At 36.2% G+C, this 144179-nt stretch overlaps 9 protein-coding genes and 2 pseudogenes across 9 annotated transcripts; 4 read left to right on the top strand and 7 right to left on the bottom strand.

Annotated features, from left to right (window-relative positions):
* Positions 1 to 9495: 9495 nt before the first annotated feature.
* Positions 9496 to 10452, top strand: LOC133255395 (olfactory receptor 4F15-like). Its single transcript, XM_061429850.1, has one exon. It carries the CDS (start codon positions 9496 to 9498, stop codon positions 10450 to 10452), a length of 957 nt encoding a protein of 318 aa, XP_061285834.1.
* Positions 10453 to 22559: 12107 nt separating this feature from the next.
* Positions 22560 to 25791, bottom strand: LOC133255206 (olfactory receptor 4F4-like). The gene is made up of 3 exons (XM_061429751.1): positions 25738 to 25791; positions 25485 to 25571; positions 22560 to 23489 (listed from the first exon to the last, which is right to left on the bottom strand). Exons 1-3 carry the CDS (start codon positions 25789 to 25791, stop codon positions 22560 to 22562), a joined length of 1071 nt encoding a protein of 356 aa, XP_061285735.1.
* Positions 25792 to 37106: 11315 nt separating this feature from the next.
* On the top strand, positions 37107 to 38079 carry LOC133255393 (olfactory receptor 4F6-like). Its single transcript, XM_061429849.1, has one exon. The coding sequence runs from the start codon at positions 37144 to 37146 to the stop codon at positions 38077 to 38079; it is 936 nt and encodes a 311-aa protein (XP_061285833.1). The 5' UTR covers positions 37107 to 37143.
* A 15473-nt stretch (positions 38080 to 53552) lies between these two features.
* Positions 53553 to 54539, top strand: LOC133255205 (olfactory receptor 4F6-like). Its single transcript, XM_061429750.1, has one exon. The coding sequence runs from the start codon at positions 53553 to 53555 to the stop codon at positions 54537 to 54539; it is 987 nt and encodes a 328-aa protein (XP_061285734.1).
* A 3813-nt stretch (positions 54540 to 58352) lies between these two features.
* LOC133255204 (olfactory receptor 4F4-like) lies at positions 58353 to 69295 on the bottom strand (annotated as a pseudogene).
* A 4001-nt stretch (positions 69296 to 73296) lies between these two features.
* LOC133255391 (olfactory receptor 4F6-like) lies at positions 73297 to 74235 on the top strand. The gene has a single exon (XM_061429848.1). It carries the CDS (start codon positions 73297 to 73299, stop codon positions 74233 to 74235), a length of 939 nt encoding a protein of 312 aa, XP_061285832.1.
* Positions 74236 to 77493: 3258 nt separating this feature from the next.
* Positions 77494 to 78410, bottom strand: LOC133255392 (olfactory receptor 4K3-like; annotated as a pseudogene).
* A 17027-nt stretch (positions 78411 to 95437) lies between these two features.
* LOC133255390 (olfactory receptor 4K14-like) lies at positions 95438 to 96379 on the bottom strand. Its single transcript, XM_061429847.1, has one exon. The coding sequence runs from the start codon at positions 96374 to 96376 to the stop codon at positions 95438 to 95440; it is 939 nt and encodes a 312-aa protein (XP_061285831.1). The 5' UTR covers positions 96377 to 96379.
* A 19350-nt stretch (positions 96380 to 115729) lies between these two features.
* On the bottom strand, positions 115730 to 116671 carry LOC133255987 (olfactory receptor 4L1-like). Its single transcript, XM_061430646.1, has one exon. The coding sequence runs from the start codon at positions 116669 to 116671 to the stop codon at positions 115730 to 115732; it is 942 nt and encodes a 313-aa protein (XP_061286630.1).
* An 8610-nt stretch (positions 116672 to 125281) lies between these two features.
* Positions 125282 to 126223, bottom strand: LOC133255203 (olfactory receptor 4K13-like). The gene has a single exon (XM_061429749.1). The coding sequence runs from the start codon at positions 126221 to 126223 to the stop codon at positions 125282 to 125284; it is 942 nt and encodes a 313-aa protein (XP_061285733.1).
* A 6645-nt stretch (positions 126224 to 132868) lies between these two features.
* On the bottom strand, positions 132869 to 133810 carry LOC133255201 (olfactory receptor 4K13-like). The gene has a single exon (XM_061429748.1). The coding sequence runs from the start codon at positions 133808 to 133810 to the stop codon at positions 132869 to 132871; it is 942 nt and encodes a 313-aa protein (XP_061285732.1).
* Positions 133811 to 144179: the final 10369 nt, after the last annotated feature.

Here is a 144179-nt window from a genome sequence, read left to right as displayed (position 1 = left end):
AGGCTTGATATTATACTGTTCTCAAAACCCTACGAAAATCTGTGTGACCCTTGAGGTATTACAGGTATTGTGCATGTGGGTGAGCAGTGTAGGAGTGGGAAAGGAGTGAAATGGGCAGTATTCTACCAGCCACAGCAGGTTTGGTGAATACTCCTCTGGAAATAAAAATGTATTATGGGCATGAAATTCATTTAATAGAAATATACATTTTACGTAAGTTAGCTATACTTCAGTACCTTAGAAATTTCCTTATTTTAGGCATAGAAAAAGTTGTTTGAGGTTCACAAATCAGTGGATTCAAAATTATTAGAAAAATGTTCATACCTTCCCAGAGGGTTGACCTGTAGAAGGCAACAAAACTTCTCTGGTCATAGAATCTTGCTGGACACAAGTCAAGGAGTGTGTGATTCAGCTCAGTAAGGGAATGAAAACAGAAATGAAGGAGGCTTTCAGTGATTCTGCTTCCTCATTGCCAGGATCACATTGTGTTCCTTCATATTGTATTTTATTACTCTTTTCTGCACAGAATAAATTGAAGAAATAAACAGAAGCTTTCATTCCTCTGATTAAAAACAATTTAAACATGTAAATACATTATAGAATTTTCATAGTGATCTTTTTGCATTGCACAGGCATTAGAAATGTTTATAAACATGTACTCCATGCTTGTAATATTTCTTCAGTGGTATGGACAATATATTTGGATATTATTGGGTAGATCACAGACTTTTTAGTGAAAGGGATTTATTCAGAAGGAATCTCTTACCAAGACTTCTACAAATATTTTTCAGATAAAAATTTCTAAGATTATCTACAATGATTTCATAGTTTTTGGAAAAATGAGTCAGCAAACCAATATTAAAAAATATTTCCTGAAGACTGTTTCAGTTGTCATGACTATCAATTAATATAAGCATACCAAAGTTTTAGAAATTTAGGGAGGAGTTGAGAGTAGAGAAATAGCAAATTGTTTATATCGAACCTGTATTAAAAAGATAAAGGAGTAATAACAAAGGGAAGACACATCCAAGAAATTAAAGACAAAAAGTTGTGTTCATTTTCATAAAGGTTTTGATCTTTTTAAAATTGAAGTATAATCAATTTAAAATGCTATGTTAGTTTCTGTTATTCAGCAAAATGATTCTGATCATTTTGAAATAATCAACATTAGTAGAATATAGTGATGAACAGTGTAAAACTGCAGGATAGCAACACTTTTCTGTTTACTTTTTGAACATTTCAATTTTATTGGGGAAAGGCAATTTTTTCATGTAGCAATAACCAACTTTGTATACAATTTACAAGAGAAGTATGCATTGAGATAATTGTGGGTATCAGTAGGAGGATGTGGTAGATAAATCCACCATTCAGGTTAGAGATAGTTTTACGAAATAAAGGAAAGCACTTAGTATGATAATGACTGATTCACCAGGTCATTACTTGTATATGGTCCACAACATTTACTGCTTCTGTATCAGGAGTTTCTGGGTCCTGCTTCATTTAATGAGAATCAAAAATTGATTAGAAGCAATCAATGTAGCTCTAAGCGGCAGTGAGGAGTGCTTTAGGATGTGAGGTCTAGAAGTTCCCTGAATTGATAGGATTCAGAGATGGGTGGATAAATAGAAATTAAAGTTGTGTGGAGGACTCTGAAACCTATTGTAATGTGCTTCCTAAGGGGGGAAAAAAAGTAGGACATAGACAGCTAGATAAATATTTAGCTAATAAATAGTAAAGTAAAACTCACCTGGACAGTGCAGTACCTAGAGGGAATGTCATCTCCATGTTCAGGACCCAGCCCCACTGGCTGTGTATCCCAACTTCTAAAAGACATGGTTTTTGACAATAGGCCCCGAGGACAGTTTCTTTAGTACAGCATGTTTCAACAGGGCTGTATACTTGTTAGGTCTCTCTCTTCTCTGACTTGCTGCTACTTGTTGGTCTGTGGGATATGATGTTATTTGAATTCCCTGTCATCAATTCTTTTTTATTAAAATTAATTTGAACAAGAATGTATGCTTCAAAAGTCAATTTGGATTTGTATTATTCTTTGAATGAATTGCTCTTTACTTGTTGGATTCAATTTCTTGGCTTATGATAAAGTGACAGGCAAGCTGTGAGGAAGTAATTTACACTGATGGTTGCTTAAAACGTTTTGATTAACAAAAATGAAATCCTTCTTTGGACAGGGTCAAAATATGATAAAATATTAAACCAAAAATCTATCATCATCAAATTATACATCCATTCATCCATCTATCCATGCATTCATAAACATTTATTGAACACTTACTGTGGGCCAGGGTTTGTTAATATATTATCTGTCCTTAGGGAACTCATATGTGTGATAGATGTCATACAAGATAGCCCAGGTGGCACTAGAAGTAAAGAACCCACCTGGCATTGCAGAATATTAACAGACATAGATTCGATCCCTGGGTCAGGAATATCCCATGGAAGAGGGCATGACAACCCAGTCCAGTATTGCCTGGAAAATCCCATGGGCATAGGAGCCTGGTGGGCTACAGTCCAAGGGGTCGCAAAGAGTCAGACATGACTAAAGCAACTTAGCACACATGCATCCATCCTAAACATTATGCTTGCACAACACATGGTTGTTGTTCAGTTGCTAAGTCATGTCCGACTCTTTGCAACCCCATGAACTGCAGGATGCCAGGCTTCCATGTCCTTCACCATCTCCTAGAGTTTGTTCAAACTCATGTCCATTGAGTGGATGATGCCATCCAACCATCTCATCCTCTCTTGTCCCTTTCTCCTCCTCCCTTCAATCTTTCCCAGCACCAGGATCTTTTCCAGTGAGTCAGTTCTTCATATCAGGTGGCCAAAGTATTGTATATTCAGCTTCAATATCAGTCATTTCAATGAATATTCAGTGTTGATTATTGTCTGGTTTGATCTCCTTGCAGTCAAAAGGACTCTTAAGAGCCTTCTCCAACACTGCAGTTCGAAAGCATCATTTCCTTGACACTCAGCCTTCTTTATGGTCCAACTCTCACATCTGTACATGACTACTGGAAAAACCATAGATTTGACTATATGGACCTTTGTAAGCAAAGTAATGTCTCTGATATTTAACATGCTGTCTAGTTTTATCATAGCTTTTCTTCCAATGAGCAAGGGTCTTTTAGTTTCATCACTGCAGTCACCATCCACAGTGATTTTGGAGCTGAGGAAAATAAAATCTGTCACTGTTTCCATTGTTTCCCTATCTATTTGCCATGAAGTGATGGAACTGGATGCCATGATCTTTGTTTTTTGAATGTAGAATTTTAAACCAGCTTTTTCACTGTCCTCTTTCACATTCATCAAGAAGCTCTTTAGTTCCTCTTCACTTTTTGCCATTAGGGTGGTGTCATCTGCATATCTGAGGCTGTTGATGTTTCTCCTGGCAATCTTGATTTCAACTGTGATTCATCCAGCCCAGCATTTAACATGATGTACTCTGCATAAAGAAAGCTAAGTGCTGAAGAATTGATGCTTTTGAACTGTGGTGTTGGAGAAGACTCTTGAGAGTCCTTGGACTGCAAGGATATCCAACTAGTCCATACTAAAAGAAATCAATCCTGAATATTCATTGAAAGCATTGATGCTGAAGCTGAAACACCAATACTTTGGCCACCTGATGCGAAGAACTGACTCATTGGAAAAGACCATGATGCTGAGAAAGACTGGAGACAGGAGAAGAAGGAGACAACAGAGGATGAGATAGTTGGATGGCATCACCGACTCAATGGACGTGCGTTTGAGCAAGCTCTGGGAGTTGGTGATGGACAGGGAAACCTGCCATGCTGCAGTCCATGGGGTCACAAAGAGTTGGACACAACTGAGTGACTGAACTGAACTGAATCTGCATATAAGTTAAATAAGCAGGGTGACAATATACAGCCTTGACATACTCCTTTCCCAATTTTGAATCAGTCCATTGTTGCATGTCTGGTTCTAACTGTTGTTTCTTGACCTGCATACGGGTTTTTCAGGAGGCAGGTAAGGTGGTCTGGTATTCCCATCTCTTTAAGAATTTTTCAGTTTGTTGTAGTCCACACAGTCAAGGCTTTAGCGAGTCAGTGAAGTAGAAGTAATGTTTTTCTGGAATTCCTTTGCTTTCTCTATGATCCATCAGATGTTGGCAATTTGATCTCTGGCTCCTATGCTAAATCCAACTTGTACACCTGGAAGTTCTCAGTTTACATACTGTTAAACCCTAACTTGAAGGATGTTGAGCATTACCAGAGGAGCCTGTGAAATGAGTGCAATTGTATGGTAGTTTGAACATTCTTTGGCATTGCTCTTCTTTAGGACTGGGTTGAAAACTGACCTTTTCCAGTCCTGTGGGCAATGCTTTATTTTCCAAATTTGCTGGCATATTGAATGTAACCCTTTAACAGCATCATCTTTTAGTATTTTAAATAGCTCATCCAGACCTGCTTATGAGTGTTTGGGGGTCTCCTGGAGAGGCATGGGTTGACAGTGGCCTGCCGTGGGGTCTCTGTTGACCTACTGGCAGCAGCTGTCCTGGGAGACATGGATTGTTGGCATAAGTCCTCTTGGAAGAGGTTGCCATTAACCCTACCATAGAGCCTCTAACCCTATCATAGAGATTTCAGACTCCAGGACTGGGCTGCTTTAGGCCAAACAACTAACAGGGAGGGAGCACAGCCCCACTCATCAGCAAAAAATTGGATTAAAGATTTACTTAGCATGGCCCTGCTTACCAGAGCAAGGCCCAATTTTCCCCACAGCACAGCATGACATGACCTCATAAAAGAAAAAGGTCAGTTTCAGCTGGAAGAAAGAGGGAGTTTTTCATGGATTGTACTTACAGGTGAGAAGCAGTCCACAGAACTAAGAGCATGCACTTGTCAATTCAGTCTTAAGCAAGCAAGAGGACTAACGTTAACAAAATGGGCTTATCCAAGTAGTTCCAGAAAGTTGGAGTGTATTCTTCAGGGGTAAGGGAGAATGAGCTGTGAGACTGGAGATAGAGGATGTGTGTGTGTGTTAATCACTTCAGTCATGTCTGACTCTTTGTGACCCTATGGACTGTAGGCTCTTCTGTCAATGGGATTTTCCAGGCAAGAATACTGGAGTGGGTTGCCATTTCCTGCTCCAGGGGATCTTCCTGACCCAGGAATTGAACCCACATCTCTTATGTCTCCTGCATTGGCAGGTGGGTTCTTTACCTCTAGTGCCTCCAGGAAAGACAGAGGATAGATCAGCTATATGAAGGAATCTGAACTTTTGTAAAGGAGTAAAGTTATTGAAAGAGTTTAGGCAAGACTATAAGCAATCAGATAACTCTTAGATTGCTTTCTATCTTTTCTTTTACTCTCAATAGCTTACCTATTTTTTCCTGTTTATTCTCCTTTAAAAAAACCCATCTCAATTCTTAATCAATGAAGAAATACATCAATACACATGCACACATATGCCTCCAGAAAAGATGGTGTTTCAAGCATAAAAATGCAAAGGTTACGCCTCAAAACGGAGCCATTGCTTAGAATTTTTGTTATACTACTAGTTTTGATTCTGAAAAGAGTTGATCATCTCTGTAAATTTTCATCTCATTTTTTTCAATACTCGTGTTATATTTTTTCATTTAATATGCTCAGCATCTTGAATTTTTATTTATATTTTATAAAATTAATGTTTTTTAATTACAAATGTTAATTCTTTGTAAAAGTTATCTGAAATACAGATGTAAGGATTTTAGGAAATTCAAATCACATATACTCATTCACAATTTACTATAGTAATATTTCTTAAAGGTTAAACATTTATTCTTTAAGGTGTTTTTACATGCATACAAACAGAATCATGCTATTGACTTTATTCTACAAGATTTTTCACTTTAGGCCTCTGTAATATAGAATTATATCACTGCTTTTACTATACTATATCAATATCAGTAACCTCAGTGATTGTCCCATTTCTTCTGTTCAATTCTACTCTGATTTATCCAGTTATTGTTTATACAATTCTAAATCTAGTGCCCTTTTGTCAGGGTCACCTAGTATAATCCCTGTCATGTTTTATTTTGGCTATAGTACCTGCTCCGTCTCCATAACCCTCATTTCTGCCTGGCCTGGCTGCCCTCAAATCTGTTATTGACTATAGTGTTTCCATGGTGGTGCTCCTACTTGCCTATGTGGTGCAGGCTGTGCCCAAACTGGAAACTGGGCATGATGCACAGTGGCATAAGGAGAAGTGATGACCTGGGAAAGAACATGTGTTAGTGGTGAAGACCTGGAAGAAAGCTTGATGGTGGTAGTACAAGTGGAGGACACATGGTATTCAATTCAGATGTGGACTAAGCATTAATAATGTTTGGTTATAAAAAGGAAAGGTAGTTTAGAAAAACTTATAAGGTAAAAAAGAAATTAATATATTAGTTAGAACCCTTTGAAATTGATATTTTACTTTTTTAATCTAGTGAAATGCCAATTTGATATGATTCAAACTGATAGTTATACACACACACACACACACACTAACACACACACACATGCTGAGATCAACGTTCTTTTGCTTATCCTTTATGTCTATTTTCCAGGCTTAAGTTTTTAAAATTGTGTTTTCTATAATTTTATTTTGTATGCTGCTTTTTAAAATTTAAATTTCATTATAAATTTTTTCATGATATTTTTCTACTTATTAGGTTGAGTGGTTTTCCCATTTGAATGCACTATTATATTGAAATTTAGTTTCTTATTGTTTTGAATTTAGGTTATATACAATTTTTATTTTTCTCATAGTTGTGTAACATTTGCCACAATAGCTAAGTATTTTATCTCATCTGTTGTTATTACCTTAAGAAAACTGCCTTGTAATGGGAGTCTTAACTATAAGGCAATTTTTAAATATTTGATACAGATTTTGAAATTGTGTTCTGGAGAAGGTGTATGAATTTGTACTCTTGAATTACATAGTATGAAAGAGTCTGTGCCCTCATAGCCTCAGAATTTTTTTTTTAACTCTGACAGTTTTCTGCAAACATAATAACAACTCCATGTTTTGGTTTGTCATTATATTTAATAACTATTTCCCCACATTTATTTTTTAACTTATATAGATACTTTAGATTTTGAATCTTAAACTGTAATTTTTTTTTTTTTCTGCATGATTTGCACATGTGGGCATATGCTTAGAAAGAGATTTATTACATAAAGGATTATCTAAAAATAAGCCTCCATTTTCATGTATGTTTCTTTAATTTTTTTAAATTATTAATTTTAGTTGTGGTTGTAAGATAAGATATTTAGTTTATTTTTGACAAGTTTGGTAAGCTGTATCAACACCCATTTATGGGAAAATTTATTATTTCTATACTGATTTGATAATGCCCCTTAGACTTCTAATCTGTCTCTCTCCCTTCCCTCTAATGCATTCTACTACATTCTTTTTTGTAAAAATTGATTTTTATTGGAATATAGTTGTTTTACAATGTTGTTTTAGTTTCTACTGTAAAGCAAAATAAATCAGTCATATGTATATATATGTGTATATATATATATATATATATCCCCTCCCATTTGGACATCCTTCCAATTCAGATCATCACATTGAATTAAGTAGAATTCTCTGTACTATAAAGTATGTTCTCATTCATTATCTCTTTTGTACATAGTACCATATATATGTGTCAATCCCAATCTCCCAATTCCTCCCACCTCTCTATTTCCCCCTTGATATCCACATATTTCTTCTCTATGTCTATGTCCCTATTTCTGCTTTTCAAGTAAAATCATCTATAATGTTTTTTCTAGAATTAATATATATGCATTAATATATGGTACTTGTTTTTCTCTGACTTACTTCATACTGTGTGACAGACTCTGGGTCCATCCACATCTCTGCAAATGACCCATGTTCCTTCCTTTTTATGACTCAGTAACATTCCACTGTATATATGTACCATGTCTTTATCCATTCCTCTCTTGGTGGGCATTTAGGTTGCTTCCATATTCTGGCTATTGTAAATAGTGCTGCTGTGAATATCAGAGTGCATGTATTTTTCTGAATTATGGTTTTCTTTGGGTGTATGTCCATTAGTGGGATTGCTGGGTCATACTGTAGTTCTATTTTTAGTTTTCTAAGAGTCTCCATACTGTTTTCCATAGTGTCTGTATCAATTTACACTCCCACCAACAGTGCATGAGGGTTCCCTCTTCTCCACACCCTTTCCAGCATTTATTATTTGTAGATTTTTTTGATGATGGCCATTCTGATTGGTGTAAGGTGATACCCCATTGTAGTTTTGATTTCATATCTCTGATAATTGTTGATGTTCATGAGTTTGTTGGCAATTTGGTTGTCTTCATTGGATAAATGTCTAGATTTTCTGCCAAGTTTTTGATTGATTTTTTTTTTTTATGTTACAAGGAGCTCTGCATGAGCTCCTTGTGTATTTTGGAGATTAATCCTTTGTCTGTTGCTTTGTCTGCAAATATATTCTCCTATTCTGAAGGTTGTGTTTTCATCTTGTTTATGATTTCCTTTGCTTTGCAAAAAGATTTAAAGTTTAATTAGTTTATTAAATTCTTTACTTTGCAGCTTCTGTAAATTTTTTAAAGCACAAATATGATATGCCACTCTTCTGCCTCAGTGGGTTTCTATCACTTCTAAAATATGGATTAAAATTCTTAACACACCTATGGAATTTTACCTTGATCAGACCTGTACTGGTTATCTTTTATTTATTGCACACTGTTCTCTTTCTTCAGAGAAGGCAATGGCACCCCACTCCAGTACTCTTGCCTGGAAAATCCCATGGACGGAGGAGCCTGGTAGGCTGCAGTCCATGGGGTCGCTGGGAGTCGGACACGACTGAGTGACTTCACTTTCACTTTTCACTCTCACATTGGAGAAGGAAATGGCAACCCACTCCAGTGTTCTTGCCTGGAGAATCCCAGGGACAGGGGAGCCTGGTGGGCTGCCGTCTATGGGGTTGCACAGAGTCGGACACGACTGAAGCGACTTAGCAGCAGCAGTTCTCTTTCTTCATGCTTCACAACAGTTTCCATACCTTTCCTATTTTTCCTCATTTACTTAACTCCATTCCTCACATAGATCTTACCATGAACATCTTCCAGGTTAGGGTAGATGATATGACTATGAGCTCTTATAGTCTTCTAAGCACTTCATTTTTTTTTTCTTTTTTTTTCCAAATATCATAGCACCTTTTTATCCATCTGGTTATGTAAGCAGTTACTTAATGCCTAGCTTCACAACTAGGTTAATGACAGACTGCATTTTACCCCAGAATGTGGCACAGTGCCAAGAAAATGTGAGGTCTTCTTGGTAGCTTCTCCATGAGTATTTGATAATGAATAAACTCTTGTATGAATTTTTAAAAGACATTTGTGATCCAGAGTGAAGAGTTTCTTTAATATCAGAATTTGAAGCACAGTGATGTCTACTTCTTTCAGTATCTCTGGTGTGTTCCTTGTAACTAATTTATTTGTTCCTTTCAGGTAAATGTCATTCACAAAGTCAATGAGTAAAGCAAATTACTCATCAGTATCTGAATTTGTGTTCCTGGGGCTTTCTACCTCCAGACCAGTGCAGCATTTCCTCCTTGCCTTCTCTACAGTGTTTTATGTAATAATTGTTCTAGGGAACTTTCTTGTTGTGTTTACAGTGACCTTTGACCCTCATCTACATTCCCCCATGTACTTCCTTCTAGCCAACCTCTCATCTATTGATTTGTGTTTTTCTACCTTAACAGTGCCTAAGATGATCTCTGACCTGTACTCTGGGCACAAAACCATATCCTTCCAGGGGTGTGTCACCCAGATATTTGTCCTTCACACGCTGGGTGGATCTGAGATGGTGCTGCTCACTGCCATGGCCTTTGACCGCTATGTGGCCATATGTAAGCCCCTGCACTACCTGACCATCATGAGCCCACGGGTGTGCCTTTTGCTTCTGTGTGGTGCTTGGGCTATTGGCCTCATTCACTCAGTGGTCCAGTTAGCCTTTGTGATCCATTTGCCTTTCTGTGGTCCTAATGAAATCGACAGCTTTTACTGTGACCTTCCTTGGTTTATCAAACTTGCGTGCATAGATTCCTACAGAATGGAATTCATGGTCACTGCCAACAGTGGGTTCATATCCATGGGCACTTTCTTCTTGCTGATCATCTCCTATGTTTTCATCCTGGTCACTGTATGGAAACACTCTTCAGGTGGTTTGCGCAAGGCCCTCTCTACTCTGTCAGCGCACATCACTGTGGTAGTTTTGTTCTTTGGACCCTGCATCTTTGTTTACATGTGGCCATTTCCCACGGTGCCAGTGGATAAGTTTCTTGCCATTTTAGACTTTCTGGTTACACCCATGCTGAATCCTGCCATTTACACACTGAGAAATAAGGATATGAAGACAGCAATGAGCAGACTGAGTAATCAGCTCCTAAGTTTGAGGAAGGTCTCCTAAGTAACTCATGAGAGCACAAATTACTTCAAACAACTTCATGTAATACAAATGTTGAAATAAATACGTAAAAATTGTTTTGTTTTGTTTTGTTTTTAAGACAGTCACCATTTTATAGTATTCAGACTAGACCATTGATTATGAGGTTACATTGAATTCTCTGGGTAACAAGTTGTTTGTCAGCCAAATTAAAACCCTGGGAAATGCTTGGTGGAAGATTTTGAAAAAGCATCAGTTGCAGACTCTGAATCTTCTGAGTGTACAGCCTTACACATTAGAATACCTGAATTCAGTTATTCAATTAAATTTGAGCAATTGATTAACATAACTAATATTATCAAACTTTGTGGGAACTATGAAACATCTAATTGTCTTTTGATTTTAACCTAGGGTAAGAAAAAATTATATTTTTTCTGAAAGACAAAAAAATATGTAAGGGAGGATTTAAAACCTGTGGCAGTAAAATGGTGTAAAAAAAGTAGCAGACAGAAGTGATAAGGTAGTATAATAAGGGGAGATTGACAGATGTCAGGAGGAAAAGCATCAGAGAAAGACTCAGAAATATTATGTTTCATGAATTGGAAACTATGCTCCAATTGTTTGCCTCAATTTCAATGGACTCAACTCATCTCCATTTGGCCTAGGGCAGGGAAATTTATGTATACATTGCTGTTTCATGCTGTTTGAAATTGTGACTTAATCCATCAATGAATATTCCTCAAACATCAGAACATATTGACTTGATCATATCCTGGCTGGTATTATTATTATCCAACAACTGCTCTATTTTTCAATGGTAACTTAATTTTTATACCCCTTTTTGCCTCAAAACATGGTATCAAATATGTGTTAGTGTGTATAATCTGTATAAGTTAAAAAACTGATTTAATTTATAGTTTGCTTTGTTAACTAGAAGACTGAGCCAAATTCCCTGCAGAACTATGTTTGAGTGTTTGTGATCCAAGATTCTTTTAGGATTATACAATCAGTTGTATATTTTATATTTTTCCTGTTTGTTGCTTTTATTTGTATTTTTAGTGGATTCTTGTTAGGTACATTAATCAAAAAGAACAGTGTAAAGCCAGATTTCTATTTGAACAATTTATCTTACTTTTGAAACCAGCAAGAGAAGGGAAAAGACTAAAGTTCTAAGCACAAAAGTTCTGAGGGCAAAACTGAATCACCCGAACTCTTCAGAGTGAGGAGACAAAGATCTTTTAAAATCATAATCCAAACTTGGAAAGAGTATATTCAAGGAACAAGAACAAACTTGAGTGTACCAAGTCTTATAAAAACTGCATTCAGATTCAAATAGGCTCAGTACATGATTGGATTGAAGTGATCATACCTTAACCTTTTATGCCTCATAGAGGAGACAGTAGATAGGTTGTGGAGGAATATTATGTCAGAACTACATGATCTTTTATGTACAATGTGTAAAATAAAAAAATAATTATTTTTATAATGATTATGGGATATGCAAGAAGAAAGGATATATGACTGAAAATTAAGAGGAAAATAGTTAATAGAAACAGACCACAGATACTCAATTGTTGAAATTAGCAAAGAATTACTCATAAAATCAAGAGCGACATTAGGAAGTTGAAAAACTGAATGTTAAATTACAGAGAGAAACATTATCTAACAAAGAACCAAGTTATATTTTAGAAGTGAAAAAGAAATATTCCTAACAAGATGGTGGAGGAGTAGGTGGAGGTGGAGTACATGTCTCTCCACGGATACATCAGGAATACACCTTCAGACACAGAAACGCACGCAGAACACCAGCTGAGAGTGGACAGGAGTACCTGACCAGCAGAAAAGAACATATAGACCCACACAAAACTCGGAAGGATGAAGGAACTGGGGAAAAAACAGGAGTGTTAGTAGGACTGGACTTGCCCTCGGCAGGTGGGGGAACTGAAGCAGGGGTCCAATCCCCACATTGGGGCAATTGTCTGAGTCAGAGGAGCATTTAAGGCTGAGAGTGAAACAGCTGATCTGTGACAGCCTAAACTGAATGAGACAGTCCTTGCCACAGCCATACATACCCCAGACAGGGTCGCAGTTCCCCTGGAATGTGTGGTGGCTGGGAGCTGGAGTTTAGGGATTGTGGAGGAATCCCAGGGCAAGGGCTGCTGTTGACTGAGGAGAGGTGGATGTGAGGGAGGAGACTGTGGTGGGAAATGCCTGTGGAGGAAAGCCAGGCAGCCATGGAAGGAAGGAAATACTGCTGAGTCATGTGTTAGAGGGTGGAGCCATCACCATAGCCTCTCTCCCCATAGGCTAGCCTCAGCAGCTGAACAATAGGGAGGCTGGCCCATCAAATTCCTGACCAATGAACTAAAGAGCAGGATCCCACCCAGGGTGCACTTTTAAGTGCCTGACATGCTGGTCTACAGAGTAAGACCCCAGCCAGTGGGGCCCCTCTATATCTGACCTTCCAAATAACAGAGAAGGACCTCAGGTAAGGGAGCCCTCTAAGTGCCTAAACAGGGTTGAGCAGGGGGAAGCTACAGAGAAAGACTGGCCAAAGAAGCCTTCTGATCCCTAGCTACAAGGGGCTCAAAAAAAGACTCTGATAGGGCCATAGCTCCTGCGGCAGAGGTTGTCCATGTCCTTGCACACCCGGTGCCATCTGGGTCCCTACAAGCCAAGCAACTGCCCTACCTTCATGCTCAACTCTCCCTGGGGCAGAGCTGCAACCAGCAAAAAGAGCCTTGTGTCTATGTGTGCAGGGTTGCTTCAGTAGTGTCCCCTATGACCCTGTTCTACGACCCTGTAGACTGTGGCCTGCCAGTCTTCTCTGTCAGGGAAGGGGGTTCTCCAGGCGAGAATACTGGAGTGTATTGGCCAATACTGGTTGCTATACCCTTTTAGAGCACTGTATTTCCTGCTGCCTTAGCCACCAACTCCCCTGAGTACCTGGTGCTGCTCGAACTCTGGCAACCCAAGAAGCTGCACCACCTCCACACCTGGTCCTCACAGGGCAAACCCAAGTCCTCCAGAGCAGCCTCAGGAGCAAACCCCAGTGGACGACCCACATACGGAAGTGGAAATAAAACCACAGTTGAAACCCAGGGTTAATGTGGCTAAGGAAGAAGACCCAAAAACTTCCCACCAGCTGTATAAGCTGCAGATTAAATCCACACAATCAACTAGGCAGACTCTGACTATGGAATATATAAAAAGTCATTTAGAGCTCCCACAAAAGAAAAAGCACTAGTTCTGATACCTGTGATCATTGGAGGCAAGAACACAGAGAAATATGACCTGATTAGAATCTGAGTTACCCCCATAGCATGTCCAGAGATCAGCATAGTGTTGGAGGGCATCCTAGGAAGATGAGATGGACTGTGACTTCCCAGCGAGGGAAAGGACTGACAGCAGTGACTCAGGAAAACATTTACTACTCTTATGTTTTGACTTGATCTGTAGATTCTTTTGGATTTTTTCTTTTTCTTTTACCTTTCTATCCCCCTCTGTTGTAGTTGTCGATTTTACTGGCATTATAAAATCTAATTAATCTTTTGAGCTTTTTTTTTCCCCTCAGTCAAAATTTTTTATTGTTGATATAGACCTCTGCTTCTACTTGGGCTTTTGCAGTTCTGTGGAGTTCTCTTTCTTTTTTTTTTATTTTTCTTTTCTCTTTTTTTAATTTTTTAAGCCTAATATTTTGGTAAATTTATTCCTTTGTTTGCTTTTCCTACTGTTCTTTTCCCCTTGCAGTTAATCTTTAATGTATGTAAATCTTCTTCATCTACCTGTATTTAACTTTGCATATCTAGTCTTTCTTTCTTTTCTTTCTTTGCTTTCCTCTCAACATATTTGTTAGTTTTATTTTCATTGCTTTATTCCCAACTTGACACCTTGCTTTAGTTTTGTTTTCCAGTTTGTGCTTTAGTTAGTTTTATTCTGGTAGATAAAATGTTTGGTTTCCTTTGTTCGCTGGGTCAATCTACTGTACTTTATTTTTGTTGGACTGTTTTGATTTTGTTTATGGGTGTATATGTATATGTGTTTATTCAGTCACACTTTTTATTGTTGTTATAAACCTCTGTTGGGCTTTTGCAGTTCTGTGGAGTTTTCCTTTTTTGTTTCTTCTTCCATTTTTTTCTTTTTTTTTAATAACTTTAAATTTTAAAAACCTATTTTTTTTTGGCATTTATTCCTTTGTTTGCCTTTCCTACTGTTCTTTTCCCCTTGTAGTTAATCTTTAATGTGTACAAATCTTCATCTAACTATATTTAACTTTGCATATCTAGTCTTTCTTTCATTTCTTTCTTTCCTTTCCTCTCAACGTATTTGTTAGTTTTGTTTTCATTGCTTTATTCCCCACTTGACATCTTGTTTTAGTTTTGTTTTCCAGTTTGTGCTTTAGTTAGTTTTGTTCATAACTGGTAAGTATAAATATTGATTTGCTTTGCTCACCTGGTCAAACTACTGTACTTTATTTTTTTGGACTGTTTTGACAAAGGGGAATATTTTATATATATATATATATATATAATGTATATGTGTATATTCCATTATTTTAATTATTATTTGCCTGATTTTCTTACTGCTATTTGTCTGAGGTTCACCTTTGGTTTCTCGTTTTTGGATATTTGTTTTAATCTCACTTAATGCCATAACAAAACACCTGTGGAATCCTCATTTCTGACCAGAGATAAAGCCCTGAGTCTTTGGAATGGGAGCACTGACTCCAAGACCCTAGACTACCAGAGAACTAACCCTGAAAGTGAAAGTGAATTCGCTCAGTTGTGTCCGATTCTTCACATACCATGGACTGTAGCCTACCAGGCTCCTCCATACATGGGATTTTCCAGGCAAGAGTAGTAGAATGGGTTGCCATTTCCTTCTCCAGGAGATCTTCCCAACCCAGGGATTGAACCCAGGTCTCCCGCACTGTAGGCAGATGCTTTACTGTTGGAGCCACCAAAAGTGAGAACTCACACAAAGGAAACCACTTGGAAAGAAGACCAGGTATCACCCAACCACCAGTAGCACCCTGTGCAGGACACCTCATCTAAACAACAAACAAAACAAAAATAAAAACCAAATCATCAGCAGACAAGATTACCAGCTCACTCAGCCTTGCCAATCAGAGGAAAAACAAACAAACAAAACTCAGCACAAATCTCACCCTATAGGAAGCTTACACAAACCACTGAACCAACCTTAGGAGGACAGAAACCAAAAGGAAGAAAGAATTCAACCTTGAAGCCTGGGAAAAGGAGACCTCAAGCACAGTAAGTTAAAAAAAAATAATGAAAAGGCAGAGAAATACTACATAAATGAAGGGATAAACCAGAAACACAGAAGTCCAAATAAATGAAAATGAAATAGGCAAACTACCTGAAAAAGAATTCAGAATAACGATAGTAAAAATGATCAAAAACCTTGAAAACAAAATGGAGAAAATGCAAGAATCAATTAACAAAGACCTAGAAGAATTAAAGAATAAACATAGAGACAAACAACACAATAACTGAAATTAAAAATACTCTAGAAAGAATAAATCGCAAAATATCTGAAGTAGAAGAACGAATCAGTGAACTGGAAGATAAAATGGCAGATATAACTTCTGAAGAGCAGAATAAAGTAAAAAGAATGAAAAGAACTGAAGATAGTCTCAGAGACCTCTGGGACAATATCAAATGCACCAACATTTGAATTACAAGGGTCCCAGAAGAAGAAGAGAAAAAGAAAGGTTATGAGAAAATGTTTGAAGAGATTATAGTTGAAAATTTCCCCAACATGGGAAAGGAAATACTCAAAAGGCACAAAGTGTTCCAGACAGGACAAACCCAAGGCAAAACATGCCAAGACACATACTAATCAAACTAACAAAGACTAAACACAAAGAAAGAATATTAATAGCAGCAAAGGAGAAGCAACAAGTACCATACAAGGGAAACCCTATATGCTTAACAGCTGATCTTTCAGCAGAAACTCTGCAGGCCAGAAGGGAATGACAGGATGTATTTAAAGTACTGATAGGGAAAAATCTACAGCCAAGATTACTGTACCTGGCAAGGATCTGATTCAAATTGATGGAGGAAAAAAAGCTTTCCAGACAAATAAAAGTTAAGAGAATTCAGTACCACCAAACCAGGTTCACAACAAATATTAAACAGACTTGAATAGTCAAGAAATACAAGAGAAGGAAAAAAAAAAAAGATCTACAAAATCAACCCCAAGCAATTAAGAAAGTGGCAATAGGAACATATATATCAACAATTAAATGTAAATGGACTAAATGCACCAACAAAAAGACACAGACTGGCTGAATGGATTCAAAAACAAGTCCCATATATATGCTGTCTACAAGAAACTCACTTCAGACCTCAAGACACATGTAGACTGAAAGTGAGAGGATGGACAAATATATTCAATCAAATGGGAAGCAAAAGAAAGCTGGAGTAGCAATCCTCATATCAGACAAAATAGACCTTAAAATAAAGAAGATTACAAGAAATAAAGAAGGACACTACACATTGATCAAGGAATCAATCCAAGAAGAAGACATAACAATTGTAAATATCTATGCACCTAACATAGCAGCATCTCAATACATAAGACAAACACTAACAGGCATAAAAGGAGAAATCGACAGTAACACAATAATAGCGGGAGACTTTAACACCCCATTCACACCAATGGACAGATCATCAAAACAAAAAATTAATAAGAAACACAAATCTTAAATGATACATTAGATGAGCTGGATCTCATTGATATCTTCAGGACATTCCATCCAAATGCAGAAGAATGCACCTTCTTCTCAAGTGCACATGGAACATTCTCCAGGATAGACTACATCTTGGGTCACAAATCAAACCTCAGTAAATTTGAGAAAATTGAAATTGCATCAAGCATCTTCTCCAAACACAATGCTATGAGACTAGATATCAATTACAAGAAAAAAAAAAAAAAAAGCTGTAAGAAACACGAACACATGGAGATCAAGCAACACATTTCTAAATAACCACTGGTTAGTCAAAAAATCAAAAAATTTCTAGAAAAAAATGGAAATGAAAACATGACAACTCAAAACCTATGGGATGCAGTGAAAGCAGTCCTAATAGGGAAGTTTATAGCAATACAATCCTACCTTAAGAAACAAGAAAAACATCGAATAGACGACCTAATGTTGCATGTAAAACAACTGGAAAAACAAGAACAAAAAAACCCCCAAAATTAGTAGAAGGAAAGAAATCATAAAAATCTGAGCAGAAATACATAAAAAAGAAATGAAAGAAACAATGGTAAAGATTAATAAAACTAAAAGCTGGTTCTTTGAGAAGATAAACAAATTGACAAGCCTTTAGCCAGACTCGTCAAGAAAAAGAAAGAGAATCAAATCAACAAAATTAGAAATGAAAAAGGAGAGTTTACAACAGACAATGCAGAATACAAAGGATTATAAGAAACTATTATGAACAACTATATGGCAATAAAATGAATAACCTAGAAGAAACGGACAGATTCTTAGAAAAGTTCAATCTTCAAATACTAAACCAGGAAGAAATAGAAATTATGAACAACCCGATTACAAGCACTGAAATTGAAGCTGTGATCAAAAATCTCCCAAAAACAAAAACCCAGGGCCAGATGGCTTCACAGGATAATTCTATCAAATATTTAGAGAAGAGCTAACTCCTATCCTTCTAAAACTTTTTCAAAAAATTGCAGAGGAAGAAACACTTCCAAACTCATTCTTCGAGACCACCATCACCCTGATACCAAAACCAGACAAAGACAACACACAAAAAGAAAACTACAGGCCAGTATCACTGATGAACATAGATTCAATAATCCTCAAAAAAAATTTTAGCAAACAGAATTCAGCAGCATATCAAAAAGTTCATACACCATGATTAAGTTAGGTTTATTCCAGTAATGCAAGGAGTCTTCAATAGGCACAAATTAATCAATGTGATACTCCATATTCACAAATTGAAAGATAAAAACCATATGATAATCTCAATAGATGCAGAAAAAGCCTTTTACAAAATTCAGTACCTATTTATGATTAAAATTCTTCAAAAAATGGCCATACCTCCACATGCTGCTGCTGCTAAGTCACTTCAGTAGTGTCCAACTCTGTGCGACCCCATAGACGGCAGCCCACCAGGCTCCCCACTCCCTGGGATTCTCCAGGCAAGAACATTGGAGTTGGTTGCCATTGCCTTCTCCAATGCGTGAAAATGAAGTCTCTCAGTTGTGTCCAACTGTGAGCAACCCCATGGACTGCAGCCCACCAGGCTTCTCCATCCATGGGATTTTCCAGGCAAGAGTACTGGAGTGGGGTGCCATCGCCTTCTTCGATAGCTTAACATAGTAAAGGCCATATTTGGAAAGCCTACAGCAAACATTATTCTCAATGGTGAAAAACTGAAAACATTCCCCCTAAGATCAGGAACAAAATAAATGTTTCACCAGTGTTATTCAACGTAGTTCTGGAAGTCCTAGCTACAACAGAGAAGAAAAAGAAACAAAAGTAATCCAGATCAGAAAAGAAGAAGTAAAGCTCTCACTGTCTGCAGATGACATGATACTGTACATAGAAAACCCTAAAGATAGTATGGAAAAATTGCTAGAGCTAATCAGTGAATTTAGCAAGTTGCAGGATACAAAATCAATACACAGTTGCATTTCTATATATTAACAATGAACAATCAGAAAAAGAAATTAAGGAATCAATCCCATTCGCCATTGCAACAAAAAGAATTAAATATCTAGGAATAAACTTACCTAAGGAGACAAAAAACTATACACAAAAAATTAGAAGACACTGATGAAAGAAATCAAAGAGGACATAAACAGATAGAGAGATATTCCATGTTCCTGGATAGGAACAATCAATATTGTGAAAATGACTACTACCAAATGCAATGTACAGATTCAATGCAATCCCTATCAAATTACCTATGGCATTTTTCACAGAACTAGAACAAAAAAATCTCACAATTCATATGGAAACACAAAAGACCCTGAATAGCCAAAGCAGTCTTGAGAAAGAAGAATGGAGCTGGAGGAATCAACCTTCCTGACTCCAAGTTATACTACAAAGCTACAATCATCAAAACAGTATGGCACTGGCACAAAAACAGAAATATAGACCAGTGGAACAAGATAGGAAGCCAAAAAATAAACCCATGCACCTATAGGTACCTTATATTTGACAAAGGAGGCAAGAATATACAATGGGGCAAAGACAGCCTCTTCAATAAATGGTGCTGGGAAAACTGGACAGCTACATGTAAAATAATGAAATTAGAACACTTGCTAACACCATACACATAGATAAGCTCGAAATGGATTAGCGACCTAAATGTAAGACCAGAAACTATAAAACTCTTAGAGGAAAACATAGGTAGAACCCTTGATGACATAAATCAAAGCAAGATCCTCTATGACCCACCTCTTAGAGTGATGGAAATAAAAACAGAAGTTAATAAGTGGGACCTGATTGAACTTAAAAGCTTTTGCACAGCCAAGGAAACTAAAAGCAAGGTGAAAAGACATCCCTTGGAACGGGAGAAAATAATAGCAAATGAAACAACTGACAAAGGATTAATTTCCAAAATATACAAGCAGCTCATACAACTCAATGCCAGAAAAACAAACAACCCAATCAAAAAGTGGGAAAAAGACCTAAACAGACATTTCTCCAAAGAAGACATATGGATGGCTAACAAACATGAAAAGATGCTCAACATCGCTCATTATTAGGGAAATGCAAATCAAAACTACAATGAGATATCACTTCACACCAGTCAGAATGGCCATCATCAAAAAGTCTACAAACAATAAATGCTGGAGAGGGTGTGGAGAAAAGGGCACACTCTTGTACTGTTGATGGGAATGCAAACTGATGCAGCCACTATGGAAGACAGTATGGAGGTTCCTTAAAAAAATAGGAATAAAACCACCATATGTCCCAGCAACCCCACTCCTAGGCATATACCCTGAAGAAACCAAAGTTGAAAAAGACACATGTAACTCATTGTTCATTGCAGCTATTCACAATAGCTATAACATGGAAGTCACCTAGATGTCCATTGATAGATGAATGGATAAAGAAGTTGTGGTACATATACACAATGGAATATTACTAACCCATAAAAGGAATACATTTGAGTCAGTTCTGATGAGGTGGATGAACCTAGAACCTATTGTACAGAGTAAAGTGAGTCAGAAAGAGAAAGATAAATATTGTATTCTAACACATATAAACAGAATCTAGAAAAATGGTACTGAAGCATTTATTTACAGGGCAGCAGTGGAGAAATAGATGAAGAGAATAGACTTATGGACATGGGGAGAGAGGAAGAGAGGGTGAGATGTATGGAAAGAGTAACATGGAAACTTACATTACCATATGTAAAATAGATAGCCAATGGGAATTTTTTAAATGCCTCAGGAAACTCAAACAGGGGCTCTGTATCAATCTAGAGGGGTGAGATGGGGCAGGAGATGGGAGGGAGGTTCAAAAGGGAGAGAATATATATATATACCTATGGCTGATTCATGTTCAGGTTTGACAGAAAACAACAAAATTCTCTAAAGTAATTATCCTTCAATAAAAAGAAAATTAAAAGAAATGTGAAATTATGAATTTTTTGTTTTTGTTTTTTTTTAGTCACACAGTCGTGTCCAACTCTTTGTGATCCCATGGACTGTAGCCCACTAGGCAACTCTGTCCATGGGATTTCTCAGGCAAAAATACTGGAGTGGCTTTAAAACAGAATGTTAAAAGATAAGAAAAAAATCAATGTTATCAAAGACAAGTTAATAAATAGTATACAAACCGAGTATGCAGATGTAGAAAAATTTAAAAAAAATCAGGATACATATCATATCACATACACATACACATACGAAAATGGCAATTATTTTATTTAAGGGTTTATTCCTGAGATTTTCTATTGTAAATGTTACAAAATACACAAGACTATGTCTTCTTTAAAAAGTAATGTGAAATTTGCAGTATATCTAGATCCATTGATTTCAGATAAATGGATATAAATTTATATAAAATTTTGAGGCCCAGAGTAGGAAAATTTCTGAAGAAAGTTTTGTTTTGTTATAGGTACTAATGAATAATTCACAAACTCTGTACATTATCTCGTTCTTAAAGATTATGTGAACACTTCAGTGAATTAAATGAATAGTTTATTCCAAAACTAGATATTTTGACTCACTTGTATAATGAACTGCCTAACCCATTTATAAATAGGAAAGGAAAAAGCAAAATCTCCAAAAGTTGTTAATATAGCCATCTTTGTATTGAATATGTATCTCTTAAAGACACTGTTTCAGAAATGACTGAGACATGATGTTGGGGGCACAACACTCTCTCCAGATTATGATTATGACTCAGATTTCTTTCTGAATATGATTAGGAATACTTAATGATTCCCTCTTAGCTATCTCTCCAGAAGGTAACTAGAATGTTAACTAATCAATAGACTAATTTATCAATTTGTAAAATAAAGATAGCAGTATTCAGTGCACTGGCTCAGTGGTACAGAATCTGCTTGCCAATGCAGGAGATACAGGAGACGTGGGTTTGATCCCTGAGTAGGGAAAATCTTCTGTTGTAGGAAACGGCAACCCACTCCAGTATCCTTGCCTGGAAAATTCCATAGACAGAGGAGCCTGGTGGGCTACAGTCTGTGGCATCACAGAGTCAGACATGACTGAGCATGCACAAACCCCTGCATTCAGTGTATAAACTTTAAAAAAAAAAAAGAGAGAGAGAGAAAAGATCCACATGAAATTCTTTGCTGAAAGAAATGCATAACAGATTAGAAAATTTCCAGGTGTGGTGGTCTGTGTTGAAGTAGCAGTACAGATAGTAATAATTAACATTAACATTGTTGTTAATTCCAAATCATTCTTGAGAACAACCAAAATCATTGCTCTAAAGACTGGCCACATTTCCCAAACAGGGACTCATTTTGATAATTCTGGAATGCTGTAGAATTGACACAAAACTTTCGCCAAGAGATACACATGGTTTCCATATGTGAATTGGGAATTATCACATTCTTATAATGCGAGATCATGAAATGCCAACAGAAATCCATAAGCTATCATCATAGTCTCTTAATGGCAATTTTAATCTCTTTGTTTCTTAAAGTGTAAATGACTGGATTTAGTAGTGGTGTGATGGCTGCATAAAATACAGCAAGAAACTTGTCCACCCAAGTGATGTTGAGTGGAAACAGGTAGATGAAGATACAGGGCCCAAAGAATAACATGACCACTGTGATATGGGCAGTGCAAGTGGAGAAAGCCTTGGATGCCCCATCCTTCGACTGATGGCAGAGAGTAAGCAGAATATAAGAGTAAGAGATCAGCAATAGAATGAAGCAGACTGTGGCAAGTACCCCACTGTCAGCATTTATCAATATTTCTAAAACATAAGTGTCCACGCAAGCTAGCTTGATCACCAATGGAATATCACAGAAAAAGCTATCCAATTCTCTGGGTCCACAGAAGGGCAATTGTATAATTATAGCTAGTTGGCTTATTGAATGCACAAAGCCAATGATCCATGATATCATCACTAGCCGAATGCACATTTGTGTGTTCATAATGCTAGAGTAATGGAGTGGCTTGCAGATGGCCACATAACGGTCATAGGCCATTGACACAAGCAGCACCATTTCACCCCCTCCAAAAAAATGTCCAAAAAAAATCTGACACATGCAGCTTCCAAAAGAGATGGTCTTGTTTGCCTTGAGAAAGTCTGTGATCATTTTAGGAGTGGTTACTGATGAAAGGCATAAGTCAATGAAGGAAAGATTGGCTAACAGGAAGTACATAGGACAGTGGAGATGAAGGTCAGCAGTAATTAGGAGAACAATGAAGATGTTGCCTAAAATGGTGATTAAATAAAGAGAAGAAAATATCACTAGGAGGACGGCCTGGAGTTCCCATGAATCACACAGCCCAAGAAAAATAAATTCAGACACTACAGACTGGTTACTTCTTCCATTTAGTTCAGTTTCTTCTAATTTTATCTGAAGGAAAGAAATGAAAATATATTTTCTGAATAAAGCAGGTTTCTTATTTATTGCAGATGAAAGTGTATCCTTAAATAGGCACTTTGGAAAAAAATTTGTGATTTTCTTATAAAGCTCAATACTTACACATCCTATGGTCCAGCAATTTCAGTCTCATTTGCACACTCGAGATAAATTCTTACAACTGTATATATGGAGATATTTGTAATTATGCACATAAACAGGACTATGGAATATTCAGAAACATAGCAAATAAAGTACAACTATATACAATGACAGAGATGTAGCTTTTTGAGACATGGTAATGAAGAAAAAAGAGATTAGCATAATTTTTGCTAAATAAAATAATTCATTTTATTAGCAAATAAAATGAATAGCAATAGAAAATGCTGCATTTTGTAGAAACTTCTATATATTACTATGTATTAAAAAATGATGTAACTCCAACTCTGGGCAGCTAAGGATCAGGATGAAGATGCACATATTATCAACTATATGATATTATAACTATTTAAGTCTTGTATTAGTTATGTTTTACAGTTATAGTTTTATTATTAAAAAAACAAGCAAATCCAAAATTGCCATTAGAAATGGTGTGAATATACTATGAATCAAGAATTATGATCAATTCAATGCTGTGGGCCTGAGGTTTAGTCTGGGTTTACCCTCCTGTTGTCTGTAACTGAAGCTATTGATGAGACTGTTTTTGTTTGAATCCAGAGAGTTATCAGGTACCAAGGATGAAAATAAAAATAGAATTAGAAAGCTATAGATGTAGGAGGGGCTTTTACTTTTTTATAGTGTGGTAAACAGGAATTTATTGAATATTTTCTTACTATGAACTGTGATCACTTTTGAGCACTTGAGTGAAAAAGAAATAAATTGTAGGTGGTATATGTTATATCAAAAAATAAAAGCTTATGCCAGCTTTTTCACCTAATACTAACTTAATAGGTTTTTAATATTACTTTAGTTAAATTAGAAAGGGCAAAATATTGCTACTAGGATAATCATTGGGCTTCCCTGGTGGGTCAGAGGTTAAAGTGTCTGCCTGCAATGTGGGAGACCTGGGTTCAATCCCTGAGTTGGGAAGATCCTCTGGAGAAGGAAATGGCAACCCACTCCAGTATTCTTGCCTGGAGAATCCCATGGGCGGAGGAGCCTGGTGGGCTATACAGTCCATGGGATCGCAAAAAGACGGACACGACTGAACTACTTCACTTTCACTTTCAGGATAATTATATTAAAACTATATTAACAACACGTTAAAATTACTTATATAAATCAGCATGTAATTTTCAACTTTACCTTAGGTAGAACTAACTGTAAAGATTCTAAGAGTATAATTATAAAATCAAATGAGTTAGAGCAGAATTCACAAAAAAAAAACTCAAGAAAAATTAAAAAGTAAAAATTAAAAAAATGGGACAACTTTAATTTTCATTTTTGAGCTGGTAATTTCAGTGTCATGGGAAAAGTAAACCTCTCTGTTTCTTTGTATCTCCCTGTCACTCTCTCTGAATACCTCTCATTATGCTAGAGATTTTCATCCACACTGTCTATAAAGTAATCTTCACATTAACCAAATACAATAAAATGAATGAAATATATTGTACTATTCTGAGTTTGGCTCTTAGTGTAACCTGTTAGAGTCTCAGAGCTGGGAAATAGCATGACTGGAGTGCAATCCCGATGCTCTCTGATGCCAGTCCTGCATCTATGCTGTCATTCTGCAATCTCCTGTTCAGTTCCAAGAGCATAATTTCATTTCCATGGTAACTATTGACTATCGTAGGCTTTGAGAGATTTCTTTCCATAATCTCTATCAGGTTCCTTTCTGAGTTAAATTAGTAATCATCACTTTTCTCAATATTTGGAAATTTCTGTTAATTATAGTTATGTATCTGTGCCTAGAATATAGTTTTCCTTAAGTCAGGAAAACTGTAGACCCTATGACTGTGGATCTGATGATTGTGAAGACCTGAATACTACCTCAAAGAGGGCACCTACGGAGCTGTAAGACTGTGTAGAAGTTACTCGTTTTGATGATGTAGACAGTCCAGAAGTTCCAAGATGTACCTTGGAGAAGAAACCCTTGATATTTCTGAAAGCTATGCACAATTCCAAACCATTCTAATTAGTGTGCATGGAAGTATGGCATTAAAATATTTTCTTAAATATGACAGAGGAAGGGAACTAAGGGAGAAGTTAAGAAATTAACAGAGTGTAGAGTGTATCTTCTTACCAGAGAGACACCGTATTTGACCACATTTTTTCCCCAGGATAAAACATTCTCCATATTCTTAATAGAATCTGAAATAGAATCATATTGCATCAAAGCAAAGTATCCACTTTTTGTTGTGACCAGCATTTATGGGGGAGTGTGAGGCATATATTTAGTGTAGAGAGTGGCCTCCGGAGTAGGAAACTGTCAAACTACCCATGCTATGCTCCCTTGAGACCACTTTATTCTTGTCTCTCTGAATTGAGAATATCATCTGGAAAGTGTGCCTTTTGTCAAGGTCAGGGTTAGGACAATAATACAGTTCTAATGGTGGAGTTAAGCACAGTTTTAAAACATTTTTGGATTAACTTTCAAAAAAACAGAAACAGTATTCCAGAACTAAGTTGCCATTTCTAGTCCCAGATGACTTGGGTGAGTGGACATGGTCTGACTAGCAGAGGGAGAAGAACTAGTTAGTGTGCGCGTGCTCAGTTGCTCACTCAATAATGTACACCGAGTATGCCCATTGTAGAGCAGTCAGACTTGGACTGCTTGTTTTATGGGGTTTTAAAGAAGAATAGAGCACACACAAATGAAGAATAGAGAGACAATTTAAAGTGTCAAAATTTCTTTGATTATTTGAGCAATGATCCTGATTTAAGATTGAGTACAAGACAATATTGGGACTTCCCAGGTGGCTCAGCTTCCCTGATAGCTCAGCTGGTAAAGAATCCGCCTGCAATGCGGGAGACCTGGGTTTGATCCCTGGGTTGGGAAGATCCGCTGGAGAAGGGAAAGGTTTCCCACTCCAGTATTCTGGCCTGGAGAATTCCAAGGACTGTATAGTCTACAGGGTTGCAAAGAGTCGGACACGACTGAGCTACTTTCACTCACTCACTCACTCACTCGCTTAGGTGGCTCAGCAGTAAAGACTTCGCTGGCCAATGTAGCAGACACAAAAGACACAGGTACAATCCCTGGATGGAGAAGATCCCCTAGAATAGGAAATGACAGCCTACTCCAGTATTCTTGCTGGCACAGTCTTTTGGCAGAGGAACCTGATGGGGTATGGTCCATCGGGTAACAAAAAGTTGGACACACCTGAGCACGCACTTATGCAAAAGGCAATATTATCAATATTCTTCAAAATAACAAAACAGTAAGGGAAGCCTACCTTTTATTTAGTTTTATAAAATATTATATAATTTTAGCCTTATGGACAAGAATCCAACACTTTAGAGATCTGAGAAGGAAATATGATAGTATGTCTCTGTCTGCCTGTTGCTGCTACTTTTTTTCCATCAGAAGCATAAATTTGTTCACATTTTGGTAGTTATATTCCACTTTTTTTTCTATGCTGTTACATACTCACATGTGCACATGTCAGTATATACATATGGAGGAGTCTTTTACTTTGGAAGATATAGAGTATGGAAAGATATTTTAAATTCTAACTTATTTAAAATAATATTATGCATAAATATATTCCATTGTAATGGTTGTTTCAGTGTAAATGTTTGTTTTTAGAGAAATAAATATGCTAAAGTAATAGTGCTGCTAGGTGTGTGCCAAACTTAGTCAAAAATTCTGTTCATACAAAACATGTATTTGAATGTTTGTGACAGCTTTATTCATAATTACCAAAAACTAGAGACATCCAAGATGTCCTTCAATCTTTTAATGGTTAAATAAAGTGTGGTACACTTATACAACAGGATGCTGCTGCTGCTGCTAAGTCACTTCAGTCGTGTCTGACTCTGTGCAACCCCATAGATGGCAGCCCACCAGGCCCCGCAGTCCCTGGGGTTCTCTAGGCAAGAACACTGGACTGGGTTGCCATTTCCTCCTCCAATGCGTGAAAGTGAAACGTGAAAGTGAAGTCGCTCAGTCGTGTCCGACTCCTGGCGACCCTATGGACTGCAGCCCACCAGACTCCTCCGTCCATGGGATTTTCTAGGCAAGAGTACTGGGGTGGGTTGCCATTGCCTTCTCCAGCAATGGGATATTATCCATAATAAAAACAAATAATCTATCAAGTCATGAAAAGATATAGAAGATACTTAAGTGTCTATTGCTACATGAAGGAAGCCAATCTCAAAAGTCTATATATGGTATGATTCCACTTTTACGATATTCTGGAAAATGCAAAATTATGGAGATAGTGAAAAGTTAGGTGCTTGTCAGGGGATCATGAGTTCATGGGAATAACGAATACGTGAAGCACAGGAGATTTTAGTACAGTGAAATTTTTTATGATACTGTATTTTTGACTATATTGTCTTAGGCATTTGCCATGTCATCTGTGAGGGCCTAAATACAATGAAACCATAGAAACAATAAGCATGTGTTTATTTCTAATACCATTACCAGTAAAAGGCGTTTTGGAGATATGGCTATTTGTAGGAATAGGAAATTAAGATATAAGATAAACCAGGAGCATCTTTTAGTCCTAGGAAATAAGGAATGCTCAAACATACATAAACTTAGAAAATTTGATGTGGATATACATCAAAGAGGCTTAAAAGCCAAATGAAAGTGCTCCCAATAGCAATATTTGATTATAATCCAGATTATAAAATAAATATTCATGATTTCAAACTAGTATTAATGATTGAATAAATTAGTACATGGAATAGAAGAGTAATCACCCATTCAGGAGAATTAGAGATAAATTGTGTAGCACGCTACCCTGATCAAGAGGAAAATAACTCCTTATTACTTAAGTATGGGCTGAGTATAGTGACTTTTCTCAAAATACAGTGTGAATAGCAGGGAGAGTAAATCTATACTGAGGCAACCTGAAATTTCAGTCAGTTGATCAAAGTCAAAATCAATAGACATAAATCATGGTGATGGTATAAACACTTGATGGAAGATGTCAAAAATGGCAGATCACCTGTGGTGTGCTTCCACTGAACCAATCAGTTCAGTTCAGTCACTCAGTCATGTCCGACTCTTTGCAACCCCATGGACTGCAGCATGCCAGGCCTCCCTATCCATCACCAACTCCTGGAGTTTACCCAAACTCATATCTATTGAGTCGGTGATGCCATGCAATCATCTCATCCTCTGCGGTCCCCTTCTCCTCCTGCCCTCAATCTTTCTCAGCATCAGGGTCTTTTCAAATGAGTCAGCTGTTCTCATCAGGTGGCCAAAGTATTGAAGTTTCAGCCTCAACATCAGTCCTTCCAATGAATATTCAGGACTGATTTCCTTTAGGATGGACTGGTTGGATCTCCTTGCAGTCCAAGGGACTCTGAAGAGTTTTATTCAACACCACAGTTCAAAAGCATCAATTCTTTGGCACTCAGCTTTCTTTATAGTTCAACTCTGACACGCATACATAACTACTGGAAAAGCCATAGTTTTGACCAGATGGACCTTTGTTGGCAAATTAATGTCTCTGCTTTTTAATATGCTGTCTAGGTTTGTTATAACTTTTCTTCCAAGGAGCAAACATCTTTCAATTTCATGGCTGCTGTCACCATCTGCAATGATTTTGGAGCCCCAAAAAATAAAGTCAGCCACTGTTTCCCCATCTATTCGCCATGAAGTGATGGGACCAGATGCCATGATCTTAGTTTTCTGAATGTTGAGCTTTAAGCCAACTGTTTCACTCTCCTCTTTCACTTTCATCAAGAGGCTCTTTAGTTCCTCTTCACTTTCTGCCATAAGGGTGGTGTCATCTGCATATCTGAGGTTATTGGTATTTCTCCGGGCAATCTTGAGTCCAGCTTGTGCTTCCTCCAGCCAGCGTTTCTCATGATGTGCCCTGCATATAAGTTAAATAAGTAGGGTGACACTATACAGCCTTGATATACTCCTTTCCCTATTTGGAACCATGTTGTTGTTCCATGTCCAGTTCTAACTGTTGCTTCCTGTCCTGCATACAGGTTTCTCAAGAGGCAGATCAGGTGGCCTGGTATTCCCATCTCTTTAAGAACCTGAACCCATAACTCTTGTGAAATTATGAGAAAAATATCAAATAAATTTCAGTGCAGTGATACCCTTCATACTCAAAGTTCCTCAAAAAGTTACAGAATTATCATAAAACTCATCAATTCTGCTCCTAGTCTTTAACCCCAAAGAATTAAAAACAAGTATTAAAACAAAATCTTGTACATGAATACATAGAACTATTCATAATGGGCAAAAGTGTTCATCCAAATGTTCATGCTGATGAATGGATTGACAACTGTGGTAATCCATACAGAGGAATATTATTCAGCCACAAATGTGTATCAGATACACATTTCAATATGGATGGATATAGTTTGGAACTAGGTCGAAGTGATGATCCCACAATATAATGAATGCCTAAATTGCATTGGTTTGTAGCTCTCAAATGGTTGATTTTACATTATGTTACTTTATCTTGATAACATAAAATATAACACTAAAAAGATAAATGAACAAGTATTATCTTCCATTACTATTAAGATTTTAGTTATTAACTTTTCCTTAGCTCATTTTTTGTTCAAAACCATTCTTGGCTAGTATGTACTTTTGATGTAAAAGAGAATGGTACAGTTCCAGCACTAAGTTTTGCTCATTTCTTTCTAGGCTGAATGTGATACAGAAATCAGTCTAAATTTTTGTAAAATGAGAATAATAGCATGTAACAAAAGGAATTTTAATAATATGTGTTGAAATGTAACTCTTATAATAATGTTAAATTTTATATGAATGGTGATATTTGATCTTCTGTGTGTACACATTGCTTTTCTGAGCAGTATTATAGAGTTAGAGATATTCAGTATGTCCAGACTTCCTTAATGAATAAAAAAATCACAGTGCTGAATACCAAGGTACACAAATTATTTCCCCTTTTCTAGTATTAACTGAGAAGTCACAGTCTTATTTCTCATCAGGTGTGGAAGAATATTGGATTTCCTTCTCACCATTTGGTTAGACATAATAAATGAGATCACACAGGTATCATACTCAGAAAAGTGAAAAGCTTAATAGGCATGTGAGCTCCTTTTTAATACGTCATGGCATTGATCTGAAAAGAGGCAGCATAACACAGGGATTAAATTCATGGACTTTATAATTTCACTTGAATATTGATTTTAACTTTAGCATTCTGACCTTTGCCAACATTTTAATATCTGTTTTTAAGATATTATCATGACCAAAATTGGTTTGGTAATTATATAAATGAGGTAAAAAAGCAGGGATAGGGATGCTAGGAATATATTGCATGAATATGCTTCTAATAGAATTCTAAAATAAGTTTTACTAATTCTGTTAATAGGCATTCCTTTTTCACTAGTATTGGTCTAAATGATATTTATCAATATATTAAAATGTTAGGAGATCTTGAATTTCCTTGAAGATATTGCTGTCGTAGTTTATTAATCACAGCTTCCTTTGTTTTGCCTTTACTTTTTAAATAAAGCTTGTAATATTTTTTCTTCTCTTAATGGCATGGGAATTCAAGGTAGAGATCTCATAATAAACGGCCTGGGGACTCTGGTCACTGAGTCATCAAATGGCCACCCAAAACTGTTGTTAGAGCAGGAGTAGCTGTAAGGAGTACTAACCACAGAGATCAAAGAGGGAAACATTTCTTAAGAGGTTCATTTATAGTGAAAATATTGTTTTCTGGGGCCTTTTTTGGGGGAATGAGGTCAGGTAAGTGAGGACAGTATAATTTAAGTGAATAGCCTGTTAAAATTACCAGCTGCTTTCCCTCTATGGGCAAAGTATAGCAACTCTGCTTCAACATTTCAAAAATTCTCCCCCCTCCACCCCACCACTTTGCCTCCCACTCTCTCTTATCTCTATTTCTGTTTTTCAATTCAACATACATTTGTTGAACCTTGTTGAACCTATACAAGTGCCAGTCTTTCCAAGGGGAAGTTTTACTTTTCAGATTGCAAGAAGCTCTTCATGTGCCTGGATTGTATCTGAATTTACAGGGAAGTTTTTAGATTTGGATTATATTTCACTTAAACTAGGAAGGACCTTGGGATGGCACCCTACTCCAGTACTCTTGTCTGGAAAATCCCATGGATGGAGGAGCCTGGTAGGCTGCAGTCCATGGGGTTGCAAAGAGTCGGATACTACTGAAGAGACTTAGCAGCAGCAGCAGCAGGAAGGACCTTGGGAATTGGTTTTGATGTGAATCATCTTTGACCTGTCATTTTTTTCATGGCAATTTCTAGAATGAAAATTGCTTTTTAATTCTACTGGCATTAGTTTTTAATGAGAATAATATAAAAAACTAGTGTGTTTACCAAGAAACTATTATCAATTTTCAAGGTATATGCACATGCATGCCCACAAATTCTGTTTTTGCCATTAGAGGCTCTTGCTTTAATCCAGTATTTGGATGGTTAATTGTTTCCCGTTATTTAAATACATATAAAAAACTGCCATCAGCATTTTACCAATTTAAGACATAGTATCGATCATCATGTAACAATTTTTTGCAGGAATTAATACTTGGCTATGGAAATACATACACAAATATCTTACTCTAATACTTTTGACTTCACATTTAGATGATGATAACCTTATGAGTACTCATGAGAACAGATCCTGAATTTTCATGTACCATCAAATTTAACTAGATTTCTGAATTGTAATGATATCTCATGTATGATAAAATACAGTGTTTTGCTTTCTGTGACTGGCTTATTTCACTTCCTCCCTGTTTAATCACAAGTTACTCTTGTGTTTGTTGCAAATGGCAGGAATTTTTTTTTAGGCCAAATATTATTTTGGTGTGTGTGTGTGGTGTGTATGTGTATCACATTTGCTTTATCCATTCATTAATCATGAGAAAATTCATTTGTTTCCAGATTTGATTAATGTGAGTACTGCTGCAATAAACATAGCATTGTCAATATCTCTTCAAGATACTGATTTCATTTCCTTTGCATATAAAAGTACTGAAAATTCTACATGAAAAGGTAGTTCTAATTTAATTTTTTTGAGAACCTCAACACTTTTTCCACAATGGCAGGCAGAATATTATTTTTATGTACTTTCCTTTGTCCCTTAAATTGAAAATCTTTCTAAATCTGTATATATGCTGCTGCTGCTCCTGCTGCTGCTGCGAAGTCGCTTCAGTCGTGTCCGACTCTGTGCGACCCCATAGACGGCAGCCCACCAGGCTCCCCAGTCCCTGGGATTCTCCAGGCAAGAACACTGGAGTGGGTTGCCATTTCCTTCTCCAATGTATGAAAGTGAAAAGTGAAAGTGAAGTCGCTCAGTCATGTCTGACTCCTAGCGACTCCATGGACTACAGCCTACCAGGCTCCTCTGTCCATGGGATTTTCCAGGCAAGAGTGCTGGAGTGGGGTGCCATTGCCTTCTCCAAATCTGTATATATAATTATATATACATATATATATATATATATATATATGTTTAATTTTTATAGCTTCATAGTATTACACAGTATATATATATATGTATATATATTCTGCAATGTGATTAATGCATTCTCTATTGATTGTCATGTATCAATAGCATTCTATTATATGTATGTGTGTGTACATGTATATATAAACATATATACATTTTATATAAATATAGGTGGTACGTAAGCATAATAGTTGCTCTGTACAGCTATGTCAAGTAGTAGATTTGTGTGTTTTAAACTCTAATAAACATTGTCAACTGGTAATTCCATCAACAATGTATAATGTAGCTTTTATATTGAAATCCCAGTAATACTGGTAATATTTTTCATTCTCAGCTGTCTCTACTCTTTCTCTTTCTTTTCCCCTGTCAGTTGGTGAAGCAGAAAACTGTGTTTCCTAGTCACTGCTCGTGATGAGGCTGGGCATCTGTCATTATGTTCACTGCTCACTTGTACATGTTGTTATTGTTCCTATTGTGGGTGCCTGTGCATGTATCCCCACTTTTCAAAGTTTGATCTCCTCCTTGTGCAGTTACTATATTGACCTTTCTATCAAAAGCAATATTTTATTTGACTAATGCCAATATTTCCTCTTCTTATTGAACTATATCAAATGAAGAGACGTGTATTAATAATGCATTAACATTAGAAGTTTAGAAAAGAGAAAAACAGGAAAAAATAATCACCTAATTTCCTACTACCAGTTAAATTTTTAATTAGTACTTTTGAAAAAACTGACCTTTCTTTTGATCTTTGAAACCAAATTTGAAAATTTTTTACATATTCTTTTACATTTGGAAACAAAGTGAATATACATTGTTTTGTATACCAGACTATGTATATTTTAAAATTTGCATATTGCACGATCAAAGATTTTAGATAAGAGACTTGATTATAGCTTCTTTGAAATGTCACACCCACTGCAGTTAACTCTGATGATTATCCTTTTCATATGAGTAATAATGCTCTTCCAAGATAAAAGAACTATGAATATTTAATTCATATCATTTAACTATGAATATATTCAAGGCTGTTGCTTCCTGACATGACTGAGTGACTGAACTGAACTGAACTGATAGTGAAGGCTATGGTTTTTCCAGTAGTCATGTATGGATGTGACAGTGGACTATAAAGAAAGCTGAGCGCCGAAGAATCGATGCTTTTGAACTGTGGTGTTGGAGAAGACTCTTGAGAGTCCGTTGGACTGCAAGGAGATCCAACCAGTCCATCCTAAAGGAAATCAGTCCTGAATATTCATTGGAAGGACTGATGTTGAACCTGAAACTCCAATACTTTGGCCACCTGATGCGAAGAGCTGACTCATTTGAAAAGACCCTGATGCTGGAAAGATTGAGGGCAGGAGGCGAAGGGGACCACAGAGGATGAGATGGTTGGATGGCAATCACCAACTCAATGGACATGAATTTGGGCAGGCTCTGGGAGTTGGTTGTGGACAGAGAGGCCTGATATGCTGCAGTTCATGAGGTCACAAAGGGTTGGACATGACTGAGTGACTGAACTGAACTGAACTGATTATCCATTGCAGACCCTAATGTCATTTCTAATTTTTCTTTTGGAAATTTTTTTCATTAATGCCCCTTGTAACTTAACTGTGAACTTATCTAGTTCCAATATCCTAAGAAAATTTTCCTTTTTTATTGAAGCATAGTTGATAGTTTTGTGTGTTTTAAGTATACAGTAAAGTGGTTAAAAGTGAAAGTGAAGTCACTCAGTTTTGTCCGAATCTTTGCGACCCCATGGACTGTAGCCCACCAGGATCCTAGGTCCATGGAATTTTCCAGGTAAGAGTACTGGAGTGGGTTGCCATTTCCTTCTCCAGGGGATCTTCCTGACCCAGGGATTGAACCTGGGTCAATCTCCCACGTTGCAGGCAGACACTTTACCGTTTGAGCCACAAGGGAAGCAAAGTGGTTAATTCATATATATATATATATTTATATTTATATATGTAACTCTCTCTATATATATATTCTTTTTCAGATTCTTTTCCATTAGAAATTATTACAAGATATTAAGTACAGTTGGCTGTGCTATAGAATAGTTCCTTGCTATTTGTCTATTTTATATATAGTAGCGTGTATATGTTTTTACTTGACTTGAGATTCTTAGTCATAAGTAGGGAAAATTTTGAAGTTTAGTTATCTGTCTCTAAAGTATCTTCTAAACAAATTGAATTTCTTTTCTCTTTATTAGTGCATTTTATTCATAGCCTCATCCATGATTTCATCAATTTTTTAAACCTTTGAAATTAGTTAATACAGAATAGCACTCAACGCAATCTTCATAACATTTTTTTGATTACTAGTGAGAATTTTACTTTTTATAGGATTATCAGCTGTTAGGACATCTTCTGTGTCAGTAGTCTTATATTTTTTTCTCATTTTAAAATTGGTATACCACACTTATTTTCTTTATCTATCTGGAGGAACTAATTTCATAATAGAAATATTAGTCATCTGTCTGATATTTTATAACTTATTTTTCAGTGTGCTTTCAGTTTTTATTTTATTGTGCTTGTATTTCAATATAAGAGATCTCTATGTAGAAAGTGAAAATGAAGTTGCTTAGTCATGTCCGACTCTTTGCGAGCCAGTGGACTGCAGCCACCAGGTTCCTCTATCCATGGGATTTTCCAGGCAAGAGTATTAGAGTGTGTTGCCATTTCCTTCTCCAGGGGATCTTCCTGACTCAGGGATGGAACTTGGGTCTCCTGATTTGCAGGCAGACTCTTTACCATCTGAGCCACCAGGGAATCCCCATCTACATGTAGATATTTATACAAAACTAGATATAGGTAGCTCAGAGGTTAAAGCGTCTGCCTGCAATGCAGGAGACCTGGGTTCGATCCCTGGGTCGGGAAGATCCCCTGGAGAAGGAAATGACAACCCACTCCAGTATTCTTTCTTGCCTGGAGAATCCCATGGACGGAGGAGCCTGGTGGGCTACAGTCCACGGGATCGCAAAGAGTCGGACACAACTGAGCGGCTTCACTTTCACTTTCAGGAATATATCTGTATCTAAGTATAGTAAGAACTGAATATTGTGAATATATATTTCCTTACTCATTTGTTAATTAGAGATATTCTTTGAAAGAATTTTCTATCTTAAACATTTGCTTAAATGTTGTTTTTCTCTCTTTTGGTTTGTTGCCCTTTTAGATGTTTAAATATCCTTTTGAAACTTTATTGAGTTTATGGTGAGAGGCAATAATCTATGTATTTACAAGTTTATCTGTTATGCCAACACCATTGACTGAATAATTCACCCTCTCCACATTGATGTGATTTGATTCTTCAATAGTCTCTTGAGGTCACTCTAAGTTTATTCTGGCCCTCTCCTTCCATTCTTTACATTAAGGCTTTTATAACTGTCTGAAAGCAGAGATATGATAAGCTGGAGCTGAATATCCCCACAGATTTTCTACTGCTCTTAGGGTAAAAAGCAAAATTCTTATCATGGATCCAAGATTTCATCCTGTTTGGCCTATTTCTCCAGCCTGATCTCAGTCATTCACATTCTTGCTTTTGTGTCTCAGGGCCTTTGCATATGGCCTTTCCAAAGTCTGGACTATTCTATTTACTTTCAGTGGTACCTCCTATTTTGAAGAGTCTGAAGAAGCATGATGGTGATGTGTCACATTGTAATCATAGCCCTCTGATATTTCCTTCAAATTAGTTGTCAGAGATGTATCTATAATTGAAATTATTTAATATCAATATCTACCTGTATCTACCCATCTAGATCTAGCCTGTAAAGGTTCAAAAGTCAGAATTACTGTTTCACCTCAGAACTTGACATTGGACTTAGAATATAGTGAATACTCATTAGTATATCAGTTACACTCATTAGTTGTGTTACTTGAAAAAATAAATGCATGATATTTTCATAACATATTAATGGCTTTTAGTGAAGATTTTTTCTTCATAAAATTGAATTTGATAAAAGCTTAAATCTGTTTCTTTAAATATTGACATTTGATAAATTCTTTGGATATTTTGTTTCTGAATTTTAGGTATCATCAGAAAAAGCCAATGTATGAAGCAAATGACTCTTCGGTGTCTGAATTTGTTTTCCTGGGACTTTCTACCTCCAGACCAGTGCAGCATTTCCTCCTTGCCTTCTCTACAGTGTTTTATGTCACAATTGTTCTGGGGAATCTCCTTGTTGTGTTTACAGTGACCTTTGACCCTCATCTACATTCCCCCATGTACTTCCTTCTAGCCAACCTCTCATCTATTGATTTGTGTCTTTCTACCTTAACAGTGCCTAAGATGATCTCTGACCTGTACTCTGGGCACAAAACCATATCCTTCCAGGGGTGTGTCATCCAGATATTTGTCCTTCACACGCTGGGTGGATCTGAGATGGTGCTGCTCACTGCCATGGCCTTTGACCGCTATGTGGCCATATGTAAGCCCCTGCACCACCTGACCATCATGAGCCCACGGGTGTGCCTTTTGCTTCTGTGTGGTGCTTGGGCTATTGGCCTCATTCACTCAGTGGTCCAGTTAGCTTTTGTGATCCATTTGCCTTTCTGTGGTCCTAATGAAATCGACAGCTTTTACTGTGACCTTCCTTGGTTTATCAAACTTGCCTGTGTAGATTCCTACAGAATGGAATTCATGGTCACTGCCATCAGTGGGTTCATATCCATGGGCACTTTCTTCTTGTTGATCATCTCCTATGTTTTCATTCTGGTCACAATGTGGAAACGCTCTTCAGGTGGTTTGCATAAGGCCCTCTCTACTCTGTCAGCACACATCACTGTGGTGGTTTTGTTCTTTGGACCCTGCATCTTTGTTTACATGTGGCCATTTCCCACGGTGCCAGTGGATAAGTTTCTTGCCATTTTAGACTTTTTGGTTACACCCATCCTGAATCCTGCCATTTACACACTGAGGAACAAAGACATGAAGATGGCAATGAGGAGACTGAGTTGTCAGCTCTTGGGTTTGAAGATCTCTTAAGTAACTCATGGGTGCACAAGTTACTTCAGACAACTTCGTGTAATACAAATGGTTAAATAAATATACAAAATTTGGGGCTCTTTTTTTCTGAAGTTAAGCTGGATTAAAACTCAGCATTCAAAAGACTATGATCATGACATCTGGTCCCATCACTTCATGGTGAAAAGGTGAAACAAAGCAAACAGTGACAGACTTTATTTTCTTGGGCCCCAAAATTACTGTGGATGGTGACTGCAGCCATGAAATTAAAAGACATTTGCGCCTTGGAAGAAAAGCAATGTCCAACCAAGATGACATATTAAAAGCAGAGACATTACTTAGCCGACAGCAGTCCATCTAGTCAAAGCTATGGTTTTTCCAGTAGTCATGTATGGATAAGTCATGTATTGGCCCATAAAGAAAGCTGAGTGCCAAAGAATTGATGCTTTTGAACTGTGAGTTTGGAGAAGACCCTTGAGAGTCCCTTGGACTGCAAGGAGATCAAACCAGCCAGTCCTAAAGTAAATCAGACTCCTGAATATTCATTGGAAGGATTGATGCTGAAGCTGAAGTTCCAATACTTTGGCCACCTGATGTGAAGAACTGACTAACTGAAAAAGACCTTGATTCTGGAAAAGATTGAAGACAGGAGGAGAAGGGGATGACAGAGGATGAGATGGTTGGAAGGCAACACTAACTCTATGGGCATGAGTTTGAGCATTCTCTGGGAGCTAGTGATGGACAGGGAAGCCTGATATGCTGCAGTCCATGTGGTTGCAGAGTCAGCCATGACAGAGCGACTGAACTGAACTGAACTGACCATTTTATAATATTTAGACTAGACCATTGGTTATGAGGTTACATTCAATTATCTTGTTAAATCTCTAGATAATGATTTGTTTGTCAGCCAAATTGAAGTCCCAGGAAATATTTGGACAGTTTTGGAAAAGCAGTGATTATAGACTTAGTGTTTACTGAAAGTATGGCCTTACGCATCAGACTGCCTGTATTCAACTAATCAACTGAATTTTATTAATTCAATGAATTAATTAGCGTAGAAATAATATATGCAAACTTTTCAGAAAACTATGAAATATCTTTTTTTTTATTTAAGTGCTGGATATGAATAATTACATTTTCTTTCTTTCTGAAAGACAAAAATATGTATGAGGGAATATTTATGGCCCAGAAATAAAAACAGAGGGTGAAAATTGGAGTAGAAGGAAAACAGAACATATACTATAATAGAGATTGACAGTAGGAAGGAAAACAAAAAGGAGTCTCATTTTTGAGACTGCATCCAAGTACTGCATTTCTGACTCTTTTACATCTAGTTCTGCTTTATTGACTATGCCAAAGCCTTTGACTGTGTAGATCACAATAAACTGTGGTAAATTCTGAAAGAGATGGGAATACCAGACCACTTGACCTGCCTCTTGAGAAATCTGTATGCAGGTTAGGAAGCAACAGTTAGAACTGGACATGGAACAACAGACTGTTTCCAAATAGGAAAAGGAGTATGTGAAGGCTGTATATTGTCACCCTGCTTATTTAACTTATATGCAGAGTACATCATGAGAAACGCTGGACTGGAAGAAACACAAGTTGGAATCAAGATTGCTGGGAGAAATGTCAATAACCTCAGATATGAGATGACACGACTCTTATGGCAGAAAGTGAAGAGGAACTAAAAAACCTCTTGATGGAAGTGAAAGTGGAGAATGAAAAAGTTGGCTTAAAGCTCAACATTCAGATAACCAAGATCATGGCATCCAGTCCCATCACTTCATGGGAAATAGATGGGGAAACAGTGGAAACAGTGTCACATTTTATTTTTGGGGCTCAAATATCACTGCAGATGGTGACTGCAGCCAGTCCAGGTTTGATGCAGGATACTGGATGCTTGGGGCTGGTGCACTGGGATGACCCAGAGGGAGGGTATGGGGAGGGAGGAGGGAGGAGGGTTCAGGATGGGGAACACATGTATGCCTGTGGCGGATTCATTTTGATATTTGGCAAAACTAATACAATTATGTAAAGTTTAAAAATAAAATAAAATTTAAAAAAAAGAACAAGTAAAAAAAAAATAATGAAAAAAAAAGGAAAGTTATGACCAACCTAGATAGCATATTCAAAAGCAGAGACATTACTTTGCCAACAAAGGTCCGTCTAGTCAAGGCTATGGTTTTTCCTGTGGTCATGTATGGATGTGAGAGTTGGACTGTGAAGAAAGCTGAGCGCCAAAGAATTGATGCTTTTGAACTGTGGTGTTGGAGAAGACTCTTGAGAGTCCCATGGACTGCAAGGAGATCCAACCAGTCCATTCTGAAGGAGATCAGCCCTGGGGTTTCTTTGGAAGGAATGGTGCTAAAGCTGAAACTCCAGTACTTTGGCCACCTCATGCAAAGAGTTGACTCATTGGAATAGACTCTCATGCTGGGAGGGATTGGGGGCAGGAGGAGAAGGGGATGACAGAGGATGAGATGGCTGGATGGCATCACTGACTTGATGGACGTGAGTCTTAGTGAACTCCGGGAGTTGGTGATGGACAGGGCGGCCTGGCATGTTGCGATTCATGGGGTCGCAAAGAGTCAGATACGACTGAACGACTGAACTGAACTGAACTGAAAAATGGACTGGACACAGCAGCAGAAAAAAAAATCAATGGATTCAAGACAAATCAATAGATATTATCCAAAGTGAATACAAATATGTAAAAGAATAAGAATATCAGAATATATGTGCATATATACATACACATATGAAAATAGCAGTTATTTTATTTAAGATTTATTCCTGAGATTCTTTATTGGAAATGTTACAAACTACACAGGACTATGTCATCTTTAGAAAGTAATATGGAATTGGTAGTATATCTAGATCCATGGATTTTATATAAATGGATGTAAACTTGTATAACATTTTGAGGAAGATTTCTGAAGAAAAGTTTTGTTTTGTTTAATGTAGTAATGAATAATTTGCAAACTTTAAACATAATCTAGTTCTTACAGGCTATTTGAACACTTCAGTGAATTAAAGGATTGCTGATTCCAGAGCTACTTTTTGACCTACCTGTATGATGAACTGCCTAACCCATTTATGAATAGGAAGGGAAAACAAATTCTCCAAAGGTTGTTAATATAGACATCTTTGTGTTTAATATGTATCTTCTAAAGAAATTACATTTTTGCATATGACTAAAACATGATATTGAGGGAACAAGTCTCTCTCCAGATTATGATTATGATTCAACTTTCTTTCTGAATATGATTAGGAATACTTAATGATTACTTTTGTAGATATGTCTACAGAAGGTAATAGAATGTTAACTAATTGATAGACTAATTTATCATTTTGTATAGATAAATATAGCAATATAATGCACTAACATTAAAGAAAACTTTAGAGAAGTCTATGTGAAATGCTCTACTAAAAGAAATGCACAGAATAGTAAAAAATTTTCAGATATGGTGTCAGTGTTGAAGTAACCAAAGAAGAGTAATAATTAATGTTAAAATTCTTATTAATTTAAAGTCATTCTTGAGAACAATAAAAATAATACTTATAAAGACTGGCCAAACTTCCCAAACAAAAACTCATTTTGACAATTCTGGAATACTAAAGAATTGACACAAAACTGTCATCAAGAGATATACATGATTTCCATATGTGCATTGGGGAACTCTTCCCAGTCTTCAGTAACAGAATAGGTGTGACTAATTTAAAGAACTTACAGAAAACATTCTGATAATTTGAGATGATGAAATACCAACAGAAATCCACAGTCTGTCATACTCTCTTAATGGCATTTCTAATCTCTTTATTTCTGAAAGTATAAATGATTGGATTTAGTAGTGATATGATGATCTCATAAAGTACAGCAAGGAACTTGCCCACCCAAGTAGTGCTGAGTGGAAACAGATAGATGAAGATGCAAGGCCCCAAAATAACACAACCACCGTGATGTGGGTAGTGCAAGTGGAGACAGCCTTGGATGCCCTGTGCATTGATTGATGCAGACAGTAAGCAGAATAGAAGAGTAAAAGATCAGCAAAGAATGGAGCAGATGGTGGCCAAGTACCCCACTGTCAGCATTTATCAACATTTCAAGAATATCAGTGCCCATGCAAGCTAGCTTGATCACCAAATATTATAGAAAAAACTATCCAAATCTCTGGGTCCACAGAAAGGCAATTGTATAATTATAGCTAGTTGGCTTATTGAATGCACAAAGCCAATGATCCATGGTGTCATCACTAGCTGAATGCACATTTGTGTGTTCATGATGCTAGAGTACTGGAGTGGCTTTCAGGTGGCCACATAACGGTCATAGGCCATAGACACAAGCAGCAACCCCCTCCCACCCCCGTCAAAAAAAAAAAGAGGAACAAAAACAATGTGACACATGCATGCTCTAAAGGAGATGGTCTTGTTTCCTTTGAGAAAGTTTGAGGTCAGTTTAGGAGTAATTACTGTTGAAAGCCATAAATCAATGAAAAAAAAGCTTGACTAACAGGAAGTACATTGAGGAGTGGAGATGAAGGTCAGCAGTAATTAGGAAAACAAGAAGATGTTGCCCAAAATGGTGATTAAATAAAGTGAAGAAAATATCTCTAGGAGGAAGGCCTAAAGTTGTCATGAGTCACACAGCCCGAGAAAAATAAATTCAGACACCACAAATTGGTTATTTCTTCCATTTATTCAGTTTATTCTAATTTTATCTGAAGAAAAGACATAAAAATATTTTTTTCTGAATCAAGCAAGTTTCTTATTTATTGGTGATGGAAGCTTATTCTTACATAATCACTTTGGAAAAAAATTTGTGCTTTTCTAATAAAGCTCAATACTCACACATCCTATGGTCCAGCAATTTCAGTCCTATGTGTATGCTTGAGATAAATTCTTACAACTACACATATAGAGATATTTATAATTATGCATATAAACAGGACAATGAAATATTATTCAGAATCGTAGCATATAAGATACAACTATATAAAATGACAGATATATAGCTTTTTGATACACCATAATGAAGAAAAAAGAAGTTAGCAAAATTTTTGTAAAGTAAACAGCAATATAAAAATGCTGTATTTTGTGGGAACTTCTATATATAACTATTAAAAATGATGTAAGTAATTCTAACTGTGGGAGGCTAAGGATAAGGAAGAGTATGCACACATTATCAGCTATATTATTAACTGTTTAGGTCATATATTAGTCATGTTTTTATAGATATAGTTTTATTATTGAATAAACAAGCATAAAAATTCAAAATCACCATTGAAAAAGATGTTGAATATACTATGAATCAAGAATTATGATCAATTCAGTGCTGTGGACCTGAGGTTTAGTCTGGGTTTACCCTCCCTGTTGTCTGTAACTGAAGCTATTGATGAGACTGTTTTTGTTTAAATCCACAGAGTTATCAGGTACCAAGGATAAAAATAAAAATAGAATTAGAAAGCTATAGATGTAGGAGGGGCTTTTAATTTTTTCCAGTGTGGTAAACAGAAATTTATTGAATATTTTCTTACTATGAACTGTGATCACTTTTGTGCACTTCAGTGAAAAAGAAATAGATTGTAGGTGGTGTATGTTATATCAAAGAATAAAAGCATATGCCTGCTTTTTCACCTAATACTAGCTTAATAGGCTGTCAATGTTATTTTAATTAAATTAGAAAGGGCAACATATTGCTGCTATATAAAACTATATTAATAATACTGTTAAAATAATTATATAAAATAAGTATGTAATTTTTAACTCTAAGTAAAAGAAGTAAGCCTAAATATTCTAAGAGTATAGCTGTAAAATCAAATGAGTTAGAGCAGAACTCACAAAATAATCAAAAGTTAGGAAAATTAAAAATAAGAATTGAAAAAAAATTCATTTTATTCTTTGAACTGCTAATTTTAGGGCCATGGGAAAACTAAACATCCCTGTTTCTTTATATCTCCCTGTCACTCTCTCTCTGAATACCTCTCATATGATAGAAATTTTCACCTACATTGTCTAAAATAATCTTCACAATAACTAAATGAAATAAGTTAAATATTCTTACTATTCTGAGTTTGGCTCTCAGTGCAATCTGTTGGAGTTTCAGAGTGAGAAATAGCATGACTAAAGTGTAATCTGAATGTTCTCTGATGCCAGGCCTTCATCTATGTTGTCATTCTTTCTCTCCTGTTCAGTTCCAAGAGTATAATTCCATTTCCAGGGTAACTATTAATTATTATAGGCTTTGAGAGATTTCTCTCCATAATCTCTATCAGATTCTTTCCAGAGTTAAATTAATAACCATCACTTTTCTAAATATTTAGAAATTTCTATTAATTACAGTTATATATCTGTATCCAGAACACAGTTTTCCTTAACTTAAAGAAAACTGTAGACCCTGATGATTGTGGCTCTGTGACTACCTGAATATTACCTCAAAGAGGGCACCTCTGTAGCTGTAAGACTGTAGGAGTTACTCTTTTTGATGCTATAGGGAGTCCAGAAATTTCAAAATGTACCTTGGAGAAGAAACCCTTGATATTTCTGAAAGTTATGCAAAAATTCTAAACCATTCTAATTAGTGTGCATGGAAATATAGCATTAAAAGATTGTCTTAAATATGACAGAGAAAGAGAACCAAGGGATAAGTTAAGAAGTTTACAAAATGTAGTGTAGAGTGTATCTTCTTACCAGAGAGAAACCACGGGGTCACAGAGAGTCAGACACAAGTGAGCGTACATGTACGCAAAGGCAATATTATCGATATTCTTCAAAATATTTTAAGGGAAGCTTACCTTTTATTTTCATTTATACAAATTATATGATTTAGTTAAGGACAAGAATCCAATACTTTAGTGACCTGAGAAGGAAATATGATAACATGTGTCTATCTGCCCATGGCTGTTACATTTTTTTCATCAGAATAAAATTATTCACATATTGGTGTTTATGGTTTCAGTTTGTTTTCTATGCAGTTACATACTTACATGTGCACATCTCTCTCTCTCTCTCTCTCTCTCTATATATATATATATATGCATACACACATATATATATATACATGTATGGTGGAGTTTTTTCCTTTGAGATATAGAGTATGGGGGGATATTTTAAATTCAACTAATTTAAAATAATATTATGCTTAAATATATTTCATTCAATGCAAATGGCTGTTTTAGACAAATAAAAAGAAATTAGAGAAAATTTATGCAACTTCACATTTTTAGAGTTCTCTTTGCACTTTGGGAATGAATGGCAGGGTTTGGAAAGCAGGCATGAAAAGAATGAAGTAGAAGAGTGGGATTATTACACTTGACATTAACTATGTGGATAGTGTCAGTGATGTCAATCCACCACTAGTCAACTCAGCTGATGATCAGGCATAGGAGGGTCTTCTATCTTGACACACTGGAGACAGTGAAAAGTTAGGTGCTTGTCAAGGGATCATGAATTCATGAGGATGAATGAATATGTGAAGCACAGGAGATTTTAGTGTAATGAAATTCTTTATGATAACTGTAATTAAGAATATATTGTCTTAGGCATTTTCTATGTCTTCTGCGAGGGCCTAAATGCAATGGCACTCTAGAAACAATGAGCACGTTTATTTCTAATTCCATTATCCGTAAATGGAATCAGGGATCTTTGGAGATAGGGCTATTGTTGGAATAGGAAATTAAGATACAAGATAATCTGGGAGCATCTTTTAGTCCCAGAGAATAGAATGCTCAAACATACATAAACTCACAAAATTTGATGTGGCTATACATCAAAGAGGCTTCAGAGCCAAATGAAAATATTCCCAATAGCAGTGTTTGATTATAATCCAGATTATAAAATAAATATCCATGATTTCATACTAATATAAATGATTGAATAAATTAGTACATGGGGTAGCAAAGTATGCAGGAGAATTAGAGATAAATTGCGTAGCACGCTACCCTAATCAAGGGGAGCATAGCTTCTCATTCCTTAAATGTGGGCTGAGTATAGTGACTTTTCTCAAAATACAGTGTGGATAGTACGGAAAGTAAATCTACAGTGAGGGAACCTGACATTTCAGGCAAACGATCAAGGTCAACATCAGCAGACATAAATCATGGTGATGGTATAGACACTTGATGCTGCTAAGTCACTTCAGTCGTGTCTGACTCTGTGCGGCCCCATAGACGGTAGCCCACCAGGCTCCCCTGTCCCTGGGATTTTCCAGGCAAGAACACTGGAGTGGGTTGCCATGTCCTTCTCCAATGCATGAAAGTGAAAAGTGAAAGTGAAGTCGCTCAGTCGTGTCCGACTCTTAGCGACCCCATGGACTGCAGCCTACCAGGCTCCTCCATCCATGGGATTTTCCAGGCAAGAGTACTGGAGTGGGGTGCCATCCCCTTCTCTGGTGTAAAAAATGGCAGATCACCTGTGGTGTGCATCCCCTGAACCCCTAACTTTGGTATAATCATGAGAAAATGCCAAATACATTTTAGTGGGGTGATAACCTTCCTACTTTGCCCTTCCTCATAAAGTTAAACAGAATTATCATAAAACTCATCAATTCTGCTCCTAGTCTATAACCCCAAAGAATTAAAAACAAGTATTAAAATCTCGTAATGAGTATTTAGAACTATTCACAATGGGCAAAGGTGTTCATCCACATGTTCATCCACTGATGAATGGATTGACAAATGTGGTAATCCATACAGAGGAATACCATTCAGACACAGACACATATCAGATACACATTTCAATATGGATGAAAATAGTCTGGGACTAAGTCAAAGTGATGATCCCTCAATATAATGAATGCCTAAATGCCATTGGTTTGTAGCTCTCAAATGGTTGATTTTACATTATGTTAATTTATCTTAATAACATAAAATGTAGCACTAAAAAGATAAACTAGTAAATATTATTTTCCACTATGAATTAAGATTTTAGTTATCAACTTTTTTTAGCTTATTTAAAAAAAAAACATACTTGGATAATGTGTATTTTTGATGTAAAAGAGAATGCTACAATTCTAACACTAAGATTTCGTTCATTTCTTTCTAGGCTGAATGTTATGTAGAAATTAGTCTAAATTTTTGTAAAATGAGAATAATAGCAGTTTAATAAAAAGAATTTTAGTATAATATGTTGAAATGTAGCTCTTATAATAATGTTAAATTTTATAAGAATGGTGATATTTGATCTTCTGTGTGTACACATTGCTTTTCTGAGCAGTATTATAGAGTTAGAGATATTCGGTATTAGTATTAGAGTTAGTTAATGAATAAAAAAATCACAGCACTGAATGCCAAGGTACACAAATTATTTCCCCTTAACTGTGAAGTCACAGTCTTATTTCTCATCAGGTGAGGAAGAATATGGGATTTCCATCTCACTGTTTGGTTAGACATAATAAATGAGATCGTATAGGTATTATACTCAGAAAAGTGCAAAGCTTAATACACTTGTGAACTTCTCTTTAATACATCATGGCATTGATCTAAAAAATAAGCAGCATAGCTAGGGAATGAATTCATAAACTTCGAGATCAGAATATTTTTTCACTTGAATATTCATTTTGATTTTAGTATTCTGACATTTGCCAACATACTTATTTCTGTTTTTAAGATATTATCATGGCCAAAATGGGATTGGTAATTATATCAATGAGGTAAAAGCAGGGATAGGGTTTCTAGGAATATTGCATGAATATGTTTCCATTAGAATTTGAAATAATTTTTACTAATGAGTGTGTTAATAGGCATTCCTTTTTCACTAGTATTGGTCTAAATGATATTGATCAGTAGGTATTAAAATATTAGGAGATAAGTTTCCTTGAATATATTTTGCTGTCACAGTTTATTAATCATAGCTTCCTTTTATTCACATTTACTTTTTAAATCAAGCTTCTAATATTTTTTTTTCTCTTAATGGCATGGGAATTCAGGTAGAAATCTCATAATAAACGGCCTGGGGACTCAGGTCACTGAGTCATCAAAGGGCCACCCAAAAGTGTTGTTAGAGCTGGACTAGTTGTAAGGAGTACTAACCACGGAGATCAAAGAGGGAACACTTCTTAAGAGGTTCATTTATAGTGAAAACATTGTTTTCTGGGGCCTTTTTTCGGGAAGTGAGGTCAGGTAAGTGAGGACAGTATAATTTAAGTGAATAGCCTGTTAAAATTACCAGCTGCTTTCCCTCTATGGGCAAAGTATAGCAACTCTGCTACAACATTTCAAAAATTCTCCCCTCTCCACCCCACCACTTTGCCTCCCACTCTCTCTAATCTCTATTTCTGGTTTTCAGTTCAACATACATTTTTTGGAACTTGTTGAACCTATACAAGTGCCAGTCTTTCCAAGGGGAAGTTTTACTTTTCAGATTGCAAGAAGCTCTTCATGTGCCTGGATTGTATCTGAATTTACAGGGAAATTTTTAGATCTGGATTATATTTCACTTAAACTAGGAAGGACCTTGGGAATTGGTTTTGATGTGAATCATCTTTGACCTGTCATTTTTTTCATGGCAACTTCTAGAATGAAAATTGCTTTTTAATTCTACTGGCATCAGTTTTCAATGAGAATAATAAAAAAAACCAGTGTGTTTACCAATAAACTGTTATCAATTTTCAAGGTATATGTACATGCATGCCCACAGACATCCAACCCCTTGTCTTCTCTCCCAAATTCACATGATTTCGTCCCTGCTCTCAAGAAGCTCATACCCTTTGCAGAAGAGACAGAGAAACTAGTCAATTGTAAATTATACTGTCATGAAAAAGTTATCATGAGAACTTCACAAGTAAGATGTGATAGCAGGGTGGAGGAATATCTCATGCAGACTGGAGGAAAGAGAGGGGTATCACTGAGTAATAACTGACAGAAATTTTAGAACAAGAATTAATTAGCCAAGGGACAAATGTAGAGAAAACTATAGGGCAGAACAAAAGTATGAGTAACCCTCATATCAATGAAAGAACAATTGTCTTAGTAGTTCATGTGATTTGTGAGGTGGAGTTGTGAGATCAGAGGCTGGGAAAATGGGTTGTAGGCTGTTGCATTATGTGCCTTGCTGAGACATTGTATTGAGAGAAGTTACTGAGAGTTTGTAATTGGTGAGCAGGCAAAAAAGACTCAGGAACCACTCCTAAGGTATGCTGTTCTGACTGCTTCCTTTTTAATTGTTATGCTATTCCTTCTTGCTTGCTTCTATTCTTTCCTTTTTCTTTTGACTACTGTGCCTGTGTCTTCTGTCTCCTCTCTTTTCATCTCTTTCCTTACTAGTATCAATCAACTAAATGATAGATAAATTTTACAGCCCTAGCAGTAGACTGCCACAAAGAGAAGATTTTTTTCTTGGCCGTTGATTTCTTATGGACAACACTTTCTGTTAAGGAGCTATTGTGATTTTCTATGAGTAAACAGTTGTTGACACACTTGTAAAACTTTATTTCAGTTTTTAAATGCTTGATTAAGTGGTACTACCGTCATGGCTCAGAGGGTAAAGCATCTGCCTGCAGTGCGGGAGATCGATCCCTGGGTCGGGAAGATCCCCTGGAGAAGGAAATGGCAACCCACTCCAGTATTCTTGCCTGGAGAGTCCCATGGATGGAGGAGCCTGGTAGGCTACAGTCCACGGGATTGCAAAGAGTTGGACACGACTGAGCGACTTCACTTCACTTCACCATCACTACAATCTGAATTTGAAGGTTATACATCTGGTACTCTTATTCTGTATTTTCACAATAAATTTCATTTTTAAGTCAAAAGCCAATACCAGGTTGTTTTAGACCATTTGAATAATACAGAAATGTAGGTCTTAGGAGATGAAAGCCACGTGTATCCTATTTTGAGGATTCACTATTTGTAATATTTGGTGTGCAGTTTTGGAACTTTTTTCAAGTACAAACATATTTCATAAAAAGAATTCTGTTTTTGCCATTAGAGGCTCTTGATTTAATCCAGTATTTGGATGGTTGTTTTAGTTGTTTCCAGTTATTTGCTGCTGCTGCTGCTGCTGCTAAGTCGCTTCAGTCGAGTCCGACTCTGTGCGACCCCATAGATGGCAACCTACCAGGCTTCCCCGTCCCTGGGATTCTCCAGGCAAGAACACCAGAGTGGGTTGCCATTTCCAATTATTTAAATACGCATAAAAAACTGCCATCAGCATTTTACCAATTTAAGACACAGTATTGATCATCATGTAACGATTTTTACAGGAATTAATACTTGGCTATGAATATACATACCCAAATATCTTACTCTAATACTTTTGACTTCACATCTAGATGATGATAACCTTATGATTACTCATGAGAACAGTACCTGAATTTTCATGTACCATCAAATGTAACTATGTTTCTGAATTGTATGATGCCTCATGTACGATAGCATGCAGTGTTTTGCTTTCTGTGACTGGCTTATTTCACTTTCTCTATGTTTAATCGCAAGTTGCTCTTGTGCTTTTTGGAAACGGCAGGAAATTTTTGTTCTTTTAAGTTGAATATTATGTTGGTGTTTGTGTGCTGTGTGTGTGTATCACATTTGCTTTATCCATTCATTGACAAAGAGAAAAACAGGAAAAAATAATCACCTAATTTTCTTACTACTACCAACAATTTTTAATTACTACTTTTTAAAAAACTAACCTTTTATTGGTCTTTGAAACAGTTTTAAATATTTTTTACATATGAAAACAAAGTAAATATACATTGTTTTGTACACCAATGTATATTTTAAAATCTACATATTGCATGATCATAGCCTTTAGATAGAGATTTGATTATAGCCCCTTTGAAATGTCACACCCACTGCAGTTAACTCTGATGATTGTCCTGTTCATTCTCCCTTGTTCTGTCCATATCTATTTTTTTCCCAGTTATTGGCTGTAAAATCCTCCATCCACTGCCCCTGTATCAGGGCCTCCTGGCAGCACCCCTGCAGTGTTTCCTTTTGGCTGCAAGACCCACTTCACAACCATTACCCTCACGATGTCCTTCCTCACTGGCCTGGCTGCCTACTTGTCTCTTCTTGGCTATAACAGTTTCAAGGGGCTCCAACAGACTTAAGGTGCTTTCCCACTGAGGCAGTGCAGAGTTGTGTCCACGGGAGAGCCCAGGCGTGGTGGTGGGGAGAGCCCAGGCGTGGTTTGGAGTGCCAAGGGAGGAGTGATGAGAGAGAGCGTGGTTGTTGGTGTGGGGCCTGGAGGAAAGCTTAGTGGTGGCTGTGCAAGTGGGGGACTCCTGGTATTTAATTCAGATGTGGAACAAGCATCAGTAATTTGGTTTGTTTCAAGATACAGTTGTTTAATATTATGTCTAAAAGAAATAGTATGTGTATTAGGTTGAACTCTATAAAATTGATATTTGATCAAATATGAACTGACTGAAAGAATAATCTCTTATGACTCAAACTAATAAATGCATATAAGCCTGGAGAGGAACAATTTAGTGATAAGAATTAAAGATATGCATTTTCTATTTTCTCCTTAGACATACAAGTTTTAAAAATGAGTTTCCTGTATATCTTTCTTGTGAACTTCTCAGTTTTTAAATGGCTGTTATTCATATATTTCATAGCAATGAATTTTATTCCTATATATGAGTAATAATACACTTCCAAGATGAAAGAACTATGAATATTTAATTCATATTTATTTAACTATGAAGATGCTCCATTGCAGACTTTTATGTTATTTCTAAATTTTTTTATAATTTTTTTTATCATTGATGCCTCTTGTAGCTTAACTGTTAGTTTATCTAGTTTCAATACACTAAGAAAATTTTCTTTTTTACTGAAGTATAGTCGATTAATTATTTTATATGTTTTAGGTAAACAGCAAAGTGATTCATTAATATATATATATGTATATATATCTCTATATATACATATATATTCTTTGGCAGATTCTTTTCCATTAGAAATTATTACAAGATATTAAATATAGTTGTCTCTGCTATAGAATAGCTTTTGTTATTTATCTATTTTGTATATAGTAGAGTGTATATGTTTTCACTTGACTTAGTCATAAATAGTGAAAATTTTGAAGTTTAGGTGTCTATTTCTGAAGTACCTTCTAAACAAATTGAATTTCTTTTCTCTTTATCAGTGTATGAATGTGACTTTTTCCTCATAGCTTCACCCATGATTTCATCAATTTTTTTAAACCTTTGAAATTTGTTAATACAGAATAGCACCCAACGCAATCTTATTTACATTTCTTTGAGTGAGAGTTTAACTTTTCATATGACTATCAGTTATTAGGATTTCTTCTGTGTCAGTAGTCTTATATGGTTTTCTCATTGTAAATTTGGTATACCACACTTTCTATTTAATCTCTCTGGAGGAACTAATTTCATAAAGAAATATTAGTCATCTTTCTGATATTTTATAACTTGTTTTTCAGTGTGTTTTTAATTTTTATTTTATAGTGCTTATATATCCATATAAGATATCTATGTAGCTATGTATACAAATTTTGTACATATACCTATATCTAAGTATAGTAAGAACTGAATATTATGGATAGTGCCAACTATTTTTCCTCCCTTATTTGTTAATGAGATATTCTTAGAATGACTTTTAGATGTTAAATGTTTGTTTAAATATTATTTTTCTTTCTTTTGATTTGTTACCCTTTTGATGTTTAAATATCATTTTGAAACTTTCTTGAGTTTACGATGAGAGGCAATAATCTATGCATTTACAAGTTTATCTGTTGTGCCAACACCATTGGATGAATAATTCACCCTGTCCACACTGGTGTGATATGATTCTTCAATAGTCTCTTGAGGTTACTCATTTATTCTGGCCCTCTCCTTCCATTGTTTACATTGAGGTTTTTATAACTCTCTGAAAACAGAAATATTATCAGCTAGAGCTGAATATCCCCCCAGATTTTCTACTGCTCTCAGGGTAAAAAGCAAAATTCTTATTGTGGATCAAATATTTCATCCTGTTTGGCCTATTTCTCCAGCCTGATCTTAGTCATTCATATTCTTGTCCCCCCAAATTGTGTCTCAGGGCCTTTGCACACAGCATTTCCAAAGTCTGGACTACTCTACTTAATTTCAGTGATAGCTCATATTTTGCAGAGCCTAAATAATCATGATGGTGATGTGTCACATTATCATAGCCCTCTGATATTTCCTTCAAATTAGTTGTCAGAGATGTATCTGTATTTAAAGTTATTTAATGTTGATCTATCTGTATCTATCCATCTAGATCAAACCTGTAAAACTTCAAAAGTCAGAATTTCTGTTTCACCTCAGAACTTGACATTGGACTTAGAATATAGTAGATACTCATTAGGATATGAGTTACACTCGTTAGTTGTGTTACTTGAAGAAATAAATTAATGCATGATATTTTCATAACATATTAATGGCTGTTAGTGAAGTTTTTTTCTTCATAAAATTGAATTTGATAAAAGCTTAAATCTGTTTCTTTAAATATTAATATTTGATAAGTTCTTTGGATATTTTGTTTCTGGATTTTAGGTATCATCAGAAAAAGCCAATGTATGAAAGAAATGACTCTTCAGTGTCTGAATTTGTTTTTCTGGGACTTTCTGCCTCTAGACCAGTGCAGCATTTCCTCCTTGCCTTCTCTACAGTGTTTTATGTCACAATTGTTCTGGGGAATCTCCTTGTTGTGTTTGCAGTGACCTTTGACCCTCATCTACATTCCCCCATGTACTTCCTTTTAGCCAACCTCTCATTTATTGATTTGTGTCTTTCTACCTTAACAGTGCCTAAGATGATCTCTGACCTGTACTCTGGGCACAAAACCATATCCTTCCAGGGGTGTGTCATCCAGATATTTGTCCTTCACACGCTGGGTGGATCTGAGATGGTGCTGCTCACTGCCATGGCCTTTGACCGCTATGTGGCCATATGTAAGCCCCTGCACTACCTGACCCTCATGAGCCCACAGGTGTGCCTTTTGCTTCTGTGTGGTGCTTGGGCTATTGGCCTCATTCACTCAGTGGTCCAGTTAGCCTTTGTGATCCATTTGCCTTTCTGTGGTCCTAATGAAATCGACAGCTTTTACTGTGACCTTCCTTGGTTTATCAAACTTGCCTGTGTAGATTCCTACAGAATGGAATTCATGGTCACTGCCAACAGTGGGTTCATATCCATGGGCACTTTCTTCTTGCTGATCATCTCCTATGTTTTCATTCTGGTCACTGTATGGAAACGCTCTTCAGATGGTTTGCGCAAGGCCCTCTCTACTCTTTCAGCGCACATCACTGTGGTGGTTTTGTTCTTTGGACCCTGCATCTTTGTTTACATGTGGCCATTTCCCACAGTGACAGTGGATAAGTTTCTTGCCATTTTAGACTTTTTGGTTACACCCATTCTGAATCCTGCCATTTATACATTGAGGAACAAGGACATGAAGACAGCAATGAGGAGACTAGTAACTCATGGTAGCACAGCTTATTTCAAACAACTTCATGAAATACAAGTGGTTATATACAAATTTGGGGCTGTTTTTTTCTGAAGTTACCATTTTATAATATTTAGACTAGACCATTGGTTATGTTGTTACATTGAATCATCATGTTAACTCTCTAGATAAAGATTTGTCAGCCAAATTAAAGCCCCAATAAGTATTTGGACATTTTTGGCAAAGCAATGATTAGACACTTGTGTCTGCTGAAAGTATGGCCTTATGCATCAGACTGCCCATATTCAATTAATCAACTGAATTTTATTAATTCAATAATGTAGAACTAATACCTGCAAATTTTCAGAAAATTATGAAATATATAACTCTCCAATTTAAATGCTGGATATAAATAATTAAATTTATCCTTCCTTCTGAAAGACAAAAATATGTGTCTGGGAGTATTTATGACCTGGGGCAAAAAACAGCGAGTGAGAGGTGGAGTAGAGAGAAAATGGATCAGATGCTGTAATAGAGATTGACAGATACGGGGAAGGAAAACAAGAAGGAGAACCTCATAAACAGTATGTTTTATGAGTTTGAATATGTGCATCCCTTGCTTGTTTCATTTCAAATGGACTCAAGTCATCTCCAGTTGACTTAGGACAGGAAAATTTATGTATGTCGGTACTTCACAATCTTTGAAACTGTGACTTAATCCATCGATGAATATTCATCAAACATCAGAATGTGTTGATCTGACTATAGCCTGGATGGTATTATTATTATCCAACAACTACTCTATCCAAATTTTTTGCTGTTTTCCCTAGTAACTCATATAACTCTCAGTTCAGTTCAGTTGCTCAGTCGTGTCCGACTCTTTGTGACCCCATGAATCACAGCACGCCAAGCCTCCCTATCCATCACCAACTCCCGGAGTTCACTCAAACTCACGTCCATTGAGTCGGTGATGCCATCCAGCCATCTCATCCTTTGTTGTCCCCTTTTCCTCCTGCCCCCAATCCCTCCCAGCATCAGCATCTTTTCCATTGAGTCAACTCTTCACATGAGGTGGCCAAAGTACTGGAGTTTCAGCTTTAGCATCAGTCCTTCCAAAGAACACCCAGGGCTGATCTCCTTTAGAATGGACTGGTTGGATCTCCTTGCAGTCCAAGGGACTCTCAAGAGTCTTCTCCAACACCACAGTTCAAACGCATCAATTCTTTGCGCTCAGCTTTCTTCACAGTCCAACTCTCTCATCCATACATGACCACTGGAAAAACCATAGCCTTGACTAAATGGACCTTTGTTGGCAAAGTAATGTCTCTGCTTTTCAATATGCTATCTGCTGCTGCTGCTGCTAAGTCACTTTAGTCGTGTCCGACTCTGTGTGACCCCATAGATGGCAGCCCACCAGGCTCCCCTGTCCCTGGGATTCTCCAGGCAAGAACACTGGAGTGGGTTGCCATTTCCTTCTCCAAAGCATGAAAGTGAAAAGTGAAAGTGAAGTCACTCAGTCGTGTCCGACTCTTAGCGACTCCATGGACTGCAGCCCACCAGGCTCCTCTGTCCATGGGATTTTCCAGGCAAGAGTACTGGAGTGGGGTGCCATGTCTCAATACATGGGTCTTAAATATGTGTTAGTGTGTATGATCTGTGTAAATTACAAAACCTATTTAATTTATAGCTGGCTTTGACAACTAGAAGGCTGAGCCAGGTTCACTGTGAAGCTATGAAAGGACACTATGTCCTGAGTATTTGTGATCACAATTCTTTCAGGATTATGCAATCAGTTTTTATTTCATATTTTTCTGTTTGCAATTATTTTGTAATTTGATTTATATTTTTAGTTGATTTTTTTTAGGTACATTAAGTTAGAAAGTACAATATAAAGCCAAAACTCTGATTGAGGAATTTGCCTTACTTTTGAAAGTAGCAGGAGAATAGAGAAGACTAAAGTTGTAAGCTCAAAAGTTCTGAAAGGCAATAGGAAACCACCTGAACTCTATAAGACTAAAGAGCAAAAGATCTATTAGAATCATAATCCAAATGTGGAAGGGATATATCCAAGAAACAGTAGCAAACCTTAACTGTACCAAGTCTTATAAAAATTACACTGCAGAATCAAATAGGGTAGTACTTGATCAGATTGAAGTGATCACACCTTAACATTTTATGCCTCAGAGAGGAAGGAGTAGATTATTTCTGAAGGAATTTATTATATCAGCACTATATGATCTTTGATATACAATGTGTAAAATATAAAAAAATAGTTGTGGAATATGCAAGAAGCAGGGATATGTGATTGATAATTAGTGGGGAATGAGTTAAGAGAAGCAGACCACATAAAACACAATTTGTGAAATCAGAAGAGAGCATAAAATAATTGATATAGTTAAAAGACATTAAGAATTTGAAAAACTGAAAAAAATTACACAGAGGAACAGAATATCTAAGAAAGAACCAAGTGATTTTAGAATCAAAAAGGAAATGTGCAATATTATGAATTTAAGAAGACAAAAACAGATTGGACACAGCAGAAGGAAAAAATCAGTAGATTCAAGACAAATTAATAGATATTATCCATAATACAAAGATATAAAAGAATATAAGAATAAATTTTATAAAAGAGTAAAAATAGCAGAATGCATGTGCATATATACATACACATATGAAAATAGCAGTTATTTTACTTAAGGGTTTATTCCTGAGATTGTCTATTGGAAATTCACAAAATACAAAGGATCATGTCATTTTTAGAAAAGAATATGAAATTGGTAGTATATCTAGATCCATAGATTTCATATAAATGGATGTAAACATATAACATTTTGAGGAAGATTTCTGAAGAAAAGTTTTGTTTAATGTAGTAATAAATTATTCACAAGCTTTGAACATACTCTAGTTCTTACAGGCTATTTGAACACTTCAGTGAATTAAGTGGATAATTTATTCCAAAGCTACATTTTTTGACCTACCTAATGATGAACTACCTAACCCATTTATGACTAGGAAGGAAAAAAGCAAAATCTCCAAAAGTTGTTGATATAGCCATCTTTGTATTTAATGGGCTTCCCTGATAACTCAGCTGTTAAAGAATCCACCTGCAATGTGGAAGACCTGGGATCAATCCCTGGTTTGGGAAGATGCCCTGGAGAAGGGAAAGTCTAACCCACTCCAGTATTCTGACCTGGAGAATTCCACAGACTGTATAGTCCATTGGGTTACAAAGAGTTAGACACGACTAAGTGAATTTCACTTCACTTCACTTGTATTTAAGATATATCTTTTAAAGATATTAAAAAAAAAAAGTGTACTGTTTCACAAATGACTAAAACATGATGTTAAGAGAAAAAAAACTCTCCAGATTAGGATTATGACTCAATTTCCTTTCTGAATATGATTAAAAATATTTAATGATTACTTATATATATATGTTTATAGAATGTTAATAGAATGTTATCTAATTGATAGCTAATTTATCATTTTATAAAGATAAATATAGCAATATAATGCACTAACTTATTAAAGAAAATTTTGGAGAAGGCCTATGTGAAATGCTCTTTAAGAAATGCATAGAATAATAGAAAATTTCTTGATATGGTGGTCAGCATTGAAGTAATACTAAGAATCATAATAATTAACATTAAAATTCTTACTAATTTCAAGTAATTCTTGAGAACAATCAAAATCACACTTATAAAGACTGGCCACATTTCCCAAACAGGAACTCATTTTTGCAATTCTAGAATACTAAAGAATTGATACAAAACTTTCTTCAAGAGATATACATGATTTCTATATGTGAATTAGGAAACTCTTCCCAGTCTTAAATAACAGGATAGGTGTGGCTAATTTAGGGTGCTCACAGAAGACATTCTGATAATTTGAGATGATGAAATACCAACAGAAATCCACAGTCTGTCATCATAGCCACTTAATGGCATTTCTAATCTCTTTGTTTCTTAAAGTATAAATGACTGGATTTAGTAGTGGTGTGATGATCGCATAAAATACAGCGAAGAACTTGCCCACCCAAGTGGTGCTGAGTGGAAAAAGAGAGATGAAGATACAAGGCCAAAGAATAAAATGACCACCGTGCTGTGGGCAGTGCAAGTGGAGAGAGCCTTGTATGCCCTGCACCTGGATTGATGGCAGACAGTAAGCAGAATATAAAAGTAAGAGATCAGCAGTAGAATGAAGCAGATGGTGGCCAGTACCCCGCTGTCAGCATGAATCAACATTTCTAAGACATAAGTGTCCAAGAAAGCTAGCTTGATCACCAATCGAATATCACAGAAAATACTATCCAATTCTCTGGATCCACAGAAAGGAAATTATATAGTTAGTAGGCTTATTGAATGCACAAAGCCAGTGATCCATGATGTCATCACTAGCCGAATGCACATTTGTGTGTTCATGATACTAGAGTAATGGAGTGGCTTGCAGATGGCCACATAAAGGTCATAGGCCATGGACACAAGCAGCACCATTTTGCCCCATCAAAAAAAATGTCCCCCCAAAAATCTGAGACACGCATGCTCTAAGGGAGATGGTCTTGTTTGCCTTGAGAAAGTCTGAGGTTAGTTGAGGCGTGGTTACTGATGAAAGGCATACGTAAATGAATGAAAGATTGACTAATATGAAGTACATAGGGGAGTAGAGATGAAGGTCAGCAATAATTAGCAGCACAATGAAGATGTTGCCTAATATGGTGATTAAATAAAGTGAGTAAAATATCATTAGGAGGAAGGCCTATAGCTCCCATAAATCACACAGCCCAAGGAAATTAAATCCGGACACTACAGACTGGTTCAGTTCAGTCCAGTTCAATTGCTCAGTCGTGTCCGACTCTTTGTGACCCCATGAACCACAGACTTTTTACTTCTTCCTTTTACTTCAGTTTATTCTAATTTTATCTGAATAAAAGACATAAAAATATATTTTCTGAATCAAGCAGGTTTCTTATTTATTGCTGATAGAAGCATTTACTTACATAGTCACTTTGGAAAAAAATTGTCCTTTTCTTGTAAAGCTCAATATTCATACATCCTGCTGCTGCTGCTGCTAAGTCGCTTCAGTCGTGTCCGACTCTGTGCGACCCTGTAGACGGCAGCCTACCAGGCTCCTCCATCCTGGGGATTCTCCAGGCAAGAACGCTGGAGTGGGTTGCCATTTCCTTCTCCAATGCATGAAAGTGAAAAGTGAAAGTGAAGTTGCTCAGTCGTGTCTGACTCTTAGCAACCCCATGGACTGCAGCCCACCAGGCTCCTCTGTCCATGGGAGTTTCCAGGCAAGAGTACTGGAGTGGGGTGCCATTGCCTTCTCCGCTTGTACATCCTATGGTCCAGCAATTTCAGTCTCATTTGCATGCTTGAGATAAATTCTTACAACTGTATATATGGAAATATTTATAATTATACATATAAACATGACAGTGGAATATTATTCTGAAATAAAACATAAAATACAACTATATAAAATGACAGAGATGTATCTTTTTGAGACATAGTAATGAATAAAAAAGAGGTCATCATAATGTTTATAAAGTGAACAGCAATAGAAAATGGTGTATTTTATAGGGACTTCTATGTATAAACTATGTATTTAAAATGATGTAAGTAACTCCAGCTGTGGGGAAGTAAGGATCAGGATGAGTATGCACACATTATCAGCTATACGATATTATGAGCTATTTAGGTCTTGTATTAGTCATGTTTTTATAGCTATAGTTTTGTTGTAAATAAACAAGCAAACAAATTCAAAATAGACATTGAGAAATTTGTGAATGTGCTATGAATTAAGAATTATGATCAATTCAATGCTGTGGTCCTGGGGTTTTACGTGAATATAATCTCCCTGTTGTTTGTAATTGAAGCTATTGATGACACTGATTTCATTAAAAGAAAATTAGAAAGTAATAGATGTAGGGGGGGCTTTTAATTTTTTCCAGTGTGGTAAACAGGAATTTATTGAATATTTTCTTACTATGATCTGTGATCACTTTTGAGCACTTCAGTGAGAAAGAAATAGATTGTAGGTGGTGTATGATCTATCAAAGAATAAAAGCTTATGCCTACTTTTTCACCTAACAGTAGCTTAATAGGTTTTAAATATTATTTTAGTTAAATTACAAAAGGCAAAGTATTACTGCTAAGGTAATTATATAAAAACTATATTAATAATATTGTTAAAATTAATTATATGAAATAGGTATGTAATTTTTAACTCTACCCTAAGTAGCAGAAGTAAGCCTAAAGATTCTAAGAGTATAGCTGAAAATCAAATGAGTTAGAGCAGAACTCACACAAAAAAATCAAATGTTAGGACAATTAAAAATTAAAATAAATGGGACAATTTATTTTCTTTGAGCTGCTAATTTCAGGTTATGGGAAAACTAAACCTTTCTCTTCCTTTGTCACTCTCTCTCTGAATACCTCTCATATGCTAGAAATTTTCACCCATATTGTCTAATCTTCACAATAACCAAATAAAATAAAATAAGTGAAATATTTATTACTATTCTGAGTTTGGCTCCCAGTGTAACCTGTTAGAGTCTCAGCGCTTGGAAACAGCATGACTGGAGTGCAATCCCGATGCTCTCTGATGCCAGTCCTGCATCTGTGCTGTCATTCTGCGTCTCCGGTTCAGTTCCAAGAGCAAAATCCCATTTCCAGGGTAACTCTTGACTATTTCAGGCTTTGAGAGATTTCTGTCCATAATCTCTATCAGGTTCCTTCCTGAGTTAAATCAATAACTATCACTTTTCTCAATATTTGGAAATTTCTGTTAATTACAGTTACATATCTGTACCTAGAACATAGTTTTCCTTAAGTCAAGAAAACTGTAGACCCTGATGACTGTGGATCTGTGAGGACCTGAATATTACCTCAAAGAGGGCACCTACATAGCTATGAGACTGTGTACTCATTTTGATTATATAGAGAGTCCAGAAGGTCCACCAATACCTTGGAAAAGAAATCTTTGCTATTTCTAAAAGTTATGGAACAATTCCAACCTTTCTAATTAGTGTGCATGGAAATATGGCATTAAAACATTGTCTTCAAAATGATAAGAAAGGGAACTAAGGGAGAAGTTAAGAAATTTAGTGTGCAGAGTGTATCTCTTCACCAGAAAGGCACCATATTTGACCACACTTCTTCCCGAGAATAAAACATTGTCCATATTCTAAATAGACTCTGAAATAGAATCATTTTGCATCAAAACAAAGAATCCACTTTCTGCTGTGACCAGCGTTCATGGGGGAGTGTGAGGCATATATTTAGTATAGAGAAAGGCCTCTGGAGTAGGAAATTTTTCAAGCTACTCATGCTATGTTCTTTTGAGACCACTTCATTCTGATCTCTCTGAATTAAGAATATCATCTGGAAAGTGTGTCTTTTGTCAAGATAAGACTAAGAACTGGTGAGGACAATAATAAAAGTTCTAATGAAGAATAGAGAGACATTTTAAAGTGTCAAAAGTTTCTTTGATTATTTGAGCAATGATCATGATTAAAAAATGAGTACAAGGCAATATTGGGGCTTCCCAAGTGGCTCAGCAGTAAAGAATCTCCTGCCAATGCAGGAGACGCAAGAGATACGGGTATGACCCATGGATGGAGAAGATCCCTAGTATAGGAAATGACAACCAACTCTAGCACTCTTGCAGGCATAATCTTTTAGACAGAGGAACCTGGCAAGCTACGGTCCGTGGGGTCACAAAGAGTTGGACACAACTCAGCACTCTCATACCCAAAGGGCAATATTAACAATATTATTCAAAATAACAAAACAGTAAGGGAAGTTTACCTCTTATTTTCATTTATACAATATTATATGATTTAATCTTATGGACAAGAATCCAACACTTTAGTGGTCTGAGAAGGAAATATGATAGTGTGTCTCTATCTGCCCATTGCTGTAACTTTTTTTTTTTATCAGAAAAATAAAATTGTTCACATATTGGTGGTTATGGTTTCAGTTTGTTTTCTATGCAGTTATATACTAACATGTGCACTTTTAAATATATGAAAGAATCTTTTTCTTTGAAAAATATTCAGTGTTAAAGGATATTTTAAATTCCAGTTACTCTAAAATAATATGCTTAAATATATTTCATTAATGTATATGGTTGTTTTTAGAGAAATTAAGAGAAAATTTATGTAACTACACATTTTTAATGTTCTTTTCACACTTTGAGAATGAGTGGTTAGGGTTTGGAAAGCAGACAGGAAAAGAATGAAGTAGAAGAGCGGGATTATTACACTTGACATTAACTATGTGGATAGCGTCAGTGATGTCAATCCACCACTGGTCAACTTGGCTGATGGTCACGCATAGGAGAGTCCTCTGTCTTGACACACAGTTTAGAAACATCTGTACGTTAAACTTTAGCTGACTGTGTTTAGGAATTGAAGCCAGAGATAACTCTTTAAACCATTTACTTAGGTTCCATTGTATGAATATCTCAAACATTGGGAATACAAACATTTAATGATGATAGCTACATTAAAATAACCTTGAATATGGGGTTGGGTGGAGAAGGAAATGGTGACCCATTTCAGTGTTCTGGCCTAGAGAATCCCAGGGACAGGGGAGCCTGGTGGGCTGCTGTCTATGGGGTCCCACAGAGTCGGACACGACTGTAGCAACTTAGCAGCAGCAGCATGGAGTTGGGAGAGGGCAGAGTCAAATACCTTTATCTCAGCTCCACATCAGCTCATTAAGAAAGGGTGGCTACAATGCAGCATATCTACAGGATGACTTTCCATTCATTTTCTTCCCTTCTTGTTGTTAGAGAGCTTTTGCTAAACAGACATTTCACTATTTCTCAGGGACTGGGGACTCTGGACAGATCCCCAGGGTTTATCTAAACTTTATGGGTACTTCCTCTCTATCTAGTATATCTATTCATGCGTTTTAGGGAGTAAATGAATCTTGTGTTTCAGGAGACACAATAATCTTGTCTCTTAGGAGACAACAATTGGAGGAGGTAGACATTCTATTCCATTAATCAAGGTGTTGATATTGTTATTCTTATACTCCTGTGACTTCTAGGACTTGGGGCTTTTAAAGAAATCAAATGGGACAACCAATGAAAGAGTAATCTAAAGAAACCTCTAGGCCAATTAAAACAGCTTTGAATAAGGACAAAGATTTGGAAGATAGTTTGGTAGAGCTTTACAAAACTAATGATCATATTGCCTTATGATAAAGTAATAGTACTGCTGGGCATTTACCAAACTGAGATAAAAATTCTGTCTATACAAAACCTGCATGTGAACATTTGTGGCAGCTTTATCCATAATTACCAAAAACTAGAGCCATCCAAGATGTCCTTCAATCTGTTAATGGTTAAATAAAGTGTGGTACACTGGTACAATGGAATATTATTTGGCAATAAAAAGAAATAATCTATCATGCCATAAAAAGATATACAGGATCCTTAAGTGTCTATTGCTACACAAAGGAAGCCAATCTGAAAAGTCTATGTGCTGTGCGATTCCACCTGTATGAAATGCAAAATTATGGATACAGTGTTAGGTGGTTAGGTGGTGGTTAGGTGGTTGTCAGGGGTTCATGGGTTAAGGGGAATGAATGAATAAGTTACACCCAGGAGATTTTAGTACAGTGAAATTATTTTTTATGATACTGTAATTTGAAATATATTTTCTAAGACATTTGCTGTGTCTTCTATGGATGCTTGAATGGAATGACAGCCTAGCAACAAGCTTGAGAGCTCGTGAGCTTGTGAGCTTCTGTTTGTTTCTAAAACTGTTATCCAGTTAAAGGAACTAGGGATCTTTCGAGAAATGGCTATTGTAAGAATAGGAAATAAAGATACAAGATAAGCCAGGAGCATCTTTTGGTCCCAGAAAATAAGGAAATGCTCAAACATACATATACTCACAAAATTTGATGCAGGTATACATCAAAGAGGCTTAAGAGCCTCATGAAAATAAAACGCCCAATAGCAGTTTTAGATTATAATCCAAATTATAAATACTCATGATTTCATACTGATGTAAATGATTGAATAAATTAGTACATGGGGTAGAATAGTAATCACCCATGCAGGAGAATTAGAGATAAATTATGAAGCACACTACCCTAATCAAGGGGAACATAGCTACTCGTTCCTTAAGTATGGGCTGAGTGTAGTGACTTTCCTCAAAATACAGTATGGATAGTAGGGAAAGTAAATCTACAATTAGGCAACCTGAGACACGTTTCACTCAGGTGATCAAGGTCAACATCAACAGACATAAATCATGGTGATGGTACAGACACTTGATGGGAGGTGTCAAAATGGCAGATCTCCTGTGGTGTGCTTCCCCTGAACCCATAACTCTGGTGTAATCATGAGAAAAATGTCAAATACATTTCAGTGGGGTGATACCCTTCCTACTTTGCAGTTGCTCAAAAAGTTAAACAGAATTACCATAAAACTCATCAATTCTGCTCCTAGTCTATAACCCCAAATAATTAAAACCAAGTATTAAAACAAAATCTTGTATGTGAATATTACAGAACAGACTCTTGAGAGTCCCTTGGACTGCAAGGAGATCCAACCAGTCCATTCTGAAGGAGATCAGCCCTGGATGTTCTTTGGAAGGAATGATGCTAAAGCTGAAACTCCAGTACTTTGGCCACCTCATGCGAAGAGTTGACTCATTGGAAAAGACTCTGATGCTGGGAGGGCTTGGGGGCAAGAGGAGAAGGGGACGACAGAGGATGAGATGGTTGGATGGCATCACTGACTCGATGGACCTGAGTCTGAGTGAACTCCGGGAGTTGGTGATGGACAGGGAGGCCTGGTGTGCTGCGATTCATGGGGTTGCAAAGAGTAGGACACGACTGAGCTACTGACCTGACCTGATCTGATCTGATTGACAATGACTTAAGGTGGAAACATTCTAAGTATTAATCTGCTGATGAATGGATGTATTAATCCATAACGAACAATAATATTCAGCCAAAAAAAGGATTGATGTACTGATACACATTTCAGTATGGATGAAAATATTTTGGAACTAGATAGAAGTGATGATTCCACAATATAATGAATGCCTAAATGCCATCGGCTTTCAAATGACTGATTTTACCTTATGTTAATTTTACCTTGATAAGATAAAAGTGAAGTGAAGTGAACTTGTTCAGTTGTGTCTGACTCTTTGTGACCCCATGAACTGTAGCCTGGCAGGCTCCTCTGTCCATGGGATTTTCCAGGCAAGAATACTGGAGTTGGTTGCCATTTCCTTCTCCATATATAAAATGCAACGCTAAAAAGATAAATGAGTAAATATTATTTTCCACCACCTTTTTTTAAGCTCATTTTTTTTTTAGTCATGCTAAGCTAATGTGTACTTATGTAAAAAAGAATGCTATTGTTCCAACACAAAGTTTTTGCTTATTTCTCTCTAGGCTAGATGTTATGCAGAAATTAGTCTAAATTTTTGTAAAATGAAAATAATAGCAGTTTAACAAAAATTAATTTTTTAAAACAATCTGTTGAAATGGAGCTCTTATAATAATGTTAAATGATATAAGAATTGTGATATTTGGTCTTCTGTGTGTACACATTACTTTTCTGAGCAGCGTTATAGAGTTAGATATTCAGTAAGTCTAGATTTAGTTCATGAATAAAGAATACACAGGGCTGAATGCCAACACACACATTCTGTCCCTTTCCTACTATTAACTGGTAAATTACAATCTTATTTCTTCATCTAATGGGGACGAATATTGTATTTCCATCTCACCATTTTGTTGGAAATAATAAATGAGGTAGTAGAGGTATAATACTCAGAAAAACAAAAAGCTTAATAGACATAAGAGCTCTTTTTTTTTAATACGTTATAACATTGATCTAAAAAAGAAGCAGCATTAGTATAGGGATTAAATTCCTGATTCAGAATATTATTTCATTTGAATATTAGTTTTGACTTTAGCATACTGACCTTTGCCAGCATATTTAATTTCTATTTTTTTAGATATTATTATGGCTAAAATGTGTTTGGTAATTATATAAATGAGGTAAAAGCAGGTATAGGGTTTCTGGGAATATTCCATGAATATGCTTACAGTGGAATAGTAAATAATTTTTACTAATGAGTGTCTTAATAAGCATTCATTTTGCACTGGTATTGGTCTGAAGTGAAGAAGTCAAGTGGTCGCTCAGTCATGTCTGACTCTTTGCGACCCCATGGACTGTAACCCACCAGGCTCCTCCATCCATGAGATTCTCCAATGGAGTGGGTTGCCATTTCCTTCTCCAGGTATTGGTCTAAGTGATATTTAATTTATCAATAGATATTTAAATGTTAGGAGATGCTGAGTTTCCTTGAAGATACTGTTGTCATAATTTATTAACCATAGCTTCCTTTGTTTCCCATTTACTTTTTCAATCAAACTTCTAATATTTTTTATTCTCTTAATGCTATGGGAATTCAAGGTAGAGATCTCATAATTAACAGCCTGGGAATTCAGGTCACTGAGTCATCAAGGGTCATCCAAAGCTGTTGTTAAAGCTGGAGTAACTATAAGGAGAACTCACCACAGAGATCAAAGACAGAAACAGTTCTTAAAAGATTCTATTATAGTGAAAATATTGTTTCTTGGGATTTGTTTTTTGGGGAGGTCAGGTAAGTGGAGAAAGTATAATTTAAGTGAATAACCTGTTAAAATTACCAGCTCTTTCCCCTATATGGGCAAAATATAGCAACTCTACTACAACATTACAAAACTTCTCCCCATGTACCACCTTACCTCCAGCTCTTTCTTATCTCTGTTTTTCAATTCAATATGCATTTGTTGAACCTTGTCGAATACACAAGTGGCAGTCTTTCCAAGGGTAAATTCAAGTTGTCATTTCAGGTTGTGTACAGCTCTTCATACACCTAAATTGTATTTTAATTCACAGGGAAATTTTTGGACATGGATTATATTTCACTAAGTACTAGAAAGGACCTTGGGAATTGATTTTGATGTGAATCATCTTTTACCTGTTGTTCATTGAAATTTCTAGAATGACAATTGCTTTTTAAAATATTCTACTAGCATTAGTTTTCTTTGAGAATAATATAAAAAATTAGTGTGTTTAATGAGAAACTATTATTGTCAATTTTCAAGACATATGTATATGCACATCCACAGCCATCCAAACCCTTGTCTTCTCTCCTAAATCCACAAAACTTCATCTGGTCAGGATTTATGTTTAAGACATAGTTCCTGCTCTTAAGAAGCTCATACTCCTAGCAGTGGAGACAGAGCAACTGTGGTTAGTCACTCAGTTGTTCCTGACTCTTTGCGACCCCATGGACTGAAGCCCACCAGGCTCCTCTGTCCATGGGGATTCTCCAGGCAGGAACACTGGAGTGGGTAGCCTGTATCTTCTCCAGGGGAACTTCCCAACCTACGAATTGAGCAGAGGTCTCCTGCCTTGCAGGCAGATTCTTTACCAGCTGAGCTACCCGAGAAGCCCACAGAGCGACTAGCCAATTGTAAATTATAACATCATGAAAAAGAATATGAGACTCTCACTAGTAAGATGTGGTAGCAAAATGGAGGAATATCTCAGGAAGACTGGAGGAGAGAGGGGGACATTGTTGAGTAAAAATGGACAGAATTTCTACAACAAAAAGTAATCAGCCACATGAAAAAGTAAAGCTATAGTGCAGAACAAAAATATGGGTAACCTTGATATTAAGGACAGAACAAGTGTCCTTGTAGTTCAGGTTGTGAGGCAGAGAGGTGAGATACGGGGCTGGGAAAATGAATTGTAGACAGTCCCATTATGTGCCCTGGGGAGACGTTGTGAATACAGAAGTTACTGAGAGTTTGTAAGCAGTGAGCAGGCAAAAAAGACTCAGGAACCATTCCCTAGAACGCTGTTCCAACTGCTGCTTCCCTTTTAGCTGTCATGGTATTCCTTCTTCCTTGCTTCTATTCGCTCCTGTTTTTTTCCTCTGTTTGTTCTTGTCTTTTCTGTCTCCTCTTTTTTCTTTCCTTTTCCTTTCATCTTCTTCCTTATTAGTATCAATCAGCTAAACAATAGATATGCTTTAAAGAAACTAGAGACTGTGACTCAGCAACGCTGTCTCCGCTCTCGCAGAGTGTTCCAGAAGGCCTACACCCCCAACCCCCCACCCCCCACACACCCCACACACACCCCCCACACACCCCACACACACCCCCCAACCCCCCACCCCACACACACCCCCCAACCCCCCACCCCACACACACCCCACACACACCCCCCACCCCCCCACACACACTCCCACCCCCCCCCCGCCCCCCACACCCCGCAGGGCTTGTGGCCCGAGTCCCAGGCAGCTGCAGAGCACGGCTCACTCAGGAACGCACGCGGTGTCACACGACGGGACAATCGGACGGCGGACTGCTTTCGTCGTCGTCGGTTTGTTGTTTTCTCTTCCAAAAAAAAATAAAGTCAAGATTTAACGGCTGATTGGCAGGTGAAAGGGAATGAGAAAGGACTTCAAGACAGGTCAAACTCGAGGCAGAAGCCTGCTCTGTAAGAAGCTTTTCATGCTGCGGATAGGTCCAATGTCGTTCTGGTGTTTGCGCCGCGCAATGAAGGAGGTCAGTCTGGACGTGTCGTGGACGCCCGCGCCTTTGCCGTGGCCGTGGCCTGCCTGCAGCCACCGCTCCTGGAGGGCCGACGCAGCCGAGGGGCGTTTGGCGGGGTCCTCATGCAGTAGGAAGCACACGAAGTCCTTGGCCCTCTGGCTTACTCCTTGGGAAGCTGAAGTCCAGGCGGCAAATGTTGAGGCAGGTCTCTTCCACACTGTCGTCCAGGAAGGGGGACACGCCGCTGAGAAGCACGTAGGCCAGCAGCCCACGCTCCATGTGTCTGAGGTCAGGGAGACCGGGTTCCCCAGGATGATCTTGGGGGCCGTGAACTCAGGGTTCCCCAGCAATGGGTGGATGTAGTAGGTTGTGTTGAGTTGGACGGCATCTCCAACTCAGCTGAGTTTCTTTACTCAGCTATTAAAAATAATGCATTTGAATCAGTTCTAATATGGTGGATGAAACTGGAGCCCATTATACAGAGTGAAGTAAATCAGAAAGAAAAATACCAATACAGTATATTAACACATATTATGGAATTTAGAAAGATAGTAATTATGACCCTATATGCGAGACAGCAAAAGAGGCACAAATGTAAAGAACAGACTGTTGGACTCTGTGGGAAAAGGTGAGAATGGGATGATTTGAGAAAATAGCATTGAAACATGTTTAAAAAAAAAAAAAAAGAAACTAGCAGTAGACTGTCACAAATAGGTTTTAACTTGGTCATTAATTTCTTATAGAGAACATTTTCTGTTAAGGAGCTATTGTGATTTTTTTACGAGTAAGCAGTCATTTACACACTTGTAAAATTAATTTTTAATTGTTTGACTAAATAGTACTGCCATCACTACAGTCTGAATTTGAAGGGTTGTATATTTATCTGAGGCTCTTATTCTGTGTTCTATCAATAAATTTTATTTTTAAGTCATAAGCTAATATCAGGTTGTTTTAGACCATTTAAATAATACAGAAATATAGGCCTTAGAAAATAAAAGCCATATGTAGTCCTATTTTTGAGGATTCACTATTGGTAATATTTAATGTGCAGTCTTAGAACATTTTTTCGAGCACAAACATATTTTCATAAAAATAATTTTTTGCTGTTGGAGGTTCTCACTTTAATTCAGTATTTGGATGGTTGTTTCCAGGTACTTAAATAAATATAATAAACTGACATCAACATTATACCAATTTAAGACATAGTACTGGTCATCAAGTTACAATTTTTGCAGGAATCAATACCAACTATGAATATGAATACACAGATATCTTTAATACTTTTGACTTTGCACATAGGTGATGATAATATTATTACTCATAAGAACAGGACCTCAATTTTCATGTAACATCAAATTTAACTAGATTAGTTCCTGAATCGCTATGGGTGGAAAGCTCTTTTTCTAGGACTGCACAAGCCTCAACAAATGATGATTAATATAGGCTTTTTCAGATAGTTTACAATGTTATTATGCAGTAACAACCTTAATGCAAGTGGCTTATAACAAGTTTTTATTTTTTCAGAAAAATTGAGGTATAATTGTCACAAATATTGTGTATGTTTAAGGTGTACAACTTGATGCTTTGATTTAGGTCTATTATACATATGTATATCAAATAATTTTTGTTATATGTCTATATTATATATGACAAATAATTACCAATAATTATCAAATAACTACCACAATCAAGCTAATGAATGTATCCACCACTTGGCACAATTACCATTGTTTTGTGCGTGAAAACACTGCAGGTTTACCTCTCAGCAAATTTCAATATAAAGCACAACTTGCTTGTGCATTAGGTCTCCAGAACATATTCACCTTGATATGTGAAATTTTGTCTCTTTTGACCAACATCTCCCCATTTCACCCTCCCCTCAGACCCCGAAAGCCACAATTTCACCCTTTGCTTCCATGGATTTGACTCTTTTAGATGTCTCATATGTGATGCAATGCAGTGTTTTGCTTTCTATGACTGGCTTATTACACTTTTTTCCGCGTTTAATCACCTTGTTGCAAATGGCCGGATTTTCTTTTTTTTTAGAATGAATTGTATTTTGGTATGTGTGTGTTGTGTTGTGTTGTGTGTGTGTATCACATTTGCTTTAACTGTTCATTCATCACCAGAAATTTTGTTTGTTTCCATAATTTGGTTAATGTGAGTAATGCTGCAATGAACATGGGATTGTCATTATTGCTTCAAGATACTGATTCCATTTCCTTTGCATATATAAGAAGTGAAATTGTTACATGAAAGGATAGTTCCTAATTTTAATGCTTTGAGAACCTCAATACTTTTTATAAAATGGAAGGCATAGTGTTATTTTTATGTACTTTCTTGTGTCCCCTAAGTTGAAAATCTTTCCATATCTGTATGTATAGAGAACTATTTATTTAATTTTTATAGCTTCATAATATTGGAAATTCTTTTTCATTTTCATCTGTCTCTTTTTCTCTTTCTTTTTTCCCTGTCAGTTGGTGAAACAGAAAACTGTGAGTCTCCTCATCACTGCTGCTGCTAAGGCTAGGCGTCTATCAATAACGTTCGTTGGTCACCTGTATGTGTTGTTACTGTTCCTCCTTGTCAGTGCCTGTGCACGTGTCTCCACTTTTTCAAGTTTAATCTCCTTGTGCAGTTACTATATTGACCTTTGCATCAAATATAATCTTTCATTTGACTAATGCCAATATATTGCCTTTCCTACTGAACTATAACAAATGAAGAATGTATTATTAATGGATTTTTAATGTTTAGAAAGTTTAGAAAGAGAAAGGAAAAAAAATGATCACCTAGTTTTCCTAATACTAATACAAAAATTAATCAGTATTTTTTTAAACTGAACTTTCTTTGGGTCTTTGAAACACTTTATTTTTTACATTTGGAAACAAAGTGAATATACATTGTTTTGTATACCAGACAATGTATATTTTAAAATCGACATATTGCATGATCAGAGCCTTAGACAGAAGCTTGATTATAGCTCCTTTGAAATGTCACACTCACTGCAATTAACTCTGATGATTGTCCCATTCATTCTCTCTTGCTCAGTCCAATTCTATTTTTTTTGGTTATTGGCTATAAAATCCTCTAGTCACTGCCCCTGTATCAGGGCCTCCTGGCAGTACCCCTGCAGTATTTCCTTCTGTCTATAAGACCCACTTCACATCCATTACCCTCATAATGTCCTTCCTGACTGGCCTGGCTGCCTGCATGTCTGTTCTTGGCTATAACAGTTTCAAGGGGCTCCAACCGGCTTATGCTACTTTCTCTCTGAGGCAGTGCAGAGTTGTGCCCACAGGAGAGCCCAGGCGTGGTGTGGAGTGCCAAGAGAGCATGGTTGTTAGTGGTGTGGGGCCTGGAGGAAAGCTTAGCGGTGGCAGTGCAAGTGGGGGATTCCTGGTATTCAATTCAAATGTGGAAAAAGCATCACTAATTTGGTTTGTTTAAAGTTGTTTAGAATATCATATATGAATAAATAGCTTATATATTAGATTGAATTTTGTAAAATTGATATTTGACCAAATATGAACTGAAAGAACAATTTCTTATGACTCAAACTGATAAATGCATATAAGCCTGGACTTGAACAATTTACTGATAAGAACTAAAGATAAACATTTTTCTATTTTTCCCTAGACTTTGTAGGAAAATGGGTTTCCTATATATTCTTCTTGTAGATTTCTCATTTATTAAACATGGATATAAGATTCCATCCTGTCTGGCCTGTTTCTCCTCCTGAGCTCAATCATTCACCTTCCTCACTGGCTTTTGTATCTCAGGGTCTTTATACATGGCATTCCAAAGTCTGGACTACTGTATTTACTCTTCGAAAATAACTCATATTTAGCAGAGTCTGAGTAAGTATGATGGTGATGTGTCATATTGTTCTCATAGCCCTCTGTTCTTTTCCTTGAAATCAGTTGTCAGAGATGTATCTGTATTTAAATTCATTTAATCTATGTATCTACCTGTATCTACCCATCTAGATCTAGTCCATTTTCTCTCAAAGTCAGAATTACTGTTTAACCTCAGAACTTAACACTGAACTTGGAATATAGTGGATACTCATTAATAATATCAGTTACACTCAGCTGCATTAGTTGAAGAAACAAATTAATGCATTATATTTTCAGAATATATTCATGGCTGTTCGTGAAGATTTCTGATTTAAAACTATATTTGATAAAAGCTTAAATCAGTTTCTTTAAATAAAAATGTTTGATAAATGCCTTGGTTATGTTTTGTTTCTAGTCTTTAGGTATCGCCAGACCAAGCCAATGTATGAAGCAAATGACTCTTCGGTGTCTGAATTTGTTTTCCTGGGACTTTCTACCTCTAGACCAGTGCAGCATTTCCTCCTTGCCTTCTCTACAGTGTTTTATGTAACAATTGTTCTGGGGAATCTCCTTGTTGTGTTTGCAGTGACCTTTGACCCTCATCTACATTCCCCCATGTACTTCCTTTTAGCCAACCTCTCATTTATTGATTTGTGTTTTTCTACCTTAACAGTTCCTAAGATGATTTCTGACCTGTATTTTGGGCACAAAACCATATCCTTCCAGGGGTGTGTCATCCAGATATTTGTCCTTCACACGCTGGGTGGATCTGAGATGGTGCTGCTCACTGCCATGGCCTTTGACCGCTATGTGGCCATATGTAAGCCCCTGCACTACCTGACCATCATGAGCCCACAGGTGTGCCTTTTGCTTCTGTGTGGTGCTTGGGCTATTGGCCTCATTCACTCAGTGGTCCAGTTAGCCTTTGTGATCCATTTGCCTTTCTGTGGTCCTAATGAAATCGACAGCTTTTACTGTGACCTTCCTTGGTTTATCAAACTTGCGTGCATAGATTCCTACAGAATGGAATTCATGGTCACTGCCAACAGTGGGTTCATATCCATGGGCACTTTCTTCTTGTTGATCATCTCCTATGTTTTCATCCTGGTCACTGTATGGAAATGCTCTTCAGGTGGTTTGCGCAAGGCCCTCTCTACTCTGTCAGCGCACATCACTGTGGTGGTTTTGTTCTTTGGACCCTGCATCTTTGTTTACATGTGGCCATTTCCCACGGTGCCAGTGGATAAATTTCTTGCCATTTTAGATTTTTTGGTTACACCCATCCTGAATCCTGCCATTTACACACTGAGGAACAAAGACATGAAGATGGCAATGAGGAGACTGAGTTGTCAGCTTCTGATTTGGAGGAAGGTCTCCTAAGTAACTCATGGAAGCCCAAGTTACTTCAAAGAATTTCATGTAATAAAAATGCTTAAATTAATATACAAAATTTGGGGATTTTTTCCCCCTAAAGTCACCATTTTATAACATTTAGACTAGACCATTTATTATGAGGTTACATTGAACTCTTTGGGTAACAAGTTGTTTGATTGCCAGATTAATCCCAGGAATTGCTTGGTGGAAATTTTTGAAAACGTATCAGTTATACACTTTGAATCTGCCGAGTGTATGGCCTTATACATCACCCTGCTTGGATTCAATTAATCAATTTAATTCAGTTAATTGAATTAACTTATAACTAATATTGTCAAAAGCCTGAAAGAGTTGTGAAATATCTAACTTGCCTTTGATTTAAAGCTAGGATGTGAAAAAATCATATTTTTTCTGAAAGACAGAAAAATGTGTGAGGGAGGATTTAAAACCTGCAGAAACAAAACAGGGTAATAGAAGTGGAATGGACAGAAGATGGATAAGGTAGCATAATAAAGGGAGACTAACAGATGGCAGAACAAAAGCATTTGGGAGAGCCACATAATATATTTCATGAGCTTGGCCTCTGGCTACTAATCTCACCCTAGTTAGTTAGTTAGTTCAGTCTCTCAGTCGTGTCCAGACTCAAGTCATCTACAGTTGGCTTCAGACAGGGAAATTTATGAATATGTTGTTATTTCACAATTTTCTGAAATTATGACTTAATCCATCAATGAATATTCCTCCAACATTGAAACATGTTGGTCTGACCATAGCCTGTTATTAGCTAACAGCCATTCTGTCCAAATCACTATTTTTCTCTAATAACTCATCTTATATAACTCTTTTGTGTCAAAACATGGGTCTCGGTTATTGTGTATAACCTGTATAAATAACAAAACTAATTTAATTTATAGTTTACTTTGATAACTAGAAGACTGAACCAAATTTCCTGCATAGCTGTGAAAGGACCCTATGTTTGAGTATTGTGATCCAAGATTCATTTAAGATTATCAATCAGTTGTACATTTTATATCTTTCCTGTTCACAATTATTTCATTGCTTTTATTTGTATTTTTAATGGATTCTTGTTAGGTACATTCATTAAAAAGAACAGTGTAAAGCCAGATTTCTCTTTGGGTAATTTTCCATACTTCTTGAAAGTAGCAGGAGAAGGAAGAAGACTAAAGTCTAAAGTTCTAAGCATAAAAGTTCTGAAGGGCAAAACTGAATCACCTGAATTCTTTCAGACTGAGGAGAAAAAGATCTAGTAGAATCATCATCCAAACTTGGAAGGGATATATCCAAGGAACAGGAGCAAACCTGAGCTGTACTAAGTCTTAAAATTTACAATCCAGATTCAAATAGGCTTTAGTACTTGACTGGATTGAAGTGATCACGCCTTAATCTTTTATGCCTCCAAGAAGAGAGAGTAGATAGTTTGTGGAGGAATAGTGACTCAGATGGAAAAGATTCCACCTGCAATGCAGGAAACCTGGGTTTGAGAAGATCCTGTGAAGAAGGAAATGGCAACCCACTCCAGTGTCCTTTTGTGGAGAATTTTGTGGACAGAGGAACCTGGTGAGCTTCAGTCCATGGGATCGCAAAGGGTCAGATATGATTGGGTGACTAACACACACACATATCATGCCAGAGCTAAATATTCTTTTATACACAGTATTTAAAATAGAAAAAAAATATGATATATAAGTAGCAGGGATATGTAACTGATAATTAAGAGGAAAATAATAGAAGTAGACTATGGATGGCTCAATTGTTAGCAAAGAGTATTACTCGTATAATCTAAAGCGACATGAAAAAGTTGAAAAACTGAAAAAATTTTCACAGAGAAGCAATCTAAGAAAGAACCAAAGGATGTTTTGAAATAAAATTAAATATGTGCAGCTATAAATTTAAGGGGACTTGATTTAAAAACAGACTGGACACAGCAGAAGAAAGGCTCAGTGGATTCAAAGATAAGTTCACTATATATTATCCAAACTGAGTAAAGAGAGACTAAAAGAACAAAAAAAAGTCAGAATACATATGCATATGCAAGTAGCAATTCTTTTATTTAAGGGTTTATTCTTGAGACTTTCTATTGGGAATGTTACAAAATGCACAGGACCATGTCATCTTTTGCTTCCCTGGAGGCTCAGATGGTAAAGAATCTGTCTGGAATGCAAGAGACCTGGATTCAATCCCTGGGTCGGGAAGATGCCCTGAAGAAGGGAATGGCAACCCACTCCAGTATTCTTTCCTGGAGAATTCCATGGAGACAGGAGCCTGGCAGGCCTTGGGGTCACAGAGTTGGACACGACTAAGTGACTAGCATACATGTCATCTTAAAAAAATAATATAAATTTGAGCTGTATCTAGATCCATGGATTCAGATAAATGAATGTAAACTTGTTTAATTTTTTTTGAGGAAGATTTCTGAAGAAAAGTTTTCTTTTGTTATATGTAGTAATGAGTAACTTGCAAATTTTGTATATAATCTTATTTTTACAGGCTATTTGAACACTGCAATGAATTAAATGGATAGTTTATTACAAAACTAATTTTTTTTACCTACCTATACAATGAACTGACTAACCAATTTATGAATTGGAAGGAAAAAAGCAAAATCTCTAAAGGTTGTCAATATAGCCATCTTTGTATTTCATATACATCATTTAAAGACAATTATGGTGTTTCACAAATAAAACATGATGTTGAGGGAACAAAGTTCTATCCAGATTATGATTATGATTCAACTTTCTGAATATGATTGGGAATGCTTAGTGATTACTTTTATAGATATGCCTATAGAAGGTAATTGATGACTGTTGTTTTGTAAAAGTAAAAAGAGCAATATAATGCAGTAACTTATTAAAGAAAATGTTAGAGAAAGTCTATGTGAAATGTTCTGCTAAAAGAAATGCATAGGATAATAGAAAACTTCCTGATATAGTAGTCAGTGTTGAAGTAATAGAATAGTAATATAAAATATTAACATTCTTACTAATTTCAAGTCATTCTTGAGAACAATCAAAATCATACTTTTAAAGACTGGCCAAATGTCCCAAACAGGAACTCATTTTAACAATTCTAGAATCCTAAAGAACTGACACAAAATTTTCATCAAGAGATACACATGATTTCCATATGTGAATAGGGAAACTCTTCCCAGTCTTAAGTAACAGGGTAGGTGTGGCCAATTTAGTGTGCTCACAGTAGACATTCTGATAATTTGAAATGATGAAATACCAACAGAAATCTAAGTCATCATAGCCGCTTAATGGCATTTCTAATCTCTTTATTTCTTAAAGTATAAATGACTGGATTTAGTAGTGGTGTGATGATCCCATAAAATACAGCAAGGAACTTGTCCACCCAAGTGATGCTGAGTGGACATAGGTAGATGAAGATGCAAGGCCCGAAGAATAACATGACCACTGTGATGTGGGCAGTGCAGGTGGAGAGCGCCTTGGATGCCCCACCCTTTGATTGGTGACAGACAGTAAGTAGAATATAAGAGTAAGAGATCAGTAAGAGATCAGCAACAGAATGAAGCAAACGGTTGCAAGTACCCCACTGTTAGCATTTGTCAACACTTCTAGAATATAAGTGTCCATGCAGACTAACTTGATCACCAATGGAATATCACAGAAAAAGCTATCCAATTTTCTGGGCCCACAGAAGGGTAGTTGTGTAATTATAGCTAGTTGGCTTATTGAATGCACAAAGCCAATGATCCATGATGTCATCACTAGTTGAATGCACATTTTTGTATTCATGATGCTGGAGTAATGGAGTGGTTTGCAGATGGCCACATAACGGTCATAGGCCATCATCACTAGGAGCACCATCTCACCCCCTCCAAAAAAGTGTCCAAAAAACATCTGACACATGCAACCTCTAAAGGAGATGGTCTTATTTTCTTTCAGAAAGTCTATGATCAGTTTAGGGGTGGTTACTGAGGAAAAGCATAGGTCAGAGAATGACAGATTAGCCAATAGGAAGTACATAGGGGAGTGGAGGTGAAGGTCAGCAATAACTAGGAGCACAATGAAGACATTGCCTAAAATGGTGATCAAGTAAAGTGAAGAAAATGCCACTAGGAGGAAGGCCTGGAGGTCCCATGAGTCGCACAGCCCAAGAAAAATAAATTCAGATACCACAGACTGGTTTGCTTCTTCCATTCTGTTCCGTGTCTTCTAAATTTATCTGAAGAAAAGATGTAAAAATAGATTTTCTAAATAGTCTGTGCATCAAGTGTGTTTTTTATGTGCTACTAATGCAAGCGAGTACTTACATAATCACTGTAAAAAGCAATTGGACTTCTCTTTTAATGCTCAATATACATATATTTCACAGCAATTTCACTCCCATTTGTATGCTCAATGTAAACTCTTGTATCTGTATACAAGGAAAATTTACAGCAATGCCTATAAACATAGTGATAGAATCTTAACAAAGTACAGCTATATAAAATGACATGAATGTGTGTTAGTAAAATATAGTAATAAAGAAATAAAAAGCCTCACATAGATGCTCTCAGCATAAATTTTATAAGATGAAGAGCACTACAAAAATAACAGTATATTTTAAAGGAATTTGTATAAATAATAAAACTATGTCCCAAAATGTAACCTCAGTTGTGGAAGCCAAGATTCTGCGTGAGGATGAACACATAAGCAGTTGTCCATTATTATCATCTGTTTAGGGCTTGGACTGGGCAATGTTTCATAGGTATAGGTAAGGTAAGTCACTTCAGTCGTGTCCGACTCTGTGCAACCCCATAGACGGAAGCCCACCAGGCTCCCCCGTCCCTGGGATTCTCCAGGCAAGAACACTGGAGTGGGTTGCCATTTCCTTCTCCAATGCATGAAAGTGAAAAGTGAAAGTGAAGTCGCTCAGTCGTATCTGACTCTTTGCGACCCCATGGACTGCAGCCCACTAGGCTCCTCTGCCCATGGGATTTTCCAGGCAAGAGTACTGGAGTAGGGTGCCATTGAGTTTTATTATTATATAAACAAGCAAACAAACTCAAAATGGACATGGAAAAATTAGGAGAATATACTGTGAATCAAGAATGATGATCTATTCAATACAGCAGACCTGAGTTAAATAGTGGTTTCAAAAAAATGGTATTTGCATTTGTTAATTGAAGTATAGTTGACTTATATTAAATGACTTAAATTCTGCCATCTACAGCAACATGGATGACCTATAAAGTATTAGTTAGTGAAATGCCAGAGAAAGACCAGTACTGTTTGATATCACTCATATGTGGAACCTAAAAAATAATACAAAAAGTGACATTTTATTAATATCTTGAAGCTGTGTGGTAAAAAGATATTTATTATATATAAATTTGAAAAACTCAATATTTAACACATTATTGAAGAGTAATAATAATTTAAATCAATGGATCCAGTAAAAAAGAGATATTAATACTAGTTTTGATAAAATGAACAAAATTTTTTTACCAAGAAGAGCAGATAAGCTAATCAACGATAATGTGGAAGAATACATGTTGCATGCATAAGGAGTAAATCACAAGCATCAGGAAGAAATGTATTCTGTTCATGAAATTCAAAGCTACATAGCCTGTAATTGAGATAAGATACGTGCTTCCCAAACTGTATGAAGTTGCGTTACTGCTCTTGGCACACATTGCTTCTGGTTTTGCTTTCCTTTAGTCTTGGTTTACTTTCCCTGTTTTCTGTAATTGAAGTTGTTGTTGATTATATGTTTGTTGTTTAAATCAACACAGTTATCACGTACTAGGGATGAAAATAAGAACAGAATTAGAAAACACTAGATGTAGAAGGGATTTTTAATTTTTTCTGATAAGGTAAACAGGAATTTATTGAATGCTTTCTTACTGTGAACTGTAATCACTTTTGAGCACTTCAGTGAAAAAAAAGTGGATTGCAGTCATTTGAGATTATACTAAAGAAGTAAAAGGTTATGCCTACTTTCTCACCTAATTTCTGTAAATGTTGTTAATATTATTTTAGTTGAATTACAAAAGATAAAGTATCACTGGTAAATTAATTATGAAAAATGAAAGTGAAAGTTGCTCAGTCATGTCTGACTCTTTGTGACCCCAAGGGCTATTCCAGTCCATGGAATTCTCCAGGCCAGAATACTGGAGTGGGTAGCCTTTCCCTTCTCCAGGGGAACTTCCCAACCCAGGGATTAAACCCAGGTCTCCCACATTGCAGGTGGATTCTTTACCAGCTGAGTTACTATATTTAATTTTCAAGCACATACTACATGGGAGAAGTAAATCTAAAGATGTTAAGAGTACAGTTGTAAAATCAAATGAGTTAAAGCAAGACACAAAAAAGAATCAAAAGTTAGAATAATTAAAGTAAAAAAGAAAAGGAGACAATTCTCATTTTTTTAAGCTGCTATTTTTAGGATCATACATAAATTAAGTCTCTCTGCTTCTTTGTATCTCCCTGTCTCTCTCTGACTAGCTCCTCTGTGCTATAAATTTTCACCTTAAAGTAATCTTCACAATAAGCCCATGAAAGACATCTTATTCTGAGTTTGACCATCAGTGTAACCTGTTAGAGTCTCAGAGCTGAGAAAGAGCATAACTGGAGTGCAATCCCAGTGCTCTCTGATGCCAGTCCTTCCTTTGTGCTGTCATTCTGTGTATCTTTCTGTTCAGTTTCAAGAGTGTAATTCCATTTACATGGTAACTATTGACTGTTACAAACTTTAAGAGATTTCTCTTTGTGTTCTTTGTCATTTTTCTTCCTGAGCTAAATTAATAGCAATCACTTTTCTCGATATTCAGAAATTTCTGTTAATTACAGTTACATACCTGTGTCTAGAACACAGTTTCCCTTAATTCAGGGAAACTGTAGACACCAATGATTGTGGCTCTGTGAGGACATGAATGCATCCTCAAAAAGGGAGCTGTAAGGCTGTATAGAAGGTACTCCTTTTGATGCTGAAGGGAGTCCAGAAGTCCCAGCATGTAACTGGGAGAAGAAATCCATGATATTATTGGAAGGTATACAGCAATTCCAAACCATCCTAATTAGCACATATGGAAATATGATATGAAACATTCTCTTAAATGTGATAAAGGAAGGGAACTAAGGGAGAAATTAAGATATTTACAGAGCATATAGACTATATCCTTACCAGAGAGACACCATATTTGACTACCTTTTTTTCCCAACAATAAAGCATTGTTTATATTCTAAACTAGAATCTGAAAAAAAATCATTACTTCCTCAAAACAGAATCTGCTTTCTGTTGTGATCAGCATTCATGCGGGACTGTGAGACATATATTTAGTGAAGAAAGTGGCCTCTGGGATAGGAGACTACCAAGCTGTATTCCTTTGGGACCACTTTATTCTGAGTCTCTCTGAATTGAGAGTTCACCTGGAAAGTGTTCCTTTTGTGTATGTCAGAAAGAGACCTGTGGGGACAATGATAAAAGTTCTACTGGTGGAAGTTAAGTACAGTTTTAAAACATCTATTTGCTTACTGTTTTAAAAAGAAAAAATATTATTCCAGAACTAAGTTGTCATGTCTAATTCCAGATGACTTGAGTGGGTGGATAGGAGATGATCAGCAGAGGGAGATGACCTAGTTACTGCTGTCCTATGTCCACGGTGAAACAGCCTTAACTGCTGGTTTTGTTGGGTTTCAATGAAGATTAGAAATATTATGAAGTATTAAAAATTTCTGATTATTTGAACATGATCTTGGTTTAGCATTGAGTAATGTGAAGGTACAGTTGTACAGTCATGTCTGACTCTTTGTGGCCTCATGGTCTGCAGCCCACCAGGTTCCTCTGTCCATGAAGTTTTCCAGGCAAAATACTGCAGGGGGTTGCCATTTCCTACTCCAGAGCACCGTCCTGACCAAGGAATCGAACCATGTCTTTTCTGCATTTCCTATATTGGCAAGCAGATTCTTCCACTGTGCCACCTGGGGAGATGCTATCATTGACTAAAGGGAAATATTATCAATATTCTACAAGACAAAAGGCAATAAAGGAAGCCTACATTTATTTTTCACTTAGGGACTATTATATAAATTCAATATTATTGACAAGATTCCAACATTTTAGAAGCTTGAGAAGGAAATGTGATAGTCTGTCTCTACCCATCTCTATTACTTTTTTCACTAGAAAAAAAGTTATCCATGCTTAGTGGTTATTCCATGCAATTACATATGCATATGTCAGCATATATGTTATGGAGGAGTCTTATTTGCTTTGTGGAATATATAGTATATGTAAGGGTGTTTTAAATTCCAATTTATATAAAATCAATTTATGCTTAAATATCCGTCAGTCAATGTAAATGGTTGCTTTTAGAGAAATTTAGAGAGAAATGTATGTAACAACACATTTTTAGTGTTTTCTTCACACTTTAGGAATAGATGCTTGTGTTTTGGAAAGCAGATGTGAAAAGACAATGAGGTACAAAGATGGGATTATTGGGCTTGACATTAACTTTGTGGATAGTGTCAGTGATGTCAGTCCACCACTGGTCAGCTTGGCTGATGATCAGGCATAGGAAGATCCTCTGTCTTGACATTTAGCCTAGAACATCTGTGCATTAAAGTATAGTTGACTATATTTAAGGAATAGAAACCCAAGGTAAATTAGGAAACTACTTCAAGTCCAGTATTCTTGAACATAGGGTACACAAACATATAAATATGACAACTATACTAAAATGTCCTTGAATATGGAGGGGGCAGAGTCAAAATACTTCATCTCAGCTGCATATAAACTCATTAAGGAAGGGTGGCTATAATGCAGTGTATCTGAAGGATGACTTTTGTTCATTTCCTTTCCTTCTCATTGTTAGAGAACTTTTGATAAACAGACATTTCACTATTCCCGAGTGATGGGGGACTCTGGACAGGTTCCAAGCATTTATGTAAACTGTCATAAGACATAGTCACTGTCTTATCTACCTGGTAAATCTATGTGTTCTAGGGAAGAAATGAATCCCATGTTTTAGCTTCATCAAATTTCTAGGTGACACAACAGTAGAAAAGGATGGTGACAAGATTCTATTCAGTTAATCAAGGTAGCAAGGCTGTTATTCTTATACTCTTACAGCTTCTAGGAAATGAGGCTTTTAAGCAAAGAAATCAAATGGGGCAGCCAACCAAATAATAATATATTGGAATCTCTAGCCTGATTAATACAATTCTAAATAAGGACATACATCTGGAAGACAGCTTTGTAGTGCCTTATAAAGCTAAAGATACTATTGCCACATGATAAAGTAGTAGTACTCCTACGTATTTACCAAATTGAGTTAAAAAATCCTGTTCATACAAAACCTGAATGTTTGTGGCAGCTTATTCATAATTATCAAAAACTAGAGATAACCAATATTTCCTTCAATATGTTAGTGGACAAACTGTGCTACATCCTTATAATGAAATACTATACAACAATAAAGGGATGTAATCTATCAAGTCATGAATAGATATAGAAAATCCTTAATATCTTGCTACATGAAATAAGCCAATCTGAAAAGTCTACATACTATATGATTCCCCATATATGACATGCTAGAAAACGCAAAACTATGGAGACAGTGAAAATGTAGGTAATTCTGAGGGATTCAGGGGGATGGATGAATAGCTGAAGCATAGGAGATTTTAGTATGGTGAAATTACTTTTTATGATGCTGTAGTTTTGGATATATGGACTTAGACATTTGCTGCATCTTCTGTGAGGACCTAAAAGGAATGACACTGTAGTAACTGAATGCAAATTTGCTTCTAATGCCACAATCCAGTAAAAGGAGCCAAGGATCTTTGGAGAAATGGCTATTGTAGGAATAGGGAAGAATGAGGAAGAAAGGTGCAAAATAATCTTGGAGCATCCTTTAATCTTAGAATATTAGGAAGTGCTCAAACATACATAAAATCACAAACTTTGATGTGGATATACGTCAAAGGGACTTAGGAGGCAAATAAAAAATCTCCCAGTATTAGATTATAATAATAATTATATACATAAATAAAAAATATAGAGAGAGATTATAATTAGCAGTATTATATTATAATCCAAAGTATAAAATAAAATCCATGATTTCATACAGATAGAAATGATTACATAAATTAGTACATGAGGTAGAAGAGAAATCACCCATGTAGAAGAATAACAGAAAAATTATGCTGTCCTACACAAGGAGAACTTAGCTTCCTATTCCTTAAGTATTGGCCGAGTATAATGACTTTTTTTTTTTTTTCAAAAAGTGCATTGTGGATAGTAAGGAAAGAAACTTTACAATGAAGCAACTGACAAACATTTCAGTCATATGATTAAGGGCAACGTTAGCAGTATAAATCATGTTGATGGTATAGACCCTTGATAGGAGGTGATGAAAATAGGACTTTACCTGTGATGTTCCTCCCTTGAGCCCATGATTCTGGTATAATCATGGGAAAAATGTCAAGTAAATGTCAATACAATGGTATCCTTCTTACGTTGCAGTTCCTTAAAAAATTAAACATACAATTATCCTACAACCCATCAGTTTTGCTCCTAGTATTTAATCCCAAAGAAATAAAAGCAGGTATTGAAATAACAACTTGTACACAAATGTTTAGAGTAGAACTATTCACAATGCCCAAGGGTGAAAACAATCCAAATCTTCATCAGCTGATGAATGGATAAACAAATGTGGTAATCCATACAAAGGAATATCATTCAGCCACAAAAAAGAACAGTGCACTAATACACATTTTGATATGGTTAAACTTGAAAACATTATGCTACATGAAAGAAGCCAGACACTAAAGGCAACAAAATTGATTTGATTCTTTTTGTGTATGATATGCAGAATAGGTTAATTCAAATAGACAGGAAGCAGATTAATAAGTGCCAGGGGCTTATTAGTGGACAATGATTGGAAGGAAATGATGATTGAACAGTACTGTGAATGTACTAAATGCCATTGGATTGTACTCTTCAAATGATTTGCATCACATTATGTGAATTTTACCTGTATGATAAAATAGCATAAAATTTAATACTAAAAAGATAAATGACAAAATATCATTTTCCATTATGATTAAAGACTTTAGTTATCGACTTTGTTTTAGCTTATTTTTTCAAAATCATACTTGGTTTATGTGTACCTTTTTTAGGTAAATGTATAATTCTTATGTAAAAGAGAATGCTGCAGTTCACACACTAAGTTTTTGCTCATTTCTCTACAGGCTAGATACTATGTAGAAATTAGTCTACATTTTTATAAAATGAGATCATAGCAGTTTAACTAACAGAAATCAAATTTTTGGGACAATGTATTAAAATGGAGCTCCCTGGTGGCTCAGCAGTGAAGAAACTGCCTGCCAATGCAGGAGACCAGGGTTCAGTCCCTGAGTCAGGAAGACCCCTTTGAAGAAGGAAATGGCAACTCATTACAGTAGTCTTGCCTGAGAAATCCCATGGACAGAGGAGCCCGGAGGGCTACTAGTCCATGGTGTTGCAAAGAGTCAAGCATGATTTAGAAACTAAACAACAAAATAATGGTGTTAAATAAGAATGGTGACATTTGGTCTTCTGTATGTGCATGTGGATTTTTTGAATAGCATTAAAGAGTTAGAGATATTCAGTATGTCTAGGGATCAAGACCATCCCCATGGAAAAGAAATGCAAAAAAGCAAAATGGCTGTCTGGGGAGGCCTTACAAATAGCTGTGAAAAGAAGAGAAGCAAAAAGCAAAGGAGAAAAGGAAAGATATAAACATCTGAATGCAGAGTTCCAAAGAATAGCAAGAAGAGATAAGAAAGCCTTCTTTAGTGATCAATGCAAATAAATAGAGGAAAACAACAGAATGGGAAAGACTAGAGATCTTTTCAAGAAAATCAGAGATACCAAAGGAACATTTCATGCAAAGATGGGCTCGATAAAGGACAGAAATGGTATGGACCTAACAGAAGCAGAAGATATTAAGAAGAGATGGCAAGAATACACAGAAGAACTGTACAAAAAAGATCTTCATGACCCAGATAATCACGATGGTGTGATCACTGACCTAGAGCCAGACATCCTGGAATGTGAAGTCAAGTGGGCCTTAGAAAGCATCACTAGGAGCAAAGCTAGTGGAGGTGATGGAATTCCAGTTGAGCTATTCCAAATCCTGAAAGATGATGCTGTGAAAGTGCTGCACTCAATATGCCAGAAAATTTGGAAAACTCAGTAGTGGACACAGGACTGGAAAAGGTCAGTTTTCATTCCAATCCCAAAGAAAGGGAATGCCAGAAACTACTGCAAAATTGCACTCATCTCACACTCTAGTAAAGTAATGCTTAAAATTCTCCAAGCCAGGCTTCAGCAATATGTGAACCGTGAACTTCCTAATGTTCAAACTGGTTTTAGAAAAGGCAGAGGAACCACAGATCAAATTGCCAACATCCACTGGATCATGGAAAAAGCAAGAGAGTTCCAGAAAAACATCTATTTCTGCTTTATTGACTATGCCAAAGCCTTTGACTGTGTGGATCACAATAAACTGTGGAAAATTCTTCAAGAGATGGGAATACCAGACCACCTCATCTGCCTCTTGAGAAATTTGTATGCAGGTCAGGAAGAAACAGTTAGAACTGGACATGGAACAACAGACTGGTTCCAAATAGGAAAAGGAGTACGTCAAAGCTGTATATTGTCACCCTGTTTATTTAACTTATATGCAGAGTACATCAGGAGAAACGCTGGACTGGAAGAAACACAAACTGGAATCAAGATTGCCGGGAAATATATCAATCACCTCAGATATGCAGATGACACCACCCTTATGGCAGAAAGTGAAGAGGAACTAAAAAGCCTCTTGATGAAGGTGAAAGTGGAGAGTGAAAAAGTTGGCTTAAGGCTCAACATTCAGAAAATGAGGATCATGGCATCCAGTCCCATCACTTCATGGGAAATAGATGGAGAAACAGTGGAAACAGTGTCAGACTTTATTTTTCTGGGCTCCAAAATCACTGCAGATGGTGACTGCAGCCATGAAATTAAAAGACGCTTCCCCTTGGAAGGAAAGTTATGACCAACCTAGATAGCATATTCAAAAGCAGAGACATTACTTTGCCAACAAAGGTTCGTCTAGTCAAGGCTATGGTTTTTCCTGTGGTCATGTATGGATGTGAGAGTTGGAATGTGAAGAAAGCTGAGTGCCGAAGAATTGATGCTTTTGAACTGTGGTGTTGGAGAAGACTCTTGAGAGTCCCTTGGACTGCAAGGAGATGCAACCAGTCCATTCTGAAGGAGATCAGCCCTGGGATTTCTTTGGAAGGAATGATGCTAAAGCTGAAACTCCAGTACTTTGGCCACCTCATGTGAAGTGTTGACTCATTGAAAAAGACTCTGATGCTGGGAGGGATTGGGGGCAGGAGGAGAAGGGGACGACAGAGGATGAGATGGCTGGATGGCATCACTGAGTCGATGGACGTGAGTCTCCATGAACTCCGGGAGTTGGTGATGGACAGGGAGGCCTGGCGTGCTGCGATTCATGGGGTCGCAAAGAGTCGGACACGACTGAGTGACTGATCTGATCTGATCTGATCTGATAGGGAAAAAAATCATAGGGCTGAATACCAAAGCACACAAATTCTATTACCTATTCCTCTATTAACTGACCTATCACAATCTTATTTCTTCATCTGATATGAAAGAATATTGGGTTTCCATCTCACCATTTTATTAGAAGTAATAAATGAGATACTCAGCAAAAATACTCAGCTAAGCATAGAGTAAAGTAGACTCGTGAACTCTTATTTATATGTTCTGCAATGATCTAAAGGAGAGAACATATAGTGTAGGAATGAAACCCATGGACATTGAAATCAGAAAGTTATTGTGTTTGAATATTAGGTCTGACTTCAGCATATTAACTTTTGCCAACATGTTAAACTTCCATATCATTTAATATTAGTATCACTAAAATGAGGATGGTAATTGTATTAATGAGGTAAAAAGCAGGTTTAGTGTTTTCAAGGATACTCCATGGATATGCTTGCAATGGAATTCTAAATATTTGTTAATAATGTGTTTGTTAATAGGTATTCCTTTTTCGATGGTATTGGTCTAAATGATATTTATCAATAGGCATTAAAATGTCAGGAGATACTGGTTTTCCTTGAAGATATTTGCTGTCATATTTTATTAGACGTAGATTCCTTTGTTCTCCATTTACTTTTTAAACCAAAGTTCTAATAATTTTTTCTTCTCTTAATGTCATGAGAATTCAAAGCAGAGATCTCATAATAAATGGCCAGGGGACTCAGCTCACTGAATCATCAAGGGTCCAAGCTTGCTCTGCTCTTCACAGGGTAAGTCAATGACTGAGAAATGAGGTGTTGGGATCAGCAAGAGACTTTATCAGGAGCTAGCTGGCTGACTGAGAAGATGGTGCTAGCACCTCAAAATAATCATCTTGTCAGGGCCTGGTTGCCAGGTTCTTTTATGGATCAGAGATGGGGTGGGGAGATGAGGAGACAAAGTAAATACTATTCAGTCCTTGCAAATGTCCCCCAGAATGCCAAGCCTCAGGCAGGGGAATGTGTTGGTTTCACTTCCTTATGGTCCTTCACAGGCAAGCAGCTCAGATTATCTCCTCGAGGCAGTCCATAATTCATGCTTACAAAAGTGGCAAGATGAGGGTTAAAGTTACAGAAGCAGATACAGCATAAATTCAAAATTAACCTTTCCCAGTTACAAAGGGTCACCAAAAAACTGTTGTTAGTCCTGGAGCGGTTCTAAGGAGTACTAACCACAGAGATCAAAGAGGGAAACATTTCTTAAAAGGTTCAATTATAGAGAAAATATTGTTTTCTGAGCTCCTTTTTTTGAGAGGTCAGATTATATGGGCCAGTATAATATAAGTGACTACTTTGCTAAAATTATCAGCTGTTTTCCTTTTATGGGTAAGGCAGAGCACCTCTGCAACATTACAACAAATCTTCCACTCCTTCTTTCCTCTGACTTTTCATTACTGTTTTCAATTCAACAAGCATTTACTGAACTACTACAGGTACCAGCCTTTCCAAAGGGAAGTTAGTACTTCATTCCAAGTTGCTTGAATTGCTTCATATACCTTGATTGTTTCTTGATTTACAGGGAACCTTTTGGGTCTGGTCTATATTTCACTAGGGACTTGAAGTGTTAGTTGCTCAGTCAAGCCTGACTCTTCGTGATCCTATGGACTATAGCCTACCAGGCTCCTCTGTCCATGAAATTCTCCAGTCAAGAATACTGGAGTGGGAAGCCATTCCCTTCTCCAGTGATTTTCCCGACCCAGGGATTGAAATGAGTTGTCTTGCATTGCAGGCAGACACTTTACCGTCTGAGCCAAACAAGTGGAATACATATATTGGAAGGACAGAGGAGGGGATAAAAAGCCTCCAATTGACCGGGTCCAGCTTGTCGATCCAAATGGTGATTATCTCTTTGTGATGATCTTCCTCAACATCATCATGAAGTGGATGCTATCTTACTATACAAGCCTTAAAATTGAGATGCAAAAAGAGCATTTTATTTTCAAGTGGAAATCATAAGTAAGAGATTAGGTTTAGGCAGGTCCACAGGCATAGAGAAGTTACATTAATTTATGACTCAATTCATTCAACAACTACTATTGTCCAGTTGCCTTCCTTTGCCCTCTACGTACACCTATAGTTAACACAGAGAATTCCTTATAATGAGTAGAATCAAAATTTAAAATTTGGGCCTGAACATACAGATGGTTTTGCATGATATGTTGGTAGCAACTAGGAGTAAAGGGCTACAGCTTTACAGCCCCAGTTTAGTGAAGTATTGTGGTTGCATATAACTTAGTTGTGGTTAGTATTTGGGCTTCCAAGGCGATGCTAGTGGTAAGGAACCCACCTGCCAATTCAGGAGACATAAGAGATCTGGGTTCAATCCCTGGGTTTGGAAAAGCCCCTGGAGGAGGGCATGGTAACCCATTCCAGCATTCTTGCCTGGAGAATCCCATGGACAGAAGAGCCTGGTGGGTTACACTCCACGGGACTGCAAAGAGTTGAACACAACTGAAGCAACTTAGCACGCACATTGTCAGTATTCTGATTATGGTCCTGAAAAACACTAATAAGAAATTCTCCCATTTGGAAGAAATACAAGCAGTATATTTGGTTTTCCACTTTGTTTGGCTAGAAGCATGCATATATACTGATTCATGAAAAGTTATTAATGGTTCAATTAGATTCATGGGGTCGCAAAGAGTTGGACATGACTGAGCAACTGAACTGAACTGAACTAGATGGTCAGAACTTAAAGTAAATAGAATTGGAAGACTGGTGGTGAAGAATTCCTAGGGGATAATTGGTGGGAATTGATCTCAGAATGGGCACAGATTATGAAAAAATCTGTGTCTCGTGTATTCTTACCAAAGGGTATCCATTATAGAGGAAACTTTAGTAGTAGACTAATAAATTCTTTGTATGCTAACCTATTTTTCCAGCCACCTCCAGTGCTTGCTAAATGGGATTTTGTACAAAATAACCATGGTCAGAAATCATGTATTGCTAAACACTGAATTTTATCAAGTTTATTTTATAGCAAAGCAATTAGCAACAATAGTTATAGAAGTAGATTTGTGGTCATGGAATTCACGGATCATAACATGTACTTAATCACCCATAAATAGCTGATCTAATAAACGGTAGAAAGGCATACTGAAGACTTCCTTATGAGAAGGAAGTTATCTTTTGGGAGATAATATCTTCATTCTCTGATTCTGGAATCAAAATGTGGAAGTGATAGTTAATCCTTACACTCTGATGTTTCATAATCCACTCACAAAATTTTTGCATCCCACCTACCACTTTGAATGCTTCCACCAGAGTAAATAGCATTTTCACTAACTTGGAAGTTAAGACTGACTACTGGCCATGTAAGTTTAGCTACAGAATGTATAAAACTATGCATCCCACTGATTAATATCTTTGAGGATGAATATAAAAGAAACCAGTGAGAATTAAGGAGAATTTGCCTTTCTGATAAGTGTGTGAAAAATAATGTCAGATGGTATGAAAGTGACTGTAATGTTTGAGTTGAGAGCATGTGATACGTGCATTTGTTGTGGCAAATTATATTACAAGACAGTATAAGCTGCATTTTCCATCCTTATGCCCTTCTATCTTCAGAATATTAGAAAATTCATACAAATTGTACTTAAGAGGTTTATTTTTTAAGGACTGAGAGAAGTAAAAAGATACCCATTATTCTAAGTAGGATAAAAGATGCTTTAAAAATACAGAGATGACAACACAGCAAATGAATGGGCATAGCCATGAGAAAGAACTGAGGCGACTGCCCAAGATAGAGACAGCCATGTGGTTGGCTCTTGGTCCTTTGGCACCACCTCTGTGCAGGCATGTTCTTGGTGATGTTTCTTTTATTCCCAACTTTCACTTCATGATACAATTAGCTTGCAAATCATATTACTCTCAATATTTTTATACAGTTATATTGATAGAGACACTCTAATATTTTATTCTTGGCATAATTTATTCTTTTATTCTCAGGAATAATTTTCTATTGTACTGTGTACTGTCATATAATAAATGAATAATTTTTGAAATCAGATTGACCTTTGAATCTTTAAGTGAAGAAAAAATTAAATTGTACTATCTTGAGGAACTGTATTTCATATTTCTGAGTCTCATTTTCTTATCCATAATTTGGATAATATAATAATAGTAAATTTATATAACGAACATAACAGTGGTATAGAGCAGGCATTCAAGGATGATAAGTGCTATTTTTTTGCTAAGATTGTTTTAATTTTTTCACTTTAGTTGAAGCATAGTTGGTTTATAATATTATACAGTATTCGTTTTAGGAGTACAGCAAAGTGATTCAGTTATATATATATATATATATATATATATATATATATATATACACTCAATATATGTATTCAGCTATTATAGGTTATTACAAGATATTGAATATAATTCCATATGATATATATAAATCATTGCTGCTTATCTATTTTATGTATAGTACTTTGTATCTGTTAATTCCATTCTCCTCATTTATCCCTCATCCTACCCTTTCTCCTTTGGTAACTCTAAGTACGTTTCTTTTGAGAATCTGTTTCTGTTTTATGTATAGATTCACATATTATTTTTATATTCTACACATTTCTACACATAAGTGATAGCATATAATATTTTTCTTTCTCTGTATGACTCATTTCACTTAGTATGATTTTCTCTGTATTCAACTATCTTGTTAAAAATGACAATATTTCATTCTTTTTTGTATCTGAGTAATAGCCAGTAAGTATGTGTGTGTGTGTGTGTGTGTGCATGTGTGTATCACATCTTCTTAAATCAATCTTCTGTTGATGAGCAGTTGGTTTGTTTCCATGTCGTGGCTATTGTAAATAATTCCTATGAACATTGGGGTGCATGTATCTTTTCAAATTAGAGTTTTCATGTTTTCTGGATATATGGCCAGGAGTGGGATTGCTATACATTTATTTCTAGGCTATTTTGTTCCATTGACCTATATGTCTATTTTGTGCCAATACCATGCTGTTTTGATACTGTAGCTTTATAGTATAGTCTGAATTCTAGAAGGGTTGTCTCCAGCTTTGTTCTTTTTCTTCAAGATTGCTTGGCAACTCTGGGTCTTTTGTGGTTCCAAAAAAATTTTAGGATTGTTTATTCTAGTATAGTGAAGAATGCTATGAATGTTTTGAAAAGTATCACAGTAAATTTGTAGGTTGTTCTTCCCTGGTGGTCAGATGGTAAAGTGTCTGTCTACAATGCGGGAGACCTGGGTTCAATCCCTGGGTTGGGAAGATCCCCTGGAGAAGGAAATGGCAATCCACTCCAGTACTATTGCCTGGAAAATCTTATAGACAGAGGAGCCTGGTAGGCTACAGTCCATGGTGTCGCAAAGAGTTGGACACAACTTAGCAATTTCACTTTCACCTTGGGTGGTATAGCCATTTTAACAGTGTTAATTCTTCCAATCTAAGAGCATGAGATATCTTTCTATTCCTTTGAATAAGTTTCAGTTTCCTTTATCAGTTTTTTATAGTTCTCAGCATATAGATTTTTCACCTCCTTGATTAAAGTTATTCCTAGGTATTTAAAAAAATTTTTTTTTTTGGTATTTTACTTTTGACACAATTTTAAATGGAATTTTTTTTTTGCTTTCATTTTCTGATACTTCATTTTTATATAAGTACATCACTTTTATTCTAATATTTTTCTATTTTTGTGTCCATTTTAAGAGAAATGAAATTTCTATATGTACCATATTTTTATTTTAGGACTTTTATTGTTGATTCTTACAACTGAATTTACCTAATTTATACCTCTAAAGGAAAGTAAATTCTATTTATTATTTAAAATTTTTAGGAATTTTTGATTCATGAAAAAAGACTGTACTTAAATACCTCATGATTGATAAATGGTATTGATATTTGAATAAAAAATGGCCTTTTATATATAAATTAAAATATGTTTGTTAAATATTGATTACAAGTACTAAGTACTGTAGTTTAAAGAATTAACCAGTTAAGGCATGCTGTCTGACTCTGTGCGACCCCATAGACGGCAGCCCACCAGGCTCCTCTGTCCATGGGATTCTCCAGGCAAGAACACTGGAGTGGGTAAAGCATAGCCCCTACCATTAAGGAGTTTACAATTTCAGGACTTCTAAACCAATGGTTAATATAATTCAAAGTATAAATGTTAATCCTTGAGACTAAGATCATCAAAGGAAACATCATTTGGGTTTTTTTTTCTTTTATTGAGTTAATGGAAACCAAACACAGAACAGCTTCTGTTGTTATTCTAGTGTCCACTGTCATTCCCTATGTACTGTACCACTGTTACTCTCTCTTTATTTTTCTCCTACTGCTTTCCATTAGTATTTGGGTAGAGAGTTAAGCTAAACAGTAATTCAGTTGACAAGAGGTCAAGTGAAAAGTCTGAGGAAAAGAGTCAGTGTTACAGAAATACCTTCCAAATGGAGTTAGGAGAAAATTCTAAAGAAGTTTATTAAGATGCTATCCATCAGAATGGGTGTATAGCTTGGTTGAATGAATTTTAGCTTCTCACTTAATACAGTTAAAGGCATAGGAAAGTTGATTAGACAATTCACTTACAAAGAAGAACCATTTGTGTTGAATTTTAGGGAAACATTTTGTGGTGTTCCACTGGTTGATTAGTGAATGTTAAAATTCGATGAACTTCATTAACCCTATTCCTGTACTTGGAGACAGGCATTAGTTAGTTCAGTGGCTCAGTCGTGTCTGACTGTGACTCCATGAATCGCAGCATGCCAGGCTTCCCTGTCCATCACCAACTCTCGGAGTTCACTAAAACTCATGTCCATCGAGTTGGTGATGCCATCCAGCCATTTCATCCTCTGTCATCCCCTTCTCCTGCCCCCAATCCCTCCCAGCAGCAGAGTCTTTTCCAATGAGTCAACACTTTGCATGAGGTGGCCAAAGTACTGCTGTTTCAGCTTTCGCATCATTCCTTCCAAAGAAATCCCAGGGCTGATCTCCTTCAGAATGGACTGGTTGGATCTCCTTGCAGTCCAAGGGACTCTCAGGAGTCTTCTCCAACACCACAGTTCAAAAGCATCAATTCCTTGGCGCTCAGCTTTTTTCACAGTCCAACTCACATCCATACACGACCACTGGAAAAACCATAGCCTTGACTAGACGGACTTTTGTTGGCAAAGTAATGTCTCTGCTTTTGAATATGCTATCTAGGTTGGTCATAACTTTCCTTCCAAGGAGTACGCGTCTTTTAATTTCATGGCTGCAGTCACCATCTGCAGTGATTTTGGAGCCCCAAAAAATAAAGTCTGCCACTGTTTCCACTGTTTCCCCATCTATTTCCCTAGAAGTGATGGGACCAGATGCTATGATCTTCATGTTCTGAATGTTGAGCTTTAAGCCAACCTTTTCATTCTCCTCTTTCACTTTCATCAAGAGGGCTTTTTAGTTCCTCTTCACTTTCTGCCATAAGGATGGTGTCATCTGCATATCTGAGGTTATTGATATTTCTCGTGGAAATCTTGATTCCAGCTTGTGCTTCTTCCAGCCCAGAGTTTCTCATGCATAAAATGTAGATATAAATTGAATGTCTAGAATTTTCAACCTCTTTTATAAGGTCAGTATATTGTCAATTTGAAGTGTTTCCAGTGAGGTTTCTGGGTATTAAATATTTCCCTTGTGATGTATGTAGTAGCTTCTGAATCTCTTTATAGCAGTTTTTATCTCTTTATTTCTCAGGGTATAAATGGCTGGATTTAGAAGAGGTGTAATAACAGAGTAAAACACAGCAAGAAATTTGTCCACCCAGGTGATGCTGAGTGGCCACACATAGATGAAGATGCAGGGCCCAAAGAAGAGCACCACCACTGTGATGTGGGCAGTGCAGGTAGAGAGTGCCCTAGATGTACCAGCTTTAGAGCTTTGGCGAATAGTAAGAAGAATATATGAGTAGGATATCAACAAAACTATAAAGCAGGTCATGGCTGGAACCCCACTATCAGCATTCATTAATATTCCCAAGTTATAGGAATCTATGCAAGCAAGCTTGATTACCAGTGGTATATCACAGAAAAAGCTGTCGATTTCCCTGGGGCCACAGAAAGGCAATTGCACAATCACAGCCATTTGACTCATGGCATGCACAAAGCCAGTGGTCCAGGAAGTCAGCACAAGCCCAATGCACTTTTGCAGGTTCATTATGGTTGAATAGTGGAGTGGCTTGCAGATGGCCACATAGCGGTCATAGGCCATTACCACCAATAGCACCATCTCACCCCCTCCAAAAAAATGCACAAAGAGAATCTGGCACATGCAGCCTCCAAAGGAAATAGTCTTGTTCTCTCTGACAAAGTCTGTTATCATCTTAGGAGTGGTCACTGAGCAAAGCCACATATCAACAAAGGACAGGTTGGCCAATAAGAAGTACATGGGGGAATGCAGATGGGGGTCAGTGATGATTAAGATTATGATGGCAATGTTTCCAAATACAATGATCAGGTAAAGCATAAAAAACATCAGTAAGAGTAAGACCTGCATAGTCCATGAGTGACAAAGTCCCAGAAGCACAAATTCTGACACTACAGACAGATTTCCTGCATCCATTTAATTCAGAGTGTCCTCTAAAATAAGCAGGAGAAAAAGACAGATTTTTCAGTTAGTAGGATGGGAAAGGATACTTAATCTTTAGAAATTGGTTGAAATTCTATCTCAATGAAGTTTAAATTCATTGAAAATTAGCGTCTATATCTGAAAGTGAAAATTTAATTGGGAAGACAAATATTGGGAAAATACTCATAGTATTATGACCAAAAGAGAAGTAAATCCCTAAAATTTGCTTTCCAAGATAGACTTATAATAAATGATTAATTAAGAGGATATTCCCACAAAGAATAAGTGAGAAAGGTGGATAGCAAGATGAAAGACTGAGAAAAGATTATAGTGTCACCTAGAAACTAGTTTCATTCTGCTTCCCCAGTGAAAAGAATCTGAGTGCAGACCATCAACTGTTATACTGTAATAACTATGATTTGAGTAGTCTACTTAAGAAGATGATAGTGAACAGATACTGAAGTCCAGAACAAACGCATGGCACAAAATTACAGTTTCTCTCTATTATGCATACTGATTTCTTTAAGCCTCATTTGCGTGTCTTCTATAAGACATCATTTAATTAAAATTTTACCTTATTTCTCTACATTATATATTGGAACAATCTTTAGGAGAAAAGCCATATAATAAATACAAGGCATGATAATTCACATGGAAAATCAAGCACATAATTTATCATTATTTAAGATCACAAGTCAATAGAATTCATTTAGTTAACTGAATCTATTAGAAAAAATGTCCGGAGACTTATGTGAGAAAGGGAGGTTAACTCAGACGCAGGTTCTGTTTTAATGACATGTGAATGAATGTTCCTTATAACTCGAGCTTATGAATAGAAAATATTTACTTTCAATTATATCAGTAGATGTTAGGAAACCCCTAGGTTTTGAAATATTACTGTAAATGTATATAAAAAATGATTTGGGAGAATGGCATTGAAACATGTATAATACCATATGAGAAATGAATTGCCAGTCCAGGTTCGATGCAGGATACAGGATGCTTGGGGCTGGTGCACTGGGATGACCCAGAGGGATGGTATGGGGAGGGAGGTGGGAGAGGGGTTCAGGATGGGGAACATGTGCACACCCGTGGTGGATTCATGTTGATGTATGGCAAAACCAATACAATATTGTAAAGTAATTAGCCTCCAATTAAAATAAATAAATTTAAATTAAAAAAAGAAAAAAAAAGCCAGTCTTGCTGATAAGCAGCTATTATCTTCTGTAACTTTAAATACATGTTATTTATACTTAATAACCGAATAAAAGATGTGAGGATTAAAAAAAAAACAAAACTTCAGAGATCATCAATTACTGACCTCTGAATAGAATAAAGATATAGTTTATATTAATCCTTAAGTACACTAAGAATTCCTCTTGAGCTGAATGGTGAAAATATAACTGTGTATCTCTGAAAGTGAAAGTGAAAGTCACTCAGTCTTGTCTGACTCTTTGCGACCCCAAAGAGGTCCCCATATAGTCCATGGAATTCTCCAGGCCAGAATACTAGAGTGGGTAGCCTTTCCCTTCCCCAGGGGACCTTCCCAACCCGTGGATCAAATCCAGGTCTCCCACATTGCAGGAAGATTTTTTACCAGCTGAGTCACAAGGGTGTGTATCTCTCTTCCTAATCTATTTATTTCCCTGGGCTTTGTTTTACTTTTTGGATGCTGCATTTTCTTTTATCCTTTGAAATCTCAAGGGTGGTGCTAAGGAGAGCAGGTGAACAATGAAAACTATTACCTCATCATGAGCACTGATTTCCCCTTCCCTTATAATGTGAACTCAGAAGTATAAAGGATGGAAAGAAAAAATAATTTCTTCAAAAAATTAGATGACTCACACATTTGCTGTGAAAGGGAGAACATGTAATAATAGTCTCAAGGTTTAAAGATAAATATATCCTCCATGATAGAGATATGTTTAATTTCTAAAGAAAATATCCTGTATTACACACAATAGACTTATGTCCCCTGAGAAATTTGAACAATTTGACCTTTACTTGGAAACTTAATTTTTGTCAAGATAAACCTGTCAAGATAACAGACCAGGATTAGTTTTCTATATATTTTTTAAAATACCTCTTGGGATAGGGATATGGAAGATAGCTAGTAGCAAAAGCAGAATTTCAACTGGGTTTGAGAGAGGAATTTCTTAAAAGATTAATATGTACATTGCTGAGGAGCCATTTACCAAAAATAAATGACAGTGTTTTTAAAATCAGTTTTGAAATTGTTAATATTTCATAATATTAGTAGACTGATTATATCAATTAATGTCAATCTAACATTTGAGATAATTAGTAGAATAACCATGGACTTTTAGATTAGTCAGATCTGGTCTAAACTCCAGCTTTGTTACCTGTTGACCTTGTGATCTTGAGCTAAATTTATTTCTACTTCCATTTCCTCATCTGTGAAAAGAGAACAGTCAATCTAATAGACAGTGAAGTTGCTCAACTGTGTCCTACTCTTTGCGATCCCATGGACTGTGGTCTACCAGGCTTCTCTGTCCATGGGATTTTCCAGGCAAGAGTACTGGAGTGGGTTGCCGTTTCCTTCTCCAGGGGATCTTCCTGACCCAGGGATCAAACCCAGGTCTCCTGCATTGCAGGCAGACACTTTACCCTCTGAGCCACCAGGGAAGCCGCCCAATCTAATAGACTTGTCTTCAAATCAGAAAACACAGAAATTACTTAAAGTTATCTGATATTCAGCATATGTTTAATAAATACTAGTTATTTCCCCTCCTTATTGATTAAAATGTAACTTAAAGCTCTGCAGTTTCCAAAGTTTTCAAGAAACAATCTTAGTTAACTGCCAACCACCTTCTATAACCAAAATATATAAAGTAAATTTTATTTAAAATAATAACGGATTATATTTTATTTAACTTACATTAAGCAACTTTATAGGATATGGATGCAAAGGAAATATCAAGAAGCAAGAATTGCTTCTTGCTTTCCATGAGCTTAACACGTTTTTCACCTTTACATCTGCTTCTATCTAGGAAGTGTTTTGTATTTTAAGAAAGCCTTCAAGAGAATAGTACATTTTTTTTTAAGTACCTTTAGAATCCTGTAACTTAGGGTCAGTTTTCACAAGAAGAGGTAGTTATAACTTTGGGATTAGTGAAAATGAAAAAAAAAAAAGAAAAGAAAATTAGGGAAAGGAGACAAATTGAGTTACTCTTTTTAGAGTATTAAAATACAGCCAAGCATTTTTCATCCCCATCTAGACACAAGATCCTTCTATTAATTTTTATTATAGCAATTATAAAACTGTGATTATCAACATTTTTAATTTTACAAAGAGAAACTTGGACACAGAGAATTTAATAGATAGTCTGAGATATACACTAGGGAAAGTACACAGGGAAATTGTCCAAGTTCCTTTCTCTTCCTAAAGCTGCCCTCTTTTCTTCCTAAGGTTCTGAGTTTTAATCCTGTTAAATCCTATTAACCCTACAGTAACTTAGTATAGCATCACTTTTCACCGGTTATATAATTATTTTTTCTTCTATCTTTATGCTGAAAGTTACCTTAGTATGTAGTACTCTCTCTGATATAAAACTCTTATCTTTTAAATGGGAAGGACCATTTAGCCAGGATAGCTGGAAGTTGCTCATAATCAAGTAGTTGTTATAATATTCAAAGAACTGTGATCTCTCAAAGCAGACTTGAGAGCACCTCTGAGGCATGGCATTATGATGGTATGTACACTGTTGTTAAAGAGACCATGGAAATTCCAGTAGGATAACTGATTATCTCTTTAAAGGTCAGAAGCTAAACAAGTCATACTCAACTCTAAGCGTAGTGGGCATGCATGAAACAGATACATAGAAATACTTTTTAAATTATTTTAAGGAAGAAAGTTCTAGAGAATATGAGATAACTTACTAAGACCAGATTTCTCTAAGACCAGATTACTTTTTACTCTTCTCTTCTGATGTATGGTTGAGATAACATCCACTGTGGAGTGGAAACAGTATCTGTGGGAGAAATTTCCCTCAGCCTGACATATATTCACCACTGGAAGGAATCCCTTGGGTGAATTTTTCCTATTACCTGTTCTAGACAGAGCAAGAATCATGAAAATAATTTACATTGTACATCTCTTAGGAACATTTTTGTTAAGAGCAGTAACTTTTGCATATTCTGGAAATCAGAACTAGGAGTGAAGAAAAATCACACATAAAGCAGCTAAGAATAGTGAAGTTTTTAAATTACTTTTAAGTTAACCTGTAAGTACCTAGATGTATTCTGCAGTCTTAATCTCTAACTAGATATAAATAATCAGATGCAATTAAGATTTAATTCCAGTTTTAAGAAACCGTATCCTGACCAGTGTGTGATATATGACCACCAATAGAAAATCCTCATGTGAATAGCAAGATTACTTGTCTATGTAGAAAACATTCAAAGAAGATTTGATACCTACCTTTTTCAAACTTTCTAAAAACTTGGAGAGATAAAATTCTCCAAACATGTTAAAGAAACCAGCATTACTCTGATACCAAAACCAGACAAGGACATCACACACACACAAATTATAGGCCAATAACATTGATGTACATAGATGTAAAATTCCTGAACAGAATATTAACAACTGAATCCAACAATTAATTAATTTAATCATATATCATAATCTAGCAGCATTTATTCCCAAAATGTAAAGATGTTTCAGTATTCACAAATCTATCACTGTGATTTATCGCATTAACAAAAAGAGGGATAAAAATCAGATGATTATCTGAACAGAAGCAGAACTGCATTTGACAAAATCCAGCATCCATTAACAATAAAAACTCTGAACAAAATTTGAAATATTTTCCTCTTAGATGAGGAACAGAACAAGGATAACCAGTCTCCCACTTTTGTTTAACATAGTATTGGAAGTTCTAGCCATAGCAGTTAGGCAATAAAAATGAAAGTCATCAAAATCTGAAGAGGGCTTCCCTGATAACTCAGTTGGTAAAGAATCTGCCTGCAATGCAGGAGACCCTGGTTTGATTCCCGGGTCGGGAAGATCTGCTGGAGAAGGGATAGGCTACCCACTCCAGTCTTCTTGGGCTTCCCTTGTGGATCACTGATAAAGAATCTGCCTGCAATATGGGAAACCTGGGTTCAGTCCCTGGGTTGGGAAGATCCCATGGGGCTTCCTCTGTAGCTCGGGTAGTAAAGAATCTGCCTGCAATGCAGGAGACCCGAGTTCGATTCCTGGGTTGGGAAGATCCCCTGGAGAAAGAAATGGCAACCCATTCCAGTATTCTTACCTGGAGAATCCCATGGACTGAGGAGCCAGGCAGGCTACAGTCCATAGAGTCACAAGAGTCAGACACGACTTAGTGACTAAACCAACCAACCAAAATCTGAAGAAAAGATGTAAAAATGTCACTATTTGAAGATCACATGGTACTATATATAAAGAGCTCTAAAGACTTCACCAAAAAACTGTAAAAACTAATAAATTGATTTAGTAAAATCAGAGTACAAAATTAATTTACAGAAGTCTGTTGCAGTTGTACACACTAATATCAAACTGTCAGGAAGGTAAATTAAGAAAGCAAACCCATTAAAAATTTCACCAAAAAGAATTTAAAAACCTAAGAATAAATATAATTACAGAGGTTAAAGTTCTATATAGTGAAAACAATTAGAAAGCAATTAGATGAAACCAATGAAAGCAATTAGAAGATACAAATTAAAAAGATGTTTTGTGTTCATGGATTGAAAGAATTAATATCGTTAAAATGTTCTTGCTACCCAAAGGAATATACAGATTCAGTGCAATCCCTATCAAAATTCTAAAGGTGTATTTCACAGAACTACAACAAATAACTATAAAATTTGTATAAATCAAAAACAATCCTCAATAGCTAAAACAACCCTGAGAAAGAATAATAAAGCTGGAGGTATCATACTGTCTGATTTTAACAAGCTGTAGTAATCAAAATATTTTGGTACTGGCACAGAAACGGACACACAAGATTAATAAAACAGAGATGAGAGTCCAGAAATAAACCCACATGAATATAAACAATTTGTGATAAGAGAAAAGGTCATACTCTGAAGAAAAATAGACTCCAATAAATGGTGTTGGGAAAATTGGACAACCACATGTGATAAAATAAAACTAGATCATCTTTCACCATTCACAAAAATTAACACGAAATGGATTAAAGACATGAGTGTAAGACCTGAAACCATAAAATTCCTAGGAGAAAGCATAGGCCATAACCACACTGACATCAGTTTTACTGATGTTTTTGTGCATGTGACTTCTGATGCAAGAGCTGCAAAAGCAAAAACAAACAAATGAAACTACCTCAGCTAGAATGCTTCTGCACAGCAAGGAAAGCTATAAACAAAATCCAAAGAGAATCTAAGAAGTGGCAGGAGATGTTTGTAAATCACATATCTGACAGGTGGTTATAAAATATATAAAGTCATACAACTTAAGCAAACTGATTTAAAAATGAGTAGAGGGTCTAAATAGACATTTTTCCAAAGAAGACAACAAATACATGAAAAAATGTTCAATACCACTAATTCTTGGGGAAATGCAAATCAAAGCCATAATGAGATATTGCTTCACACATGTTAGAATGACTATCGTTGAAAAGAAAGTAATAACAAATGTTGGAGTGGGTGTGACAAAAAAGGAGTCCTTATACATTATTGGTCAGACTGTAAATTAGTGCAGCTACTATGGAAAGAAATATGGAGACTCCTCTAAAAATTAAGAATAGAGCTAACTTATGAAACATCAATTCCATTTTGAATATTTATCCAAAGAAAACCAAAAAACTAACTTGAAAAGGTATATGCAAATCATCCCACCCTCTCCCTCTCCCACAGAGTCCAAAAGACTGTTCTATACATCAGTGTCTCTTTAGCTGTCTCGTATACAGGGTTATTGTTACCATCTTTCTAAATTCCATATATATGCATTTGTATACTGTATTGGTGTTTTTCTTTCTGGCTTTCTTCACTCTGTATAATAGGCTTCTGTATGGCAAAACCAATACAATATTGTAAAGTTAAATTAAAAAAAAAAGGTATATGCACCCCTATATTCGCTGTCCCCTTATTTACAATATCCAAGATATAGAAACTAGTGTCCATCAGTGAATGAATGGATGAAGAAGATGTGGTGTATATACACAATGGAATATTACCCAGCTCTAAAAGAGAATGAATTCTCTCATTTGTGACAACATGGATGGACCTTGAAGGTTTTATGCCAAATGAAGTAAATCAGATGAAGATGACAAATACTGCATGATTTCAGTAATGTGTGAAATCTGGGACAACAAAGCAAACACAAACTCATAGGTACAGAGACCAGATTAGTGACTGCCAAAGGGGAAAGGGGTTGAAGAGTAGGTGAAATGGGTTAAGAGTGTCAACTGACTGATGAGGAATGATAAGTATACTTAGACTAGGTGTTGATTACTTTGTAGGGTTTACAGATGTCAAATTATAATTCTATACACCCGAAATCTATATAGTAAGTAAATAAACACATAACAAATAAATAGAAGTAACCTGAAAAACACTAATTTTACTGAGCCATTTAAAATGTAATATACACTTGAAATTAATATATTAATAATATTGTAAGTCAACTATACATCAATAAATTTAGAAAAATAAGTGAAGTCGCTCAGTCATGTCTGACTCTTTGCAACTCCAAGAATTGTAGCCTACCAGGATCCTCCGTCCCTAGGATTTTCCAGGCAAGAGTACTGGAGTGGGTTGCCATTTCTTTCTCCAGGGATCTTCCCGACCCAGGGATCAAACCTGGGTGTCTCACATTGTAGGCAGATGGTTTACCGTCTGAGCCACCAGTGAAGTCCTTAGAAAAATAAAATATGCAATATTACTGAATGTTTTAACACTGATTTAAGTTCACCATTAAAATAATTGCATTCATTGTGTTAAAAAAATGTAACGCCATTTTTTAAAAAATTTTACAACAAACATGGCTTCTCCTATATTATTTTCTAGGATACTTATAGCTTACATTTTACAATACATCTGTGATCCATAATGAGTTAGTGTTTGTGAAAGATGTAAGGTCTATGTTTAAATTCTTGGGGTTTTTGCATGTGGATATCTAGTTGTTCCTGCACTAATGAGATCTTTGATGTATTATATTGTGCTTGTTTCTTTGTCAACTGATTGACAAACTTGCCTACATATGTCTATTTCTTGGCCTTTTATACCTTTTATACCATATTTTATACCATTATGGTATAAAATATATTTTATATATATAAACAAAATAAATATATATTTCCATTCTTTAGCCAATATAGTACTGTCTTGATTGCTGTAGCTTTATAGTAAAGTCTAGTAATGTCAGTCCTCTGATCTTGTTGTTCTTCTTCATCTTTTCCTTTTTAATCCATATCTTTATATTTAAAGTGTGTTTGACATGTAATATATAGTTGCATCAATATTCATGAGAGATATTAGTCTGTAGTTTGTGTTATTTTTGTGTTGCTTTCGTACCAGAGTAAAATTGTTCCCTACTCCTCTATTATCTGGAAAAGTTTATTGAGAATTGGAATCATTTATTATTTAAATATTTGGTAGAATGCACCAATGAAGCCATTAGGGCCTGGATTTTTCATTTTAGTAAGTTTTATAATTCCTAATTCAATTCAGTTTTTTTTTCTTTATGTCTTCAATTCTCTATTTCTTCTTGTGTCTTTTTTAGGTATTTGCCCATTCCATGTAAAATATCTAATTTATTGGCATATTGTTTTCTATAGTATTCTTTTTAATTCCTCAGCACATGGATAGATCACAATTTGCATATTAATTTGAGTTATTTCAAGTGTTGGCATTATGAACTGAGTGCTAAAAACATTTGCAAAGTCACTGTGTGGAACGAGACAATAATTGATTCCTTTCAGAATGTAGTAACACTGGACAGCAGTTCCTGCAGATTCTGAAACTCCAACTAGAACCCCAAATCTCCAGGTACAGTTTCTTATAGTTAGACATGCCTTTCAGTTACACAAATTGAGCTTCTAGGTCTTTTATTCCAGTTCTTCTTTACCTTTCCTTCTATCTTTTCCTAGTCTCCACACCCACTGGACACCAGTTCCCTAGGGCTTTGGTCTCAGCAAGTTGTCATGGAATAAAGGAGATAAACCAACTCATGATATGATATGCATGACTGCTGCTGCTGCTGCTAAGTAGCTTCAGTCGTGTCCAACTCTATGCAACCCCATAGACAGCAGCCCACCAGGCTCCCCCATCCCTGGGATTCTCCAGGCAAGAACACTGGAGTGGGTTGCCATTTCCTTCTCCGATACGCATGACTAAAACCAAGCAAATATGTTAGTGTTTGTAATTTTGTATACTTAAGTACTTTTTTTAAGGAAATGGTTTTATCACTAAAAGAGTGACAAAAATAGTGGAATTTTAGGATGCGTAGCAAGTAATAATCAGTGAGTATTTTGGGGAAAATACTTTTCCAGGCACTATTGAACTTTACCAAATATATGTATACTTGTGTGTGGTCTGTGTATAAAGCTGTCCCTATGCTTCCTCTCTAAGATGGGTAAGACCATCTTTTGTGAACATGTCAAATACAGCTCTGATCCTTGTAGGATACAGTGAGTTCTCTAAATGACATGGCTTCTTTCCTATTTTCAGATAGTTGTGAGCAACCAAGAAAATATTTCATATATCTCTACCTATTTTTTGCATATTTATCTTTGGACTGTAAGAAAAGTAGTGGAGACACTGAGACATTTATCCAGACTCAGGCTTTCCTGGTGGCTAAGATGGTCAAGAACTTCCCTGTAATGCAGGAGACCTGGGTTTGATCCCTGGGCTGAGAGGATGCCCTGGAGAAGTGAATGGCAACTCCCTCCAGTATTCTTGCCTGGAGAATTCCATGGACATAGCAGCCTGGTGGGCTACAGTCGATGGGTCACAAAGAGTCAGATACATCTGAGCGACTAACACACACATATCCGAACAAGAGTTTGGTGTGGGGTGTGGAAAAATAAGTGAAGAATATTAAGAGGTACAAACTTTCAATTATAAAATAGAGAAGTTAGGAGGATTTGATTAAAACTTGGGAAATATAGCCAAAAATAGTGTAACAACTTTGTATGCTGAAATGTTTACTAGACTTATTGTGGTCATCAATATTTAATCTGCATAAATGTGAAAAATCACTATTTTGTACACCTTAAATTAACATAATATTCTATATCAACTATACTTCACTTAGAAAAAAATAAAAATAATCAAGATAAAAAAGCATTGAAAATGTTAAGCCCATTATTGTAACAGATTAAATGAGTGAGAATAATTATCTCAAACTGTACAGAGAAGTTTTATGAATTAAATATTCATTTATTATTAAAATATTACAAATCTATTAATAGAAGAGATACATCTTAATTTCAAAAAAGTATCATCCATGATGGTATTTTAGAAACAAGCATTATGTATTTAGGGGGAAAAAATGCTTATCTTCAGCACTGTACTGGTGGTTCCAACCCATTCAATATGAAAAAATCTAGAAAACAATAACTACTTGGTCTAGAAAAGATCAGGAAAAAATTGCTATTTGTTTTCTATATACCTCTTCATGGATATTAGCCTTGTCGTGGGGAAGGGACTCGCATAACTTAGTGAAGCAATGAGCCATGCCGTGTAGGACCACTCAAGATGGATGGGTCACAGTGAAGAGCTCTGACAAAACGGGGTCCACTAGAAGCGTGGGACTTTAAGAGGAATCTATATACAAAATACAAATGAATGGTAGAAAATTTCAACAAATTTAATGAATATACAGTGAATATGTGAAAATTGCTGTTTTTCTATGTTAGTAATGACCTACTAAAATATAGACCAAAAGATATTTCTATGTAATAGCTTGAAAATATAATGCCTGATAACAAATCAAACAAATCAAAATCACTAAATATGAAAGAATAAAATGTAACCAGGCAAAGCGATATACTAGGTTTATGGATTAAAATAATCAAAATCATAAAATTATCTATTCTTTCCAAACTGATCTATAAATTCTATCCATTTTCAATTGATATCCTGAGATTGTTATTGTCAAATTTGACAACTTATCTTAAAATCATCTGTAAGAGTTAGGTGACAAGAAGAACTTAGATATTCTTAAAGTAGAATACTTGAAGAGTATAGATTAATTGTGCTAAGTACCAACCATATTTAAGATTTTGTATTGTTGTATCTGAGAAATAAAATGGCTAATGGACAGAATGATAGATTTCAGGAACAAAGCCAAGCATAGATGAATGTTTGATATATAGCAAAGATGACATTAAAATCAGTAGGGAAAATCTATTCAATAAATCATATTTAGATGATAGCTTATATCCATATAAAATAAATCATATTCCTTTAATACACCAATACAAAATTTAATTTTTTGTTGGATTAAATAACTGAAAAATAAATGTTTAAAATTATAAAAAAGTGTAAAGACAATAAAATATTTTGGGAGTTTAGTTATGAAATGTACTACAGAGGAGACAAAAGCTTTAAATTTAAAGGAAAGAAATTGATAAATGTAACAATTAAATTTTGTGTATGTATAAACATCACAAACTTTTCATATCATCTATAGGAGTGAAGGCACTTTCAGTTTATATATTTTTTTGTATAAAAATTATAGCATCTCCAAAGATTTAGCTGAAGTATGAACTAAAAAGATGAAAGACCATATCCAGTAAATATTCAATTTGTTGTCCAAATTCACTATTAGCCAAGAAAATGCAATAAACGTTTTAAAATTAAAATTTAATATTTTATTTTAAAATATTTTCTATCCACCTAAATGGAAATAAAACACAGCAATTTGCAAAATTCAATATTGATAAGTCATGGAGAAATTAGGACCCTTGGTAGAGTATAAATATCTACAACTTAGGAAGAAATTTTTTAATTTCTAGTAAAGTTAGAAGGTTTATACCTTACAATTCAGCACTTCCAGTTCTAGGTAAATATCCTACAAAAATTATCACATGTGCACAAAGAAGTATATATATATATATATATATAGGCATGTATACCTGTATATATATATATATATATATATATATATATATATATATATTCAATTGAGACATTATTTATAATAGTAAATAATTAGATAATTCTAAACTTTTTCCAAGGGGAGAGGGAAATACATTTTAGAATACCCATTAGAAGAAGACTGTAGCCATTAAAATGAATAAACTAAATTCAACAAGTGGGGTGAGAAAGCTAGATATACACATATAAAAATGATGCTGGATTTTTAACCTTTCACCATATACACAAATAAATCCAAATTATTTAAATACCTAAATGTAATACCTGAAACTACTGAACTTGAAGAAGAAAATATATGAGATTTTTAAGATGTTGATTTTGGCATTAAAATTTGAATTTTGTTGAATAGGACAGCAAAACATAGCAAAAGCAAAAATCAGACAAAGTTATATCAAATTTAAAAACTTCTCTGTAACAAAAGAAACAATCAAGAGAATGAAAAGGCAAACTACAGAATGGAAGAAAATATTTGCAAATAATATATATAAGGAGTTAATATATAGAATATATAAAGATCTTGTACAACTTAACAATATGAAACCAAATAACCCATTGAAAAATGGGCAACAGACTTGAATAGATATTTATTCAAAGAAAATATACAATAGTCAGCAAGCATGTGAAAAAGATGTTCAACAGCAGTAATCATCAGGAAAATGTAAATCAAAACCACACTGAGATATTACCTCACAACTGTTAGGATGGCTTCTATCAAGACAAAAACCAATAAATAAGTGCTGATGAGGATGTGGACATTCAGAGAAATGGAAAGCCTTTGCATTGTTAGTGGGAATATAAAATGTTACAACCATTCTGGAAAAAATTATGGAGTTTCTTCAAAAATTAAAAACAGAGAATAAAAATAGAGTTATCATTTGATACACACATTTGAATTCTAAGGGTATATATATATGTATAAATAAAGAGTTGAAAACAGTATCTTGAAGAGATATTCGCACACCTATGTTCATTGCAGCAATATTTACAATATGCAAGGGGTGGAAGCAAACTAAATGTCCAATTATGAATGACCAGATAAAGAAAATGTGGCATGTCCATCAATGGAATGGTATTTAGCATTAAAAAAGAAGGAAATCCTATCATATGCTACAGCATGGGTGAACTTTGAGAACAGTATGCTAAATGAAATAAGTCCATCTCAAGAAGATAAAAATACTTCATGATTGACTCAAGTACTCAAATCCTTAGAAACAGAATGGAGACTGGTGGTTTCCAGGGTGAGGTGAAGTGAAAAGAGCACTTGTATAATGGCTATAGAGTTTCAGTTTTGAAAGATGAAAAATTTCTAGAGATCTATTTCACAAGGTGCGTATATTTAACATTATTGTACAATTGAAAATTAAGATGTTATAGTTTAACCACATTTTTAAAAAGAATGAACTAGAGCAGGATATATTTAAGTAGATAAATCTTTACAACATAACAATGAGTGAAAAAAACAAATTTTAGAATAATGGCAATAATATATAGGTACCATCTGTATCAAGTTAAAACTATGAAAAATGTATTTTTTCACAATGTATGAAAAATGAGAAAAATACTTTTTTAAAATATACAAGGTAGTGATACTCATGGAGTTGATAGTTATTATCTTTGCTATGATGAAATAATTGGATATAGAGGATTGCTTAGAGGTCTTTATTATTTCTAATAATCCACTTTTGTAATAAAGAGGAATCTGAAATAAATAAGGCAAAATGTTAAAAATTTGATGAAACCACATACCATATCGGTGTCCAGATTAAACTCTACAATGGAAATAGTTTATAGGAAAGATAAAAATATGTTCAGTGATCTCCAGGGACCTTTCCAACCCTCCTCAAAGCATTTTTTAAAATAAAAATTTAGTGTGAAATATATCAAGCACATATGGCTAGAGATTCATTTTTAAAGCACACTTTAGCCTATAATTAGTATGGACTGAAAGGAGATCAAACCAATCAGTCCTAAAAGAAATCACCCCTACAAGTTGTGAAATTATTTGTTCTAGCTCTGTGAAAACTACCATTGGTAGCTTGATAGGGATTGCATTGAATCTATAGATTGCTTTGGGTAGTATACTCATTTTCACTGTATTGATTCTTCCAATCCATGAACATGGTATATTTCTCCATCTATTAGTGTCCTCTTTGATTTCTTTCATCAGTGTTTTATAGTTTTCTATATATAGGTATTTTGCTTCTTTAGGTAGATATATTCCTAAGTATTTTATTCTTTTCATTGCAATGGTGAATGGAATTGTTTCCTTAATTTCTCTTTCTGTTTTCTCATTATTCATGTATAGGAATGCAAGGGATTTCTGTGTGTTGATTTTATATCCTGCAACTTTACTATATTCATTGATTAGCTCTAGTAATTTTCTGGTGGAGTCTTTAGGGTTTTCTATGTAAAGGATCATGTCACCTGCAAACAGTGAGAGTTTTACTTCTTCTTTTCCAATTTGGATTCCTTTTATTTCTTTTTCTGCTCTGATTGTTGTGGCCAAAACTTCCAAAACTATGTTGAATAGTAATGGTGAAAGTGGGCACCCTTGTCTTGTTCCTGACTTTAGAAGAAATGCTTTCAATTTTTCACCATTAAGGATAATGTTTGCTATGGGTTTGTCATAGATAGCTTTTATTATGTTGAGGTATGTTCCTTCTTTTTTTTTTTATTTTTTTTATTCTTCCAATTTTATTTTATTTTTAAACTTTACATAATTGTATTAGTTTTGCCAAATATCAAAATGAATCCACCACAGGTATACATGTGTTCCCCATCCCGAACCCTCCTCCCTCCTCCCTCCCCATACCATCCCTCTGGGCCGTCCCAGTGCACCAGCCCCAAGCATCCAGCATCATGCATCAAACCTCCTTCTATTCCTGCTTTCTGGAGAGTTTTTATCATAAATGGATGTTGAATTTTGTCAAAGGCTTTCTCTGCATCTATTGAGATAACCACATGGATTTTATTTTTCAATTTGTTAATGTGGTGTATTACACTCATTGATTTGTGGATGTTGAAGAATCCTTGCATCCCTGGTATAAAGCCGACTTGGTCATGATATATGATCTTTTTAATGTGTTGTTGGATTCTGATTGTTAGAATTTTGTTAAGGATTTTTGCATCTATGTTCATCAGTGATATTGGCCTGTAGCTTTCTTTTTTTGTGGGATCTTTGTCAGGTTTTGGTATTAGGGTGATGGTGGCCTGATAGAATGAGTTTGGAAGTTTACCCTCCTCTTCAATTTTCTGGAAGAGCTTGAGTAGGATAGGTGTTAGCTCTTCTCTAAATTTTTGGTAGAATTCAGCTGTGAAGACATCTGGACCTGGGCTTTTGTTTGCTGGAAGATTTCTGATTACACATTCAATTTCTGTGCTTGTGCTATTTCTTCCTGGAGAGCTAGAACAATAATTTCACAATTTGATGGAAATACAAAAAAACCTTGAATAGCCAAAGCAATCTTGAGAAAGAAGAATGGAACTGGAGGAATCAACCTGCCTGACTGCAGGCTTTACTACGAAGCCACAGTCACCAAGACAATATGGTACTGGCACAAAGACAGAAATATAGATCAGTGGAACAAAATAGAAAGCCCAAAGATAAATCCACATACATATGGACACCTTATCTTCGACAAAGGAGGTAAGAATATACAATGGAGAAAAGACAATCTCTTTAACAAGTGGTGCTGGGAAAACTGGTCAACCACTTGAAAAACTATGAAACTAGAACACTTTCTAACGCCAAACACCAAAATAAACTCAAAATGGATTAAAGATCTAAACATAAGACCAGAAACTATAGAACTGCTAGAGAAGAACATAGGCAAAACACTCTCCGACATAATTCACAACAGTATCTTCTATGACCACCTCCCAGAATAGTAGAAATAAAAGCAAAAATAAACAAATGGGACCTAATTAAAATTAAAAGCTCCTGCACAACAAAAGAAACTATAAGCAAGGTGAAAAGACAGCCTTCAGAATGGGAGAAAATAATAGCAAATGAAGCAACTGACGAACAACTAATCTCAAAAATATACAAGCAACTCCTGCAGCTCAATTCCAGGAAAATAAAGGACCCAATCAAAAAATGGGCCAAAGAACTAAATAGACATTCCTCCAAAGAAGACATACAGATGGCTAACAAACACATAAAAAGATGCTCAACATCACTCATTATCAGAGAAATGCAAATCAAAACCACAATGAGGTACCATTCCACCCCAGTCAGAATGGCTGCTATCCAAAAGTCTACAAGCAATAAATGCTGGAGAGGGTGTGGAGAAAAGGAACACTCTTACACTGTTGGTGGGAATGCAAACTAGTACAGCCACTATGCAGAACAGTGTGGAGATTCCTTAGAAAACTGGAAATAGAACTGCCTTATGATCCAGCAATCCCATTGCTGGCTGTACATACCGAGGAAACCAGAATGGAAAGAGACACATGTACCCCAATGTTCATCGCAGCACTGTTTATAATAGCCAGGACATGGAAGCAACCTAGATGTCCATCAGCAGATGAATGGATAAGAAAGCAGTGGTACATATACACAATGGAGTATTACTCAGCCATTAAAAAGAATACATTTGAATCAGTTCTAATGAGGTGGATGAAACTGGAGCCTATTATACAGAGTGAAGTAAGCCAGAAAGAAAAACACCAATACAGTATACTAACACATATATATGGAATTTAGAAAGATGGTGACGATAACCCTGTATGCAAGACAGCAAAAGAGACACAGATTATAGAACAGTCTTTTGGACTCTGTGGAAGAGGGAGGGGGTGATGATTTGGGAGAATGGCATTGAAACATGTATAATACCATATAAGAAATGAATCGCCAGTCCAGGTTCAATGCAGGATACAGAATGCTTGGGGCTGGTGCACTGGGATGACCCAGAGGGGTGGTACGGGGAGGGAAGTGGGAGGGGGGTTCAGGATTGGGAGCATGTGTACACCCGTGGTGGATTCATGTTGATGTATGGCAAAACCAATACAATATTGTAAAGTAATTAGCCTCCAATTAAAATTTAAAAAAAATCAACCCTGATGCTGAGGCTGGACCTGTAATACATTATCCACCTGATGTGAAGAGCTGACTCACTGGAATAGACTTTGATGTTGGCAAAGACTGAAGGCTAAAGGAAAAGAGAGCAGCAGAGAATGAGATGGTTAGATAGCATCACCAACTCAATGGACATTAATTTGACCAAACTCTGGGAGATAGTGAAGGACAGAGGAGCTTGGGGTACTGCTGTCCTTTGGCTTGCAGAGAGTCAGATACGACTTAAATGACTGAACAACAACAAATTTTGTAGAGGCAATGAAGAAAAAGTATTGGATAGATGCCCATAGTAGGAACACTGAATGTTTGGGGAAAAGCAGAGCATTTGAATTTGATGCCAAAGAGATCACAGAATATGTTTGTGTTCTAATACCCATGAGCTGTTTATCAAACTTGTAAATTGGCACACTGCATGTAATGCAGGTAGCTTTGAATATTTTGTTTTATTGTGAAGTAAATAACTGAATATAGAGAGACTTCTTTATTTTTTCCTTTTCCATGTGGATTGAAATAGTACTAATGCTCTTACTTGACTCTTGATAGATACATGAGAACACCTGTGAATACAAACACGAATGATGGAATAAGGTAAAATGAACTGTATGTAACTTTTATGTTAGGGTGGAATTTCTATTTTCCTTAAGAATTAAATATGTGCTTCTTGCCAGCAGATGACAACTATTATTTGTATCTATCTACTTATAGAAAATTTTCCTTGTCAAAAAAAGCAATAAGTCTTATGCATATTAGGATACGCAAAATTGTAAGTTTATGGGTGTATGTGCTTGTGAGCTGAGATAATACTTTTGTATGTACATTTGTTCAGCTGGAGAATTTAGCTGAAAGATCCCTCATTTTGAATTTAAAAGTGGACCAACTCATATTAGATTTCTCTTTATTTGGTGAAGCTTAGTCTTGAACATTCCTGGGTTTCCCACTATAGTTAGTGAGTCAGTTTTTGTTTTTGTTTTGTTTTTTTTTCTCCTTATTTCTTTATTTAAGAAATTTAATCCCAGCTGAATTGAATTCAATTAAAAATTATTCTTTCAATAAAACAAAATATATCATAGAGATGTGATGATGGAGCATTTGGTAGGTTTAATATACATTATGAATATTGAAAAAACTACAAAAATACAAATTCAGTCAGTTCAGTTCAGTCGCTCAGTCATGTCCGACTCTTTGTGACCCCATGAATCAAAGCACGCCAGACCTCCCTGTCCATCATCAACTCCTGGAGTTCACTCAAACTCATGTCCATCAAGTCAGTGATGCCCTCAAACCATCTCATCTTCTGTCGTCCCCTTCTCCTCCTGCCCCCAATCCCTCCCAGCATCAGGGTCTTTTCCAATGAGTCAACTCTTCGCATGAGGTGGCCAGGGTATTGGAGTTTCAACTTCAGCATCAGTCCTTCCAATGAACACCCAGGTCTGATCTCCTTTAGGATGGACTGGTTGGATCTCCTTGCAGTCCAAGGGACTCTCAAGAGTCTTCTCCAACACCACAGTTCAAAAGCATCAATTCTTTGGCGCTCAGCTTTCTTCACAGTCCAACTCTCACATCCATACATGACCACTGGAAAAACCATAGCCTTGACTAGACAGACCTTTGTTGGCAAAGTAATGTCTCTTCTTTTGAATATGCTATCTAGCTTGGTCATAACTTTTCTTCTAAGGAGTAAGTGTCTTTTAATTTCATGGCTGCAGTCACCATCTGCAGTGATTTTGGAGCCCCCAAAATAAAGTCAACCACTGTTTCCCCATCTATTTCCCATGAAGTGATGGGACCAGATGACATGATCTTCGTTTTCTGAATGTTGAGCTTTAAGCCAACTTTTTCACTCTCCTCTTTCACTTTCATTAAGAGGCTTTTTAGTTCCTCTTCACTTTCTGCCATAAGGGTGGTATCATCTACATATCTGAGGTTATTGATATTTCTCCTGGCAATATTGATGGCAGCTTGTGCTTCTTCCAGCCCAATTAAAAATTATTCTTTCAATAAAACAAAATCTATCATAGAGATGTGATGATGGAGCATTTGGTAGGTTTAATATACATTATGAATATTGAAAAAACTACAAAAAGACAAATTAATACCAACTTATTCCGAGATGTACTATATATGGGTTTTGGTCTAGAAATCTTTGTCATCATGGTTGTTGCCTAGAAGGTCTTTCTGGACCTCATATGTTGGGTCCTCAGTCTATTCATGGCTGCTTTCATCTCCTGATTCCTCAGAGTATAAATAATGGGGTTCAGTAAAGGTGTGATAACTGAATAAAACACAGAAAGAAATTTATCCACTGAAAAACTACTAAATGGCCAAGCATAAATGAAGATACACGGCCCAAAGAACAGAGTGACCACTGTAATATGAGCAGATAGTGTGGACAGAGCTTGGGAGAGACCACCAGAGGACTGATGTCGAATGGTTACCAGAATGACAGTGTAGGAAATGAGCAAGAGTATGAAGGAGATGAAAGACAATAGTCCACTGTCAGCAATTACTAGCAACTCCAGAACATAGGTCTCAGTGCAGGCAAGCTTTATAACCAGCGGAAGGTCACAGAAAATATTGTCTACTATATTGGGGCCACAGAAGGGCAAGGTGATGGTAAACACCATCTGGCTCATTGTATGCACAAAGCCAACAGCCCATGATAGCAGCACAGAGCCTCTGAGTACCCGGTGGTTCATGATGGTTGTGTAGTGAAGAGGTTTACATATGGCAAAGTACCTATCAACCGCCATAACTATGAGAAGTGTCATCTCACTACCCCCTAAAAAGTGAAGGAAGAACATCTGAGCCATACAGCCCCATAGAGAAATAGTTTTATTCTCCCTGACAAAATCTGCAACCATCTTGGGGGTTGTGATTGTAGAAACAGACATATCAAGAAAGGAGAGGTTTCCAAGGAGGAAGTACATTGGTGTGGAGTGCAGATGAGAATCCAAGGTTATGGTGACCACAATGAGAAGGTTTCCTGCCATAATCGCTGCATAGGCCAATAAAAATATGAAAAAAAAGAAAAGCTCAAGTTCCCAAGTGTTGGTGAGTCCTAACAAAACAAACTCAGATATGATTGAGCTATTCATCATTTTCATCGTTTGTTTATGTGTTTTCAGAAAGTCTTTAAAATGAAGGTAATCCAGAAAAAGTGATTATTTAATCTATGACAGTTTTGAAAGTATGGGCACACAGAAAGTAGTATTTGATTCCTACAGAAAAATAAAAGGTAGATATTTCTGAAAAATACATTTTAATTGACTAATTCAAGCACATTACTTGTATACACTTTCACATTACTGCATTTATTTTCAAACAGAAAGGCACAAAAGGGAAATTTATTGTAAAATTTTGTAAATATAGTTTGTGGGTATAGATTTTTCTCTTCACATTTATTTGTTGTTTTTACCATGAGTTCATGAATTTATGAACCCTGAGTTTAATGGATCATGTAATAATCAAATGGTCTTTGGTCATAAGTTAATTCAAGTGGATTAGAATATAGTCATGTAACTTTTTGGCAGCTAGTATTCAATCTTTTACCTTTTTCACCTTCCTAATTTGAAATATTCAGATACGTTCATATGAGTTGAATTATATACCCACTTGGCAAATTGTTACAGTACTTTCTTCTCTCACCTATACAATATTCTCACCCTTCCCTTTTATCTCAAATATATATACCAAATGCTTTAACTTATTCCTGAAGGTTTAAACTGGCTACAGTCTGTTATGTGTCCCTATCTCCCCCAAATAATAATAAAATAAGCTTCCCAGGAAGTTTCTGCACAAGAACATAAATATTTCTGTGTTAATGTTTCTTTCTTCCTTTGTTCTTTCCTTCTCCCTCTGTCCCTCCTGCCTTCCCTTTCTCCTTTCCTTCCTTCTATTTTCTTTCTTTCTTTTCATTTGTGTTCTGTATCTCATACTTTGGCTCGTGAATAAAACTCTTAGCCTCTACTTTTTGTCTATTTCCCTGACTCTCTTGTTGCTGGATTCCTGGCTGGAGTTTTCTTTCTTGTCTCTTTGCATTCTCTGTGTAAATTATCTCTAAACAGTCATCAAATCTTTCACCAGTAGTGGTTATTTTTTCCCTTGGCTCCTAATTGCTTACTTTTTTCTGATGATTGCTTTCCTCTGACTTTTCAAACTTGTGTCCAAACTGACTCTTGATAATTCCTGGCTCAAATATCCTTGATACTTGTACTCTGTTTTCCCACAATGAATGGGCACTATTGGCTTACTTTTGTGTACTTTTCTCTTTGATTTAGATCTTTTGGCCCCATCTTCCTGTTTCTTTTTTTCCTTTAAAAATCTATTAATGACACATGCCAACTGCACAGACACAGATAGAGAATCACAGATATACATACATATGCTTATACCAAGTTCTAGTTCTAGAGTACAAGGACAGAATGTGGAGAATTTACTCTGAATTCCACCCCCCCCCCCGCCTTTTTTTTAAATTTCCCTTTTTTTCTTTATAGTTCACAAAATATTCAGAAGTTATTCTTTTGTCCAGTTCTAGTCCTGCCTTAACATGTACTAGGGAAATATACTCTTTAACTTTTTCAACATTGATTTAATTTTCTATAGAAATAAAATAATATCTACTCTTCAACCTCTCAAATTGTTATAAGACTCTAAAGGGCAACATGTTGTTTTTGTTGTTCAGTTGCTCAGCTGTGTCCGACTCTTTGCAACTCCATGGACTGCAAATTCTCCCAGAGTTTGCTCAAACTCATATCCATTGAATCGATGATGCCATCCAACCATCTCATCTTCTGTCGTCCCTTTCTTCTCCTGTCCTCAATCTTTCCCAGAATCAGGGTTTTTTTCCAGTGAGTCGGCTCTTCATATCAAGTGGCCAAAGTATTGGAACTTCAGCTCCAGCATCCGTCCTTCCATTGAACATTCAGGGTTGATTTCCTTTAGGATTGACTGGTTTGATCTCCTTGCTATCCAAGCGACTTGCAACAGTCTTCTCCAGCACCACAGTTCAAAAGCAGCAATTCTTTGGTGCTTAGCCTTCTTTATGGTCCAACTCTCACATTCATACATGACTACTGTAAAAACCATAGCTTTGACTATACAGACCTTTGTTGGCAAAGTGATGTCTCTGCTTTTTAATACACTGTCTAGGTTTGTCATAGCTTTTCTTCCAAGGAATAAGCATTTTTTAATTTTATGGCTGCAGTCACCACCTGTGTTGATTTTGGAGCACAAGAAAATAATCTTTGTCACTGTTTCCATTTTTCCCCCAAGTACTGGCCATGAGGTGATGGTACCAGATGCCATAATCTTCGTTTTTTGAATGTTGAGTTTTACTTCAGCTTTGTCACTCTCCTCTTTCACCTTCATCAAGGGGTTCTTTAGTTCCTCTGCAATTTCTGCCACTAGGATGGTGTCATTGGCATATCTGAGGTTATTAATAATTTTCCCAGCTATCTTGATTCCAGCATGTGCTTCACCCAGCCTGGCATACTGCATGATGTACTCTACATATAAGTTAAATAAGCAAGGTGACAATATGCAGCCTTGATGTACTCCTTTTCCAATTTTGAACCAGTCCATTGTTCCCTGCCCAGTTTTAATTGTTGTTTCTTTATCTGCATACAGGTTTCACAGGAGACAGTTAAGATGGTGTGGTATTCCCATCTCTTTAAGAATTTTCCACAGTTTGATGTGATCCACACAGGCAAAGGCTTTAGCATAGTCAATGAAGAGAAAGTAGATGTTTTCCTGGAATTCCCTTTCTTTTTCTGTGATTGAATAGATGTTGGCAATTTGATCTCTGGTTCATCTGCCTTTCCTAAATCCAGGTTGTACATCTAGAGGTTCTTGGTTCACATATTGTTAAAGCCTAGCTTGAAGGATTTTGAGCTATATTGGTGTTATTTTATTCTACACATAGGTGCTAAATGCCTATGTGCATTCCCCAAATTTTATCTTTAACATTATCTCATTTTCTGGTGATTGTGAGGATACTCAAACTAATGAGGACCACAGGAGGATTTTTACTATAAAAGATTTGGTAAAGTAGACTTAGTGTTAATGAAAGTGTTTTTCTTCATTAAATATAAGTGATAAAATTACCCAGGCTGTCTTCTTTAAAAGAGTTGTTGTCATCATCACTGGTATTATATTTAATGCAATAATCGAGTCTATATAATAGTTATGAAATTATCAAAATTATGCAGTCCTTGATCTCAAAATACTAACAGAAGAAAACCTGGAGGAAAATCCTAAAAGTAATTTTTATAGTTTATTATGTAAAATTGGAAAATTAAAACCAAAAATTATATTTATTAATTTATGCTTTTTAAAAAATTTGTAGGCATATTTATAAAATATATCCATCTAAATGCACATAAACATGATTCAAATATGTTATGAGACAAAATAATTCATTTTGACAATTTTTACATATGATCAAATGTGAAATATTTTTAAAATACTTACTCTTCTACTCAGACACAGGTAAAAATAAGTTAGAATCAGAAATATAATGCAGTATTGCTAACTTGAAGCACAGTTTAAAATTCACATGAAAAATTTTAAATTTTTGAGTGGTATGTATTTATACAAATCATATTGAACTGAAAAGGAATGAAAAAATAATTGAATAACGCTCAATCAGGCAAGGTTTGGTTTTTCTCTAGCAGAAATTTCTGAGACTGGGATGGTTGCCTGTGACTGGGGAGCCTAGCTCTTTCTGTGCTGTTTATGTGACCGAATGAATAAAAATTATTAGTTCAACTGTGGTGCAAACTTGAAGAAAGAAAACTATGTTTAATATTCTTTGTTTATATTCAGTAATAGAGCCTTTCTACACATTTTCATAAAAGCACTTAATGTATGTGGAGATATGTAACTGGAAGCTCTTTTGTTAAGGAAAAAAAAAGGCTGTGAAGTTTCTATTGATCTTGAATTTTATTAATGATTATTTGTCCTCATAGTGTTAAGCTGTATATGGATTAGGTAACCCAAGGGTAATATTCACTTATCACAAAAAAGTTTGACATGTGAACATTCAGATTTTCTGCCAAAATAACCATTATAAATATTTTCTTAATTAAAAAATAAGCTTGTACAGTTGGTAGAAAAAGTGCCAACTTATATGTGCCCAAAGAACTCTTTTCCCATATATTGATCAAGTTTAAAATATTAAAGTATGTATTTGTTATAAATGTAGGTAGAAAAGGGTGGTAAGTTTAGAAAAATTGGAAATAGTCCTTAGGTTACAAAATCACCAAAACAAATATATTAGCAGTATAATTAGACAATCATTTTGAATGGAAGGTTTGTTACTTCAGAAAAATAAATATAGACTTGAGGGGCAATCTTTTAAATATTGATTTAAATTAATCACATTTAATTTAGATTCCATAAGTGTTTTCTCAGCTGAAGTAAATATCCAATGTAGGAAAGTAAAAACATAAAAAATTAAATGAACATAAAATAAAATAAGTCAATGTTTTCCATTTTCTTGACATGCAATTTTTATTAGACTACATTTTGGACTTGTCAAAGATGTTAAATATAGCCAAAGATGAAATTAACTTTTTTGTTATTTTGCTGCTGCTGCTGCTAAGTCACTTCAGTCATGTCCAACTCTGTGCGACCCCAGAGATGGCAGCCCACCAGACTCCCCTGTCCCTGGGATTCTCCAGGCAAGAACACTGGAGTGGATTGCCATTTCCTTCTCCAATGCATGAAAGTGAAAAGTGAAAGTGAAGTCGCTCAGTCGTGTCCGACTCCTAGCGACCCCATGGGCTGCAGCCTACCAGGCTCCTCCGTCCATGGGATTTTCCAGGCAAGAGTACTGGAGTGGGGTGCCATTGCCTTTTCTGATATTCTAAATTATTTTGTCTTTTTATCCAATAGTGGTTAAACAATAAACAGACTCAAATTTATGTTCTCAAAATACAAACTCAAATTATAAAACTGACCGCTTAGATCAGGATGTCAGTGGTATTTATCCATCACAGACTGGCTTTCTTCTTATTAAAACTGGGTAAATTTGTCCAGGTGCTATCTGGCCTAAGTTGTATTTTACCATTGCCTTCATGATCAGAATAATCTGGTTTTCATTAATTTCTAGGTTTCGTATACAAAGTCTCCTCCTTTATTAAAGTATATAGTTTCTCTATGTTATTAGCACTGCTATTTAAACCTACCAGTTCTAGCTGAGGAATGGCCTCTTCAAAGATACATAGACACAGTGAGATTCTGAATATATATTTATCTTTTTGCCTCTGTGGATATACATAACAATCATTTGCAGGTCAAAAAAAAAAAAGGACACAAAACACATATATAAGGTGTAGACTAGTGATTAACGCCCAGAGGGAATTATCAGAGTAAAGGTGTTAGTTGTCTCTAGAGTTCAGAGCAAGGACTTAGTCTCTCATTATTTAAGTTGATTATGAATTCACCAAGTGTATGAGTTGTGTGGAGTCTCCCTAATAAGTGCTTTCCAGAAAAAAGCATTAACTTAAGTGTTTTGGTTGGTAGAGGGTAAGCAAATTTATGAAAATAGATCTACCATAGATGATGGACTTGAGAAAACTGTAATTCTATTCATTTGACTTTACCAGTCTGAATATTTATAATTTGATAATTGAATGCATTTATTCAATTAGAATTGAAATAAATAGATCCACATAGAGCAAGGCATATAAGGAAATTCATAGACTATAAACTAGTTCTTAGCACAGAGAAAACTTTCCTTTTACTCTGTAAGGGAATAAGAGAGAGAGAAAGAGAAAGAAGCACACACACTCATAAGCTAGAACAGCAGAGGAGGCCTTCACCAGTGAAGTAAAGTGAGGACGCTCAGTCATGTCAGACTCTGCCACCCCATGGGCTGTACCCTACTAGTCTCCTCCATCCATGGGATTTTCCAGGCAAGAGTACTGGAGTGGGTTGCATTTCCTTCTCCAGAGGATCTTCCAGACCCAGGGACTGAACCCAGGTCTTCCACATTATAGGCAGAACCCCTACTGTCTGAGCCACCAGGGAAACCCTGACCTTCACCAGGGTAATCAATAAATGATTTAGCACATGTATATCTGTGGCAGATTCATTTTGATATATGGCAAAACCAATACAATATTGTAAAGTTAAATAAAATTAAAAAAAAAAAAAGAAGAAGAAGAAGTGACTGGAGAAGGCACTGGCACCCCACTCCAGTACTCTTGCCTGGAAAATCCCATGGACGGAGGAGTCCATGGGGTCGCTAAGAGTCAGACACGACTGAGCAACTTCACTTTCACTTTTCACTTTCATGCATTGGAGAAGGAAATGGCAACCCACTCCAGTGTTCTTGCCTGGAGAATCCCAGGGACGGGGGAGCCTGGTGGGCTGTCTTCTCTGGGGTCGCACAGAGTTGGACATGACTGAAACGACTTACCAGCAGCAGCAGCAGAAGTGATTAGTTTGTGGAGTTTAGCAGATTTGGAATTTCATGTAGTCTTTTACAATTATGTTTAACTTCATGATAGATCAACAGTATTAAAAGAATATTATGGAGGTTACTACAGTAAAACTTTTATGGTAAAACATAATTAAGCAGGTAAAATTCTAGGGGCTATCTGAGTAGCAGTACATGACTGCAGAGGATTTCACCTATTTGAGGAATTTTTCTGTCTTTATTCTTATATGTAATTCTGCCATGTCTCCTCAATTACAATCCTCTTGAAAAGGTTACAAGAAAGTGAGGGTTGTAAATATATGATAAATATGATTCATTTCCAAAGTCCATTGTAGATATTGCTAATAAATTTCTTATTCTTTCTAATGGAACCTCAGAATTTTTTTCAATGTAGTTCTCCAGGCAACTGCTAGCAATTAGAATTGCCATTAAAAAAATATTTCCACTAAGGAGATATATACCTCAACATAGCATGACCTTTGAGGGGATGTTTGCAAGAGAGCAGATCTAAAAATAGAAATTAGAAGGATAATATGAGCATAATATTGATATCCAGATAAGATTACCCATACCAGTGGTTAAGGATGGTACACATATAATTTTTCAGAATAAACTGAAATATTAGGTGCACAATGTCTAAGGTCAAACTAAAACTGGGCAGTGTCTTGCTTCTTATCTTGTTCGTGATGCCAGTTGTCTCGCTATTCATACTGTGTGCTCTGTTCCTTGAACCCATGATAGACAAGGTGCAAGTGGGGAAGCTGGAAGAAAACCACAGCACAGCCTCTGTCTTGGCTGGCAAGCGGCCATAACTGTATTCTTTCCTGGCTGATGTGGCCGTGGTAGCAGCAGACACGCTATCTTCTCTCCTGTCGTGGCTTACCCAGTGGACAAAGCCGTGATGCAACAGTAATGCCACTGCTCTCTAGGTGGAGTTCATATATCTGTATCACACAAAGTAGCCCACAGGCAAGCAGCACCTGGTGATGTGAATGCGCAGTGCTCCAAGTGATCAGAGCTGTTACATAATCATTATCTGCAAAATGTGGGGCAAGAGCACGAGGCTGTAGGGTGAGAGAGCCTGACCATGCCATCTTGGCTAATTTGCTCTTTCCCTACAGGCAGATACAATCTAACACAGGGGAAAAAACAAATGAGATGAAAATAAGGAGAGAAAATATGCCTTATTCCAGGTTCCTTGTTTTGCAATATGTTAACAAAATACATCAAAAGAGGTGGTCCTAAAGATGTTTGCATAATTTAGGTTTCCAATAAGTCTTTAGAAGGACTCTTTGCAATGTTTCCATAAACTCACTGAATCATTAATAAATTCAGATTTGTAACCTGAAATAGCCCACTATTTTCTCTGAGTTCATTTCTATTACAATTTAGTCTCCACTTAAGAAGAAAAGCCTTCATGACACCTTAGAAGTATGTTGAATCTATTCTCAAACCTCCCATTCACAAAACTCTTTAATTGCTTTATATTGCTAAAAACTAGGATTCACGAGGCCTGAATATTCTAGTCTCTACCTTTCTATATATAATCTCTGCACAGGTCTTTCTTCCTTTTATTCATCAACCTCCCTCATAAATGTCTGTCTTTGGTACCTAAAATGACTTTCTCAATTTACAATATCCATATAAACTGGCCCTTCTGCCTGGAATGCTCTTTTCCCACTCAAATATCTATTCTTTAGCTTTCTTAATGCATTTCTGTGAAGATTTCTTAACATGATCTTCTAACATCACCACACCTAATATGGATGCCTCCTTATTATTCTCTGCAAGGCAGAGAGCAGTGTTGTGTGATAACCATGTATGTGTATTATATATTTTAAACATTCATAAGGGTTCCCTTGAATTCTAAGACAAGGAGGTAATGAATGCAAGCTTATTTATGTATTACATTTGTGCTAAGAATATTTTCCAGTAAAATAAAAAGATACCTTAATATTCCTCACATTTTGTAAGGTAGAAATTTAATATTATTTAACATTTGATTTCAATTATTTGAAGAAATATTTAAATGGTCTTCCCTGGTGTCTCAGCCATAAGAATCTACCTGCCAGTCTAGGAAACAGGGGTTAAATCCCTGGATAAAGAAGATCTCCTGGAGGAGGATTTGGTAACCCACTGTATGGACAGTGGAGCCTTTTGGGATACCGTTCATGGGGTTGCAGGAGTCGGACAACACTGAGCAACTAAACAGTAACAATAACAACCCCCAAATTGCAGAGAATAAAAAACGATCATATACAACAGATAATATTTAGGGGGTGAGCCAGGAACCAATATGATGGTTGCTTAGTCTCTTAATGGCTGCCTTCATTTCCTGATTCCTCAGAGTATAAATAATTGGATTAAGGAGAGGAGTGATGATAGAGTAAAACACAGAAAGAAATTTATCTACAGAGTAACTATTAAATGAAAAAGCATAAATGAAGATAGCAGGGCCAAAGAAGAGAGTGACTACAGTGATGTGAGCAGAGAGTGTAGACAGAGCCTTAGAGGATGCACTGGAGGAGTGCTTCCAGATCGTGACCAGCATGACAATGTAGGATATGAGCAAGAGAATGAAGCAGATCAGGGACAAGAGCCCACTGTTCACGATCACCAAGAGCTCTAGGATGTAAGTATCAGTGCAGGCAAGCTTGATGACCAGGGGGAGGTCGCAAAAAAAGCTGTCCAATACATTGGGACCACAGAAAGGCAAACCCACCGTAAAAACCATCTGGCTTGTAGTATGGATAAGCCCGATCACCCATGAGAGCAGTAGAAACCCAGTGAGCACCCTGTGACTCATGATGGTCTTGTAGTGCAAGGGTTTGCATATGGCGACATACCTGTCAACGGCCATAGCTATCAGAAGAGACATCTCTCCACCCCCAAAGAAGTGCATAAAGAACATCTGGGTCATGCAGCCCCACCAGGAGATGGTCTTGTGTTTTCTAAGGAAGTCTGAAATCACTTTGGGAGTTGCAGCAGAAGAAAGACATAAATCAAAGAATGATAAATTTGCCAGAAAGAAATACATGGGGGAGTGAAGATGGTTATCAACTATCACAGAGATGACAATGAGGAGGTTTCCTACGATGATGGCGACATAGACAAGAAAGAAGATTGCAAAAAAGAGTATTTGAGTTTCTTGAGAAGTAGAAAGTCCCACCAAAACGAACTCAGAAACACTTGATCTGTTATTCAGAAGATCCATTCATCCTTCTGCAGAAGCTTTCTGAAAAGGAAAGCAAACAGTATGTGATAGGGACTAGCAGGTCAGGGAATCTAGTCTTAATCATCCTATTTCTTATTCAGGAAAGTAACCCTTTTTATAACATGACTGCTTTGTATATATGTTGCAACTGGAGATATCTTACAGAACCACAAGACCATAAACGTGTGGTGGTTATGAAATCAACTAGATTACATTTTTCTCTGGGTTAGTGCAAGGCAAGATCAGCTAGACATTGAGCAAACTTGTCTTCCTTCGTGTTCAGCTCCAGACTACACTCTGTATAACCACTTACTTTATTCGAGTTTTCAAAAGCATTAGGGGAATAGATTTTTTCTTTTGTGGGTTTCATATAATATATTTACTGACATATTTTGTTACATCCTACATTGGAGCTTCCATGGTGGCACTCCATGGAAAGTGGGAAAGAATCTGCCTGCCAGTTCAGGAGATGCAGGTTTGATCCATGGGTTGGAAAGATCCCCTGAAGTAGAAAAGGGAAAGCCACTCCAGCATTCTTGCCTAGAAAATTCCACCAACAGAGGAGTCTGACAGGCTATAATCTATGGGGTCACACAGAGTCAGACACGACAGAGTGACTGAGCTTGCATACACTATGTAGTAAAAATGTGTACCATATTAAAAAGATAACTGCTGAAATTGCATGATGTGCATTATATTTCCTGAAGAGGACTAATGATGAGTATGACTGTGATTATATTATGACAGAAAGTTGAATTTTGAGACAGCTATATAGTAGTTAACAAAATTACTGAGATTTTAGATTTGAATGACTTGGATTGACTCTCAAAATATCAGATGTTCATCTCACATATTTGCCTAACTCTTTGGTCTATGTGGTCAGACAAGTAACTGTATCTTATTTGTGCATTCTCAGCCAATTGTTGCATAATTGAATCAAATGATCATTTTATCTGATACTTCTTTTCAATTCATATATTTTCACATATAGTGAGTCTATAGAAATACCAAAATCATTAAGACTATAAACTAGTGAAGATTCCATGGTACTCATGTTCAACTTGTCTGTCTTAAAGAGATGTAAGGAGTAAGGGGAATACTTTATCATTGTGATTCTAAACTCAAAAAAGTTAATGATGTATTGTTTGAGCAGAGTAGTATTTTCAGGTTAATTTCTTATCCTCTTTGGACCTACGTTCCTCATAGTAATCTACCTTAAGTTTCATTTAATTGACATTTAATCTTGTCAAGGATAGATAGACTCATGATATTGTGTTACTGACTGAAGTTAACTCAGCTACACTAAATTAAAAAAATTTCAAGTACACACTTACACGGAAGGGGCAGAGGTCAGTGCTCAGTCTACATAAAGTTACTTATTTCAGCGCCTCCCCTGCTTATCTGATTTTAGGTCTATTTTTCAAATCTATTCCAGGCTTGTTGATCATCTTCAGTGCTTTTCTGGCCTTCTTCAGAGCCTAGAGCCAAACCTAAGGCCAAAATGAGAAGACAAAATAGGGCATATTTGATAATCCATGTACCCTTAGCCTTTCCATCACACCGTTTAAATGTTAGAAGTACAGTATTTGTAGTTAACCGTAAGGAGCATTTAATTATATACACTTATGTATGTAAGTTTACGTACATTAAGACACACATTTGATCATAAGTGGCCCATACTCTAACCATTATGCTTGACAGCATCACTCAGAGTAGCATAAAACTTCTTCTTTTCACATAATAATGGAATTGAAAATGAAAATCTATATTCTTCTTTGTGCTTTGTACTCTTAACACAAGACAATGATTTTATCTTATCCAAGCTACAGTCTTGGATGGCTTTGTTTTTCTAAAGTTTGCAAATAAGCAAATAGATTTATAGGTACAATGAACTGGACAAAGATAAGATCTCAGACAAGGTGATTTCTCTCAGCTTTTTTTTAACAATTAATATTTGTTTAAATATATGGCTATTTTCAGACTGTTATCAGAAGATAGTTGTATATTCCTCTCTAAAATTTCTGACAAGTGTAATAATAGCATCAATATTTTGGAAGTGGTGACTTTCTATGATTTTTTTCAAGCCATGAATCAGACATTTTATCCTTGCAGTTTTCTTAACTCTCTTTTAATAATTGCATCCCTAGAAACAAATATACAATTTTCTCTACATTATGAAATAATTCAAACAAGAATTTAACCAGCCTGATAAGTATAACCAAAGAATTTAAGCTTGCCTAGATCCTTTTTCTGTACAGATAAATTATGTAGCCTGAATTGCTGTATTATTATCTTGATTCCCTGTAAACATCATTAGAGTGACTTTTGTATCTTTTTTCCATTTTTATAAAAATCAAATTTTTTCCAGTTTAAGGTCTCCTTTCCCTCCCTTCTTTCAGTTATTATTTTGGCATTTGAATTCATCAGTATGGATGGACACACTTACATTGTAAATAAAATTTGTGATAGGTGTGGTATATAGGCAGAGAAACATGTCAGGATTATGTGACTTACCTGTTGGACTTCAGAAGTAAAGTCAATATGAAATCCTGAATGCTTATCTTCATCATCCAAAGACTTTCCTCTCTGAACTTCAAAAGACAACAGTATATAAAAGTATCCCTTGATGGGTGACATAAAGGATAAACCTCATTTGGTTGTTTCAGAGTCCTCAGAGACTGGCTTTAAGAAATAATTGGGATTGTTCAAAGACACTTTTGCCACTGCAGAACATGAGAAATAATTTTTTACCTCTCAAATTGACAATACTTTAAAGACATCAATAAATAATCAAGAAAGTATTGAAAAATATATATGAAATCCTGAATGCTTATCTTCATCATCCAAAGACTTTCCTCTCTGAACTTCAAAAGACAACAGTATATAAAAGTATCCCCTGATGGGTGATATAAAGGAGACACCTCATTTGGTTGTTTCAGAGTCCTCACAGACTGGCCATAAGAAGTAATTGGGATTGTTCAAAGACACTTTGCCACTGCAGAACATGAGAAATCATTTTTCACCTCTCAAATTGACAATACTTTAAAGATATCAACAAATAATCAAGAGCGTATTGAAAGATATCACTAGCTGTGAATTGTGTTTTTTTGTATGATGTTTTGTCTTAGCTGTAGTTTCTTTTCTACAGTTAACATTTATGATCTATTCAGGCAAAATATGAATATTCAGTCTAGATAATTTTAATTCTAAATTTTATTAAAAGTGAACTTTTCCCATGTTTTAACTTTAATCTCTTGGAATTTATTGATAAAGGATGTGAGATAATTATTTATATCATTGTAATTAAATAAGTTCATTCCACTTAATTTTATATTTCCTTTTCCATTTAAAGATATGTGTAGACAAATCTGCTTCAAGTTTACCTATTTTTCTCCTTTTTTAAAAATAAACTTTATTTTTTAGAACAGGTTTAGGTTCACGGCAATATTGAGAAAATGGTATTTTCCATACACATGCTATTTTCCTTCACACATCCATAACCTCCCCTATTATCAACATCTTGCACTACGGTGCATTTGTTACAAATGATGAACCTACGCTGACATATAACTGTCACTCAAAATCCATACTTCACACTACAGTTAACTCTTGATTGTACATTGGATGGATTGGGACAAATCTATAATGATATATAGGCATCATTATAGAATCATATGGATTAGTTTCATTGCCATAAAATCCCCTCTGTTCCATCTAGTCTTCCTTCTCCCCACCCCCCATTCACTGACAACTAGAGACCTTTTTCCTGTCTCCATAGTTTTTCCTTTTCCAGAATGTCATATGATTAGACTTATACAATATGTAAACTTTTTCGACTGGCTTTTCATTTAGCAATATGCATTTTTCTCCAAGCTTTTTCATGGCTTCATAGCTCGTTTATATTTAGCACTGAATAAAATTCCATTGTCTAGATATATCATAGTTTATTTAACTGTAAGCCTAATGAAGAACATCTTGGTTGATTTCAAGTTTGGGTGCTTATAAAGAAAACTGCTCTGAACATCTGTGTGCATTTTTTTTCTGGATAGTTTTCAGTGCATTTGAGTAAATACAAAGGAACACAACTGCTGAAGCATACTGTAAAAATATGCTTAGTTTTGTAAGAAACCACCAATTGTCTTTTGAGGTGGCTGTACCATTAGCATTCGCACCAGCAGTGAATGAGAATTCTTGTGTTTCCACATCTTTGCCAGCACTTGGTGTCATCGGTATTCTGGAATTTGACCATTCTCATAACTGTGTAGTAGTGTTTTATTACTATTTAATTTGCATGATCCTGATGATACATGATGTATGACTTCTTTGGTGAGGTGTTAGTTAAGGTCTTTGCCCATTTTCAAAATAGGATTGTTTATTTTCTTATTTTGAGTTTTAAGAGTTCTTTTTATATTTTGGATAGTGGTCCCTTTCGGATATGTACTTCACAAGTCTGCTCTTCATCTGTGGCTAGTGGTTTCATTCTCTTGACATTGTCATTCAGAGAGTAGCATTTTTTTTTATTTTAATCAATCCAGCTTACCAATTCTGTCAGAGACTGTGCCTTTTGTGATATATCTGAGAAGTCATTGCCTACCCCAAAGTCATCTAGATTTCCTACTATGTTGTCTTCTATGAATTTTATAATTTTACATTTTCTGTTGAATTCTGTGATCTATTTTGAGTTAATTTTTGTGATGAGTGTAAAGTTTATGTTTAGATTTTTTTTTGGTATGTGAATGTCCATTTGTTGAAAGTCTATCTTGTATTCTCTCACTTGTAAAATAAGCTGACTGTATTTATGTGGGTCTATCATGTTCCACTGATCTACCTATTCTCTCTCATATTGTTACCACAAGTTTTCATTTTACTCATTGCATTTTACAGTGCATTTTAATATCAGGAAGGACATGTTGATGCTTTAGTCATTCAGAATTTTCTTAGATATTCTGTATTTTTTAATAAAATAGAATTATTTTCTGAAGTTGAAACAAGTCCCAGTGGAATCAATCAATGCAATATTAGAAACTCATGATAAACATAGGAGAATTAACAGCTTTACAAAATTGAGCATTTTCATCCCAAAAGAATTTATGTACCTTTAAATCTGTCTTCTTTTATAGCTTACAACAAAGTTTTATCATCTTGATTATATGAACAATGAAAAATTTTTATTAAATGAAATGTTACATATTTTGTAACTTTTGTTTCTATAAAGTAATCTTTTTCCTTAACAAAAATATAGTCATATGAAATGTTATTCTGTCTATATAACCGGTAAATGTCAGCACACTGAAATTTAATTTTTAATTTATTTTTATAAGGAAATTCATAGACCAAAGAGCAGTTGTATCATAGGCAAAAATCTTCTTTACCATATAAAGGCTCTTTGAGAGAAGAAAAGATGGGGGAGACATGAAAGCTGTGAAGGAAATAAGGTAGGGAGAAATAGCAGAGAGTACAAGAAGAGAGACAAAGGCAGAGAGAAAGGAGAAGGAGGAGAAGGCTCTTTTCACCATATTGAAAGCTCTTTATAGATGAATGGCAATTAATTAATGATTAATTAGTGGAGTTGAGTGGTCATCACTCTAAAATTTTCAGATTTTCCTATGTCCTTTGTGTAAATCTTTCAGAGGTTAAAAACTTTTAATGTTTAAAAAAAATCAGTCATAAATATCTGAATTTAGTTAAAAGAATATTAGTATTCAGGCTATCTGGTATAGCAAGATACAATGAGCAGTTTGTGATTTTGATCTTCAATATTTCAGGTCGTATAGTGCTGAGAAAACTATTCGGGTTGCCAAAGAAATTTTTGAAATATTATTTTCTACCTACATGACACATTCTAAAGACAATTAGCTTATTGAAGCTATACAGTAAAAAATTATTTTTCAAATTGTCATTCAAATCATAACTCCTCTGTGAAGCTTCTATATGGTTGACATATATTGGTAGATTGTTGCTAAGTCACTTCAGTCATGTCCGACTCTGTGCGACCCCAGAGATGGCAGCCTACCAGGCTCTTCTGTCCCTGGGATTCTCCAGGCAAGAACACTGGAGTGGGTTGCCATTTCCTTCTCCAATGCATGAAAGTGAAAAGTGAAAGTGAAGTCGCTCAGTAGTGTCTGACTCTTAGCGACCCCATGGACTGCAGCCCACCAGGCTCCTCCATCCATGGGATTTTCCAAGCAAGAGTACTGGAGTGGGGTTCCATTGCCTTCTCCGATTGGTAGATTAATACCTGGTAAATTACTACATACAACATGAAAACTAAAAGTCACACTAAACATCATATAATGTGCTTTCATTAAAATTTCATATTTTTATATATTGGTTCACTAAAATATTTTTATAAGAATAATTTTAGTCATGGATTTTATACATAAGAAAATTTATATTATTTAAATACTTACTTATGATATTTTTATAAATACCTAAGACTCAATACCCACAAATAGCCCTGGAGGAGGAAATGGTAACCCTCTCCTGTATTCTTGCCTGGAAAATCCCATGGACAGTGGAGCCTGTTGGGCTACAGTCCATGGAGTAGCAAAAAGTCAAACATGACTGAAGCGACTTACACACAGACACACACACACGCAGACAAATAGCAGAGAACATAAAACAATTGTTTGTTACAGACAATATTTAGTGGGTGAGCCCAGCACCAATATGATGTTTGCTTAGTCTCTTAATGGCTGCCTTCATTTCCTGATTCCTCAGAGTATAAATAATTGGATTAAGGAGAGGAGTGATGATAGAGTAAAATATAGAAAGAAATTTATCTACAGAGTAACCGTTAAATGGGAAAGCATAGATGAAGATGGCAGGGCCAAAGAAGAGAGTGACTACAGTGATGTGAGCAGAGAGTGTAGACAGAGCCTTAGAGGATGCACTGGAGGAGTGCTTCCAGATCGTGACCAGCATGACAACATAGGATATGAGCAAGAGAATGAAGCAGAGCAGGGACAAGAGCCCACTGTTCACAATCACCAAGAGCTCTAGGATGTAAGTTTCAGTGCAGGCAAGCTTGATGACCAGGGGGAGGTCGCAAAAAAAGCTGTCCAATACATTGGGACCACAGAAAGGCAAACCCACTGTAAAAACCATCTGGCTTGTAGTATGGATAAGCCCGATCACCCATGAGAGCAGTAGAAACCCAGTGAGCACCCTGTGACTCATGATGGTCTTGTAGTGCAAGGGTTTGCATATGGCGACATACCTGTCAATGGCCATAGCTATCAGAAGAGACATCTCTCCACCCCCAAAGAAGTGCATAAAGAACATCTGGGTCATGCAGCCCCACCAGGAGATGGTCTTGTGTTTTCTAAGGAAGTCTGAAATCACTTTGGGAGTTGCAGCAGAAGAAAGACATAAATCAAAGAATGATAAATTTGCCAGAAAGAAATACATGGGGGAGTGAAGATGGTTATCAACTATCACAGAGATGACAATGAGGAGGTTTCCTACGAAGATGGCGACATAGACAAGAAAGAAGATTGCGAAAAAGAGTATTTGAGTTTCTTGAGAAGTAGAAAATCCCACCAAAATGAACTCAGAAACACTTGATCTGTTATTCAGAAGATCCATTCATCCTTCTGCAGAAGCTGTCTGAAAAGGGAAAACAAACAGGGTATAATAGGGATTAACAGATCAGGGAACTTAATATTTACTTAAGCATTTTGCCTTTTATTCAGGGAAATGACAGTTTGGCACTACGACTGCTTTGTAGGTATTTTGCAGTTGGAGATATTTCATAGGACCACGAGACCATAAAAATGTGATGATTATGCACCAAATTAAATCAAATTTTCTCATGGTTAGTGCAAGGCAAGTTCAGTTGGGCACAGATAACGTGTCTCCTTTCATGTTCAGCTCCAGATCACACTGTGTAGAAACACTTATACTATTAGAGTGACAAAAGAGAGTTTTCAAAATCTCCTGGAGGTAGATTTTTATCTTCTGTGAATCTCAAGAAGTACATTATAATATCCTCAGTATGCAGCAATAAGTTTACCTTACTAAAAAAGATATTATGAAGACCAATTCAAGCCCAAAGCAACATGAAGAAAATAACAAAAATTTTAGCAAAAATTAAATGTGGAATTCAGAGAAAGATAACAAAGGAAACCAGTGAAACCAAGACCTGGTTGTTTAAAAAAAAATGAATTAAAGCAATGATACTCTAAATAGGCTAAGAAGAAAAGAGAAGATACAATTTAGCAAAATCAGAAATGAAAGAGAATTCATCACTACTAGACTACTCATCCCATAAACATTATGAAGATAGTAAATAACACTATAAAATAAATAAAAAATTATTGCCCAAATCACATTATGTGTATTATGCTTCCTGAAGTAGATTGATTAAAGACATGTATTGTTGATAGAAAGTTAGGTGTTGAGACAGCTCCATAGTTTACTGAGATCAAACCCTATTCATTTACAACTGAAACACCAGATTAACTCTCAAAAGTGCAGATACTCATTTCACCTATTTTCCTACATCTTCCCTATGTGGCTATGTAAATAAGTTTATTCCATCTGTGCTTTCTTACCCTGCATGCTGCATGCTGTCACTTGGTTTGTGTTCAACTCTCTGCGACCCTGTGGACGGTAGCCTGCCAGGCAAGAATACTGGGGTGGGTTGCTTTGCCTTCCTCCAGAGGATCTTTCTGACCCAGGGATATCAATTGCATCTCCTGCATTAGCAGGCAAGTGTTGCAAAATCCATGACCATTTTTATCTGATATTTGCTTTTTAACTCACATATTTTCATAAATACAATGAGTGTGTAGAAATACCAAAAATACTGTTAAGACCATGAGCTAGTGATGTAACCAAGGTAGTCCTGTTCAACTTTTCACTAAAAGAGATGTAAGGAGCAGGGTGACTGAATGGTTTACCCTTGTGCATCTGAACAAACAAACTAAAAGTATGATGAACTGTTTGAACAGAATAGCCTCTTTGGATAGTTGCTTCTCACCTTTGGACCTGTTTCCTCTCATTGATTTTCCTTAAGGTTCCTTTAAGCTTTAACTTTGTCAAGGAGAGACAGAAGTCATAGATATTGTGGTACTGACTGAGGTGGACTCTGCTAAGCTAAATTATTTTTAAAAATACATATAAAAGGAAAAATCAATATTTCATCTACATAAATTCACTTCTTTCACTGCCTCCCCTGTTTATCATTTTAGCTCTATTGTTCAAGTTTAATTACAGGCTCAATGATCATGTCTAGTGCTTCTATTGCCTTCTTCAGAGCCTAGAGTCAGACCTAATGCCAAAATGTGAGAATAAAATAGGAAACATTTGATTATTTGTGTACCTTCAACCTGTTAATCAAACAGTATAGTTTTTAGAGACACAGTATATCCAGTTGACCATAATGAACATTATATGCACTTAGGTATGTAAGATTAATATCAGTAAGACACACATTTAATAAGTGGCCATACTCTAACCATTATGTTTGACACCATATTCAGAGTAGTATAGAAACTTCTTTCTTTCATATGGTAGTCAGATAGAAAATGGAAATCTTTGATATGTGAATCATCATTCCTTCTTTGTGCTTTGTACTTTTAGTGCAAGACAATGATTTTATCTAAGCTATAGCCACTGTGTCTTATGTGTTTTTCTGAAGTATGCAAATAAGTAGATTTGAAGGTGCTCATTGACTTGGCAAACATCACATCCTAGACAGGGTGATTCTTCTTCTTTTTTTTTTTTTTTTACAAACTCCGTTCAGTTCAATTCAGTTCACTTGCTCATTCGTGTCTGACTCTTTGCGACCCCATGAACCTCAGAACGCCAGGCCTCCCTGTCCATCACCAACTCCCGGAGTTGACTCAGACTCACGTCCATCAAATCGGTGATGCCATCCAGCCATCTCATCTTCTGTCGTCCACTTCTCCTCCTGCACTCAAACTCTCCCAGCATCAGGGCCTTTTCAAATAAGTCAGCTCTTCATATCAGGTGGCCAAATTATTGGAGTTTCAGCTTCAATATCAGTCCTTCCAATGCACACCCAGGACTGATCTTCTTTAGGATGGACTGGTTGGATCTCCTTGCAGTCCAAGGACTCTCAAGAGTCTTCTCCAACACCACAGTTCAAAAGCATCAATTCTTCGGCACTCAGCTTTCTTCATAGTCCAACTCTACATCCATACATGACCACTGGAAAAACTATGCTTGTTTAAATATATGGCCATTTTCAGACTGCTGTCACTGGATAGTTTGTCATATGTTCCTCTCCATAATTCTGAACAAGTGTAATGAAAGCATCAATATTTTGTATGTGTTGGAACTCTATGATTGTCCAAGCCATGAATCAGGCATTTTATCCTTACAGTTTTGTTATCTATCTCCCTTTAAAAATAATTGCATCCCTAGAAATAAATATTCAAATTCATCTATATTATGTAGTAGCTCAAAGAATAAAGTCATTTAATCTGATCAGGGTAGCCAAACAATTAAAATATCTTGAAAACATACCCCTTTCTCTAAGAACAATTTCTTTGGCCTGGATTGCTGCCTTAATTTCAAGGAAACATGATTAGAGTGATTTTTATATTTTTTCCACTTATATAAAAATACGTTGTTGTTTTTTTTTTTTCCAGTGCAATTTCACTCTTCAACCTCACCTCAGTTATTATTTTGGCATTTGAATTTTATCATTTATATACACATTTATATCATAAATGAACTAACTTGATAGATGTGATATATAGGTAGAGTAACACATCAGGATTATGTAACCTACCAGTTGCACTTGTACTTTAGAAGTAACATCACTATGAAATCCTGAATGCTCAGTTATTATCCAGTGACTTTATTTTCTGCTCTGGACTTCAAACTGCTCAATATATAAATGTATCCCTTAATAGGAGGTATAAAGGAGAAAACTCACTTGATTGTTTCAGAGTCCTCAGAGACTGGCAGTAAAAAGTAACTGGGATTGTTAAAAGAGACTTTTGACATTACAGAAATTGAGACACCATTTTTCAGTTCTCAAATAGACAATTCTTTAAAGGCTACAATAGATTTTCAAGGGGGTTTTGAAGTTGTCACTAGTTGTGAATTGTGGGATTTTTGTATATATTTTTTTCTTTTTCTGTAGTTTAATTTCTAAAAAAAGCATTAAGAAATGTTATATTTAGGCAAATATATATATGTTCTAGGTGACTTTAACTGTAAATTTTATAAGGTTTAAAATGGCACATTTAAACTCAAATCTGTTGAAAGTTTTTGAGAAATGATATGAGGAAATTTTCCATCATTCCAAGAAATAATTACTTCACTAACAATTTGCTATGCTTTTTTTTTTTATAACCTAGCACATTTTTAGATGGATCAGGTTCTTTTTCAGGTCTGCTCATTTTCTTCCTTGTCTTGGCTGTTAACTTTTGAGGAGATCCTACACACTTTATTTTTACTCTTTATGTTTGATGGTATATTTTAATGTCAGAAAGAGCATGTCCTTTCTCATTGCTTTATTCATTAAAAGGGTTCTTGTATGTTTTTATATATTTTTATTCTAAATTAAATTGATTTATTTTCTAAAATTAAAACAGTTTTTTAAGGAATCTCCACACTATTCTCCATAGTGGCTGTACTAGTTTGCAGATCCAGCAATCCCACTGCTGGGCATACACACTGAGGAAACCAGAAGGGAAAGAGACACGTGTACCCCAATGTTCATCGCAGCACTGTTTATAATAGCCAGGACATGGAAGCAACCTAGATGTCCATCAGCAGATGAATGGATAAGAAAGCTGTGGTACATATACACAATGGAGTATTACTCAGCCATTAAAAAGAATACATTTGAATCAGTTCTAATGAGGTGGATGAAACTGGAGCCTATTATACAGAGTGAAGTAAGCCAGAAGGAAAAACATAAATACAGTATACTAACGCATATATATGGAATTTAGAAAGATGGTAACAATAACCTGGTGTACGAGACAGCAAAAGAGACACTGATGTATAGAACAGTCTTATGGACTCTGTGGGAGAGGGAGAGGGTGGGAAGATTTGGGAGAGTGACATTGAAACATGTAGAATATCATGTAAGAAACGAGTTGCCAGTCCAGGTTCGATGTGCGATACTGGATGCTTGGGGCTGGTGCACTGGGACGACCCAGAGGGATGGTGTAGGGAGGGAGGAGGGAGGAGGGTTCAGGATGGGGAACACATGTATGCCTGTGGCGGATTCATTTTGATATTTGGCAAAACTAATACAATTATGTAAAGTTTAAAAATAAAATAAAATTAAAAAATAAAATTAAATTAAATTAAAACAAGTTCTAGTCATTTTGATATCACAATATTAAACTTATAAAATGTAGAAAAAATTAAGAGAATTACAAAATTGAGTATTCTAGGAAATTCATACATCCCTTTAAATATTTACTATCATGACACAGCAAAATTTTGTCATATTTGTTGTTTCAACACATTTTTGGTAACATATTTTTGTTAAATCTAATTATGCACTTGAGTGCTACACTTAATATTGGGTTTTCCCCTAACATGATTGATCTTACTGCTACTGTTTTTGTTTTACATATATAGCTGGTAAATGGTATCATTGCTGACATCTCATTTCTAATAGTTTTTCTACTACTTTTTCTTCTTTGTATTAGGTTAATGATAAAATGATCTCCACACAGTAATATTTTTTCTATTACTTATCTTGTTAACTAAAATTTTCTAGCAATACTGAGTAACAGTGACAATAACTGCTATAGGCAAAACTTGTTAGCTTCCCAACCATGACTTTCTTTTTTCTTGATAATGACACCTCATTTTCTTGGGATTAGATGCCTATGTACCTCCATGAAGCCTCAAACTCTATAAAAAGCTGCATCTCACTAACCAAGGTCAATCCCAACTCAACTATTCTCCTCACTAGTGTCTAGTTTAGCCATGATCGTAGAACATGTAGCAGAGACTGCTATTACCTGCTGTGTGGCCTTCTCCTGTTCTTCATTTGTAATGGATACCTGAATTCATTTACAGACATTGTACAGCCTCCCTTGTAATTAGAATTGGTAAATAGCATGAAATAAAGCAATATTATCATGTGGCTACTTGGTTGAAATTCCCTATAAGGGCTGACTCACCAAAAAGTTATGCTCTTTGCCTCTTGCTAACCCTATATAATCCAAGTCTATGCCCTGACCAGTAATGCTGAAGAAGCTGGAGTTGAACGGTTCTATGAAGATTTACAAGACCTTCTAGAATTAACACCTGACAAAGATATCCATTTCATTATAGGGGACTGGAATGCAAAAGTAGGAAGTCAAGAAACACCTGGAGTAACAAGCAAATTTGCCCTTGGAGTACAGAGTGAAGCAGGGCAAAGGCTATTAGAGTTTTGCCAAGAGAACACAGTAGTCATAGCAAACACCCTCTTCCAACAACACAAGGGAAGAATCTACACATGGACATTGCCAGATGGCCAACACCAAAATCAGACTGATTATATTTTTTTCAGCCAAAGATGGAGAAGCTCTATAGAGTCAGCAAAAACAAGACCAGAAGCTTTAGATCTGTGGCTCAGATCATGAACTCCTTATTGCCAAATTCAGACTTAAATTGAAGAAAGTGGGGGAAACCACTAGACCATTCAGGTATGACCTAAATCAAATCCCTTATGATTATACAGTAAAATTGAGAAATAGATTTAAGGGACTAGATATAATAGACAGAGTGCCAGATGAACTGTGGATGGAGGTTCGTGACATTGAACAGGAGACAGAGATCAAGACCATCCCCAAGAAAAAGAAATGCAAAAAGGCAAAATGGCTGTATGAGGAGGCCTTACAAATAGCTGTGAAAAGAAGAGAAGCAAAAAGCAAAGGAGAAAAGAAAAGATATAAGCATCTGAATGCAGAGTTCCAAAGAACAGCAAGGAGAGATAAGAAAGCCTTCCTTAGCAATCAATGCAAATAAATACAGGAAAACAATAGAATGGGAAAGACTAGAGATTTCTTCAAGAAAATTAGAGATACCAAGGGATCATATCATGCAAAGATAGGCTCGATAAAGGACAGAAATTGTATGGACCTAACAGAAGCAGAAGACATTAAGAAGAGGTGACAAGAATACACAGAAAAGCTGGAAAAAGATTTCTTCATGACCCAGATAATCACGATGGTGTGATCACTCACCTAGAGCCAGACATCCTGGAATGTGAAGTCAAGTGGGCCTTAGGAAGCACTATGAACAAAGCTAGTGGAGGTGATGGAATTCCAGTTGAGCTATTTCAAATCCTGAAAGATGATGCTGTGAAAGTGCTGCACTCAGTATGCCAGCAAATTTGGAAAACTCAGCAGTGGCCACAAGACTGGAAAAAGTCAGTTTTCATTAAACCTAAAGAAAGGCAATGCCAAAGAATGCTCAAACTACCGCACAATTGCAGTCATCTCACACACTAGTAAAGTAATGCTCAAAATTCTCCATGCCAGGCTTCAGCAATACTTGAACCGTGAACTTCCAGATGTTCAAGCTGGTTTTAGAAAAGGCAGAGGAACCAGAGATCAAATTGCCAACATCCGCTGGATCATAGAAAAAGCAAGAGAGTTCCAGAAAAACATCTAGTCTGCTTTATTGACTATGCCAAAGCCTTTGACTGTGTGCATCACAATAAACTGTGGAAAATACTGAAAGAGATGGGAATACCAGACCACCTGATCTGCCTCTTGAGAAACCTGTATGCAGGTCAGAAAGCAACAGGTAGAACTGGACATGGAACAACAGACTGGTTCCAAATAGGAAAAGGAGTATGTCAAGGCTGTATATTGTCACCCTGCTCATTTAACTTTTATGCAGAGTACATCATGAGATACCCTGGGCTGGAAGAAGCACAAGCTGGAATCAAGATTGTGGGGAGAAATATCAATAACCTCAGATATGCAGATGACACCACCTTTATGGTAGAAAGTGAGGAAGATCTAAAGAGCCTCTTGATGAAAGTGAAAGAGGAGAGTGAAAGAAGTTGGCTTAAAATTCAACATTCAGAAAACTAAGATCATGGCATCCAGTCCCATAATTTCATGGCAAATAGATGAGGAAACAGTGGAAACAGTGGCTGACTTTATTTTTCTGGGCTCCAAAATCACTGCAGATGGTGATTGTAGCCATGAAATTAAAAGACGCTTACTCCTTGGAAGGAAAGTTATGACCAACGTAGACAGCATATTAAAAAGCAGACACATTACTTTGTCAACAAAGGTTCATCTAGTCAAGGCTATGGTTTTTCCAGTAGTCATGTATGGATGTGAGAGTTGGACTGTGAAGAAAGCTGAGCACCGAAGAATTGATGCTTTTGAACTGTGGTGTTGGAGACGACTCTTGAGAGTCCCGTGGACAGCAAGGAGATCCAACCAGTCCATCCTAAAGGTGATCAGTCCTGGGTGTTCATTGGAAGGACTGATGTTGAAGCTGAAACTCCAATACTTTGCCCACCTGATGCGAAGAGCTGACTAATTTGAAAAGACCCTGATGCTGGGAAAGATTGAGGGCAGGAGGAAAAGAGGCGACAGTGGATGAGATGGTTGGATGGCATCACTGACTGAATGGACATGAGCTTGGGTAAACTCCGGGAGTTGGTGATGGACACGGAGGCCTGGCGTGCTGAGGTTCATGGGGTTGCAAAGAGTCGGACATGACTGAGCAACTGAACTGAACTGAACCCTATGTTTTCTCAGGTCTAATTTGGAAAAGTGTTTGTTTTAATGCTAACATGAAACACTGTAAATATTTATAGTTAAATAATGTTAATAAATATTTTAAACAGAATTAATTTGATTACTCAAGTGGCACAATGACTGGGATGATAAGAACCTTTGACCATCATTACTCTTGAGGACACATGAAATGTTCAATGTAAGAAGAGTTTTATTATGATATGTTAGTTAAGCTTAGTTTTCAGCAAAAGAGATTCAAGAGTCGACCAATAAGCAGATTATATACTGACCTTATCATTTACTGCATAACAGAGAAGGTACTGTGCTGGCTGGTAGAACATTAGAATAATCATTTGCTATCCCATTTTTTTTTTTTTTTTGTTATCACATTTGAACCATCCATTTTTATATTGCATCCCGCTGTTTTGGGATAGCATTCTCTAATATACACTCTTAACCAGTTATTATTATAAGTCATTTTGTCCTAAGTTCCCCTATAGGAAGAATCTGTAGAATTTGTATATTTTCCCCCCACAACTTTAGACTCTGTAGTTCTGGAAGCTCTGGGACATGCTTTCACCAGAAGATGCATTAAGATTTCTCTTAACTTCAACTTATTGATGCTACTCAGTAACTACATTTTCCTTTCCCAAAGACTCAAAGGCAAGGAAAGGTGCCACAGCCTTATAAAGAGTAATTTACCTTGGTCATCAAGAGAAGCAGTAGTACTACAGTATAAATGGTTGAGTCATGGAGGATATTAAAAAAGTCCAAATTGAAACATGGGATTGAACTATTCTATTTGTGAAATGAAAATGCATTGAATGGTATTAATGACAGAGATGACATTGCAGAAAAAAGATTAGTGCACTTAAAATTACCAATAGGACTAAAACATGGAGAGAATAGAAGATAATTTTTATTATATGTCTCTTTAAAAAGTAAATAATTTTGCAAAGCAAAAGTAATAATAATGTGTTATTGAATGCATTAGCTCAGTAAGAAAATAATAGACATTGAATATACAACACAAATATAAAAGCTGCGAGGAGGTAAATGGAAGTATACTGCTGTAACTTTCTTATATGGCACACAGAAATACATAATTTCAAAATTTTACAATGAAAAGATGTACAGTATATATTTATAACCCTAAATAACCACTAAAAACCACAGGAAAAAGATAAGTAAGTCAACATTATTAACATGAATAAATATAAATTAATAATAGAAAATACTTAAATATTTCCCCCAAAACAGAAAGGACAAAATCAGAAAAAATGGGTGAAACAAATATAAAATAGAATGTTTTGTCAGTTTTAACCAAATTGTACCTATAATCATGATATATGTAAATGGCTTCAGTTCAGTTCAGTTCAGTCCAGTCACTCAGTCGTGTCTGACTCTTTGCAACCCCATGAACTGCAGCACGCCAGGCCTCCCTGTCCACACCAACTCCCAGAGTTCACCTGAACTCATGTCCATCGAGTTGGTGATGCCATCCAGCCATCTCATCCTCTATCGTTCCCCTCTCCTCCTGCCCCCAATCCCTCCCAGCATCAGAGTCTTTTCCAATGAGTCAACTCTTCGCAGTAGGTGGCGGCCAAAGTCCTGGAGTTTCAGCTTTAGCATTATTCTTTCCAAAGAACACCCAGGATTGATCTCCTTTAGGATGGACTGGTTGGATCTCCTTGCAGTCCAAGGGACTCTCAAGAGTCTTCTCCAACACCACAGTTCAAAAGCATCAATTCTTCGGCGCTCAGCTTTCTTCACAGTCCAACAAATGGCTTAATAACCAAATTAAACACAGAGATTGTCATATTGGATAAAATATGTGTTACAGACAAGAAGACATCATTAAAATAAAGGTACATAGATTAAAAGTAAAAGGACAGAAAAAGAAAAGTATACTAATATGTTATTGTTTAATTAAAATGTGATGTGCTGGTTTACTCCTGCTGCTATAAAAACTACCACAAACTTAGTGACTTAAAATAGCCATAATTTATTATCTTACAGTTTTTAGGTCAGAAGTCTGATGCATTCGTGTTGGTAGAGTTGTATTTCTTTCTGTAAGCTATAGGAGAGAATTCATTTTCTTGTATGTGTGTGTGTGTGTGTGTGTGTGGTAGTAACTCAGTCTGACTCTTTGCAACCCCAGGGACAGTAGCCCTCCAGGCCCCAGGCTCCTCTGTCCATGGAATTCTCCAGGCAAGAATACTGGAGTGGGTTACCATTCCTTTCTCCAAAGGATCTATCTT

This window comes from Bos javanicus, chromosome 10 (genome assembly GCF_032452875.1).
Source record: "Bos javanicus breed banteng chromosome 10, ARS-OSU_banteng_1.0, whole genome shotgun sequence".
In the NCBI taxonomy this organism is placed as follows: domain Eukaryota; kingdom Metazoa; phylum Chordata; class Mammalia; order Artiodactyla; family Bovidae; genus Bos; species Bos javanicus.
Note: the sequence above shows the minus strand (reverse complement) of the source record. Positions and strands in the feature narration are given on the sequence as shown.

Coding starts and splice junctions, on each gene's coding strand:
- LOC133255395 (XM_061429850.1), top strand. CDS start 9,496: ATGTCATTCACAAAGTCAATGAGTAAAGCAAATTACTCATCAGTATCT.
- LOC133255206 (XM_061429751.1), bottom strand. CDS start 25,791: ATGGAGAATGTTTTATCCTGGGGAAAAAATGTGGTCAAATACGGTGTC. Junction 25,572..25,737: donor TCAAATACGGTGTCTCTCTG/GTAAGAAGATAC, acceptor TTCTTCTCCAAG/GTACATCTTGGAACTTCTGG. Junction 23,490..25,484: donor CCGTAGGTGCCCTCTTTGAG/GTAGTATTCAGG, acceptor TCTTTCCTTCAG/ATAAAATTAGAAGAAACTGA.
- LOC133255393 (XM_061429849.1), top strand. CDS start 37,144: ATGTATGAAGCAAATGACTCTTCGGTGTCTGAATTTGTTTTCCTGGGA.
- LOC133255205 (XM_061429750.1), top strand. CDS start 53,553: ATGTATGAAAGAAATGACTCTTCAGTGTCTGAATTTGTTTTTCTGGGA.
- LOC133255391 (XM_061429848.1), top strand. CDS start 73,297: ATGTATGAAGCAAATGACTCTTCGGTGTCTGAATTTGTTTTCCTGGGA.
- LOC133255390 (XM_061429847.1), bottom strand. CDS start 96,376: ATGGATGCAGGAAATCTGTCTGTAGTGTCAGAATTTGTGCTTCTGGGA.
- LOC133255987 (XM_061430646.1), bottom strand. CDS start 116,671: ATGAAAATGATGAATAGCTCAATCATATCTGAGTTTGTTTTGTTAGGA.
- LOC133255203 (XM_061429749.1), bottom strand. CDS start 126,223: ATGGATCTTCTGAATAACAGATCAAGTGTTTCTGAGTTCGTTTTGGTG.
- LOC133255201 (XM_061429748.1), bottom strand. CDS start 133,810: ATGGATCTTCTGAATAACAGATCAAGTGTTTCTGAGTTCATTTTGGTG.